General features: G+C 53.6%; 2 protein-coding genes, 1 long non-coding RNA gene and 2 pseudogenes across 3 annotated transcripts; 2 read left to right on the top strand and 3 right to left on the bottom strand.

Annotated features, from left to right (window-relative positions):
• Window positions 1-32,550: 32,550 nt before the first annotated feature.
• LOC143696052 (uncharacterized) lies at window positions 32,551-135,193 on the top strand. The gene is made up of 4 exons (XM_077191258.1): window positions 32,551-32,555; window positions 32,599-33,128; window positions 97,231-97,902; window positions 133,966-135,193. The coding sequence occupies exons 1-4, from the start codon at window positions 32,551-32,553 to the stop codon at window positions 134,610-134,612; spliced, it is 1,854 nt and encodes a 617-aa protein (XP_077047373.1). The 3' UTR covers window positions 134,613-135,193.
• On the bottom strand, window positions 35,518-74,333 carry LOC143696037 (serine/threonine-protein kinase pim-1-like; annotated as a pseudogene).
• LOC143696093 (uncharacterized) lies at window positions 76,698-79,711 on the bottom strand. Its single transcript, XM_077191300.1, has 3 exons — window positions 79,637-79,711; window positions 78,267-78,504; window positions 76,698-78,113 (listed from the first exon to the last, which is right to left on the bottom strand). The coding sequence occupies exons 2-3, from the start codon at window positions 78,286-78,288 to the stop codon at window positions 77,107-77,109; spliced, it is 1,029 nt and encodes a 342-aa protein (XP_077047415.1). The 5' UTR covers window positions 78,289-78,504; window positions 79,637-79,711; the 3' UTR covers window positions 76,698-77,106.
• On the top strand, window positions 98,322-103,883 carry LOC143696036 (serine/threonine-protein kinase pim-1-like; annotated as a pseudogene).
• Window positions 127,024-131,986, bottom strand: LOC143696109 (uncharacterized). The gene is made up of 2 exons (XR_013185517.1): window positions 131,884-131,986; window positions 127,024-127,465 (listed from the first exon to the last, which is right to left on the bottom strand). It is a non-coding gene; the product is annotated as an uncharacterized LOC143696109 (long non-coding RNA).
• Window positions 135,194-140,843: the final 5,650 nt, after the last annotated feature.

The following is a 140,843-nucleotide window of genomic DNA, read 5'->3' as shown; positions in this document are numbered from 1 at the left end:
GCCAAGGCCAGCCAGCCTTAACGGTACTGGCAGGTTTTGCCTGGGAGCAACCCTTGGATATTGAGAATTTCAGAGGTGGAATCCCAATTTCAGACATGGACACTGGAGGAGAAGGATGGTTCTTTTCCATAGGAAGGAAAGCACAGAACACCGGTGGTGTCTCAGGGGCAGATGAAAGGTGGCCATCAGAGGCCAAGGCCAGCCAGACCTCTCTGTCCTGGCAGCTTTTGTCTGAAAGCAACCCTTGGATACTGGGAATTTGGGAGGTGGAACCCCAATTTCTGCCGTTTCTGCATGGATAAGAAGGACGGTTCTTTTCCATAGGAAGGAAAGCACCCAGCCCCAGTGTTTGGACAGCAGGGGAGAGGCACCCCCAGGAGCCCGAGGGCAGCCAGACCTGTCTGTCCTGGCAGCTTTCACCTGGGAGCAATCCTTGGATGTACGGAGTTTTGGAGGTGGAATCCCAGTTTTGGCCATGGTCAAGATGGGTGTTTTTGCCCATAGGAAAGTAAAGCACAAAGTCCAAGTGTTTAGGAAGAAGATGAGAGGTGGCCACCCTCAGGCCAAGCCAGCCAGCCCTGTCTCTCCTGGCACCTTTTGTCTAGGGGCTTTCCTTGGACATTGGGCATTTTGGAGGTGCAATCTCAGTTTTGGCTGTGGGTGCCTGGACAGGAAGAAGAGCTCTTTTCATAAGGAAGGAAAGCACCCAGCCCCAGTGTTTCAGAGGCAGATGAGGGCCAGCCCTCAGGAAGCCAAGGCCAGCCAGACTTGTCAGTGCTGGCAGCTTTTGTCTGGGAGCTATCCTTGGATATAAGGAATTCCAGAGGCAGTTGCCCAGTTTTGGCCATGAGTGCCTGGTTGAGATGGAGGGTTTTTTCCACAAGAAATAAAAGTGATAGTGGAGCCCTGGAAAATGTTAAAAATAGTCTTTGAAAATATTGGGCTTTGTGTTTTCTCAGGTCACTGCACCTGCGTAAGCAGTATGATAAAAGATATAATTGTTAGATGTGGTGATTGTTTAGTAATTAAATAGAATTATTATATAACCATAAGAAGAATCGTGAGAAACTCTGTTGGAAATTTAAAGGGGGCTATGTTTAGCTGAAATCTGTGCATACAATACAACAATATAAGTTTAATAATTACATGAAAGTTATGTAATGATAGAGTATAAAACAGGTTCACCTCGAATGTATGGTCGGAATCAGATTTGGGTGGAAACTACCCCGATTCCCAGAGCTCTTGAATAAAAAGCACCGCATATAATCGCTTCTGTGATTATGTGTTTCTGAACGCTAACATTTTGGCGACCCCGGATGAGATCCTGCGGGTGCTGCTGAGCGAGTTTCACGACTCGACCGCGCTCCAGCCGGCACCGAGGGATTCTCGGGGAGCTCGATCGGCCGCGACCGCTTCTGCCGCTCGCCACGTCCCCGGGAGAAAGGTAAGGTGCTTTTTACTTTGGTTTGGGTGCCTGCCAATGAGACGCAGCGAAAGCTACGCTTGGTTGGGCTAAAGGAATTCCTGCTGGTACAAGCCCAGGCACCGTCCCATAAGACAATCGCGAAAGCGTTGCGGGTTCGGCAATTTGTGGTATATTTGGAATGGAGAAACTGAAAGGGATTTTGGGCGGCAACGCCTCTATCCCGCAAAGTTCTCCTTTGGGGTGCTTACTAGCACATTGGAAACAGGGTAATTTTGGGGAAGAATTACGTAAAGCTAAGTTGATTGATTATTGTAATACATGGTGGCCAGAATATGCCTGGGAGAATGGTGAAAAATGGCCAAAATACGGGACTCTGCAATATAACACTATTTCGCAGTTAATGTCGTTTTGTAAACAAGAAGGAAAATGGGATGAGGTTCCGTATGTTGATTTGTTTTTCTATTTACGGGCAAAGCCAGAATGGCAGGATGAATGTGGATTAATGATGGTTAAAACAACTGCAAGCAATAAGTGTGGGGTTTGTGAGGAACGTTGTTTGGAACTTGGCATTGAAAGAAAGCCTGAGTAGGGAAAATTATACAGATATTGATTTACAGGTAGCTCCAATAGGAACAAGAGAACCTAACCCTACCCCACCTGTTCCATCTGTCCCTATCCCACTGCCTGCTCCTACCCCACCTAGTCCTGAACCTGTCTCGTCTAGTACACCCTTCCCTCTTTATCCTCCTCTCCCATCGTCACCTGATCTCTCTTCCTCGGAAGATGAGCAAAACCTAACTGTGGCAGGAAGGAGAGAGAGAGAATCAATGATGGGGTAGCCCCCAGAACCAGGAGTCGGTCTAACCTTGCCCCAGTTATGGATAGAAAAGACATAGGCAGACAAAAACGGACTGTAATTGCCCCCTTGCAACAAAGTGTAGGAGTGGAAGGGCCAGTATTTGTAAAAGTGCCTTTCTCTCCTGCAGATTTAGTTATTTGGAAACAATCAGCCAGAATTCATAGAGAAAATCCTGATAAAATGGCATGAGTATTAAAAATGGTTATAAAAACCTCAAAATCCTGACTCAGATGACATAAATTAATATGTATATTAATACATATATATATAGTATATTAATATATCTAATATATATTTATATATAGTATATTAATATATCTAATATATATTTATATTTAGTATATTAATATATCTAATATATTAATATTAGACACTTTGATGGATTCTACTGAGAAAGATATGGTACTTAAGGCAGACAAAGAAAGGGCAAGAGAGGACATCAGAAATGGACTCGTAACAGGGAATTGAGATGAGAATTTCCCAATTGAGCATCCAAATTGGGACCCTAATTTATTTTGCGATATGGGGAGACTACGGAAATATCAAGAGTGGATCCAAATAGGAGTTCAGAATGCTGTGCCCAAAACTATAAATTGGTCTAAACTATATGAAGTTTGGCAGGAAAAGAAGGAATCTCCCACTGCATTTTTGGAGAGGCTTAAGGAGTAGCAAGAAAATATACAGATCTCCAAATGGACACAGAACAAGCAAAGGTTCAGCTCGCTCTCATATTCTTGGGCCAGTCACAGGACGATATTCGTAGAAAATTGCAAAATTAGAAGGGGAAGAACTAAGGAATTTGGATAAGCTACTTGAGGTAGCCTGGAAGGTATATAACAATCGCGAAAGAGAAGCTAGTAAAAGGCAGCAGCAGAATCTGTTGGCAGTAATACAAGGAAAAGGGAACCCAAATTTCAGGGGATGTAACAGGAATAGTCAAAATAGGAGACCAGTCACGCAGGGGTTAAACCTAAATCAATGTGCGTATTGCAAGCGGGAGGGGCACTGGAAGAGACAATGTCCAGACTTGAACAACCAGTTTCACCAGGGCAATCAGTGCCAGCAGGTTACAAGGGGATGGTTTTGGGGGAGTATACCAGCTGACTAGACACAGAGCCAGTAGAACAAGTTAAGGAACCTGTTATAAATAAACAATTAGGACATAAAGAGGTCAAATTTCTAATAGATACAGGAGCTACTTACTCGGTATTGAATGATCTGCAAGGACAAATTGGGGACAAGCAAACAACAATAGTCGGCGCTACAGGGAAAGAGGAAAAACGGCCATTCTTGCAACCCCTAGATTTGTGTTTTGGGAACAAAGTTATAACACACGAATTCCTATACGTATCTGAGGGTCCAATTCCGCTTGTAGGGAGAGATTTGCTAGAGAAACTTGATACGGTAATAACCTTTGAAAATGGGGAGCTTATAATGAAAATACCTGAATCAAAGACGGGACAGATATTAATGATCAAAGAAAAACCTGTTCCGTCTATCCCTAGGGAGGTAGGAGATGCAGTGATTCCCTCTGTATGGGAGACAGATATACCAGGGAAATCTAAATTGGCACAACCAGTGCATGTAGAGTTAAAAGAAGGGGCGAGGGCTGTACAAGTCAAACACTATCCCATAAAACCAGAAGCACAGCAAGGAATAGTAAAGATTATTGAGAAATTCTTGAAATACCGAATTTTAGAAGAATGTGAATCAGAATTTAATACACCAATATTTCCAGTAAAGAAGCCAAATGGTGAATATAGATTAGTGCAGGATTTGAGAGCAATAAATAAAATCACAAAGGACATTTCTCCAGTGGTAACAAATCCTTACACATTGCTAACATCCGTAAAGGAGATATATAAGTGGTTTACTGAAATTGATTTAAAAGATGCCTTTTTCTGCATTCCCCCTTGACAAAGAAAGTAGGAAACTGTTTGCCTGTGAGTGGAAAACCCAGGGAATGGGAGAAAGACCCAGCTCACCTGGACACGATATAAGAACTCGCCAACCCTATTCGGAAACCAACTGGCAAAGGAGCTGGAGATTTGGACCGAGAATGGGCAAGTACCAAGAGACCAATACCTGTTGTTGCAGTATGTTGATGATATACTAACAGCTACAAAAGAAAAGGCAACCTGTATAAAGGTAACCATTGAGATTTTAAATTTACTGGGAATGGGAGGTTATAAAGTATCCAGAGGAAAGGCACAAATTGCCCAACAGACTGTGATCTACCTGGGATGTGAAATTTCACAAGGGCAATGAAAACTAGGCACTAACCGTATCCAAGCTATTTGTGCTATTCCAGAGCCCCAGAATCTACATGAGCTGCGAGTCTTCCTCGGAATGGCAGGATGGTGTCGCCTGTGGATCATGGACTATGGACTGATTGCGAAACCCCTGTGTGAAGCTCAGAAGATGCAGCCATTCACCTGGGGCAAGCCACAGAAAGAAGCCTTCCTAAAATTAAAGGAAGCACTGACAACTGCTCCAGCATTAGGCTTACCTGATCTGTCTAAAGATTTTCAGCTGTTTGTCCATGAAAGGCTGTGCCTAGCACTCGGAGTCCTGACCCAAGGTCTGGGAAGCTGGAAAAGGCCGCTGGGCTACTTTTCCAAACAACTTGACAGCATAAGTGCCGGGTGGCCTCCATGTCTGCGGGCAGTCGCAGCCACTGTGATGCTGATACAAGAAGCCAGGAAGCTCACGATGGGAAGGCACATAGATGTCAATGTACCACACATGGTAACCACTGTCTTAGAGCAGAAGGGGGGCATTGGCTATCCCCAAGCAGGATGATGAAATTCCAGGTAGTCCTGACTGAGCAGGATGATGTCACATTAAAAACAACTAACCTTTTGAATCCAGCTTTGTTCCTAGGTACCACAACTGAAGAAGGCCCATTAGAGCATGACTGTGTGGAGGTAATAGAGTACACCTACTCAGCAAGAGAAGACCTGAAAGACGTCCCACTAGAGCAGCCAGAGTGGGAGCTGTTTACAGATGGGAGCAGCTTCGTGGAAAATGGAACCAGATACGCTGGGTATGCGGTAACAACAGTCAGTACAGCAGTGGAGGCAAAGGCATTACCACCAAATACATCTGCCCAGAAGGCAGAACTGGTTGCTTTAACCAGGGCACTAGAATTAAGTGAAGGGAAAAGGGTAAATATCTGGACTGACCCAAAATGTGCTTTTGGAGTGGTGCATGTACACGGAGCACTGTGGAAAGAAAGGGGACTATTGTCCTTCTCTGGGTATGCACATTAAACACCAGGATGCAGTCCTGCAATTGATAAAGGCAGTACAAAAACCTGAACAAGTGGCAATCATACTCTGTAAAGCACAGCAATCAGGAAACTCCAAAATCTGTGAGGGAAATCAAAAGGCAGACTGGACAGCCCGACAGGTTGCTCTAGAGGTGCAAACAACAATGGCATTGATACCTTTAAAGCTTAATGTATCCCAATTCAATTTGCCTCCAGAACCAAAATATTCAGTAGAAGATGAGAGACTGGCACGTTTGCTAAATGCACAAAAGAATTCAGAGGGATGGTATGTGACTGCACAAGGACAGATAGTGGTACCCCCTTGATAATGAGAGAAGTTCTACAAATTAAACATAACGAATGTCACTGGGGAGCAGAGGCATTGGTAAAATTGCTAAAGCAGAGTTTAATTTTGGTATGGATGTTAACAATGCAAAATCAGTAATGTCAAAGTGTGATATCTGCTTGAAAAACAACCCAGTGGCTGGTGACAGGCACAGCTAGGAAGAATTCGGATAGGAATAGAGCCAGGAGACTATTGGCAGGCAGATTTTGTAGAACTGCCAAGAACTCGAGGATACAAATACCTGTTAGTGGGGGTTGACACATTCTCTGGGTGGCCAGAAGCCCTTCCCTGTCGCACCAACCAAGCAAAGGAAACAGTAAAGTGGTTACTACAGGAGATTATTCCCAGGTTCGGGGTGCCCCTAGGGTATCATCAGATAGGGGGCCCCATTTCATAGCTACAGTAGTAAGAGAGGTAAGTAGATTGCTGGGGATAACTTGGGACCTCCACACACCATGGAGACCCCAGTCGAGTGGACAGGTAGAGAGGATGAATCAGACACTAGAGAGGCAAATCAGTAAAATATGCCAAGAAGCCAAATTGCAGTGGCCCCAGGCTTTGCCAATAGCACTGTTGAGGATTCGGATAAAGCCTAGGAGTGGGATGTCAGTCAGCCCTTAGGAGATATTGCATGGGAAACCATATGAATCTCCTGAGCCTAACCCTAATGTGCACGTCACAGGAAAGCAGGAAGTGTATAATTATGTTCTGTCTCTCGGGAAAACTTTAGCTCGGCTCCGGAGCATCCTCGTGTGGAATAGACCGCTGACTCTCGAGAACCCAGTTCATAACATACATCCAGGAGACGAGGTGTACATCAAGAACTGGAACGAAGAATCGCTGATTTTCATTTTTTTGGAATGCAAAATGATCAACTTACCACTCTTCATTCTAGAATGAAGAGAGAGGTACAAACAGAAACACAGGTGATAAAGGTTTCTAATGCAGTTTGGGCTGAGAATGTAATGATTGGATTAGTCAAAGACTTGGCCAAATGCAAAACACCTTTAGAATAACTGCCTGTCTGCCAATACCAAAGGCAGCAGGAGACTCAGTAAATTGGGGAATCATAACAGCAAAACTACCTGAAATACAAAACAACAAAACAATTGCATGCAAACAGGTACCCGAGTCGAGGCAAGTAGTCAAGGAAACTTGGGAGAAAATAGGAACATGGATGAGACCCATGGGCCAGAAAGACTGTATTCTAAGTGATGGCACACTAGGAACCCCTATGGGAGAATCAGGAGGCATCACACAATGGCAATGCTATTTGCCACACTATAAAAAGATTATAGAAAATGTTACAGAAACCACTCTGGTACGGAAGTGTGAGGCCAAGGATCAGAAAGATCAGACAGAGCCTTGGGACAGTGCGTGGTCTGTGAGTATCCTTCAAAGATTCCAATGTATGGCAAACACCCCTTGGGGCATTAAGTGGGAAGGCCCCGAGAATGAAACAGATCCAGCAGTAACAAACACTGCCACCAGTAGCAGAACGAGGGCAGACCAAGTAAGTTGGTGGGCATGTAATAAAACTTATGACTGCACTTCTGATGATGCAGAGATAAAGCAGATGCCACCCCTGGCAATAGCCCTACAAACTGGCTGTGCTTGCAGAGCGATCAAACATAAACAAGGCAGAGTGAATTATAAAGCAGTTGTAGGATGTACCAGGAGTACAGTCCGAGGTCCAGGACAATTTGTATGGGCAGCAAGCGATGGCACCTGGACAACACATCTGCCTGTAGATGGGAAAGTAAAGGAAATTACTTTAGGCCTCCCAACTTCATGTCCAATTTGGAAAAAGTCCCCATTTAACGGAAAACATGAACTTGTGCAGATAAGAGCAAGACGAGAAGTTCTAGACAATGAAAATCCAGATGACACTTGGCAAGAACCCTCTGGTGGAGTGAAATTTGGGTGGGCCCGAGAGTCTTTGCTTGGTCCTACAGCAAACTATCAGAGTAGAAGATGCTGTACAAACTTACAGGTCAGGTAGATAGACTGGCAAGAGTCACCCGGGAAGGCTTTAAAGAATTAAATGTACAATTACAAGCCAGCACAAAAATGACTTTACAAAATCGATTAGCCTTAGATTTGTTACTCCTGAAAGAGCATGGAGTATGTGGATTTTTAAAGGGACAAGTTGGTCATTGCTGCGTTCACATCCCAAATGTAACTGCAGATGTAGAATGTGACATCAATCAGTTGAAACAAAGAGAGCATGAAGCACAAGAAGAGCAAAAGGATTTGACTACGACCTGGCTAGGCAAAATCTTTAAAGGGCTAGGGTGGAATGTGAGTTCATGGATTAAATCTGTCATTGAGAGTGTGATAATCTTAGTAATTGTATTCTTAGCAATTTGGTTAGTTCACAGCATCTTAAAGGGAGAGATACAGAAGAAAACGTCCTGGAACCAGAAGATAATAAAGGCACTGACACGAGATCCACGCCCACCATCTTCTGGTTCTCCAGTTCGTGACAGCATCCACGACAACGTTTACATCAACCATGGACTTGAAGAACGTCAAGAATAAATTGAGAAATAAAGGACTGTATCAAGTGAAAACATTTACACCTATAGTGAAGTGAAAATGCTTTCAAAGGGGGGAGAATGATAGTGGGGCCCTGGAAAAATGTCAAAAATAGACTCTGAAAATGTTAGGCTTTGTGCTTGCTAGATCATGTGAAATTGCACCTGCGTAAGCAGAACATGATAAATGATATAATTGTTAGATGTGATGATTGTTTAGTAATTAAATATAATTATTGTTTAATCATAAGAAGAATCATGAGAAAGTATGTTAGAAGTTTGAGGGGGGCCACGAGGAGCCCATGCTTGGCTGAAATCTATGTATACAATAGAACAATTGAAGTTTAATCATTAACATGAAAGTTATATAAAGATAGAATATAAAAACATGTTCATCCCGAACCCATGTTGGAGTCAGATTTGGGTTGGTACCCCTGACACCCAGAGCTCTTCAATAAAAGCACCTGCATATAATCATTCTGGTGATTATGTGTTTCTGAACACTAATATACCCAGTAAACTGTTAAACCCTTCCCAGCTGCTGTGCATGAGGCTCTATGAATATGCACCAGGCTGATGTAAGGGGAAAGGTATTTCAGGGGATCCCTGAAGGTAACAGGGTGCTCCTGGCTGAGTGCCAAGATGCACCCAGTTTACATCTTCCAAGAACTGTTTAGCATGGCTCTGCTCTGGATCTGCCTTTTTAGAGCATGCAGATTCCTTGGCTGTGGCTTTAGTCCATTCTCTTTATCACCTCCAGTTTTTGGGCCTTGGTGCACTCTGCCTTCAGACGGGGAGTGCTGATAGTTGGCAGATCTGTACAGGTGTCCTCATCCTGGGTGCATTGGATGTTATCCCATCCAAGCAGGGAGTTTAACACAAGCAGCTATTTCACTGAGCTTAATTAACAACAGAAATAAAAACTACATAACAAAGTTCCTTTAAAAAACAGTCCCAGCCCATATTTGATCCCAGTCTGTTTGGTCCTGATCCATATGGTCCCAGTCCCTGGGATCCCAGTCCATACAGTCCCAGTCCATATTTGATCCCACTTCAGGCTATCCTGGTCTGGAGGGTTCTGATCCACACGATCCCCATCCATGTGATCCCAGTCCAGGTGATCCCAGCCCATATTTGATCCCAGTCCATATTTGATCCCAGCCCATATTTGATCCCAGTCTGTGGGGTCCTGCACACACTCCCAGGGTCTGGAATTCCAGTTCCCAGCCAGGAAAAAATGTTCCTGCCCTTGAACTTCCTTCCTATCCCCGCAACAAATTGCAATAAAACTATAAACAAAGAAATAATAATTGAAATTAAATAAATTATAATAAAAATAAAATATAAAAATCTCAACTCTTCTTTACAATGATTCAACTCCAACAATGATTCAACTCAAACCAACAATAACTATTACTATAATATTACCAATGCATATACATAAACAAATTATATATCAGGAAATACCTTTTGAAAATTTTAACTCGATGACTAATGTACTTTAGATAAAATTATCTAAAGAAACTACCATGCAATCTAACACCTCTTAGTTAAACAATTCATATTACAAATATACTAAACACAAAACCAAACACCAGTACAATTTCTCAGACATTTCAACCAAACAATTAAACTTTAATAACATCCTTAAGTACTCTTGAAAAATTAAAATTATTTTTAAAACATTAATTGTGTGCAGGTGGTTTTATTTTGATATTGGTTTTTGGACTGTTTGGGTTAGATGATTTATAAAATGGGATTTTTATAGGAATTGAATCAGCTGAGAAGGTGGCACTCGGCAAACAGAAATGACTGAAAATGAACGGGACAGAAATCAGTAACTCTGAAAGTTTTATTTGCTATCAAATACATCCCACACACCCAGCCCCACACAATCCACATCCCACTGCTCCAAATTGGGATCCCACTTCTCCCAATCTCCTTCCAACTCCATCTCAACTTGACAGTTGTGGAATGGAGTGAGTTTGGCCTGGGATTAAGTTTTTTGAGGAGGGAACAAGCAATCTGAGGTGGAATTGAGCCCTTTGGGGTTAAAATTCAGTTATTTTCAGTGGAATTTGAGTGGTTTTGAGGTGACTGTTCCATCCCAATGGACTTTTGGAGGACAGAGAGATGGAGAAGAGAAAAAAATTCAGGCCAAACCAAAGGAGAAGCAGCCAGGAGTGTTCCCAACATGGATCACAGGGAATGTGAGTGACCAGGGCTGTGCCCAAAGTGCCTCCTCCAGTGGGGGATGGAGCTGCAGCAGCGCACGAAGCTCTTCCCGCACTCGGGGCACTCGCAGGGCTTCCCTTACCGGTGCCTCCGTTGGTGTTTGGTCAAGGTAGAGCTGATGGAGAAGCTCTTCCCACACTGGGGACACTCGTAGGGCCTCTCCCCGGTGTGGATGCGCCGGTGGGTGACGAGGTGGGAGTTGCGCTGGAATCCCTTCCCGCAGTCTGGGCATTGGAATGGCCTCTCCTCTGTGTGAATCCAATAGTGCTGGAGGAGATTGGAGCAGGTCTGATACCTCTTCCTGCATTTATCACACTCGTAGGGCCTCTCCCCTGTGTGGATGCGCCGATGGGTGACGAGGGTGGAGTTGCGCTGGAATCCCTTCCCACAGTCGGGGCATTGGAAGGGCCTCTCCTCTGTGTGACTCTGATAGTGCCGGAAGAGACTGGAGCTGGTCTGAAACCTCTTCGCACACTTGGAGCACTCATAGGGCCTCTCCCCTGTGTGGGTCCTCTGGTGCCTGATCAGGTCGGAGCTCCAGCTGAAGCTCTTCCCACACTCCCCACACTCGTAGGGCCGTTCCCCAGTGTGGATCCTCTGGTGCCTGATCAGGCGGCAGTTCCACCTGAAGCTCTTCCCACACTCCACGCACGTGTGGGGCTTCTCCCCATCATGGAGCTGCTCATGGAGCACCAGCTCCGAGCTCTGGCTCCATCTCCGGCCGCCTTCCCAGCCCAGGCTGGCTCTTTCCCCCTCACATCCCCGCCATCTGCGTTTGCAGCCCCTCCTCGTGCAGCAGCTCCGGGCCTTTTCCTCCCCGTTGGCTTCCTGCGCCGTGGAGCCGCTCAAAACGGCCTCTGCCACCAGGTTCTGCCGCGGGCATTTGTCCTCCCTGCTCTCCATGCTCAGCTCCTGCTCTGGGCGAGGAAGGACAAGGACAGCATGGGATTTGCCTCCGTGCCACAGGCAAGGGCAACGAGATCCCCCCAGGGCCGTCTCTGGGGACGCACTGCCCCCTCTTGGCTCTCCCCATTTCGGGATGCCGGGGGTCTTTGGGCTCCCGGGCTCCCTTCTCCCCTCATTCTCTGCTCTGCGCTGCAGCGGCTCCAAGGAGTCCCCCCTGCCCCTCTCCAGGCTCTTGAGGCTCCCGCCAATGGCGGCGCTCCCCCCTCTCTGGCCTCCCCACTTTGGCCTCCTGGGGCACACAGGGCTCTGCTCCTCCAGGCTGCCTCTGCCCGCAGCCGCCACCGCCACCCCCCGATGTCCCCCCGAGGGGCCTTTTCCGCTCAGCCTTGGACTTCTTCATTCTCCAAACATCCCCCCAAAAACCCAACCCAGGGACCCCCCGGGATATCCGGGCGGGGCTCCCCCTCCCCGCTCACCTGCGCCATGGGGGAGGGGGGGGGGGGGGGGGGGCACGATGATCCCACAGGTGGGGGCTGCGAATTCAGGCAGGGATCGAGACCGCGTGGCTCCCGCAGCTCAGCCTTGATCTGCCTTTGTCCCGCCTCTTCCTCTTCCTCCCGCTCCTCCTCTGTCCTATCTCCACCTCCCTCTCCGCCTCCCCCCTTACCCCGCCTCCTCCTCCCCCTCCATCCCTGCCCTTCCCTGCCTCCTCCTCCTCCCCCAGCAGCAGCCACACCCTCGGTGCCCCGTTCCCGCAGCCCTCGCAGCCCGCGGCAGCAGCGGCCATGGAGCCGGGCCAGGTCGGCATGGGCAGCGCGGGGCTCTCGGCTGCTCCCAGCCGCTGCGGGTGGGGGGAACCCGGCCCGGGCCAAAGGAGAGGCAAACTGGGCAAACTGGGGGCAGATCACAAAGCTAAGGATGCAGCAGAAAATGGAGCTGAAAGAGTTATGTTAATATTCACTCCAAACGAGGAAGAACTGCAAATTCCAAAGTTTAGGGAAGCCGAGAAAAAAGAATTAAACAAGATAGGAAATGAACAAGATAAATCAGGGAAATAGAAACTTCTACATGGAAGACAATTTGTGACTGGGGTCACAAGGGTTTTCAGGGTGAAGAAGAGACGAGAACGTTGACTCCATGATCAGAAGGCTTGATTTATTATTTTATGATATATGTTACATTAGACTATACTAAAAAGCAATAGAAAGGAAAAGTTTCTTCAGCAGCTAGCTAAGCTAAGAATAGAAAAGGAAATGAATCACAAAGATCTGTGTCTCAGACAGAGCAAGAGCCAGCTCTGCCATGAGTGGTCAAGAAATCCAAACACCCACAGGAGACCAATCACCTGTTGCATTCCACAGCAGCAGATAACCATTGTTTACTTTGGTTGCTGGAAACTGCAGCTTCTCACAAGGAAAAATCCTAAGAAAGGATTTTTCATGAAAGATGTCTGCGACATGTCACCTTTTTTTATTTAATTAAATTAAAAGGAAAAAGTGTTTGTAATTTTCTCTGCTGTACTCATGCCGAAGAAAAAGACAAACACTTGACAGGTTATCTGTTGCCAATCAAACTCCACTCAAGTGCTCCTGTGGAATGAACTGGGAATTTCTTCACCTGTAGGACATAAAAGTCTATCATATCACTAAAACGATTTTACAATATAAGAAAATGCAAAAACAATGCAAAGAAAATTCAAGTCCAAGCAGCTGAGTTTCAGGAAAAGTCCATGGTCTGAAGATGTTCCTCTTTGCCATATCTGAAAGTTTCTTTTGGTCCTGAAACAGGCTTGCTACAGAAAAAGTCCATCAATAGTTATCAAAAGTCCATTGACGGTCTTCAAAGAATTTTGAGAAAATTTCTGAAATGTCTTGCCACAGCCCTTTATTGAACAACTTGGGCTGAAGCCAATCCCTGGCTCCTCAATGCCTCTGCTCAATGCCTCTGAGCTGCTGCCAGCTCTTTCACCCTTTTTTATTCAATTAATTTTTTTTTTTTTTTTTTTTTTTTTTTTTTTTTTTTTTTTTTGTCGGAAAGAGCAGCAGCAGCAGAGGAGCCAGAGAGAGGCCCTTGGGGGCCCTGGCCCATGTGGAAGGATCAGGAACCCCAGACCTGGCCCACAGAAAGGTGGCCCAGGACCAGAAGGGGGAAGCAAAGCCCCCAAACCCAACAGGAGGCCGGGAGGTGGCCCTGGCCCAAGCAACCAAGGCAGACAGCCCAGGCCCAGCCCCCGAGGCAGGCTCTGCATTGGCACAGACCCGCACCCTGCTGCCAGTACAATGGCAGAAGGGGTGACCAAACGCTTCCTTTCCCCAAAATCACCGAGGCATGCCGGCAATGGGAAGACAGAAGCTGTCCCGAGAAACTTCGTCTCGGGTCTGGGGATGTCCTTTCCCCACAGCAGACAAGCGATGCTCGCTTCCTGCTGTGCCCTCTGCCTCTGCAATGCAAATGCACCAGGTGTTCCTCCCATCTGCCTCACGGCACCACCTCCACCCCCTCTGGGCTGGGGACCAGGGGCAGAACTTTCGGGACCCACCTCCCCCTCGCCGCTGGGGCGCGCGAGGGGCGGCAGAGAGATTCGCATCCCCCAGGGGGAAACCCCGGACCAAACACCCCCCAACCCGCCAAAAATGCTGATCTTGAAAACAGGCAGCCGCGCTGCGCCCACAGCCAGCTGTCGGGCCATGCCTCCTCCACGGAAGGACAGGCTGACGCCCTCTTCCTCTGTCCCAGCTCCCGCTGTAGGGGCAGCCCCGGGACAACCCGAAAAACTCGGGGAGGAAGTCACGCTGGATGCAGGAGGCGCCGCTGCAGCTGCCGCCGGCTCCAGGGCAGCCTCTGACGCAGACACCGGGGACAAAGTCCCCACAGGCGGCAGAACTGCCGGGGCGGGCAGCGGGGCCGCCTGGGGAGGCGGCGGGGGCGGCGGGGGCGGCACGGGATCGGCAGCATCTTCTGCGCCGGGCTCTGACATCGGCCGCGGAACCGCAGTCGCAGAAGGCGGCGGGATGGCCGGGGGGAGCGGTGGATCGCTGTTGCCCAGCAACATCGGCGCAGCCGCGGGAAGCGGTGTCTCTGAGACCTCAGACGCAGACGGGGAAGCCGGCGGAACCGCGGCCGGAGCGCACACAGGCTCCCCCGCAGGGGCGGCCGCGGGAGGGGCCGCGCGGGGAACCGCCCGCACCCGCGGGGCGGGTTGGGGCGGCGCTCGCGGCGCTGGCCGGGGCGGTGCCCGTGGCGCTGGCCGGGGCGGCACCGCCCACTCCCATCCCCCCCGAGAGCAACGGGAGGGGGGGAGAAACCGGCTCCGTCTGAGCATGCTCCGAAGACACAGTAAAAAAAACTTTGGCTGCGGGCGAAACTTCGCCCCCCCACTGCGGTTCAGGGGGGCTGGAAAGCAGCAGAGCGTCCCCCTCCAAAGGGTCCTCCCCCGGAATCGGGGGGAACGGGGCTTTGCCCTTGCAGTTAGCAATCCAGGGAAAAACAGCTGCTCTCCGTTTCAAGACTAGAAAGAGCAACAAAAAGGTTGGATAAATCGAGGGGCATCCGAACCCACGGCCCAAAAAGAATTGGAAAATGGAGTCCATACACTCCCAGACAAACACATCAAGGGCATATAGCACATTCGTAAAAAACCCAAAGAGCTTTGCCCATCGAAAGAACTCATAGAAATCTGTCTCCAACAGGAGAATTCCATCCTCTTCACCCCATTTTTGCCAGAGGGCAATAAGTTTCTCCTCTGAAGGGGAGAATGGAACCTCATCCTCTAGGGGAGAAGTCCTCCAGATGAGCAGCCACAAACTTCGAATGGCCTCATCTTCAGGAGGGCAAAAACCAACAGTACCTTGTGACAGTGTCCAGGACTCTCTGGCTATCTGCACGGTGCTGCTGAGCTTTCTGAACATCTTCCTGGAGGCTTTTCAGAAGGTTCTCTTCGTGGTCAGCCTTGCTGTGAACTCTGTCCAAATTCGGATCTTCAGTTCTTCAGCTCCTGGCTAGAATCCACTTCTGTGGTCACTTGTGAAGCAACCATCAATGCCACACATTCAGGGATTACCCAGTGCAGCAATGCTCCTCTGGTGGTCTCACCAAGTGATGATTGTCCTCCTCAGTCGGGGGTCACCAATTGTGACTGGGGTCACAAGGGTTTTCAGGGTGAAGAAGAGACGAGAACGTTGACTCCATGATCAGAAGGCTTGATTTATTATTTTATGATATATGTTACATTAGACTATACTAAAAAGCAATAGAAAGGAAAAGTTTCTTCAGCAGCTAGCTAAGCTAAGAATAGAAAAGGAAATGAATCACAAAGATCTGTGTCTCAGAGCAAGAGCCAGCTCTGCCATGAGTGGTCAAGAAATCCAAACACCCACAGGAGACCAATCACCTGTTGCATTCCACAGCAGCAGATAACCATTGTTTACTTTGGTTGCTGGAAACTGCAGCTTCTCACAAGGAAAAATCCTAAGAAAGGATTTTTCATGAAAGATGTCTGCGACAACAATTACTTAATAAAATGTGCTTACTAGGAAAAGATTAGAAGACGTGCATCAGAAACCCCACTGGCGTACTCAAGCTTTGTGTGATCATTTTTAAGGAATTTTGGGTGCACTGGGATTTTTGGTGTAGCAAAGCAAGTAACTGAAAGATGCTTAATTTGCCAAAGGATAAATAAAAAGGTGATGAGAAAAACAACATTAGGAGGTCATGAGTTAGCTCGTCGACCATTTCAAAATATCCAAGCAGAAGTTTAGATTTGTTAGGTTCTGGATTTATTTGGAAAAAAAACCCATTTAATCTAGAAGAAAGAGAATATGCCATATGTTAGACAGGAGATTTTAGGAGAATAAAAATCTTTGAAGTATCAGAAACACCCGAGGAAAAAACCAAGAAAATAAAAAGGGGAAATGAAAGGGAGGGGAACAAGAGGAAAAGTCAGAAAGAGAGTGGGATCCTCTGCAGCTCTTGCCCCCTCCGTTGGCGGCCGAGGCGCCTGTCCCGGGTCCCGGCTCGCTGCCCGCCTCAGCTCCGCCTGCCCCGGTTTCCATCCCAGGTGCGGGCTCACTGCCCAGGGCAGCTCCACCTGCCCCGGCGCTGGCGGTGAATTTGTGTGCCCTGGCCCCACTGCCCGGCCCGCGGCCGCTCTGCCGGCCATGCTGGGCAAGATGGGGTTGCTCTGTCCTGCCGCGTGGGCCGAGGTCACCGCGCCGACCGCACCGAGGGCGGGTCCCAGCCATCCCATCCCCGGCTGCCCTGCCCGTGCCAGCTGCGCTGGGCAGCGCCGCTGCTGCTGCCGGGGTCTCCCACCTGCCTTTTCTCTGCCGGGAGCTGCCGGATCAGCCGCCAGAAGCCATGTGGGGGCTGCCCACGCTCCGGCTCGGCCTCCACGGGAAGATCCCCCTCTGGCCATTCCGGCAGCAGACCCTGCCCACACTCCGACCGAGCCTCGGCGGGATATCCTCCCCTGACCCCTCCTGCTCTGAGTTACGTCCCCTTGGTAACCACAGCTCCGGCTGTTCAGGGAAAATCCCTCTCTCTACAGGAAGCACCTTATCGAAACACTAGGAGCTCAGTTAAAAGGCAGCCCTCTCCAAATTCTTTCCCAACACACGGGAGAAAGGCTACAGAAGGTAAAAAAGTGAAAGAGTTAGATGAAGGGATTGCTCTATTGCCGTTGAGAGAGGTTCCCATGGCAGGGATGCGCTGCCCCACCCCGCGGGAGCCACCGGCGCCCCTGCCGGCCGTGCCCGGAACTGCACCCAAGGGGAAAGCGCCGCGGCCGAAAGGCCGGGACCGGCTCCGGGCTCTGTTTGTTGGCACTGCCGGAGCTGTTGATACACACTACTATTATTATATTATACACACTAGGAAAGAACCGTTATTCCTAATCCCATATCTTTGCCTGAGAGCCCCTTGATTTCACTATCCTAAAAATTAAGAGGGAGGGGGTTTGCATTCTCCATTCCAAGAGAGGCTTTTTCTGCCTTCCCAAGCAGACACCTGTCTTGTAAAGCAAGACAAGCACCCACAGGCACTGAGGGGGGCTGCAGGAGGGGCAGAAGAAGGCCCTGCAGCACTTGGGCACAAAGGCCCAGCAGGTGAGTGCAAGAAGGGAGCAGCAAAAGGCCAAGCTGAAGGCAAAGGCCAGGGCAGAGCTCCTACAGCCCCTGAGGGATCAGCCCCAGGGCCCAAGGGGGCCCCAGCACCCAGGGCACGGCTCGGCCACAAGCACCCGGCAGAGGCATTGCCCTCCTCGGCAGGGCACAGCCCACCCAAACAGCCCCTGGCAAGGAATCAGGGCTCCGGCTGCAGGGCACAAGGACACTGCAAGCAGAGACAGCAGCACCCTCAGGACCAGCAAGTCCACCCCGTGATGGACATGGATTGGCAGGGCTGTCACAGCTCCCATCACACCAGGGACCCTCCACACTGGAGCCCTTGAGAACATTCAGGTGGGTCTGCTTTGAGAGGAGGCATTTCCTGATGGACACAGGGGCCTCTCAATCTGCTCTGAATCTTAGACCTAAAGGGGAAAATAGTACAGAAATATTTTAATTTTTAAGGGAATGAGAGGGAAAGATGAGCAGGTATGATTTGTTCAACCACTATTAGAAGCTGTGGGGGATAGGTTTGAAATAAATGAATTTCTTTTTCTTCCTCCTGTGATTGTAATTAACTAGGAAGGAGTTTGAGAGCTGGATTTTAATACTGTAAAAAGGGATACAGAGGCCAGTTCTGTTGTACCTCTGTGTCAAAAGTCTGACAAGGCCTATGCTGAAGTGAACCCAGAAGTGTGGGCAGCCCCAGGGAAATACAGAAAATTAGATATGGAGCCTCTACAAATTAAAGCAACCAGGACAAGCACTACCCTGTTCCAAGAGAGGGAAGGAAGGGCTCACAGCCTGGTATTGAGTCCCTGTTAAAGGCAGGGCTTTTGGAGCCAAGGATGTCTCCCTACAACACTCCTATCTTGCCAGTCACCAAACTGGATGGATGGACACAAGGAGGAAACACAGAATTTTCAAGTGTTAAAATGAAGATTAACTGAGGCGAGTGGCCTGGGCCTTCCAGACAGGGAAAAAGAATTTGAATTATAGGTGGACGTTAAACAGGGTCTTGCCAAAGGAATTCTTGTGCTAAAATGTTTAACCCGGTGGCCAGAGAGCAGCCTCAATGTCTGCAGAATTGTGCAGCCACAGCTTCCGTGGGAGCAGAGGCTGAAAACTGATGACAACAGGAGGATCTCCTAGAGTTCAAGTCTGGCATCAAGTTAAAGCTTTGACAACCAAAAGAGCCTCTAAATGGATGAGCAGGGCTCGGTGATTACAGTATGAAACTTGTTCAGTGGCACAGGAGGATTCAGAACTGAGGACAGGGCAAGGGTTTAACCCAGCCTCCTGTTTGAACAGCCTGGAGAGGGGCTGGCAAGGAACCCAGGACTGCACTCAAGGGACAGAGCTCCCGAGCCAGGCTGGGAGAGATTGATGGGACATTCCCTGGCCTGAGGGAGACAATGTGTTTGTGGATGGCTCTGCAAGGGCAGCAGGAGGGAAAAGAGCTACAAGACAGGCTGTTATTAAGGACGGGGAATCAGACAAAGCGCAGGTCACCGCCCCATGCTCAGCTCAACCCGCGGAGCTGTGGGTGCTTGTAAGAGCCTGGCACTGAAATGCCCTGAGCAGGAAGGCTTCAAAATCTTCTGGTGACACCATGGCACCTAACAGGGGGGCAAAAGCAATTCTGACTGCTTCAGCAAGCACTGGATCACTTATTAACCTATTGCTAAAAGAAATAATTCAAAGATAATGGATTGTGGAAGCAATAGATTCAGATGGGGAACTCATTTTACAGGAAAGACCCTTCAGGGGGTTATGGCAGCTTTAGGAATACAATGGGACCTCCATAACCCCTGGCAAGCCCAGAGCTCGGGTTGGGTAGAAAGAATGAATGGGGAAATAAAGAAACACCTTTGGAAGCCGGAGATAGAAACCAAGATGCCATGGGTACAGCTTTTGCCATTGGCCTTGGCAAGAAAAAGAGCCAGACCCAAGGCAGATATTCAATTATCTCCCTTGGAATTCATGTCTGGAATTCCTTACCTGGGCAATTCTCCACCTAGTGCAGGGTGGAAATAAGGGATGTAAATGTAAGGCAGGCTGTAGCCAGGATCCTGTCTCCTGTGGAATCTCTCCCCCAGGAAGCTGGGCTGGCACAGAGCCTGCCCTGGGACTTTGCTGTTGCCAACACCCAGCCAGGCCATCGGCTCCTGCCTAAGGAGTGCAAAGCAGCACCACTGGTGGCCAAGGGGCCCACGCCAAGTGTCCCTGAGGCCAGAAACAGCCGCCAGCACAGCTGAGCACGGGGGGACCCCTCAGCCTGGCCTCAGGGGCTCTGAAGCCCCGGAGATTTGCACTTCCCGCCTGCAGCAGGACCATGGCAGCCGCCCCTGAGCCTGCCCTGAAGGCAACGCAGCAGCAGCCAGGGCTCCACAGCGGGCCAAGCCCCTGGGCCTGCCCACAGATCCTCTGCTCAAACCCTCGGGAATCCTGGCCACCCTCCCCTGGCACCTCCAGCCACTGCGGCCAAGCCTCGCTGCCGCTGCTGCAGCTCCAGCGCTGGCTGGGCCTGCACTGCCACAGCTGCTGGGGAGCACCGCGGCACAATTCCACCCTGGGGCTCACTCACACCCACACTCTGGGCTGCCTGCGACTGCACTGCTGCAAAATGTACCCATCCTGCTTCTTTTAAATCTTATTTCTCTGCTCAGAAAGGTTTCTCTACTCAAAAGTTTGCCTTTAGGAAAGAAATTTTAAAGGTTTTATTTAAGGGGTTCCCAGTCTGTTTGGATGTTAAACTCATCTCCACCACTCAATGGAGACGAGTTTAACATCAGAACAGACTGGGAATAGCCCAAAAGACACCCACAGAGATAAGGACCAGCAACAAAACATCAACGCCCCGCAGCAAACAGCAACCAACAGCTACCCCAGACACTGCCCCCGCACAGCTGGAGACACCTGGTCTGGAAAAGGCTGAGAAGGAAATCCAGGAGTGTGGACCGAATTCACAGCAGAGGGGAAGAAATCCGAGTCTAATAGGAAACCAAACACTAAAAACTTACACGACTTGGAAGCAATGAACATTAAAGCAGTGGATTTAGATTGGTTCAGACTACGTAAAGTTTAGGAAAAATCGAGTAAAACTGACATGTCATGGAATGATTTTTTCTGCACAGCCGGGCTATGTGTGGATGAAAGTATTTCTGTTGCACATCCTGGCCAGAACCAAGCAATGCCTTGACTCTCTCACACTAAAGAGATTCTTGGAGAGTTTTTGTTTTCCCTACAGTTTCAGTGATAAGATTACAACATGAGAAACATTTTTTATAATAATCCTACTTTATATTGTCAGGTAGGTTTGGGACAGAAGGGTGAGAATCAATTTTTGGTCAGGGTTTTTCCATGTTCGCCTTTATGTTGCATTTTGCAAAATTGAAGAGCTTTAACCGTGATACTTTTAACTCTTAAATAGTTAATACTTTTTTTTAAAAAAGCAGATTCCGGGGGGCCACATGTGACTCACCAGATGGCAGCCCTCGAAGAGAAGCTTTGGTTCTAGTCAGCCAGGAGAGGAGCTTTAGGAATGCAAATGAACCCTGCTGGGGCAAAGCCTGGCCAATGTACCTGGGTCTCTTGCCTGGGGCAGGAATTGGGCTGATTCCCCCTGCCCCTCACCCCGCGCTCTGCCTGCTTGCGCTGATGGAATTTGCACAGCTCAAGGCAGAGCCCGGGGTGAGGATATCTGACCCTGCAACAGAAACGGGTGAAGCTGCACAGGGAAACAGCAAATGGAGAATGTTGGGAAAACTTCACTATAAATAAATGGGGGGAATCATCCCTCTGCCCACTCCAACGTGTGCTGTCACTGTCTATGTTATATAGGGTGGATTAGAGCACTGAGATGTTCTTGCTCCCACAAGTTCCGGGAAATCAGTTGGGAATCCAAGTATTTGATGATTTAATTAGAGACAAATGGTCAATTGATGCAGCCCTGGCTGGAGAGAGCGGCCAAAGATGGGGAGAAGATGAACGGCCAGCAGAACAAATCCTACAACACCATGGACCAGCCCCTGGGAACCCAAACCAATTCATATCAGGAGCCACAGAACCCATTTCTCATTTCAATGGCACCATTAGATTACAAGCTGTCCTCGGAATAACCAACCAGACAGCTCCAGCTCCTGACCTTCCTGCTGAGCAATCCACTGAAATGAGGAACACAACATTTCACCATGGGATGGGATCAGATCATCTGTTAGCAGAGAAAAGAGGAGTTTGTGGAAAATCAAATGACTCAAACTGGTCTTGGCAAATAGATGACAAAGCCAAAGTGGTGAAACAGATAACAAAGGAAACAAAAAAGCAGCTCATGTACCAGTCCAAACGTGGAAAGGATGGGAATGGGACACGGTTTTGTGGTTCCCTGGCAGACCATGGGTTAAACGAATGCTGCTTCTGCTCTGATGTGCTACAGCACCTCTCACCTTTTTACCATGCTCCGGACCTTGAGAGTGCAGCTCATTCAGCAGCTGAGCGGCGGGCCAGGGACTCGTAGATAAGGAAGTAAGGGGCGAAACCACCAGCTTCAATAAATGTTATTAATTAACATGGACTGCTGCTCGCAGAAAGTCCCGCTAAATTCCTGAACGTCGAGAACAAAAAAGACTTAACAGAGCCGTGAATATCGGCTGTTCTACAAAAGTGGGGGTGCACATTAACGAGGACGTGCAGTTGGCAGATCGGGAGGTCTGAACCTTCCAAGTACCTCAGCCAGTGGGCAAAGGGAGAGGGAGATGAGCCGGGAAAATGAGGATAAAAAGGAGGCTGCGAACTACAACAATGGCAGCGAGCGCACGGCAAATGCCCCACGGCCTCTCCCTCTGCTCAGCAATAAAGTCACTTGTACAGGACTCCTCTGTCTCCTCGGGGCACGGAAACCTCCGGCCACGTGAATTTCCCCGCACAGCCGCGGGCACGGGGCAGCCGCCCCTGTGCCAGCCACAGGAACCGGGCCGAGCCAGCGCTGCTCCGGCAGCGGCTCCTGCCGAGGCAGCGGCCGCAAGGAGACCGCGGGCAGCCGCTCCCGCAGCGCCCTCACGGCAGCGGCACCACGGGCCGGACACGGCACAAGGAACCCGCCTGAGCCCCCTGCCGCCCCCGAGGCCCGCAGCGAGCCCCGAGCCCCCGCACAACCCAGCGCGGCTCCCACCTGCGCTGCGGCCGCCTCCCAGCTCCGCCGCCGCCTCACCGGTGGCTCCCGGTCACTCCCAGTATGGTCCAAATCACTCCCGGTAGGATCCCAGTTGCCCCCGACACGGTCCCAGCGGCTCCCAGTCATGCCCTGTATGGTTCCTTTCACTCTCAGTCCCTCTCAGTAAGAGCCCAGTGTGGCCCCAGGCACTTCCAGGATGAGCCCGGTCACACCTTACCCGATGCCATTTGCCCCCGCTGTGGTCCCAGTTGCTGCCAGTATAAGTCCAGTCACCTCCAGTTTGATCCCAGTTACTCCCAGACACTCCCAGTACTATGCCAGTCACTCCAAGTGTCACCCCATCAGTCCCAGTATGATCCCAGTATGACCCCAGCATGGGGCAGCTGCTCCCAGTATGATCCCAGTTGCTCCCTGCATTATTCCAGTTTCTCTTCTTCACCCCTACTACAGATCTGATCACTCCCAGTATGATTCCAGTCAGTCCCAGGATGATCCAAACCATTCCCAGTCCAATCTCAATTGTCCCCTGCATGTTCCCAGTAGCCCTCAGTGTGGTCCCAGTATATCCCAGTATGATCTCTGCTGCCTCAGTTCTGCTCCCAGTGGGTTCTTTTCCCAGTCTGTCCCAGTCCATTCCAGTCTGTCCCAGTCTCTCTCCAGCAGCTGCTGCCCACCCCCCCCTCCCAACCCCATTCCCGGGCACTGGGACCCCCCCCTGCACCCCCTTCCTCAGCCCCGATAACCCCTGCACCCCCTTATCTGCAGCCTGGAACCCCCTGAGCCCCCATTCCCAGGCAGGGAAACCGCCCTGAACCCCAATTTCTGGGCACCGGGATCCACTACATCCCCTTATCCGGCACTGGGACCCCCTGAACCTCAATTTTCAGGCACCAGGACCCCTTGAACCCCGGAACTCGGGAATGGAACCCCCTGGAACCCCATTCCTGGGCACCGGGACTCCAGTGCATCCCGTTATCTGGCCCTGGGACCCCCTGCACCCCCTTTCCCAGCACCAGATCCCAGCCAGGCCATTATCTGGCACTGGCACCCCTGAACTCCCATTCCTGGGCACCGGGACCCCACTGCATCCCCTTATACAGCACCAGGACCCCCTAAGCCCCCATTCCACTGCACCAGGACCCCCGTGCACCCCCATATCCGAGACTGGAACCCTCCCAAACCCTCCGTTCTCAGGCACAGGGACCCCCCCTGCACCCCCTTATCCAGCACGGGGACCCTCCTGCACCCCCTCATGCAGCACCAATGCCCCCCCGCACCCCCTTTCCCGGCCCTCCCCCTCTCAGACACCCCAGCCCCCGCTTTTCCTTGACCCCAGCACCCCCTGGACCCCCACTCCTGCCTTCCACAGCCCCCACCCACCACCTTCCTCAACACCGGGGCCCGTGCACCCCCTTTCCTGGGCACAGGGACCCCTGGACACCCCATTGTTATAAAATTGACTCAAAACGAGTAATTTCCAATCAAAGAATTTATTAATTATGGAAGCAGTTATACTATGTAAGCAAAGGCTCAGCGCTGGGCAACAGGGGAGTCTCAGCTCCACCAATTGCCGCCCCAACTAGTTTCTGATTCAGTCCTTTTATCCTCTCCATCCTTCAGGAGTCCATGTTATCTCAGAGTTCTCTGCGCCTGCGCTGGTTGTTGCTAGGGGGTCATCCTTCTGTCTCCTGGTGGTTGGTGATAAAGGCTGCGGAGTCTTCCTCAGCCGCGTCTTCTTCACCCTATGTCCTTATTTGGTGACTTCTCTGTGGAAAATTACCAAAATCTTATGATTAACGCAATATGTGCCCTATCAAGCTTAAGCAAGCAAATGTCCTGCCTTGCAAACTGTGCCCTATCAAGCTTAAGCAAGCAAATATCCTGCCTTGCAGACTGTTTATCTGCCCCTGCCCCTTCCCCAGCTTTTCCCTGGTCATTATCTCTGTGAGTTATCTGCTTGTACCATTTGTCAGCGGGAAAGGTTTCCCTGCTGGGTGTTTATCTGCCCCTGCCCTTTCCCCAGCCTTTCCCTGGTCGTTATTTCTGTGAGTTATCTGTTTGTACCATTTGCTGGGTGGGACTATGTGTGGGCTCCTGCAACCCCTTCCCTGGTATCCTTGTAGCTCATATCTCATGAAGTAGTACAGAAATAGTCAGCAGACAACTCTTGTAACACACTGGTCTCTTTTTCATGACGAACAAAATGTAGTCCCTCATCTCAATTCCCCCCCATTTATTTATAGTAAAGTTTTCCCAACATTCTCCATTTGCTGTTTCCCTTTGCAGCTTCACCCTGCTTTTTTTAAAAAAAGTATCAACTATTTAAGAGTTAAAAGTATCACGGTTAAAGCTCTTCAATTTTGCAAAATGCAACATAAAGGCGAACATGGAAAAACCCAGACCAAAAATTGATTCTCACCCTTCTGTCCCAAACCTACCTGACAATATAAAGTAGGATTATTATAAAAAATGTTTCTCATGTTGTAATCTTATCACTGAAACTGTAGGGAAAACAAAAACTCTCCAAGAATCTCTTTAGTGTGAGAGAGTCAAGGCATTGCTTGGTTCTGGCCAGGATGTGCAACAGAAATACTTTCATCCACACATAGCCCGGCTGTGCAGAAAAAATCATTCCATGACATGTCAGTTTTACTCGATTTTTCCTAAACTTTACGTAGTCTGAACCAATCTAAATCCACTGCTTTAATATTCATTGCTTCCAAGTCGTGTAAGTTTTTAGTGTTTGGTTTCCTATTAGACTCGGATTTCTTCCCCTCTGCTGTGAATTCGGTCCACACTCCTGGATTTCCTTCTCAGCCTTTTCCAGACCAGGTGTCTCCAGCTGTGCGGGGGCAGTGTCTGGGGTAGCTGTTGGTTGCTGTTTGCTGCGGGGCGTTGATGTTTTGTTGCTGGTCCTTATCTCTGTGGGTGTCTTTTGGGCTATTCCCAGTCTGTTCGGATGTTAAACTCGTCTCCATTGAGTGGTGGAGATGAGTTTAACATCCGAACAGACTGGGAACCCCTTAAATAAAACCTTTAAAATTTCTTTCCCAAAGGCAAACCTTTGAGTAGAGAAACCTTTCTGAGCAGAGAAATAAGATTTAAAAGAAGCAGGATGGGTACATTTTGCAGCAGTGCAGTCGCAGGCAGCCCAGAGTGTGGGTGTGAGTGAGCCCCAGGGTGGAATTGTGCCGCGGTGCTCCCCAGCAGCTGTGGCAGTGCAGGCCCAGCCAGCGCTGGAGCTGCAGCAGCGGCAGCGAGGCTTGGCCGCAGTGGCTGGAGGTGCCAGGGGAGGGTGGCCAGGATTCCCGAGGGTTTGAGCAGAGGATCTGTGGGCAGGCCCAGGGGCTTGGCCCGCTGTGGAGCCCTGGCTGCTGCTGCGTTGCCTTCAGGGCAGGCTCAGGGGCGGCTGCCATGGTCCTGCTGCAGGCGGGAAGTGCAAATCTCCGGGGCTTCAGAGCCCCTGAGGCCAGGCTGAGGGGTCCCCCCGTGCTCAGCTGTGCTGGCGGCTGTTTCTGGCCTCAGGGACACTTGGCGTGGGCCCCTTGGCCACCAGTGGTGCTGCTTTGCACTCCTTAGGCAGGAGCCGATGGCCTGGCTGGGTGTTGGCAACAGCAAAGTCCCAGGGCAGGCTCTGTGCCAGCCCAGCTTCCTGCGGGAGAGATTCCACAGGAGACAGGATCCTGGCTACAGCCTGCCTTACATTTACATCCCTTATTTCCACCCTGCACTAGGTGGAGAATTGCCCAGGTAAGGAATTCCAGACATGAATTCCAAGGGAGATAATTGAATATCTGCCTTGGGTCTGGCTCTTTTTCTTGCCAAAGCCAATGGCAAAAGCTGTACCCATGGCATCTTGGTTTCCATCTCCGGCTTCCAAAGGTGTTTCTTTATTTCCCCATTCATTCTTTCTACCCAACCCGAGCTCTGGGCTTGCCAGGGGTTATGGAGGTCCCATTGTATTCCTAAAGCTGCCATAACCCCCTGAAGGGTCTTTCCTGTAAAATGAGTTCCCCATCTGAATCTATTGCTTCCACAATCCATTATCTTTGAATTATTTCTTTTAGCAATAGGTTAATAAGTGATCCAGTGCTTGCTGAAGCAGTCAGAATTGCTTTTGCCCCCCTGTTAGGTGCCATGGTGTCACCAGAAGATTTTGAAGCCTTCCTGCTCAGGGCATTTCAGTGCCAGGCTCTTACAAGCACCCACAGCTCTGCGGGTTGAGCTGAGCATGGGGCGGTGACCTGCGCTTTGTCTGATTCCCCTTCCTTAATAACAGCCTGTCTTGTAGCTCTTTTCCCTTCTGCTGCCCTTGCAGAGCCATCCACAAACACATTGTCTCCCTCAGGCCAGGGAATGTCCCATCAATCTCTCCCAGCCTGGCTCGGGAGCTCTGTCCCTTGAGTGCAGTCCTGGGTTCCTTGCCAGCCCCTCTCCAGGCTGTTCAAACAGGAGGCTGGGTTAAACCCTTGCCCTGTCCTCAGTTCTGAATCCTCCTGTGCCACTGAACAAGTTTCATACTGTAATCACCGAGCCCTGCTCATCCATTTAGAGGCTCTTTTGGTTGTCAAAGCTTTAACTTGATGCCAGACTTGAACTCTAGGAGATCCTCCTGTTGTCATCAGTTTTCAGCCTCTGCTCCCACGGAAGCTGTGGCTGCACAATTCTGCAGACAATGAGGCTGCTCTCTGGCCACTGGGTTAAACATTTTAGCACAAGAATTCCTTTGGCAAGACCCTGTTTAACGTCCACCTATAATTCAAATTCTTTTTCCCTGTCTGGAAGGCCCAGGCCACTCGCCTCAGTTAATCTTAATTTTAACACTTGAAAATTCTGTGTTTCCCCCTTGTGTCCATCCATCCAGTTTGTTGACTGGCAAGATAGGAGTGTTGTAGGGAGACATCCTTGGCTCCAAAAGCCCTGCCTTTAACAGGGACTCAATACCAGGCTGTGAGCCCTTCCTTCCCTCTCTTGGAACAGGGTAGTGCTTGTCCTGGTTGCTTTAATTTGTAGAGGCTCCATATCTAATTTTCTGTATTTCCCTGGGGCTGCCCACACTTCTGGGTTCACTTCAGCATAGGCCTTGTCAGACTTTTGACACAGAGGTACAACAGAACTAGCCTCTGTGTCCCTTTTTACAGTATTAAAATCAAACTCCTTCCTAGTTAATTACAATCACAGGAGGAAGAAAAAGAAATTCATTTATTTCAAACCTATCCCCCACAGCTTCTAATAGTGGTTGAACAAATCATACCTGCTCATCTTTCCCTCTCATTCCCTTAAAAATTAAAATATTTCTGTACTATTTTCCCCTTTAGGTCTAAGATTCAGAGCAGATTGAGAGGCCCCTGTGTCCATCAGGAAATGCCTCCTCTCAAAGCAGACCCACCTGAATGTTCTCAAGGGCTCCAGTGTGGAGGGTCCCTGGTGTGATGGGAGCTGTGACAGCCCTGCCAATCCATGTCCATCACGGGGTGGACTTGCTGGTCCTGAGGGTGCTGCTGTCTCTGCTTGCAGTGTCCTTGTGCCCTGCAGCCGGAGCCCTGATTCCTTGCCAGGGGCTGTTTGGGTGGGCTGTGCCCTGCCGAGGAGGGCAATGCCTCTGCCGGGTGCTTGTGGCCGAGCCGTGCCCTGGGTGCTGGGGCCCCCTTGGGCCCTGGGGCTGATCCCTCAGGGGCTGTAGGAGCTCTGCCCTGGCCTTTGCCTTCAGCTTGGCCTTTTGCTGCTCCCTTCTTGCACTCACCTGCTGGGCCTTTGTGCCCAAGTGCTGCAGGGCCTTCTTCTGCCCCTCCTGCAGCCCCCCTCAGTGCCTGTGGGTGCTTGTCTTGCTTTACAAGACAGGCGTCTGCTTGGGAAGGCAGAAAAAGCCTCTCTTGGAATGGAGAATGCAAACCCCCTCCCTCTTAATTTTTAGGATAGTGAAATCAAGGGGCTCTCAGGCAAAGATATGGGATTAGGAATAACGGTTCTTTCCTAGTGTGTATAATATAATAATAGTAGTGTGTATCAACAGCTCCGGCAGTGCCAACAAACAGAGCCCGGAGCCGGTCCCGGCCTTTCGGCCGCGGCGCTTTCCCCTTGGGTGCAGTTCCGGGCACGGCCGGCAGGGGCGCCGGTGGCTCCCGCGGGGCGGGGCAGCGCATCCCTGCCATGGGAACCTCTCTCAACGGCAATAGAGCAATCCCTTCATCTAACTCTTTCACTTTTTTACCTTCTGTAGCCTTTCTCCCGTGTTTTGAGAAAGAATTTGGAGAGGGCTGCCTTTTAACTGAGCTCCTCGTGTTTCGATAAGGTGCTTCCTGTAGAGAGAGGGATTTTCCCTGAACAGCCGGAGCTGTGGTTACCAAGGGGACGTAACTCAGAGCAGGAGGGGTCAGGGGAGGATATCCCGCCGAGGCTCGGTGGGAGTGTGGGCAGGGTCTGCTGCCGGAATGGCCAGAGGGGGATCTTCCCGTGGAGGCCGAGCCGGAGCGTGGGCAGCCCCCACATGGCTTCTGGCGGCTGATCCGGCAGCTCCCGGCAGAGAAAAGGCAGGTGGGAGACCCCGGCAGCAGCAGCGGCGCTGCCCAGCGCAGCTGGCACGGGCAGGGCAGCCGGGGATGGGATGGCTGGGACCCGCCCTCGGTGCGGTCGGCGCGGTGACCTCGGCCCACGCGGCAGGACAGAGCAACCCCATCTTGCCCAGCATGGCCGGCAGAGCGGCCGCGGGCCGGGCAGTGGGGCCAGGGCACACAAATTCACCGCCAGCGCCGGGGCAGGTGGAGCTGCCCTGGGCAGTGAGCCCGCACCTGGGATGGAAACCGGGGCAGGCGGAGCTGAGGCGGGCAGCGAGCCGGGACCCGGGACAGGCGCCTCGGCCGCCAACGGAGGGGGCAAGAGCTGCAGAGGATCCCACTCTCTTTCTGACTTTTCCTCTTGTTCCCCTCCCTTTCATTTCCCCTTTTTATTTTCTTGTTTTTTTCCTCGGGTGTTTCTGATACTTCAAAGATTTTTATTCTCCTAAAATCTCCTGTCTAACATATGGCATCTTCTCTTTCTTCTAGATTAAATGGGTTTTTTTCCAAATAAATCCAGAACCTAACAAATCTAAACTTCTGCTTGGATATTTTGAAATGGTCGACGAGCTAACTCATGACCTCCTAATGTTGTTTTTCTCATCACCTTTTTATTTATCCTTTGGCAAATTAAGCATCTTTCAGTGACTTGCTTTGCTACCCCAAAAATCCCAGTGCACCCAAAATTCCTTAAAAAATGATCACACAAAGCTTGAGTACGCCAGTGGGGTTTCTGATGCACGTCTTCTAATCTTTTCCTAGTAAGCACATTTTATTAAGTAATTGTCTTCCATGTAGAAGTTTCTATTTCCCTGATTTATCTTGTTCATTTCCTATCTTGTTTAATTCTTTTTTCTCGGCTTCCCTAAACTTTGGAATTTCCAGTTTTTCCTCGTTTGGAGTTAATATTAAACTAACTCTTTCAGCTCCATTTTCTGCTGCATCCTTAGCTTTGTGATCTGCCCCCAGTTTTCCCAGTTTGCCTCTCCTTTGGCCCGGGCCGGGTTCCCCCCGCCCGCAGCGGCTGGGAGCAGCCGAGAGCCCCGCGCTGCCCATGCCGACCTGGCCCGGCTCCATGGCCGCTGCTGCCGCGGGCTGCGAGGGCTGCGGGAACGGGGCACCGAGGGTGTGGCTGCTGCTGGGGGAGGAGGAGGAGGGAGGGAAGGGCAGGGATGGAGGGGGAGGAGGAGGCGGGGTAAGCGGGGAGGAGGGGGAGAAGGAATGGAAGGGGCGGGATGGAAGAGGAGCAGGAGGTGGGGATAAGACAGGGGAGGAGGAGGAGGGGGGATGGAAGAGGAGGAGCGGGAGGAGAAAGAGCAGTGAAGGAGGCGGGGTTAGGGGGAGGAGGAGAAGGAGGTGGAGATAGGACAGAGGAGGAGCAGGAGGAAGAGGAAGAGGAGGGACAAGGGCGGATCAAGGCTGAGCTGCGGGAGCCACGCGGTCTCGAGCCCTGCCTGAATTCGCAGCCCCCACCTGTGGGATCATCGCCCCCCCCATGGCGCAGGTGAGCAGGGAGGGGGAGCCCGGCCCGGATATCCCGGGGGGTCCCTGGGTTGGGTTTTTGGGGGGATGGTTGGAGAATGAAGAAGTCCAAGGCTGAGCGGAAAAGGCCCCTCGGGGGGACATCGGGGGGTGGCGGTGGCGGCTGCGGGCAGAGGCAGCCTGGAGGAGCAGAGCCCTGTGTGCCCCAGGAGGCCAAAGTGGGGAGGCCAGAGAGGGGGGAGCGCCGCCATTGGCGGGAGCCTCAAGAGCCTGGAGAGGGGCAGGGGGGACTCCTTGGAGCCGCTGCAGCGCAGAGCAGAGAATGAGGGGAGAAGGGAGCCCGGGAGCCCAAAGAGCCCCGGCATCCCGAAATGGGGAGAGCCAAGAGGGGGGAGCTTTTGGCATTGCTGGCACTGCCAGCAGCCTGGGCAGGGCGGGCACCCAGGAGAAGGGGGACCCCCAATGCAAGGGTGACCCCAGCAGCTGGGACAGGGTAGAACCCCTGAACACCAGAGGGGAGGGACCAGGGACGGGGAACTCCTGGGAGGCTTTTTCAGGGCTGCATCTTGGTGTTTGGGAGGGTTTACTGGAGCCCAGATGGCCGGTGACTTGTAGAGATGGACTTGGGCAGAGGGACGTTGAAACTCAATGTGCTCATCCCTTGTTTTCTCCAAACCAGGATTTCCCATTGCCAACCCCTGCGAGGCTGCGAGGAAGAGGAAGATGCTCCAGGGCACTGAAGCAGGTGAGGAGGAAGTCAGTGTCTCTGGAATGCTTAAATTTAGAGGGTTTTGGGAAAGCTTCAAAAGACAAGCCTCAGAGACAGTAGAACTGTGATTATAGCTTTGCAGCAGCCATAAGATTGGTCAGCAGAAAAATTATAAAAGAAGTAGAAAGTAAGGAGCATTAGAACAACGGTCTGTGCATTAACACTTATCTATACTAACTCCCTAACCTGCAGAAAAGTATATATAGCAAGATATCAGGAAGTTCCAAGCTTAATAATGGAGCTCTGTTCATCGTGTTGTAAGGCTTACAAATAGGTATTGTGTTTGAAGTAATGGAGCATGGTTTTAACCAATAGTGCTTGGATGGAACCAATGTCAATATGCTTTTGCTTTGTGTGATTGGTGAAAAACCTTTTAAAGTAAGTTTTAACATTAAGGTTGTTTTCTGCTACCTGGGATGTGAGCTGCTGGCATCTTCCCATTGTCATAACCAAGAAATGAGACTGATGCTGAAAAATAAAACAGCTCAAGACGCGTTCCTAGCAGTCCAGTCCTGTTTGTGATGTGTGCACAGCCGCGAGCTGGCGATGAATGCCCCTTTCCCCTCTGTGCTGCTCCATCTCCCAGCCCAGCACGGCCCCCAGCTGCAGCACAGCCCTGGGGGGATCTTGTTGCCCTTGCCTGTAGCACGGAGGCAAATCCCATGCTGTCCTTGTCCTTCCTCCCCCAGAGCAGGAGCTGAGCATGGAGAGCAGGGAGGACAAATGCCCGCGGCAGAACCTGGTGGCAGAGGCCGTTTTGAGCGGCTCCACGGCGCAGGAAGCCAGCGGGGAGGAAAAGGCCCGGAGATGCCGCACGAGGAGGGGCTGCAAACGCAGATGGCGGGGATGTGAGGGGGAAAGAGGCAGCCTGGGCCGGGAAGGCGGCCGGAGATGGAGCCAGAGCTCGGAGCTGGTGCTCCATGAGCAGCTCCATGATAGGGAGAAGCCCCACACATGCGTGGAGTGTGGGAAGAGCTTCAGGTGGAACTGCCACCTGATCAGCCACCAAAGGATCCACACTGGGGAACGGCCCTACGAGTGTGGGGAGTGTGGGAAGAGCTTCAGCCAGAGCTCCAGCCTGATCAGCCACCAGAGGACCCACACTGGAGAGAGGCCCTATGAGTGCTCCAAGTGTGGGAAGAGGTTTCAGACCAGGTCCCATCTTCTCCTACACTATCAGAGTCACACAGAGGAGAGGCCCTTCCAATGCCCCGACTGTGGGAAGGGATTCCAGCGTAACTCCGCCCTCGTCACCCATCGGCGCATCGACACTGGAGAGAGGCCCTACGAGTGTGATAAATGCAGGAAGAGTTTTCAGACCAGCTCCAGTCTCCTCCGGCACTATCGGATTCACACAGATGAGAGGCCATTCCGCTGCCCTGACTGCGGGAAGGGATTCAAGTACAACTCCCACCTCGTCAGGCACCGGCGCATCCACACCGGGGAGAGGCCCTACGAGTGTCCCCAGTGTGGGAAGAGCTTCTCCAGCAGCTCTCACTTGACCCGATACCAACGGAGGCACCGGTAAGGGAAGCCCTGCGAGTGCCCCGAGTGCGGGAAGAGCTTCGTGCGCTGCTGCAGCTCCATCCCCCACTGGAGGAGGCACTTTGGGCACAGCCCTGGTCACTCACATTCCCTGTGATCCATGTTGGGGACACACCTGGCTGCTTCTCCTTTGGTTTGGCCTGAATTTTTTTCTCTTCTCCATCTCTCTGTCCTCCAAAAGTCCATTGGGATGGAACAGTCACCTCAAAACCACTCAAATTCCACTGAAAATAACTGAATTTTAACCCGAAAGGGCTCAATTCCACCTCAGATTGCTTGTTCCTTCCTCCAAAAACTCAATCCCAGGCCAAACTCACTCCATTCCACAGCTGTCAAGTTGAGATGGAGTTGGAAGGAGATTGGTAGAAGTGGGATCCCAATTTGGAGCAATGGGATGGGGATTGTGTGGGGCTGGGTGTGTGGGATGTATTTGATAGCAAATAAAACTTTCAGAGTTACTGATTTCTGTCCCGTTCATTTTCAGTCAGTTCTGTTTGCAGAGTGCCACCTTCTCAGCTGATTCAATTCCTATAAAAATCCCATTTTTAAATCATCTAACCCAAACAATCCAAAAACCAATATCAAAATAAAACCACCTGCACACAATTAATGTTTTAAAAATAATTTTAATTTTTCAAGAGTACTTAAGGATGTTATTAAAGTTTAATTGTTTGGTTGAAATGTCTGAGAAATTGTAGTGGTGTTTGGTTTTGTGTTTAGTATATTTGTAATATGAATTGTTTAACTAAGATGTGTTAGATTGCATGGTAGTTTCTTTAGATAATTTTATCTAAAGTACATTAGTCATCGAGTTAAAATTTTCAAAAGGTATTTCCTGATATATAATTTGTTTATTTATATGCATTGGTAATATTATAGTAATAGTTATTGTTGGTTGGAGTTGAATCATTGTTGGAGTTGAATCATTGTAAAGAAGAGTTGAGATTTTTATATTTTATTTTTATTATAATTTATTTAATTTCAATTATTATTTCTTTGTTTATAGTTTTATTGCAATTTGTTGAGGGGATAGGAAGGAAGTTCAAGGGCAGGAACATTTTTTCCTGGCTGGGAACTGGAATTCCAGACCCAGGGAGTGTGTGCAGGGCCCCACAGACTGGGATCAAATATGGGCTGGGATCAAATATGGGCTGGGATCAAATACGGACTGGGATCAAAGATGGGCTGGGATCAAATATGGGCTGGGATCACCTGGACTGGGATCACATAGATGGGGATCATTTGGATCAGAACCCTCCAGACCAGGATAGCCTGAAGTGGGATCAAATATGGACTGGGACTGTATGGACTGGGATCCCAGGGACTGGGACCATATGGATCAGGACCACACAGACTGGGATCAAATATGGGCTGGGACTGTTTTTTAAAGTAGCTTTGTTCTATAGTTTTTATTTCTGTTGTTAATTAAGCTCAGTGAAATGGCTGCTTGTGTTAAACTGCCTGCTTGGATGGGATAACATCCAATGCACCCAGGATGAGGACACCTGTACAGATCTGCCAACTCTCAGCACTCCCCGTCTGAAGGCAGAGTGCACCAAGGCCCAAAACCTGGAGGTGATAAAGAGAATGGACTAAAACCACAGCCAAGGAATCTGCATGCTCTAAAGAGGCAGATCCAGGGCAGAGCCATGCTAAACAGTTCTTGGAAGATGTAAACTGGGTGCATCTTGGCTCTCAGCCAGGAGCACCCTGTTACCTTCAGGGATCCCCTGAAATACCTTTCCCCTTACATCAGCCTGGTGCATATTCATAGAGCCTCATGCACAGCAGCTGGGAAGGGTTTAACAGTTTACTGGGTATATTAGTGTTCAGAAACACATAATCACCAGAATGATTATATGCAGGTGCTTTTATTGAAGAGCTCTGGGTGTCAGGGGTACCAACCCAAATCTGACTCCGACATGGGTTTGGGATGAACATGTTTTTATATTCTATCCTTATATAACTTTCATGTTAATGACTAAACTTATATTGTTCTACTGTATACATAGATTTCAGCCAAGCATGGGCTCCTTGTGGCCCCCCTCAAACTTCTAACATAGTTCCTCATGATTCTTCTTATGATTAAACAATAATTATATTTAATTACTAAACAATCATCACATGTAACAATTATATCATTTATCATGTTCTGCTTACGCAGGTGCAATTTCACATGATCTGGCAAGCACAAAGCCTAACATTTTCAGAGTCTATTTTTGACATTTTTCCAGGGCCCCACTATCATTCTCCCCCCTTTGAAAGCATTTTCACTTCACTATAGGTGTAAATGTTTTCACTTGATACAGTCCTTTATTTCTCAATTTTTTCTTGATGTTCTTCAAGTCCATGGTTGATGTAAACGTTGTCGTGGATGCTGTCACGAACTGGAGAACCAGAAGATGGTGGGCGTGGATCTCGTGTCAGTGCCTTTATTATCTTCTGGTTCCAGGACGTTTTCTTCTGTATCTCTCCTTTCAAGATGCTGTGAACTAACCAAATTGCTAAGAATACAATTACTAAGATTATCACACTCTCAATGACAGATTTAATCCATGAACTCACATTCCACCCTAACCCTTTAAAGATTTTGCCTAGCCAGGTCGTAGTCAAATCCTTTTGCTCTTCTTGTGCTTCATGCTCTCTTTGTTTCAACTGATTGATGTCATATTCTACATCTGCATTTACATTTGGGATGTGAACGCAGCAGTGACCAACCCGTCCCTTTAAAAATCCACATACTCCATGCTCTTTCAGGAGTAACAAATCTAAGGCTAATCGATTTTGTAAAGTCATTTTTGTGCTGGCTTAATTCTTTAAATCCTTCCCGGGTGACTCTTGCCAGTCTATCAACCTGACCTGTAAGTTTGTACAGCATCTCCCTACTCTGATAGTTTGCTGTAGGACCAAGCAAAGACTCTCGGGCCCACCCAAATTTCACTCCACTAGAGGGTTCTTGCCAAGTGTCATCTGGATTTTCATTGTCTAGAACTTCTCGTCTTGCTCTTATCTGCACAAGTTCATGTTTTCCGTTAAATGGGGACTTTTTCCAAATTGGACATGAGGTTGGGAGGCCTAAAGTAATTTCCTTTACTTTCCCATCTACAGGCAGATGTGTTGTCCAGGTGCCATCGCTTGCTGCCCATACAAATTGTCCTGGACCTCGGACTGTACTCCTGGTACATCCTACAACTGCTTTATAATTCCCTCTGCCTTGTTTATGTTTGATCCCTCTGCAAGCACAGCCAGTTTGTAGGGCTATTGCCAGGGGTGGCATCTGCTTTATCTCTGCATCATCAGAAGTGCAGTCATAAGTTTTATTACATGCCCACCAACTTACTTTGTCTGCCCTCGTTCTGCTGCTGGTGGCAGTGTTTGTTACTGCTGGATCTGTTTCATTCTCGGGGCCTTCCCACTTAATGCACCAAGGGGTGTTTGCCATACATTGGAATCTTTGAAGGATACTCACAGACCACGCACTGTCCCAAGGCTCTGTCTGATCTTTCTGATCCTTGGCCTCACACTTCCATACCAGAGTGGTTTCTGTAACATTTTCTATAATCTGTTTATAGTGTGGCAAATAGCATTGCCATTGTGTGATGCCTCCTGATTCTCCCATAGGGGTTCCTAGTGTGCCATCACTTAGAATACAGTCTTTCTGGCCCATGGGTCTCATCCATGTTCCTATTTTCTCCCAAGTTTCCTTGATTACTTGCCTCGATTCGGGTACCTGTTTGCATGCAATTGTTTTGTTCTTTTGTATTTCAGGTAGTTTTGATGTTATGATTCCCCAATTTACTGGGTCTCCTGCTGCCTTTGGTATTGGCAGACAGGCAGTTATTCTACAGGTGTTTTGCATTTTGGCAAAGTCTTTGACTTATCCAATCATTACATTCTCAGCCCAAACTGCATTAGAAACCTTTATCCCCTGTGTTTCTGCTTGTACCTCTCTCTTCATTCTAGAATGAAGAGTGGTTAGTTGATCTTTTTGCATTCCACATCCCAAAGACATTAATGACCATAACATTGGCACAATTACTGATAGCATTCTCAAAGTAATTAAACACATCTTATCTGCAGCCTTGTTGGTTCCACAGTTTACACAGGCCGTGATCCAGGATGGATTTTCTTCACTCGGGTGTAGTGAATCCAGGGGTCCACGCCGGCTACTTTGGCTGCTGTAAAGGTGGTCAGCAGTACCTGGTGGGGCCCACTCCACTTTTCTTTCAGCGGTTCTTCGTTCCAGTTCTTGATGTACACCTCGTCTCCTGGATGTATGTTATGAACTGGGTTCTCGAGAGTCAGCGGTCTATTCCACACGAGGATGCTCCGGAGCCGAGCTAAAGTTTTCCCGAGAGACAGAACATAATTATACACTTCCTGCTTTCCTGTGACATGCACATTAGGGTTAGGCTCAGGAGATTCATATGGTTTCCCATGCAATATCTCCTAAGGGCTGACTGACATCCCACTCCTAGGCTTTATCCGAATCCTCAACAGTGCTATTGGCAAAGCCTGGGGCCACTGCAATTTGGCTTCTTGGCATATTTTACTGATTTGCCTCTTTAGTGTCTGATTCATCCTCTCTACCTGTCCACTTGACTGGGGTCTCCACGGTGTGTGGAGGTCCCAAGTTATCCCCAGCAATCTACTTACCTCTCTTACTACTGTAGCTATGAAATGGGGCCCCCTATCTGATGATACACTAGGGGCACCCCGAACCTGGGAATAATCTCCTGTAGTAACCACTTTACTGTTTCCTTTGCTTGGTTGGTGCGACAGGGAAGGGCTTCTGGCCAGCCAGAGAATGTGTCAACCCCCACTAACAGGTATTTGTATCCTCGAGTTCTTGGCAAGTCTACAAAATCTACCTGCCAATAGTCTCCTGGCTCTATTCCTATCCAAATTCTTCCTAGCTGTGCCTGTCACCAGCCACTGGGTTGTTTTTCAAGCAGATATCACATTTTGACATTACTGATTTTGCCATTGTTAACATCCGTACCAAAATTAAACTCTGCTTTAGCAATTTTACCAATGCCTCTGCTCCCCAGTGACATTCATTATGTTTAATTTGTAGAACTTCTCTCATTATCAAGGGGGTACCACTATCTGTCCTGGTGCAGTCACATACCATCCCTCTGAATTCTTTTGTGCATTTAGCAAACGTGCCAGTCTCTCATCTTCTACTGAATATTTTGGTTCTGGAGGCAAATTGAATTGGGATACATTAAGCTTTAAAGGTATCAATGCCATTGTTGTTTGCACCTCTCGAGCAACCTGTCGGGCTGCCCAGTCTGCCTTTCGATTTCCCTCACAGATTTTGGAGTTTCCTGCTTGCTGTGCTTTACAGTGTATGATTGCCACTTGTTCAGGTTTTTGTACTGCTTTTATCAATTGCAGGACTGCATCCTGATGTTTAATGTGCATACCCTGAGAAGGACAATAGTCCCCTTTCGTTCCACAGTGCTCTGTGTACATGCACCACTCCAAAAGCATATTTTGAGTCAGTCCAGATATTTACCTTTTTCCCTTCACTTAATTCTAGTGCCCTGGTTAAAGCAACCAGTTCTGCCTTCTGGGCAGATGTATTTGGTGGTAATGCCTTTGCCTCCACTGCTGTACTGACTGTTGTTACCGCATACCCAGCGTATCTGGTTCCGTTTTCCACGAGGCTGCTCCCATCTGTAAACAGCTCCCACTCTGGCTGCTCTAGTGGGACGTCTTTCAGGTCTTCTCTTGCTGAGTAGGTGTACTCTATTACCTCCACACAGTCATGCTCTAATGGGCCTTCTTCAGTTGTGGTACCTAGGAACAAAGCTGGATTCAAAAGGTTAGTTGTTTTTAATGTGACATCATCCTGCTCAGTCAGGACTACCTGGAATTTCATCATCCTGCTTGGGGATAGCCAATGGCCCCCTTCTGCTCTAAGACAGTGGTTACCATGTGTGGTACATTGACATCTATGTGCCTTCCCATCGTGAGCTTCCTGGCTTCTTGTATCAGCATCACAGTGGCTGCGACTGCCCGCAGACATGGAGGCCACCCGGCACTTATGCTGTCAAGTTGTTTGGAAAAGTAGCCCACCGGCCTTTTCCAGCTTCCCAGACCTTGGGTCAGGACTCCTAGTGCTAGGCACAGCCTTTCATGGACAAATACCTGAAAGTCTTTAGACAGATCAGGTAAGCCTAATGCTGGAGCAGTTGTCAGTGCTTCCTTTAATTTTAGGAAGGCTTCTTTCTGTGGTTTGCCCCAGGTGAATGGCTGCATCTTCTGAGCTTCACACAGGGATTTCGCAATCAGTCCATGGTCCATGATCCACAGGCGACACCATCCTGCCATCCCGAGGAAGACTCGCAGCTCATGTAGATTCTGGGGCTCTGGAATAGCACAAATAGCTTGGATACGGTTAGTGCCTAGTTTTCATTGCCCTTGTGAAATTTCACATCCCAGGTAGATCACAGTCTGTTGGGCAATTTGTGCTTGGTACTTGCCCACTCTCGGTCCAAATCTCCAGCTCCTTTGCCAGTTGGTTTCCAAACAGGGTCGGCAAGTTCTTATATCGTGTCCAGGTGAGCTGGGTCTTTCTCCCATTCCCTGGGTTTTCCCACTCACAGGCAAACAGTTTCCTACTTTCTTTGTCAAGGGGGGATGCAGAAAAAGGCATCTTTTAAATCAATTACACTAAACCACTTATATATCTCTTTTACGGATATCAATAATGTGTAGGGATTTGTTACCACTGAATAAATGTCCTTTGTTATTTTATTTATTGCTCTCAAATCCTGCATTAATCTATATTCACCATTTGGCTTCTTTATTGGAAATATTGGTGTATTAAATTCTTATTCACATTCTTCTAGAATTCGGTATTTCAAGAACTTATCAATAATCTTTACTATTCCTTGCCATGCTTCTGGTTTTATGGGATATTGTTTGACTTGTAGAGGCCTCGCCCCTTCTTTTAACTCTACATGCACTGGTTGTGCCAATTTAGATTTCCCTGGTATATCTGTCTCCCATACAGAGGGAATCACTGCATCTTCTACCTCCCTAGGGATAGAGGGAACAGGTTTTTCTTTGATCATTAATATCTGTCCCATCTTTGATTCAGGTATTTTCATTATAAGCTCCCCATTTTCAAAGGTTATTACCGCATCAAGTTTTGCTAGCAAATCTCACCCTAAAAGCGGAATTGGACACTCAGGTACGTATAGGAATTCGTGTGTTATAACTTTGTTCCCAAAACACAAATCTAGGGGTTGCAAGAATGGCCGTTTTTCCTCTTTCCCTGTAGCGCCGACTATTGTTGTTTCCTTGTCCCCAATTTGTCCTTGCAAATCATTCAATACCGAGTAAGTAGCTCCTGTATCTATTAGAAATTTGACCACTTTATGTCCTAATTGTATATTTATAAGAGGTTCCTTAACTTGTTCTACTGGCTCTATGTCTAGTCAGCTGGTATACTCCCCCAAAACCATCCCCTTGGTAACCTGCTGGCACTGATTGCCCTGGTGAAACTGGTTGTTCAAGTCTGATTGTCTTTTCCTGCCGAACTTCATATAGTTTAGACCAATTTATAGTTTTGGGCACAGCATTCTGAACTCCTATTTGGATCCACTCTTGATATTTCCGTAGTCTCCCCACATCGCAAAATAAATTAGGGTCCCAATTTGGATCCTCAATTGGGAAATTCTCATCTATATTCCCTGTTACAAGTCTGTTTCTGATATCCTCTCTTACCCTTTCTTTGGCTGCCTTAAGTACCATCTCTTTCTCAGTAGAATCCATCAAAGTATCTAATATTAATATATTAGATATATTAGTATACTATATATAATTATATATATATATAAAAATACATATACAATATATTCATATACATATTATTGTACGTCATCCCAGTCAGGATTTTGAGGTTTTTATAACCATTTTTAATACTCATGCCGTTTTATCAGGATTTTCTCTATAAATTCTGGCTGATTGTTTCCAAATATCTAAATCTGCAGGAGAGAAAGGCACTTTTACAAATTCTGGCCCTTCCACTCCTACACTTTGTTGCAAGGGGGCAATTACAGAGGAGAATAAAGAGGGAAGGGTGTACTAGACGAGACCGGTTCAGGACTTGGTGGGGTAGGAGCAGGCAGTGGGATAGGGACAGATGGAACAGGTGGGATAGGGTTAAGTTCTCTTGTTCCTATTGGAGCTACCTGTAAATCAATATCTGTATAATTTTCCCTACTCAGGCTTTCTTTCAACGCCAAGTGTTCTAAACAACGTTCCTCACAAACCCCGCACTTATTGCTTGCAGATGTTTTAACCATCATTAATCCACATTCATCCTGCCATTCTGGCTTTGCCCGTAAATAGAAAAACAAATCAACATACAGAACCTCATCCCATTTTCCTTCTTGTTTACAAAATGACATTAACTGCGAAATAGTGTTATATTGCAGAGTCCCGTATTTTGGCCATTTGTCACCATTCTCCAAGGAATATCCTGGCCACCCTGTATTACAATAATCAATCAACTTAGCTTTACGTAATTCTTCCCCAAAATTACCCTGTTTCCAATGTGCTAGTAAGCACCCCAAAGGAGAACTTTGCGGGATAGAGGTGTTGCCGCCCAAAATCCCTTTCAGTTTCTCCATTCCAAATATACCACAAATTGCCGAACCCGCAACGCTTTCGCGATTGTCTTATGGAACGGCGCCTGGGCTTGTACCAGCAGGAATTCCTTTAGCCCAACCAAGCGTAGCTTTCGCTGCGTCTCATTGGCAGGCACCCAAACCAAAGTAAAAAGCACCTTACCTTTCTCCCGGGGACGTGGCGAGCGGCAGAAGCGGTCGCGGCCGATCGAGCTCCCCGAGAATCCCTCGGTGCCGGCTGGAGCGCGGTCGAGTCGCAAAACTCGCTCAGCAGCACCCGCAGGGTCCCATCCGGGGTCGCCAAAATGTTAGCGTTCAGAAACACATAATCACATCAGCAATTATATGCGGTGCTTTTTCTTCAAGAGCTCTGGGAATCGGGGAGTTTCCACCCAAATCTGATTCCGACCACACATTCGAGGTGAACGTGTTTTATACTCTATCATTACATAACTTTCATGTAATTATTAAACCTATATTGTTCTATTGTATACACAGATTTCAGCTAAACGTAGCCCCCTTTAAATTTCCAACATAGTTTCTCACGATTCTTCTTATGGTTATATAATAATTCTATTTAATTACTAAAAAATCACCACATCTAACAATTATATCTTTTATCATACTGCTTAGGCAGGTGCAGTGACCTGAGAAAACACAAAGCCCAATAGTTTCAAAGACTATTTTTAACATTTTCCAGGGCTTCATTATAACTTTTATTTCTTGTGGGAAAAAACCCTTCATCTCAACCAGGCACTCATGGCCAAAACTGGGCAACTGCCTCTGGAATTCCTTATATCCAAGGATAGCTCCCAGACAAAAGCTGCCAGCACTGACAAGTCTGGCTGGCCGTGGCTTCCTGAGGGCTGGCCCTCATCTGCCTCTGAAACACTGGGGCTGGATGCTTTCCTTCCTTATAAAAAGAACTCTTCTTCCTGTCCAGGCACCCACAGCCAAAACTGAGATTCCACCTCCAAAATGCCCAATGTCCAAGGAAAGCCCCTAGACAAAAGGTGCCAGGAGAGACAGGGCTGGCTGGCTTGGCCTGAGGGTGGCCACCTCTCATCTTCTTCCTAAACACTTGGACTTTGTGCTTTACTTTCCTATGGGCAAAACCACCCATCTTGACCATGGCCAAAACTGAGTTTCCCCCTCCAAAACTCTGTACATCCAAGGATTGCTCCCAGGTGAAAGCTGCCAGGACAGACAGGTCTGGCTGCCCTTGGCCTCCTGGGGGTGCCTCTCCCCTGCTGTCCAAACACTGGGGCTGGGTGCTTTCCTTCCTATGGAAAAGAACCGTCCTTCTTATCCATGCAGAAACGGCTGAAATTGGGGTTCCATCTCCCAAATTCCTGATATCCAAGGGTTGCTTTCAGACAAAAGCTGCCAGGACAGAGAGGTCTGGCTGGCCTTGGCCTCTGATGGCCGCCTTTCATCTGACCCTGAGACACCACCAGTGTTCTGTGCTTTCCTTCCTATGGAAAAGAACCATCCTTCTCCTCCAGAGTCCATGTCTGAAATTGGGATTCCACCTCTGAAATTCTCAATATCCAAGGGTTGCTCCCAGGCAAAATCTGCCAGTACCGTCAAGGCTGGCTGGCCTGGGCCTCTGGTGGCTGCGCCTGCAACAGCGGGGCTGGGTTCTTTCCTTCCCATGGAGATCCCTGGGACACTGTGGGGACCTCATGGAACCAAGGGGATCATTGTGGCACCACTGGAGCCCATGGAACCAAGGGGATCATTGTGGCCCCACTGGAGCCCATGGAACCAAGGGGATCATTGTGGCACCACTGGAGCCCAGGGAACCAAGGGGCCATGGTGACACAGAGGGGCTCCATGGACCCAGAGACCATTGTGGCTCTGTGGGGCCTGATGGAACCATGGAGACCATTCCAACCTTCAGGGCCTGGTGTCACCAAAGGGGCATTATGACACCTCAGGGCCCCATGGAAGCAAGGGACCATTGGGACCCTGTGGGACCCCATGGAACCCAGGGAACATGGAACAGCTCTGGCTGGCTTGGCCTCCCAGGGGCCACCTGACAGCTCTGGCTGATCTTGGGATGTCAAGGGCTGCCTCTCATCAGCTCCTGGAGCACTGGGGCTCTCTGCTTTCCTTGCTATGGAAAAGGGCTGTCTGACTTTTCAGATGCCCATTGCCAAAACGGGTACTCTCCCTAAAATAATTTCCTCTATGCAAGGGTATCTCACAAAACAAAACCTGCTAGGTCTGGCTGGCCTTGGCCTCTGGTGGTCACCTCTCATCTGTCCCTGAAACACTGGGGCTCTGTTCCTTCATTCCTATGGAAAAGAACCAGCCTTCTTGTCCAGGGACCATGGCCAAAATTAGAATTTGGCCTCCCAAATTCTGTATATCCAAGGATTGCTCCCAGACAAAAGTAGCCAGGACAGACAGGTCGCCCTGGCCCTGTCCTCTGGTGATTTCTTTAGACTCTGAGCTGAATGTTTTCATTTGGAAACACCTTGGAGAGGGCCCAGAGATGTCCCAAGGAGGGGTTTGGAGGCCTTGGGCCCATGAGCACTGTATAGGGACAAAGGAGCTCTGTGCTCAGTGGGGTGGAGCCTGAGGACAGTGGAGCAGAGCCATGAGAGTGTTTAAAGAGTGATTTCAGGGATGGTGGATCCTTTTGACATAGTGGAAAACAGCCAGAGAGAGAAAGAATTAATGCCAAGGGCAGCTGGGGAGGCCCAGAGTGGCTGCAGGAGAAAGGAATTTCCCTGTCAGGGCAGGGCTGTGGTGCAGCACGTCCCCAGCAGGAGCCTGGAGCAGCCCCAGGCTCTGTGTGGGCAGGCAGGGGCAGGCAGGAGGCAGAGCTGTCAGCAAAGGAAGGGCCCAGCCAGGTGGGGCAGCCGGGGGATGCCCAGAGCCTGCAGGGACAGAGGCCAGGGCAGGGACACCGTGGGACAGCCTGGGCTGCACAGGGCACAGGGATGGGCAGCAGCTGCAAGACAGCCCTGACAGAGCCAACCTGGGCAGCGCTTTGGCCATGGCTGCTGGCCCTGGGCCTGAGCCAGGAGGGGACAAGTGACCCTTGCAGGCCTGGGGCCTCATTGCCTCCTTGTCCCTGCTCAGCAGCCTGGCAGGGGCTGCCCCACGCTCCTGCCCTTGGCATTGCCCATCCCCACATGCCAGGGCCCATCCCGGGAAGAGCCCTGAGCAAGGAGGGAGGGACAGGATCTGCCTGGCCAGGCCCTGGGGCTCAGGCCTTGGCCCTTTACATTCCTGAAACAAATCCAGGTTTGCTCAGCACCAGAGACACCTTTGCCTTGTTTGTCCCCAGCTGCCATCAGTGCCTCCAGTGTTCTGCTCTCCCTGGAACCCGGGGACACTTTCTCAGTGTTGTCCCTCACAGGGATCTCTTTAAAGTACGAGAAACTTCAGTATTTCAATCTGACTGTGAGCTCTTGAGAAGTCTTTGAGCCCACTCTGAGGGACTGGGTGTGATGCAAAGAGCAGCAAAGGCCCAGAGGGTGATTAAAGTCCTTGTGCTGTGTCTGTGCTGCTGAGCTGGGCCGGGCTCCTGGCCCAGAGGCAGCTCCTGGCAAGGGCAGCAGAGCTGCAGAGAGACAGCTCTGGCCAGGAGCAGCTCCTGTGCACAGCCCAGCAGGGCTGGGGCACTGCCAGGGCCCCTCAGGGACACGAGCAGGGCACAGACAGAGCTCACAGGGGCTCAGCACTGGCCGGGGCTGTGGGATGTCCCCGCGGGGGCTGTGTCACAGCAGCACCTCTGGGGCTGTGTCCCAGAGCCACAGAGCAGCTGGGATGGCAGCAAGGGGCTGTGTGACAGCACAGAGTGGGCTGTGTGACAGCACTGAGGGGGTTGTGACCTCACAGAGCTAGCTGTGACATCACAGAAGGTGGCTCTGTGACATCACAATGTGGGTTGTGACACAGAGTCACAGAGCAGCTGTGTGATGTCACAGAGAAGGCTGTGACATCACAGGGTGACTGTGACATCACAAATCTGCCCTGTGACATCACATAGCAGCTGAATGACATCATATGGAGGTTGTGTGACATAACAGAGTGATTGTGTGGCATCACAGGGGCTGTGTGACATCACAGGGGCTGTGTGACATCACAGATGGCAGTGTGACATCACAAGGGGCAGTGTGACATCACGGGGGTTGTGTGACATCCCGGGGGCTGTGTGAGGTCCCTGGGGAGGTCACTCTGCCCTAGCCCCCTCACAGCTCCCCCCAGAGCAGTCCAACCCTGCTCGTGCACAGCAGGGTCCCCTGTCCCCCCGGGTCCCCCCGGCCCGGGCCCCGCAGCCTCCCCCAGAGGATGTTCCACGAGATCGACCCCAGAGCCTGACACGGGGACGGGGGCCGGGGCCCTGGGGGTGGCACAGGGGGACAGGGACCCCCCCGGCAGCGTCCCCGTGTCCCCCAGGGCCAGAGCCTGGGCCAGGGCTCCTTCACCCTGTTATAGATAAAAATCATAATATTGGCTTTTTGCAAATATTAAAATGGATTTTATATGTGTGGTGTTAAAATAACTTTGTTCTAAAGATGTAGTTTTTCTTTCTGTTGTTAATTGAGCTTAGACATAGTAGTGAAATAGCTGATAGAAGTGTGCTTGTGTTAAACTGCCTGCTTGGATGGGATAACATCCAATGCACCCAGGATGAGGACACCTGTACAGATCTGCCAACTACCAGCACTCCCCGTCTGAAGGCAGAGTGCACCAAGGCCCAAAAACTGGAGGTGATAAAGAGAAGGAGCCAAAACCACAGCCAAGAAACACACATGCTCTGAAAAGGCAGACCCAGGGAGGGGCCATGTAAAATCATTCCTGGAATATGTAAAGTAGTTTATGGATATGCATGAGGCTCTATGAATATGCACCAGGCTGATGTAAGGGGAAAGGTATTTCAGGGGATCCCCAAAGGTAACAGGGTGCTCCTGGCTGAGTGCCAAGATGCACCCGGCTGTAATAACCTTTGCTCCATGGTCCTGGTCTTCCATTGTCCTTTATTAAATTTTCTACATTTTCACAGGAGAGTGAACGTGTTTTTCACAAATGGAATCTCAAGGAAACAAGGGTCAGTTGTTAAGCCAAGGCTCTGCTTTGACCAAGTGGGGCCTCATGGGATACAGGTGCCACTGGGACATTGCCAGGTCTGGTAGGAACAAGGCTCCATTATTGCACAGTGTTACAGATGAGTAATGTCATAGTTGGGTCTCACAGTGAGGAGATAGATACTATGTGTGTGTTAAGATGTGTAGTGATGTTATTGTCATCTGTCCCCCATAGTCCTCTTTCCCCTGCCCTTGTAATGGCCTTGGTGGTTGGGGCATTTGGGGAGGGCAGGTTTGTCACTGGAAGGCAGGCATGGCAACACCTGCTCTCCAGTCAGGGTGCAAGAAAGCATTCTCCACCAATGGACGGCCACAAAGAGTTACCTGACAGACTTTGGGTGGGGCTAGGATTGCCTGGTGCAACACCAAAAGTCTAAAAGGAGGAGCAGCCAATTTGTGAAGGAGCCATGTGGCTGATAGCCACGGGGTGGGGAAGGGCTCCCAGTGCTGTGATTTCTCCTGTTTCAGTCCTTTGTTGTCATTTTTTTCAAGGTTGAATCAACCTTAAAATTTTAAAAGTAGCGGTCATTTGTCACAGACAGCAAGGCCTCAGGGCGCCCAGGAGAGCGGCGTGACAATGACATCTTGGGGAACCAAGTGTCACCTGCCAACACAACGGGGCCTCATGGAAGCCAGGGGCCACTTGGATATTGCCAGGGCAGGTGGAACTCAGTGTCCATTGTGACACAGCACAGCCTCGTGGAACTCAGCAGAGCATTGGGACAGCCTGGAATCTCATGGAGCCAAGGCTCTGCCTTGGAAAAGTGGGGCCCACAGGACACAGGTGCCACTGGGACATTGCCAGCTCTTGTGGAACCCAGTGTCCACTGTGACACAGCAGAACCTCATGGAAACATGGGGGCCACTGTGACGCAATGGAATCCCATGGAAGCAAGTGTCAGTTGTGAACGCAGCAGGGCCTCACAGAACCCAGGGGCAACGGGGACCGTGCTGTGGCTCGTGGGAGCAAGGGGCCATTGTGACCCAGCGGGGCCTCCTGGAACCCAGGAGAACATTGTGGGCCCATGGATCCTCATAGAAGCATGGCCCCATTGTGACAAAGTGCAGCATCACAATGGTCTCCTGGGTTCCATGAGTCCTCGCTGTGTTTAGAATTGACACTTGGTTCCCCAAGATTCCATGGCATCCCTCTGCTCTCCTGTGATTTGAGGCTGTGCTGTGTCACAATGGACACTTGCTTCCTCCAAGGCTGGAGATGTCCCAGTGGCACTGGGCTTCCATGAGGCCGCGCTTTGTCACAATGGGGCCTTGCTTCCATGAGATTCCATTGTCCCACAATGGTCTCCTGGGTGCCACAAGGCCTGCCTTTGTCACAGTGGAACCTTGCTTGCACCAGCCCTGGCAATGTCCCAGTGGCACAGGGGTTCCATGAGACCCTGCCGTGTCACAATGGGCCCTTGGTTCCATCAGGTTCCATGGTGTCCCAGGGCTCTCCTAGGTCCCATGAGGCCTTGGTCTGACACAGTGGTGTCTTGTTCCTACCAGGCCTGACAATGTCCCAGCGGCACCTGTGTCCCATGAGACCCCACTTGATCAAAGCAGAGCCTTGCTCCCATGAGATTCCACTGTGTCACAATGTTCTGCTTGGTTTCATGGGAACCTGATGTGTTGACAATTGATCCTTGGATCCTAGAGATTCCATTGCATCACGGCTGTGTCCTTGGTTCCGTGAGGCCCAGCTTTGTCACAACTGGACCCTGGTTCCATGAGATTCCATTGTATCACAGCGGTGTCCTTGGTTCCATGAGGCCCTGCTGGGTCACAGTGAAGCCTTTGTGCCATTCGTTTCCATGGTGCCACAATGGTCTCCAGTATTCCATGAGGCCATGCAGCAAAAGAGTGGACCCTTGAATCCATGAGTTTCCATTCCATCAGGATGATCTCTTGCATTCCATGAGGCCCTGCTGTGTCACTAAGGAGCCTTTCTTCCATGTATTCCCATTGGGACACCATGGTCTCCAGTGCTCCATGAGGCTGAGCCATGAAACTCTGGGCTCTTGGTTCCATGAGATCCCACCACGGTGTCACCATGGTCTCCTGGCTCCTGTAACAATTCACACTTGGTTCCATGAGATCCCACCACGGTGTCACCATGGTCTCCTGGGTCCCATGAGGGCCCCTCTCTGTGCCACAGTGTTTGCCTTGGTTTCCTGAGAAGCTGATGTGTTGGCAGCTGACCCTTGGTCCCTTGAGATTCCATTGCATCCCAGCGGTGTCCTTGGTTTCATAAAGCCCAGGTTTGTCACAAGGGAGCCGTGGTTTCAGGATATTCCATGGTGCCACAATGGTCTCACCACTCTCTGAGGCTGCACAGTGAAACAGTGGACACCTGGTTCCACGAGATTCCATGGGGTAAGAGTCAATTCTTTTGCTTCTTTTCTGCCAAGGTCGGGATGAAATCCCAAGACAGCATTTCTTGTTTGGACTCAGGTGTTCATTAGCTCTTGTCTCTAGAACAGTCTCACAAGCTGTGAGTTCTGCAGCACTTCACTAACAAGGTGAAAATGGAGCCCTGTCTCTCTCTCTGCAAGGTCTTTTGAGGATAAACTGTCCAATTAAGAAATGGCACCTAAATTGTTTTTACTTTTAACCCAATAACCAATCAGCCGTGCCCAACATAAGGGACTTTTTTATCCAATTACACAATACCACCCAAACCCAAGAAGGAAGAGGAAGAGGAGGAGGAGAAGGAGGAGGAGGAGGAGGAGGAGGAGGAGGAGGAGGAGGAGGAAGAGGAGGAGGAGGAGGAGGAGGAGGAGAAAGAGGAGGAGGAGGAGGAGGAGGAGGAGGAGGAGGAGGAGGAGGAGGAGGAGGAGGAGGAGGAGGAGAAGAAGGAGAGAAGAAGAAGAAGAGGAGGAAGAGAAAGAGGAAGAGGAAGAAGAGGAAGAAGAAGAAGGTGAAGAAGAAGGCAAATAAAATGGAGAAGCCTCCGCCCTAAAACCACCATCTTGCTTTATATATATTACTATATTCGAAAACCTTAAACTCCAAGTTGTCCACCATGTGATATTACACCCTTCTATTCAAACTCCACACCCATAATCCCAGTTCCATCATTCCATTTTGGAAGCCTTCTCCACAGCCTCAGGTCAAATGCAGTGTTCTCTTGGGGGTCAGTGTCTGTCAGCTCAGAAAGTCCAAAATTCTCAGCAGCCCGGGTTCCAACAGGTAACAATGTTCTCCTGTGTTCCAGTAGGTTCCATTGGGCCCGGCTCTGTCACCACGGACACCTGGTTCCATGAGATTCCATGGGGTGACAATGTTCTCCAGTGTCACCATGGACACCTGGTTCCATGAGATTCCATTGGGTGACAATGTTCTCCAGTGTCACCATGGACACCTGGTTCCATGGATTCCATGGGGTGACAATGTTCTCCCATGTCACCATGGACACCTGGTTCCATGGGATTCCATGGGGTGACAATGTTCTGCAGTGTCACCATGGACACCTGGTTCCATGGATTCCATGGGGTGACAATGTTCTGCAGTGTCACCATGGACACCTGGTTCCATGGATTCCATGGGGTGACAATGTTCTCCAGTGTTCCATCAGGCCCGGCTCTGTCCCCATGGACACTCGGTTCCATGGGCAGTGTCCGTGTCCCAGTGGCACCTGTGTTCCATGGCACCCCTGTCTGACCAGGGACAGTTTGTTCCAGGACATTCCATGGAGTCCCAGCGGTCACTTGGGTTCCATGCAGGTGCCTGGGCAGTGGGAGCTCAGCCCAAATATCCTGGGGGTCCCTGGGCTGGTGTTTGTTGGGGGGAACCTTTGGATCTTTCAGGGCTCCAAAGCTGAGCTGCGGATGCCCCTTGGGACAGAGTGGAGCATCATGGAAGCCAGGAGAGCCTGATGGAAGCCAGGAGATCCTGATGGAGACCAGGAGACCCTGATGGGAGCCAGGAGACCCTGATGGAGACCAGGAGACCCTGATGGGAGCCAGGAGACCCTGATGGAGCCAGGAGACCCTGATGGAGCCAGGAGAGCCTGATGGAGCCAGGAGAGCCTGATGGAAGCCAGGAGACCCTGATGGAAACCAGGAGAGCCTGATGGAGCCAGGAGACCCTGATGGAGCCAAGGCTGCAGCCGGACACAGAGGGACCTCACTGGAGCCAGGAGAGCGTTGTGAGGCTGTGGAACAATGTGGCACCGAGGTTTCACTGGGGCTTGGCAGAAGCTCCTGGAGACAAGGAAGCGCTGGGAGCCTCCGGAATCAGCGTCTGCAGGAGGATTTTCTGCTCCCTCCTGGGATGCTGGTGGACAATAAAGCCTGAGGCAGCCTCCCAAGGGTCCGGCTGTGCCACCAGCGGGGGCCACATCTGGGGGGACGCCCGGCCAGCCCTGGCCCTGCTGCTCCTCCTGGCCGGGCCTGGAGCTGCTGGGAGCCCGGGCTGGGGGAATCCTCAGGGCTGTGCAAGGAAAGGTTCAGCACAAGCAGCCCTGGAGCGAGATGTGCAGTGTGAAACACGCCAATCACTTGATTTTGAAATTTTTAAAGTTCATTAGTAATAAAATGGTTATAAAAATAGCAATGCAATTAGAGAAATAATAATTTGGACAATTTGAATTAGGACAATATGAGACAATAGAGAGAAAGGGTTATGGAGGTCCGGGTACCTTTTTCTGGGCAGCACGAGTCCGAAAAAGGACACCCGTTAACAAAGGATTAACCCTTAAAAACAACAGCCTGTTGCATATTCATACACTTCATCCATGATGCATAAATTCCATTCAAACACAGGATTCTGTCTGGGCAGTGCCACCTTCTTCCTCCGAATCCTAACAGCGCCTTTGAGGCAGGAAGAAGTTCATTCCTTCTGATAAGAGGGCAAGAAATTCTTTTTCTCTGAAAGATTTAGGTGTCCTGTGGCTGCTATCTCACTGCGAGTTCTTTCTTTAAAACAAGAATCCTACATAGCATCGTTTCTATTTTAACAATTTTTATAACCTAAAACTATATTTAACACACTCCTTAAGAGAATTAATACAGCATTACTTTCTAACACCAGACATATAATATTCATTTTAATATTTGCGAAAAGCCAATCATAAAATACATGCATTTTTCACATGCAGGCAAAGCCAGCGAGGCAGCAGAGCAAGAGAGAGAGCAGAGCCAGCGACACAACAAACGCACCGAGAGCGAGAGAGCAAGTTTGAACAGAGCTTGCAAAGGGCAAAATCAGCTCAGACCAGGTTAGACTGAAGAACAAGGAGCACCAGGCATGGGCTGATGGTCCAGGTAAAAAGTTCCAGCGTGAGGAGGACGACAGAAGCCTTCATCAAAAGAGCACCAGAAGACTGAGGGCCGCCACAGGAGGAACGGACGCAGGCGCTGAAGCCACACACGGCTGTAAAACCGGGACACAGCTTTATGCAAATGTGAGTATGCTAATGAAGTGTTGTAATTGTGACTTTTTAAATGGAGCTGAAGGCTAAAGGAGACCGAGTGGGTTTTTGCCAGAGAGATCCTCCTCGCTCCCAGCGCTGGATACACAAATCCCTGCTCTGTCTGACTGCAGAGTTTGATTTCCTCGCCCAGTTTGTCCCACTCCCCCTTTCCCTGCCCTCTCCTCCCCTCTCCCAGTCCCATTTATGGGATTTGGGGTCATTTATGGGATTTGGGTTCTTTGTGTGCCTTTGGGGTTATTTGGGGTTTTTTTTGGGGTTATTCAGGGTAAATTTGGGATAATTTGGGGTAATTTTTCACATTTTTGGGTTTTTAGGGCTGTATGTGTGGGGGATAATTCAGTGCCAATTCTGTGTGGGTTTGGGATCATTTTATGGGATTGGATGGGATTTAAATGGATTTCAATAGGAATTTAGTAGGATTTTAATAGAATTTAATGGGATTTAATAGGAATTTTAATAGGATTTAACGGGATCTCAATGGGATTTTATGGACTTTTAATGGAATTTGATGGGATTGTAATGGAATTTTATGGGATTTTAATGACATGTCATGGGATTTTAATGGAATATAATAGGATTTTAATAGGATTTTAATAATGTTTAATGGGAATTGAGTGGAATTTAATGGGATTTTTATGGGATTTTAATGGGATTTGATGGGGGTTTCCCCCAGTCCACAGCTCCCTCCCACCTCAGTTTGGGGTCCCATCCCCCTCTTTCCCCCCGCTCCCCGCCCCTTCCCCATCGTTCCCCCAGTCCCCAGTCCCCTCCCCCGTGCTTGGTTTTGGGGGTTCCAGGCCCCTCCTGCTCCCTTTGGGGGTCCCGACCCCCCTTTGGTTGAATTTGGGGCCCCCCCGCCCCCCTTCTCCCCGCGCACCCCGCTCCCCCCGCGGCCGGGGGGGCTCCCAGCGCCCCCAGTGCCACCAGTGCGGCCCCAGCTGCCCCCGCACGCCCCATCCCCATCGCCGGGGTCACCGCCCCCGCCCCAAATTCCGCTCCTGGACACTGAGAGCCATCAGCGACAAACGCTCTGATTGGCTGGGAATGGCCCCGCGCAGTCTCTGATTGGCCAGCGCTGTGAGAGGCGCTGGGTTCTGCCCGGCACGCGATGAGTCACAGCCGAGCCGGGCGCTGATTCGCTGGAAATCGCCGGGCGGGGCCAGTGCGCCGAGTGTCTGCCCGGCAACGGGATCGTCATCAGCGCCCCGCGCTCTGATTGGCCACGATCTGTTTCGGGCTGGGGACGGGAGGAACTGGGCACCCCCAGGAGCCCCTCGGGTTTGGGGCTTTCGATCCCCCCTCGGCCCTCGGGGCGGCCCTGGGGCCCCCCCAACACCCCCAAAATGGGGAGGGTCCGCGGGGCCCTTTGGAACCCCAGAAATGGGCGGGGAGCGGCAGGAGCCGCCCGAAAAAGGGATGGAAGGGTCCGGGCCGGGAATGGGGGAGGCTCTGGGGATGGCTCCGGCCCGGATCGGGGCGGGCTGGGATTGAGGGAGGCTCCGTTCAGCGGCTGGGGAGGGGCTGGGCCTGGGGAGGGCTCCGGGATTGTGGGGATGGGGCCATTCCGGGACTGGGGCGGGGCCTCTCCCTGGGGTTGGGGTCCGGCATTGGCTCAGGGACCCTCCCCGTTCCTGTTCCGCTTCCCGATCCCGTTCCCGATCCCGATCCCGCCGCTGGCTCCAGGGAATATCCCTGATCTCAACCCTGACCTCAAACCCGAGGTGAGGTCAAACATTGGGGTCAAACACCCCAAATCCTGGGGTCAACTCCCCCGGACCCCAAATCCTGGGGGGTTCAAACACTGGGGGGGGCCAAACACCCCCAGACCCAAACTCTGGGATCGCAACCTTCCCCCCTGCCCCCCAGCCCGAACCCCAAATTTTAGGCCTTAAACCCCCCAAATCCCAGATCCTGGGGTGTTAAACACTCTGCAATTTGCAAATGTTGGGGTTAAATCCCCCTGACCCCAAATCCTGGGGTTTGAAACATTTGGGGTGTCCAACACCCCCCGTTCCCAAAGTCTGGGGTCAAACACCCCCAAATCCCAAATCCTGAGGTGTCAAACACCCCCAACTGCCAAAGTTTAGGGTCTAAAGCCCCAATCCCCATCTCCTGGGGTTTGAAATATCTGGGGTGTCCAACCCTCCTCATCCCCAAAGTTTGGGGTCAAAGTACCCAATCCCCAAACTTTGAGGTCAAAGGCCCCCGATCCCAAAGTCTGGGGTGTCAAATCCCCCTGATCCCCCCAACTTTGGGGTTAAATCCCCCCAAATCCTGGGCTCAATCCCCCCAATTCCCGAACTTTGGGGTCAAAACCCCCTGACCCCAAATCCTGGGGTTTGAAACATCTGGGGTGTCCAACCGCCCTGATCCCAAAGTTTGGGGCTCAAACCCCCTGATCCCCAAATCCTGGGGGAAAAAAACTCCCAAACCCCAAATCCTGGGAACAAAACCCCCAAATCCCAAACCCAGGGGTGTCAAACATCCCCAATTCCCAAAGTCTGGGGTCAAAAATCCCGAAACCCTGAGGTGTCAAAATCCCCTAAACCCCAAATTTTAGGATCAACTCCACCCAACCCCCAAAGTTTAGGATCAAACCCCCCAATCCCCAAAGTTTGGGGTCAAACACCCCCAAACTCTGAATTTTAGTATCACCCCTCCCCCTCCACCCCCACCCCCAGTCCCAAAATTTGGGATCATTTGGGATTTATTTGGGGCAGCTCCAGGTGCAATGTCTGCAGAGAGACGCTGGGTACAATGCTGGGAAAAACCCCAATAACCCCTCTGGAACCCCAAAATCCCTGGGGCTGGCAAAGGGGATTTGGGGTGAAAGAAGAAGGATTTGGAATGCACAAAGAAGGATTTGGGATGGAGAGAGGGGATTTGGGTGGGAAACTGGGTCCCTTTTTGGCGCAGGAGATCTTCCTGGCGCTGCTCTGGGTGATGCTGAAGCCCTGCAGGGCCTCGCGGGCGGCGCCCGCCTGCACCTCGGGCTCCAACTGCACCCAGGCGATGTCGCGGGGCCCGGGCACCAGGGCAGCTCCTGAACCCCGGGAACCTGGGCTGGGAACGGGGCCAGGAGAGCCCCAGACACCCGGGAGTGTTCCCCAGACACCCGGGAGTGTTCCCCAGACACCCGGGAATGTTCCCCAGACACCCGGGAATGTTCCCCAGACACCCGGGAGAGTTCCCCAGACACCCGGGAATGTTCCCCAGGAACCCGGGAATGTTCCCCAGACACCCAGGAGTGTTCCCCAGAAACCCGGGAATGTTCCACAGACACCTGGGAATGTTCCCCAGACACCCAGGAGTGTTCCCCAGACACTCGGGAATGTTCCCCAGACACCCGGGAATGTTCCACAGACACCCGAAGCCTTCTCTGCTCGATTTCCATCCTGCGCCTTCTGGCCTCTTCTTCAGCTCTCCAGGCCGCTGCTCTCTGCTTCATGGCCGCCCTTCTGGGCCTGAGGCAGAGGAAGAAAGGCAGGAAGAGCAGCTCAGCAGCAGCCCAGTAGGGCCCCTGCTGCACGGCTGCCCAGAGCAGGGGTCCCCAGGCAGGCTCGGGTGGCTCTGGGGTAGCCTGCTCCAGGCCCTCTTTGCCCAGCTCTGCATCCTCATCCCAACTGATCACCACGGGCCGTGGGAAGTGGAAGAGGAGCAGCACCAGCAGGGCAGGGACTGATTTGGACACCATGGTCTGCAGGAGGAGAGAGACAATTTGTGTTGCTTTGCACAAGAGTTGCAAACCCGTGTGTTATTAGGGAATGGCCGCTCCTGCTGTGCCAGAGCACTCGAGCAGGGGTGAGAATCTGGTGTCAAAGTGCATTCATGTGCTCCATGTTGCATGGGGTACCCGTGTGCAGGAATAGAGAACAGCTTCCCTCAGATGGGATCTGCTGTGGCAAGGCCCCTCTGGTTTTCTCCTCCATGCAGCAGTTTGCATGCAGAATGTGGGCAGATGTAACTTGGAGGTCCTCCTGCTCACCCTTGGGTTCCCCTTGCAGAGCCTCAGCCCCTGCGTTCTGTCAGGGCCCCTGGGCAGGTGGGATATTCCCAGAGGAGAGGGGCCGGCTGTGTCCCCATTGCCCCTGTCCCTTATGTGCCTGTGTTCAGGAGGGCACAGAGAGGATGGGGACTCCTGCCTGCCCCGTGTCCTGTCTGCCTGCCGGGCCTGTCCCAGGGCAGCCGGGCTGTGATTGCTGTGCTGTGTCCCCCTGTCCCTGCTGTCCCTGCTGTCCCTGCTGTCATGGCCCACTGCAGGTTCCACAGCTACACAGCCATGGTGGCTCCTGAGCTCTGCAGGGACCCGAGTGACAGTCTGAGTGGTGGCACTCCTGGTTTTCTTGCATTTGGCATCGCGCAGAGCAGAGGCTGGATCACAGCACCAAAGGAGCAGCTGCTGCAGGGGAGGAAAGGAGCCTCTGCATGGCCAAGGGCTGCTGTGGTGCCCCTGTGTCAGGAATTCCCCACAGCTGACACCTGAGTCCAGCATGGACACTCACAGACACAGCGTTTGTTCAGGCATTGCCTTTATTGCATCTTGACAGGGACTGCAGCTGCCTGAGGGAAGTCACCCTCCCGAGACAGGAGGGCAGAGAGTGTAATTTAAATTAACCAATTGTGATTATAGGCATTCGTAGCGACAGCCTATATACTGTATATATGAATATTAAACAAGACACAAAATAATTATTGGATCATGAAGATTAAGCAACATTTGCTGGTTTAGATAAAAATAAAGTATACTTCAGTTTTGCTTAACTGCAATAATTCTTGGTAATTTTGGTGAATTTTAAGTTCTATGTAATATAAGGAAAAGTGCCATTATTTATTCCTACTTATTATTAAAATATTTATGATCTCTTACAAGAGTATTAATCTACATTATAGTAATAAAAAGTTTGGAAAATGTTGCTAAAGACAATTATTTTTAAAGAAAACATTTTAAATATTTCAAAACTATTTAAGAATTTGAATCAATCTCCAAACATTGGGCCCGATTCCTTCAGATGGTGCTTTCCTCCAAGCAGATGCAAAGGCTCTGTATGGGAAAGGGTTAAAATAGATGCAGTTACTACAGATCCCGTGAGGAGAGAGAGGGCAGAGGGGCAGGGTGTGTCAGGAGCCCGGAGCCTGTGCCCCGGCGCAGGGCTGTGCTGGGCAGCAAGCGCAGCTCTGTGCGCCGGCTGCTCACAAAGATGTGCGGCTCGCCTTGGCCGGCCCAGAGAGCATCTCCAGCAGGAAGCTTTTCTTCACACAGCCACTGCCTGTGCTCCTCCAAAAGCCTGCCCTGCCTACCTTCAGCATCCTGTTTGTATCCCTATTCATTCCAATCAGCCTGGCCATTTGCTTTTCTATTTCTTTCGTGGCCCGGCGCATTTGCTCCATGTCTTTGAATCTCTTCCTAAGGAGCTGCCTTCTCCGCTCGCTTTCCACCTTCCTCCTTCTGGCCTTTTCCTCAGCTCTCTGGGCCGCTGCTCTCTGCCTCGTGGCGGCCCTTCTGCGCCTGAGCCACCAGCCCAAAAGCAGGAGCAGCGGCTGAGCAATTTGCCAGAGCTGGTGCAGGTAGCGCAAGGCAGCCAGGAGCCAGGGTCCCCAGCCAGGCTCAGCTGGCTCTGGGGGGGCCGCTTTCATCTCCTCTGCACGGGGCTGCCCATCCCCGTGAAATCTGTCCACCACGGAAAGTGGGAACAGGAAGAGGAGCAGCACAAGCCCAGCCAGGACTGCTCTGTGCGCCATGGTCTGCAGGAGGAGAGAGACAAGGCTTTCACTGGGGCTGCCAAGGGAGCTTGTGGGGGCTGAAGTGAGGCCCGGAGGCGCAGGGCTGTGAGGGCAGAAGCAGAGGGCCCCGGGCAGCTGGCAGGCAGCAGGGCCTGTGCCAGTGGGCCAGCAGCAGCAGCCCCGTGCCCCGGCCAAGGCGCCGGCCCCAGGGGCTGGCCCTGGGTGCAGGGGGACAATGCAGGCCCGGGTGCGGCGCTTGTGGCCCAGCCCTGGCCCGGCCCAGCCCCGCCACGTGCACACTCACCGCTTGCCCAGGCTGTGCTGGGCCAGCGTTACCTGCGGGGGCCTTTTCCAGCTGCCCCCATTGTGACACGCTGCCCCTGGTGTCACAGGGGCCAGAGGCATCACAGCCGGGCCAGCCCTGCCCTTGGTGCCCAGCCCAGCTCAGGGGCTCCCAGTGGGCCCAGCAATGAAAGCCCCGGCAGGCAGCAAGTGCAGCCCCTCTGGGAGGGGATGGGCCCTAGGGGCTCCCTTCACAAAGCAGGCAGAAGTCCCCACTGATAAGTTTCCAAAGGGAAAAGATTATAATCAATAATGTTGAGTAGGATACATATTTTCAACTATGAAAACACCTGAGGTGCTTTTCCTAATGGGACTTGTTCTTCTGTGAGTGGGGTTGGGTGATGGTTGCTCAGTTTTTCTTGCTTGACTCTTCCCTGATCCAGTCCATCCAAGACTTCTGTGAAACCTTCCCATTATCAGACAGCAGAAATAAAGAACTGCAGTGAAACCACTTCTAGTCCCCTTCAGATCAAGAAGGTGCAGGGGGGTGGTTCTGGCAGAGAATTTGAGCTGCTCTGGACAGAGTCGCACTGCTGTGTTAGCAGGGACTGGCTGCTTGTGTTTTCCTTTGGATGAACAGAATCTTCCTTGTGTCCCCAGTGAGCACATGGAGGTCACACCAGCAGTGCCTCTTGCCTGTTCCCTGCCCAGCCAGACCTTCCAGCCCAGCTGAAATGCCCAGCGTGGCCTTTGAGCACAAAGGGATTGCAGAGCCAAAAGCATCTGTGTAGCCACCATGGTGTTCAGCGGCTGCTGCTCGGGGAAGGGCACTGAGAGGAGGCCACTGCTGCTCTTGTCAGAGCGCTGCTGTGCAGGGATGTCCCTCGCCCTGCTCAGTCCCACATCTGCCCATCTTTTGGCCTGCTCTGAGCTCAGGTGGATGCCATCTGCTCCCAGCAGACCCAGCTGCTCCACGGTAGATGCACAGGCATGGAACCCAAAACCTTGAGTATCCCCTGAGTAGCCAGGCATTCAGCTGTTCAGTTTGTCACGGCCCACAGCAGGGGTTAGAACAAGATGGTTTTTCAGATTCCTTGTGACCCGAACCATTCCAGGCTTCTAGGACTTCTCCATGACTGACTTTGGTCCCCTCAAAAGACCTCCTGTCTCCTCTCTTCCCTCCACCTGTGGAGAACGCATTCTGATGCTGCTGCTGCTGTTGGGACAGGTTGGTGGATACTCTTCCTGCCATCCCATGGGTGTAAGCATGACTCCTCTCTGAAGCCTTTGTCCCTGAATCAGTGCCTTCAAAGAACAGTTATCTCCCCTCCTTCCTTTTCCATTCAGCACTTGAGCACACACAGCATTTCTCATCGTTTCCACAGAACAGTACAGGTGCCAGTTCCCATCTTGTGGAGCCCTCTGCCATAAATCAGCCTGACAGGTTTATTCTCTACGTAATGGGAAATGATGACAAATGCAGCTGCATAATCTAGTTAGTAACTCACCATAATGACTGCCTCTGGGGTGATTTATGGGTTTTGTCACATGTGAGCTTTCAGAACTTTAGAGGTTACATTTTTCACACTTTTTTGTCGGAATCTCAGTTTATCAGACTTTACTGCAGCATTAATCACTTCCAGTACAACCCTGGACTTCACAAATGTCTCACATCAGCATGAAAAAGGCAGAGAAAACAAGAACTGTTGTGAATTAATGAGCCGGGTAACACATGTCTCACAACAGCGATGAAACAACCTGTGTTCTTCTTCAAGCCGCAACAGAAAGTCCAAATGTCTGGTTTTTTGGTGGTTTTTTTTGTTTTTTTTTTTGTTTTGTTTTTTTGTTTGTTTGTTTGTTTGTTTGTTTGTTGTTTTTGTTTTTTTTTTTTTTTTTTCACAAAACACAGGCAGCAGCAAAGAACTGAAACAACACAGCCAGGCTTAAAACCTGAAAGATCTGCAAGGCTGAGTCTATCCTAGTTAATGGTGAAATGATGTGTGAATCTGTCCTAGATGTTCAAATGAAGAAGATTGATTCCCAGTTATAATATGGCTTCTAAGCAAAACACTGGGATTATATAGGAGACATGCACGTGTCATGAAACAACCAAGAAATCAGAGAGACAGTTCCAAGCTCTGCTGTGAAGGTCTGGGAAATGTTCAGAGTTACCATCTGTGGAGTTTGGTGCAGGATAAGCTGGAACAAAAGACCATCATCACCCAAATTGATTTCCTTTGGGTTGGTTTGTTGGCTTTTTTTGGTTTTGGGGTTTTTTTGTTTTGTTTGGGTTTTGGGGTTTTTTGTTTCTTTTGCTTTTTGTCAGATAATGTTTTCTAATACTCCAAGAAATATGTTGAAAAGGTCAGCATGATCCATCAGACACAAGCAGCGGGGCTGGGGTAGATGCAACATGTTCCTTGCACTGGAGGGTAGACAGAGGCAAGATCTGGTTTGGGGTCAATCCCACCTGGATCAGGGAGGTGGCTGAAACCTGGGCTGGCCAAAGCCTTAGAATCACAAAATATCCTGGGCTGGAAAGGACCCCCAAGGATCACCAAGTCCAACTCCTGGCCCTGCAGAGGACACCTCCCCAAGAATCCCACGCTGTGCCTTGGCATGTGCTGGTGGGCAGGAGCACACAGCTGGCCGTGGCTTTGGGTGCATGGGTAAGATGAGATGGTGAGGAGCATCCCTGCTCCCTGAGCTCCTGGAGAGCTGCAGACACTGATCACTGGTAAGGACAGCACCAGGGCCATGGCCTGGGGCTGGTGATCTGGTGCCTCCTTTCTGCTGCTGCTTTCTGCTACAGATAACAGCCTGGTACCAAGGTCTTGTTGCTGAGGTGATAAACGGCTGGGGAGATTCCCTCCCTGCTCTTGTCTGCACGAGTTCTTATGCTCAGCACCAGGAAGGATTGGGCCAGAATGGAGGCATTTGGGGTCTCAGGGCTGAGGCTGAGACAGACAGGCAGGCAGAGCAGCTCCTCCTGGCTGATGCAAACATTAGCCCTGTGCTGGCCAGGCCCGTGATCCATAGCTATGGGTCCACAGTGATGGTGGTGCTGGGTATTCACTGGGAGAAGAGGAGGTGTAAAATGAAGCTTCTGAAGCTGCTTGGGATCCTGGAAGCTGCTCAGACCCCACTTGACCACAGTGGTTGTTTGGCCAGCTGAAGTGATGGAATTTATTGGGCTGTGCAGGGACAGTTTTCTGTGCAAACATGAAGGACTTTCAGGGGGGATGAAATACGGCCTCATAGTAGAAACAGCTGGGCTGAACACTCTTTATTCCAGCTATGAATCTTTGCTCTTAAGAGCAACAGATTCCACCTTTCATTAAACCAGAACTTCTTGTTGTTGTTGTTGTTGTTGTTGTTGTTATTTTGAGGAATAAAAATGACCTTTCTTGTTTATTTTATTAGCATTTTAAAATCTTTCTTGTTTATTTTATTAACATTTTAAATCATCTGGTCACCCACTGCATGCATGAAACATGAGATGTTACCAAAGTGTAGCTCACTTCAGACAGGGAGTGCTGATAGTTGGCAGATCTCTACAGGTGTCCTCATCCTGGGTGCATTGGATGTTATCCCATCCAAGCAGGCAGTTTAACACAAGCAGCCTTTTCACTAAGCTTAATTAACAACAGAAATAAAAACTATATCTTTAGAACAAAGTTACTTTGACATCTACCATCACTCAGCAAGAGGTTTATTGTTATGGACACATAATATTGGCTTTTTGCAGAGATTAAAATGGATTTTCTATCTGTGGTGTTCAAGTAACTTTGTTATTGTCTTGGTTTGAAAAGCCAGGTGTCTGCTAAGGAAGGCAGGAGCCTCCCCTGGAATGGAAAATGTAAACCCCTCCCTCTGAATTGTTATAATTTTGAAATTAAGGAGCTGTCAGGCAAAGATATGGGAATAGGAATAACAGTTCTTTTTTAGGAAAAATTAAAAATATTAATGCAGTAGTACAGACGAAAAAAAAACCCCACTGACAGAGTCAGAACAGGGCCTGACACCGTGTGGGTCAGGGTGCTGGCAGCAGCCCCATTCAGTGGTGGCTGCAGCCCTCCTGCAGTGCCAGGTGTGGCTCTGTTGGAGCAGGGATCCTGGAGAAGGGTGGAATTTTCCTCTGAAGGTCCAGGGCTGCTATAGATGGGCCTGGGAATCTTCCTTCCTCTGGGAATCCAGTTGGAAAAGGCTGATCCTCTGGGAATCCCGTGGAGAAGAAAGACAGCTGCTCCTCTGGGAATCCAGGAGGAAAAGGCTGATCCTCTGGGAATCCCGTGGAGAAGAAAGACAGCTGCTCCTCTGGGAATCCAGGAGGAAAAGGCTGCCTACAGTGTTCCAAATCTCAGATTCTATCCAGGTAGGAATGCTTGGCTCCTCCCCCTGGGCGGAGCATCTCCCAATGGGATGATGTCATTTAATCAGCCATGCAGTGACACTCAGTGGACCATTACCAGAAGATAATTAATAATTAATGGCCTACTAATGGAACACACCTCCCCAGAGGGAGGATTGGTTGTGGAAGAGAGAAACTGCCCAATGAACAGAAGATAACTGCCCCACCACTGACAGATGGCAAACAGAACACACACTTATCTTGCACTCCAGGACCTGTCCCCACTGGCTGTCCCCATTCTCCAGAGTTCATGGTGTCCAGGGAGGCTGCAGCTGCCGGTGCCAGGAACAAACGAGACGGGTCTGGGTTTCAGAAAGCTCCAGAGTCCATTTCTGACCCCCGAAAGACAGGGCAAAGGCAGGGCCGTGGGGCTTTTATAGAGTATCCCTGGGCTGGAGTTTGGGTTTGTGTTGGATCGGCGGGAGAAATGTGGCATGCAGTATGACTGATCAGCAAGTCTCGAACTTTATTGAGAGTCACACATATTTATATTGGTGTTAATAAAGCTCATACATATTGCAAAGAAGAGCTCATTATTGGTTAGTTACTTATCGGCCAACTACGCCTCCTTCTGCATTCTTGTGGTTATTCTGTTGAAACTATTCTTCATATTTTTGGCAAAAGAGCCTCTTCCCTATCCTGTTGTTGCATCAAGGGCACAATGTCCTTGCCTTATATGGACACTGACTGCTGACTCCTAGACTTGTCTCCTTCTTGCTTAACCAGCGGTATTATGTCGACGTGACCTTTCTCAGATAGCCAACTGTCCACAAAGCTCTCCACAGGTTTGGGTCAGGGGAGGAGTTCTTAGCAACACAAGATGGGTGATATCAAATTCCTACCTCTTAGCAACAGGGGCACTCCACACAGAATGTGTCCCCAAATCCTGAATTCCCCCTCAAACACCTCTGAAATGGTGGGACTTTAGACATCTTTGATCAATTTCATTCTCTAATAACACTGATGCTGTTAGTTCCAGAGTGCCCAGGATCCGCCTGGCAAGTCAGCTCTGGCAGGAAGAAGGCGGCTGCCAGGGGGCTGCTTGTGGCCTCTGACAGCCCCATTGCTCAGGGCTTGCCAGCGCCCCAGCCCCTCAGGCCCTGCCCCAGCGCGGCCAAGCTGCCCGGCAGCAGCGCCGCAGCCCCACAGCAGCTCCAGAGCAGCCCCAGGCAGAGGCACCTGGGAGCCCTCAGCAAGGCAGCCAGCAGCAGACGGGCAGGAGGGCACGGATGGCGCTTCCTGCCTGGCACAGGGCTTGTGGCCATCTCCAGGCAGCGCTCTGGCAGGGATCCCCGCAGCTCCGGCCCCTGCCCAGCCGCTCTGTGGGCAGCACAAAGGCTTCAGCAGAACCACCAAAGGCCAAGGGCCTTCTGGCCATTTCCCCTTGCCCACTGCACGCCTGGGCAGCTGGCTGAGCACAAGCACCCTTTATCCCCTCTTCCCCTAGGCCCTGCGCACCCTGGGCAGCAAAAGAAAGATCCTGGCAGTCTGTGTATTAGAACACAGTCTATATTTACATGGTAAAGGGAAAAAAAAAAAAAAAGAACATTCTTGAAGTAAAAGAAAAAAACATACTTGAAGTAAAAGAAAATTCCTCCTGACTCAGGTGGCCCCAGCAAAAAGAGCTTCTGGGATCAGCTCTCCACAGAGCTGCAGCAGGGCAGGCAGCCGAGCCGTGACACACGAGGCCGTGTCTTCCATGCCCTACGCAGGTGATTTCGGAGCCACTGGAATCTGGAGATGGGAGCCCACTCTCCTGACTTGAGGATGCAGAGGGTTTGAATTGCCAGGCTTCCGACGGCGAGGCTGATGTCATTTGTTTTGTCTTCAAGGGCTGCAAGAGAGAGCAACAGAACCACGGTCAGAGCCGGATGTGCGGGGAGCCGAGGAGAGCCCCCAGCAAGGGCCATGCCAGGCGGCTCTTGCCATGACCAGGAGGGAGCAGGGAGCAAGGCGATCAGGCCGAAGCTGCGGGCCAGCAATGGCCCCCGTGGCCCTGAAAGCTCAGTGTGCTCTGGCCACGGGAGCAGAGCCCTCCGCAGCCGGGGCAGGGCTTGCAGCTCCCCCCCGGCAGCCGCCGCTGCCAGCCCGCTGCCCTCACTCACCAGCGCAGATCAGCTGCAGCTCTCGCTGCTGCCCCCTCAGGCGCCGCCCGGCCATGCCTGTGAACACAGAGCCTGTCACGGCGGCAGCGGCACAGCTCCCTGCCAGCGGCGCTGCCGGCGCTGTGGCCACACGGGCTGCTGGCCCGGCAGGGCTCAGCCCGGCCCTTGGCGCACGCTGCCGCCCCAGGGCACGGCTGCCAGAGGGCGGCAGCAGCAATGCCCGGGCCGGGCGGGGCTCCACGGCGCCGGGCCCGGCTGGCGCTGCCGGGGCAGCAGGCGGGGCCGGGGCCGAGCTGCGGCGGGCCGGGCCGGGGAGGGAGCGCGGGCTCGTGGCTCACCCATGAAGCTGATGGCCGCCTCTCGCAGGGGCTCCTGTGGGCTCTGCAGGTAGCGCAGGGCCCGGCGCAGGTGCTCGGCCGCTCAGCTCCTGTCCTCTGCCAGCTGCAGAGAGCGGCAGGAGGGAAGGCTTGGCGCGGGCTCAGCCCCTGGGCCGGGCGCTGCCTGCGCCCAGCCCCGGCCTCCCCTGCCCGCACAGCCCTGAGGCGCGGCCAGCAGCCGCCGGCCAAGGGCTCCCGAGGGGAGGGGGCAGCGGGCCGGCTGCTGCCCGGGGAGCCGCGGTGCCGCCCCGCAGCCCCGCCGGGCCGCGGCTCCACGGGCACCCGGCTCGGGCCCTCGGGAGCCTGGAGAGGAGCCCGCGCGGCCTCTGGCTGCCGCAGCGGGCAGGGGCACAGCTGCCCGGCCCGCACACTGAGCGCCGCCCTCAGGGGCCTTCTCCAGCCTGAGGCTGGGCCTTGCAGACCCTCCTTACCAGGCACTCGCTGAACTTGCACAGTTGCTGCTCCTTCACCAGCTTCTTGAGATCCCTCCTCTTCATCAACTTGACCGCAGAAAGCAGCGCTTCCCGAGAAGCCTGGAGAGCAGCAGGGACGCGGAGATGGCCCCACAGCCCAGGGCACGGCACCCGCGTCCCCGTGCCATGGCCTGCAGGAGGCTGTGATCCAGCAGGCGCAGGGCACGAGGCAGCCGAGCCCCCTGCCAGGGGGACAGCAGCAGCCCACGAGTCCTCACCTCTGCCACACGCTGATTCTCATCATGGCAGTGGAAGAAGAGTGCAAGCAAGCTCTGTTGTACAGGGCTTTCCAAAGGGTTTTCTCTCTCTTCCAAATACTCCATCATGTCTCGGAAGAGTTTGATGGAGAGCAGCTGGACCTGGCTATTATCCTGTAGGAAAAAAAAAAAGAAAAACTACCTCAGCATTGGCTCCTGCAGGACCCCCTGGGCACAGGGCTGGAAATGCACAGGGCACACAGTCTCCAGGCAGCAGCCAGCGGCTGTGGCTGGGGGCACAGAGCCTTACGTGGTCAAAGAGTGGCAGGAGCGCCTCAGCCAGCTGCAGGGCAATGGGGGTTGACATCAGAATATGTGATTTGTGCAGGAATAGAATGCTGAGTGTGATGAGGGTCATGCCAGCTATCTCTGCATCATTGTCGCACAGTAGGTCCATGAGGCTTTGGGTCAGGCTCCACATTCTTTGGGCCTGTGCGGAACACAAGTCTGTGAAAGGCCATCCTGCTGCCGCAGGGCCCAGAGGCCAAAGGCCTGTCCCGAAGCACGCGGGCAGCTGAAGCGGGAGGCAGGAGAGCTGGGAGCAGCTGCCCCAGCGCCCCAAGGCCAGGCCAGGCCAAGTGACTGCGTTCCCAGCGCAGCTTCAGCCACCGCCCCCTTCTCACCATTGAGGGATCATCAATGAGCTCCAGCAGGGCCCTGAGTGCCAGGCGACGCCTCTCCCTGCACTCGCTCTGCAGGTACCTTGAAGAGACCTTCACAACACTGGCACCACATTCACTGGCATCCAGGCACTGGAGGAGCTGAAAGGCACAGGCCAGTGATGGGGGAGCCGGCCGGCAGGAGCCCGGACCCGCACAGGGCTGGGCCCAGGCAGCAGCAGCAGCAGCAGCAGCAGCAGCAGCAGCAGCACAGGGTGCGGGCAGCGTCCCAGGCGGCTGCAGCTCCCAGAGGGCAGAGAGCTGGGAGGCAGCTCAGCCAGGCAGCGCTGCACACCCGGCTCACCTCCACAAGGAACGCCAGGGCGGGCAGATCCCAGTGTGGCTCCTGTGTGCTGAGCAGCCAGAGCAGGTGGAGTGCAATACTGGAACCCAACCCAAGACAAGCATGGCGCATCTCCCTAGGAGGGCGAAAAAGGGTCCAGGAACCTGAGCAAATCTCTCCAAGGACAGGCTGGCAGAGCCTGCTGGTCTTTCACCACCATCCTGCAAGGGGACCTGGGCCCTTTAGGAGGTGTCTCATCCTGTGCTCTCTCCCCTCCCAGCCTTTTCCAGTCTGCTTGGCCGTCCCTCGGTGACAAGGCCCTGTGTCCCAGGGCCACGGGGACTGTGTGGGACAGCCCGGGCACAGGGCACAAATGCCGGGAGCAATGGGGAGAAGGGGAGTCTCACCTGGCCAGCAGACCCACGGCATAGTGGCGGGTGTCAGCACAGAGCAGCGTGTCCCAGCCACGCTTGCGTTCCACTGACACCACCACCTCCTTGTACTGCTTTCGGCAGAGCAGGGACTTCAGGCTCTGCACTGCCAACCTGTGTGCACAGCAAAGGCCAGGTCACCCTGGCAGCACTGGCTCCTTGGCAGGCCACGTGGCAGGGACAGGAGGACTGGCATGGAGCACCTGTTGGGGCTGGTGGCAAGGCCGTGCTCTTGCAGGCATTGCTTCCAGAAGGCATCGACCTCCTCTGGCATCTCTTCAGTGCTGAAGAACACTTGGAAGAGCAGATGCACAAATAGCTGGGGGAAATATGACATCACTACACGTGGCACATGGGGCTCCTGGAGCATCTTCCACATCACCACGGTTGCCTGCAAGGGACAAAGGCCCTCGAGACAGTGCTCAGTGCCCAGGTGTCCCTGGGGCAGGGCCTGAGCAGGGCAGGGAGAGGCCCGCAGAGACCTTGGCAGGGGGAGCACGGGGCCTGGTGGGCCTGAGGCTGCCCCTGGGCCAGGTTTCAGGCCAGCGCCTGAGGCAGGGAGATGCAGTGGGGGAAGGAGGATGGAGAGCTGCTGGAGAGGCGGCCTTGGGGCCAGCAAAGGCCACTTGCTGAAACTCACAGCCAGGCCAAAGACACCCGTTTTGTCCCCATGGGAGGTGCACGTGCTGCGCTCTGGCCAGCTCCCCAGCACATCCAGGAGGATCAGCAGCACTGGCTCTGCAGTCCTGGACGAGCACATGATGGTCTTCCACATGGAGATGGCAGCTCTGCGGGGTTAGAGCTCTGTCTCAGGGGGGTCTCAGACACAGCACCGTGGCCTGGGCATCCCTAGGGGCCCAGGCTGAGTGCCGGCTCTGCCTCTGCCCACTGGGCCTGGCCAGCAGCAGCCAGGCAGCCCAGCCCTGTGGGGACAGGCCCCTGAGGGGCGGCAAGGGAGCATGGCAGCAGGCTCGGGGGCTGACGTGCCAGGGCTGGGAAAGGCAGCAGCCAGAGGGCCCTGGAACTCTCTGTTGCTCAGACACCTGGGCCAGGCGGTACAGGGTGATGGGCTGGGGAGGCCTGAGCCCTCTGGGCAGGTGGGCCCCATACCTGTCACAGGACGGGGCCACACGCAGGAGCGTCACCACTGCCTCACCCGGGTGTGCTCTGGTGAGATTCAGCAGGGCCTTGTCCAGCCTGTGCTGGGCAGAATCATTGGCCAGGAGCCATCGGTGAATGGACCTCACCATGGCAGGCACCTGGAGAAGGCACGGGGAGACTTGGAAAGCTGCCAGAGGGAGCGATGTCCCCAGGGTCCCCAGAGAAGTGCTTCCCTTGCCAGCGCACTGCCATGGCCTCAAAGGCTCCCAGGGACCTGCAGGCGTGGCTGGGGAAGCCACGGGACTCATGGGGGAATTGAAGCCTGGCCCCAGGCTGCTCACTTGTTCTGGCCTGGCAACAGCCTTCTCCAGGAGCACATCCAGCAGGGCAGCACTGGTCTCATGACTGAGGAGCTCTGAGTGAGCTCTGAGCCCAGTGCCCATGGTGCTGCTGTCTTCCTGCCCAATGCTCCGGATAAAGTCGCAGATGAGCTGTAGGAGAAGGGCAAGAGGCCGGGGATGTTGCATGGAGCACTGCACACACGGTGCTGGGCTGAGCAGGGACAGCAGGCCCAGCCCAGGTGGGGGTGGCTGCAGGTACCTGCGCTGTTCTGCGGAAGCGGCCACGGCTGGATTCCTGCTCTTGTGTGCGCTCCAGGGCTGCATCTGGCAAAGAGCGAGCGCAGCCAGAGCTGAGGGGCTGCGGGAGAGGCCGGAGAACAGAGCCCAGCCCTGCGCTGCCCAGGCAGGGAGAGCCCCGGGATGCCCCAGGGGATGGAGCACGGCCACTGCGGGGTGTCTGCCCGGCCCCTCTTCCCTCCTGTCCACGGGCATTTCCCCAGGGGATGGCATGGCATGGCATGGCATGGCATGGCATGGCATGGCATAGCATGGCATGGCATGGCATGGCATGGCATGGCACGGCATGGCGCCAATTGGCTGCAGGCTCCAGCCCTGCAGCCCAGCTCTGCCACTCACCCTCCTGCGGTGGATGGAACGGCACCACCTCTTCTGTCTCCTGTGCTGGGGCAGCTCCAGGGCCTTCTTCTTCCTTCTCCTCCTCCTCCACCCAGGCCAGCTTGGGCACTCTCGGGGGTCTCTGCTCCATGTCTGCGCCTGGAGCTACTTGCAGGAGAGATGCCTTGGGAAAGCTCCGGGGCACCAAGTCCCACACTCTGCCCTTGAGGGCAGCTGCAGAATAGAAGCCTCAGGAAGGCCACGGGTCAGCGAGTCCTGTGCTCTGGCCTCGAGCTCAGCTGCAGGAACAGCGCCGCGGAGAAGCTCCGGGTCAGACGGGAGCGAGTGCGCTGTGCGGGGGCTCCTCACGGCACCGCTCTGTCCCCTTGTGCCCCGTTGCGTGTTGCCAGCAGCCGGGCAAGCTTCTATTTCCCACGTGTCACAAAGGGGCCTTGGACACCGGCTTCCGTTCCATGGCACGGTGACCGTGCTGCAGCGTGCCACCCAGGGCCCTTGCACACACTGCCTTCTGCCCCGGGGCCGCCCCTGGCCCAGCCAAAGTGGCCCAGCTTGGAAGGAATCCCTGGCCCCAGGTGTCTGAGACAGCCCGCACAGGATCTTTAGGAAGGGCTCAGAGCATCAGCAAACGCTGCCCGGCTCTGCGGGCTCAGTCCTATCCCCATATCTTTCCCCGAGAGCATTTGAATTTCTAAATGAGAATCATTTGAAGGGAGGGGATTGACATTTTCCATTACAGAGAAGGCTTCTGCCTTCCTTTGCAGACACCTGTCTTTTCAAACCAAGACAATTGTTTATCATCTTGCAGATCCGCACTTGCTGGGCAGCCCCGTTTTACACCAGGCACCTGGAGAACCATTGCCAGCAACTGGGAAAATCCTAGCTGCTCCATCCACCCAGAGATGAGGTCTCCAAATTTGCCCCGAAAGTGGGTCCAGCTTTTAGAGGCCAAAAAGAGCAAGTCCCAGTGACTTGATGATAGTTTTAGCCCAGAAAGCCCTGCAGCTGATGGCACACTTGACAATCAGCAGGGGACACAGCTAGGCCAAAGCCCAGAGCTCTGCCGGGAGCCTTTCTCCTCAAATACCCTTCAAACAAACCTCCATGCAAGTCAGTTGAGAAAGTTTCTTCAAATGATCCATTTCTGGCACTACAGAACTGCACAGGGTTCTGTGAAAGATTCTAAAGCAGCTGCTCTGGAGTCCAAGAGCCAGCACTAAGAGTCCTTGACACCTATTTGTAGCTAAATCGCACTTTGGGCGATTTGAAGGAGTTTGGAAGGAGCTAGAGAGCGGACCTCTGAGTTTTTCAGATGATGCCATTGCTTTTTCTTCTCTTCTATATAGACAGGAAGGGTGAGTTTGGCTCACAACTGCACCGCATGGCTCACAGGGCCGCAAGACTTGTAGTTACAAGAGCTTTGAAGGATTTCTTGGTCAAGAAGACACGACCAACAAGGATATTTATGTTTTGGAGCCAATCCTTCAGTATTTTGTCTTACGGACTCATGCTCTCGGGGTCTCTCGCTGGTCAGAGTGAGCCCGAGATAAGTTCCAAAGTCTCTTTTCCCAGCCCGGCGCTCGAAGAAGGAGTCAGAGCTCTTCATTTCTGGCTCACAAGGTTGTTTCTTGTATCTTATCTATAAAATTATTTCTCCTGTCCTGCCTAGGTCTGCTCAGGAAGACAGTCTAAGGCACTCTGCCTGCCCCAGGGTGGTGTTATCTTTTTATCCTAAAAACTACCACTACCACATTTACAAATACTTTCCAATACCTATCACCTATGTTAGACTGTGAGCTTCTACTCTAAACCAATCTCAAAGTGCCACCATCACAGCAGAAGATGGAGGCCAAGAAGAAGGAGAAAGGCTGGACACGCCCAGATTCCACCATCTTGGCCCCTGAAGGCCCATTCTAGAAACCCCAAAAATCTATTTTTCACCCTGGGATAAATTCACTATCATTCTACTGAAACTGTCATGGCTCGCAATTCTTCATATAAGCTTGTTCTTTCCAAGGGCTAAATCAAAGGCACAGGGGTCTTGGGCTCTGTGCCAGGGTCTCTGAGTGCCCTGGGCAGGGGCTCGAGTCCTCCAGGGCAGCCAGAGGAATTTCCTGGGTTCTGACAAGTAGTGCTGTTGTAGTCCCTGCATTCAAGAGTTTCCTTGATCCCTTTGATGCCAGAGAGCACCAAGAACTTGAACCTTGCTGGAGTCCAGCCCTGCCTGCCTATCATGGAGAAGAGGGAAAAGATGAAGAACCTGGGCGGTGGTTGAGCCAAATTGGCATTTTTCCATTTCTGATTTCCTCCCAGCTTTTGCAGCAGGGCAACAACCCCATCACTGCAAAGCACTTCCTTTTGCAAGGCACACACTGACCTCGGTGGAAGCTCAGGGCTCTTGAAGGGGCTGCTGCAGTTGGCAACAGGAGCTGTTGTTGAATTTTTCACGTTGTTTAACCCCCCCTGCCAAATGCCATCAAGCGGTTGAGGAAGGAGAAAAAAGATTACCCTGGAGGAAGGGAGGCCAAGAGCTTGGAAAAGGAGGAAAGAAACGCTCCGATGATGACAATGACAAAAAACCCCAATTTATTTTTGACAGCAAATGAACACCAGCCGCCCTCCAGCCCTCCCAGCCTGGCAGGCCGAGCGGTGCCGTTCCCATGGCATGAGGTGCTGGCAGCCTGCGGAGAGAAACCAGAGAGCCACGGTCAGTGGCAGCAGGCTCCTGTCCCCCTGTCCCGCCATGGCCTGTGCCCGGGCCAGGCTGCTGGCTCCGGGGTTTTCTTCCAGCGCCACGAGACACGTGCCACTGCTGCTTGCTGGGCTCCTGGATCCTACTGTGCACAGGGAGGCATCTCTGCTGTCTCCTGGGCCAGGCAGGGCTCCTGCAGCCAAGAATGCTCAAAAAGGTCCTCCAGTGCTGGCCTGTCTGTGGGCTCCATGCATAAACACCACCTGATGAGGTGCTGGCACTCTGCGGAGAGAAACCAGAAACCACCGCTCAGCGGGACAAGGCTCCTGTCCATGCTCTCCCACATTCCACAGCGCCCAGGCCACACCAGGAGTGCTCAGAGCTGCAGCCAAAAGCTTCCTATCGATCCTCTCTTGCGGAGGACACCAGCACAGAGGCACAGGTGCCACCTCCTCCAGCTAAGCCCAGGAGATGCACCTCCTCACCAGCTGCAAGAGCAGGACGCTTATGTGTCAGCCGCCCCTCCCAGTGCCGTTCTTCCCCTCGTGCCTTGAAGGCGCATCCCCACCTTGAGACACCCAGGGTGGGAAGAAGAGCTGGCCCCGGACAATGTCCTCGTTGCTGTGGAAAGGAAGGTGCCCACAGAGCAGCTCATAGAGCAGGATGCCCAGGGACCAGATGGTGGCTGGCTGGCCATGGTAGCAGCCAAAGAGGATCCACTCCGGTGGGCTGTACTCCAGCGTTCCTATGGGACATGGGCGCAGCTCATCAGGCCCATGCTGCTCCCTCCCTCCCAGCCAGCTCCCGTTCCACAACAGCCAGGCCCTGCCCTGCCACAAAGCAACTTGGCTGCAGCTGGCTGAAGAAGGATTCCCCCTCCTTCCTTGTCTCCTTCCTTCCCTCCCTCTTCCCCCTATGCCAGCCAAGGGAGGAACTCTGCTGCCCAGCTGGGCCCCGGCTTTGGGCTCACCTGACATCCGGGTGTAGAACGTGTCCTGGAGGATCGTGCCGCAGCCGAAATCGATGAGCTTCACCTCTCCCGTGGCCAGGTCGACGAGGACGTTCTCGGCCTTGATGTGGGGGTGCAGGACGCCGCGGCTCCTGCAGTGCCCCATGGCCTCCAGCACCTGGCGGAACAGCCCCCGCGCCACGGGCTCCGTCAGGAACCGCCGCTCGTGCAGGAAGTACCAGAGGTGCTGATAGCGCTGCGGACGCTCCATGAGCAGCGCGAAGCCCTCGGGCACCTCGAACCAGTCCAGGAGCCGCACGACGCTGAGGAAGCCAGGCTGCGACACCATCCACAGCAGCGCCAGCTCCAGGGGCACAAGGGCGCCCTTGCGCTGCGGGGGGACCGCGATGCCGTCAGCGGGGCCGAAGCTGCGCCGCGCCTCGGGCAGCCCCTGCCCGGCCCCGGCGCGGCTCGCCATGGCCCGGCCCGGGGCGCTGCGCGGCCCCCGCTCACTCCACGCTCGCTGCCCTCGCAGCGTTCCGGCTGCCGCCCTGCCGGGCCTCGCCTCAGCCCCGCCCGGCACGCCCCGCCGGCTCCTCCCGCTGGCCCCGCTCACTCCCCAGCCGCGCCCACTCCGAGTTGTGCTCCCGGGACACTCGCTTGATGGCCGCCTGTGAGCCAAGGCCAGCGGCGGGCTGAGCTCGTCGCCCGCCGCCCGCCGCCGCCCTCCGAGCCGGCCCCGTCTCTTCCCGGGGCGCCATCAGTGAGGCGGGGACCGGAGTAAACGCTGCCGCAGCCGCCGCTGCCCAGCAGCGGGCCCTGCCGCTAGAGCTGCTCCAGGGGAGGCCTCTCCGCCCGTGCGGGCGGCACCGCGCTGCCGCTCTTCTGCCCGGGGCATCCGCCCGCCCGGCACGCTGCTGCTTGCCGAGCCGCCCCGGGCTGCGGCGGCTCGGGGCCGGCGGCCGAGCTGGCGAGCGGCGGAGCTCGGAGCGGGGCAGCTGCCGGCCACGCTCTCGGCCACGGGGCGGGAGCCGGGCGGCAGCGGGGCAGCTGCGGGCGGAACCGCGGCAGGGGCTTCGTTCGGGGCCGGGGCCTCGGCCGGGGCTGGGCCAGAGCCCGCGCCAGGCGCAGCCAAAAGCCCGCGCTGCTCCGCCAGCACCAGAGCGAGCGGCTCTTCCAGCGGCGCCACAGCCAGGACGGAGAGAGGCGGAACCACGGCGGGCCGGGCATGCTCCCTGTCCTGTCCAGCTTTCTTGTGTGTTGCCCTCAGGTACTGGAAGGCCGCAGCTGGATCAAGGCTGGGTCTCTTTCCCAGGCTGAAGAAGCCGAGCTGTGTCAGCCTTTCCTTGCAGGAGAGGAGCTGCAGCCCCGGCACCACCTGGGTGTCCCTGCTGGGCCCCTGCTGCAGCGTGTCCACGTCCTTGCCGTCCGTGCCGGGGAGCCCGGCAGAGGCGGAGGCAGCGCTGCAGGTGCAGGGTCAGCGGCGGGGAGGAGACCCGGCCCTGGCAGCGGCTCCGGGAGCAGCGGCCGCCCGCACTGCAGAGAGCCGGGGCCCTTGTGCCTGCCCTTGTGCCCAGGGCGCCTTTCCCCGCCGCCCGCCCGCCCGCTCGGGGGAAATGCCCCCTGTGCCGCCCCTCAGGGCCGCCCCTCGCCGCTGCCCCGGGCGCTCCCGGCGCCGCCTGGAGGGGCCCAGGCCTCGGCCTCACCCTGCTCAGCCCGAGGCCTGGAAAAGCAGATTCAAACACCCACCCAGAAAGTGCCCCAGGATGCCAAGGTCAATCTTTTGTCACCAGCACGGCTTTGCTATCCGAGTCTGGACGGGAGTAGAAAATCACCAGGGGAAAAGAGCATGAACAAGTTCTGCCTTGGCACTACCTCAAGCTGTGGGGTACCAGTTGTTGGTTTCACTGGCTCTGGATTGAAGGCACTTGAGACAGTAATTCATGTTCAGACTCAAGTGTTTATTATTTCTTATCGGTAAAACAGCCTCATTACTGGGAGTTCAGCAGCTTTTCATTAGAAGGCACAAAATGGCCCACAATCTCTTGTTCCAAGGTCTTTTAAGACTAAACTATCCAATTAGGAACTGACACCTAGATTATTTTCCCTTTTAACCTAATTACTGATCCCAAAGAGCCTGCAATGTGGAATTTTTGCCCAATTACAAAAAGCCACCCAAACCCATGAAGAAGAAGGAAGAAGCATGAAGAAAAAACCCAGGACGAAATACTGTGCCCTCCATTTTGCTTCCATCCACAACATACTAAAAATCCCAAAACCTCAATTTCTCAGAGTCAGAGTGAACCAAAGCCCAAAAACTGGAGGTGATAAGAATGGACTAAAACCACAACCAAGGAATCTGCATTGCCCTGAAATACCTTTCCCCTTACATCAGCCTGGTGCATATTCATAGACCCTCATGCATATCCATCAACTACTTTACATATTCCAGGAATGATTTTACATGGCCCCTCCCTGGGTCTGCCTTTTCAGAGCATGTGTGTTTCTTGGCTGTGGTTTTGGCTCCTTCTCTTTATCACCTCCAGTTTTTGGGCCTTGGTGCACTCTGCCTTCAGACGGGGAGTGCTGATAGTTGGCAGATCTGTACAGGTGTCCTCATCCTGGGTGCATTGGATGTTATCCCATCCAAGCAGGCAGTTTAACACAAGCAGCTATTTCACTGAGCTTAATTAATGACAGAAATAAAAACTATATAACAAAGTTACTTTAAAAAACAGTCCCAGCCCATATTTGATCCCAGTCCAGTTGATCTCAGTCTGTGTGGTCCTGATCCATATGGTCCCAGCCTGTGCAGCCCCAATCCAAAGGATCCAAGCCCATATTTGATCCCAGTCCAGGTGATCCTAGCCCATCTTTGATCCCAGTCTGTGGGGTCCTACACACTCCCAGGGTCTGGAATTCCAGTTCCCAGCCAGGAAAAAATGTTCCGGCCCTTGAACTTCCTTCCTATCCCCTCAACAAATTGCAATAAAATTATAAACAAAGAAATAATAATTGAAATTAAATAAATTATAATTAAAAAAATCTCAACTCTTCTTTACAATACTCCAACAGTGATTTAACTCAAACCAAAAATAAGTATTACTATAATATTACCAATGCATATAAATAAACAAATTATATATCAAGAAATACCTTTTGAAAATTTTAACTCGATGACTAATGTACTTTAGAAAAAAAAATCTAAAGAAACTAACAAGCAATCTAACACCTCTTAGTTAAACAATTCATATTACAAATATACTAAACACAAAACCAAACACCACTATAATTTCTCAGACATTTCAACCAAACAATTAAACTTTAATAACATCCTTAAGTACTCTTGAAAAATTAAAATTATTTTTTAAAAATTAATTGTGTGGGGGTGGTTTTATTTCAATATTGGTTTTTGGATTGTTTGGGTTAGATGAATTAAAAAATGGGATTTTTATAGTAATTGAATCAGCTGAGAAGGTGGCACTCTGCAAACAGAATTGACTGAAAATAAATGGGACAGAAATCAGTAACTCTGAAAGTTTTATTTGCTATCAAATACAACCCACACACCCAGCCCCACACAATCCCCATCCCATTGCTCCAAATTGGGATCCCACTTCTCCCAATCTCCTTCCAACCCCATCTCACCCTGGTGGGTGTGGAATGGATTGAGTTTGGCATGGGATTGAGTTTTTTTGAGGAGGGAACAAGGAATTTAAGGTAGGATTGAGCCTTTTTGGGTTAAAATTCAGTTATTTTCAGTGGAATTTGAGTGGTTTTGTGGTGACAGATCCATCCCTCTTGGCTTTTGGAGTAGAGAGAGAGGGAGAAGAGAAAAAAATTAAGGCCAAACAAACGGACAAGCAGCCAGGAGTGTTCCCAACATGGATCACAGGGAATGTGAGTGACCAGGGCTGTGCCCAAAGTGCCTCCTCCAGTGGGGGATGGAGCTGCAGCAGCGCACGAAGCTCTTCCCGCACTCGGGGCACTCGCAGGGCTTCCCTTACCGGTGCCTCCGTTGGTGTTGGGTCAAGGTAGAGCTGCAGGAGAAGCTCTTCCCACACTGGGGACACTCGTAGGGCCTCTCCCCTGTGTGGATGCGCCGGTGGGTGACGAGGGTGGAGTTGTGCCTGAATCCCTTCCCACAGTCTGGGCAGCGGAATGGCCTCTCCTCTGTGTGAATCCGATAGTGCTGGAGGAGATGGGAGCTGGTCTGAAACCTCTTCCTGCATTTATCACACTCGTAGGGCCTCTCCCCTGTGTGGATGCGCCGGTGCCTGACGAGGTTGCAGTTGTGCTTGAATCCCTTCCCACAGTCAGGGCATTGGAAGGGCCTCTCCTCTGTGTGACTCTGATAGTGCAGGAGAAGATGGGAGCTGTTCTGAAACCTCTTCCCACACTTGGAACACTCATAGGGCCTCTCCCCTGTGTGGGTCCTCTGGTGCTTGATCAGGTGGGAGCTCCGGCTGAAGCTCTTCCCACACTCCCCACACTCATAGGGCCTCTCTCCAGTGTGGATCTTCTGGTGGCTGATCAGGTTGGAGCTCGCTCTGAAGCTCTTCCTACATTCCCCACACTCGTAGGGCTTCTCCCCCGTGTGGATCCTCTGGTGCAGGATCAGGCTGGAGCTCTCTCTGAAGCTCTTCCCACACTCCCCACACTCGTAGGGCCGTTCCCCAGTGTGGATCCTCTGGTGCTTGATCAGCTCGGAGTTCCACCTGAAGCTCTTCCCACACTCCACGCACGTGTGGGGCTTCTCCCCATCATGGAGCTGCTCATGGAGCACCAGCTCCGAGCTCTGCCTCCATCTCCGGCCGCCTTCCCGGCCCAGGCTGCCTCTTTCCCCCTCACATCCCCGCCATCTGCGTTTGCAGCCCCTCCTCGTGCGGCAGCTCCGGGCCTTTTCCTCCCCGTTGGCTTCCTGTGCCGCGGAGCCGCTCAAAACGGCCTCTGCCACCAGGTTCTGCCGCGGGCATTTGTCCTCCCTGCTCTCCATGCTCAGCTCCTGCTCTGGGCGAGGAAGGACAAGGACAGCATGGGATTTGCCTCCGTGCCACAGGCAAGGGCAACGAGATCCCCCAGGGCTGTGCTGCAGCCGGGGGCCGTGCTGGGCTGGGAGATGGAGCAGCACAGAGGGGAAAGGGGCACTGACTTCCTCCTCACCTGCCTCAGTGTCCCGGAGCATCTTCCTCTTCCTCGCAGCCTCTCAGGGTTGGCAATGGGAAATCCTGGTTTGGGGAAAACAAGGGATGAGCACGTTTGTAGGAGCATCGGGGGTAGCACGGTCGGGACGGACGGAGACGAGAGATCTCTGCAGCCAGGTCATGGAACTTGCGGTTTATTGCAAAGGGCCTGGGTGCAGGGCCCTGCTTGGAGCTGCCAGCCACAGCTTGGAGCAGGCCTGAGAGAAGAGAGGGGGAGAGAGGATGAGAGGGTGAGAGAGTAAGAGGGTAAGAGTGTAAGAGTGTAACGTTCCCGTTACAATACATCTTCTTCTGTGTTAAATATTCTATTTCTCACTAACCAGTCCAGAACAAGATACAAATCCTTTAGCATTTACATACAGCCTGTAAGAATCATTACATCACCATACTGTGTTACATTTCAAACCCTAAAAACACCTCTTTGGAGTCCTTCTGCTAGCTAGTAGGGTCTGCTCTGACCCTTGGACCTGTCAGCAAGCAGAGGGAATTATTTCATCAGAAGGGGATTACCTTCAGTCGGGCCACACCATTGTTTTCCTTTTGTTCAGTAACTAAGGTATCTAAAAGCTTGCTTTCATTCCAATCTTGCTTAGAGTTCCTATACTCTCAAAAGCTTTTGAGAATATAGTAACTATAAGCAAGATTGGAATGAAAGGCCAGACAATAATATTTATAAGGCTTTCCTGTTTCATCTACCCCAACACACGCTGAGTTTGAAGGTCTCTCTGCCCAGGTACATCTCTAGTCCGGCCATCTGGACTCCAGTAAACCCTCCTAAACACCAAGATTCAGCCCTGAAAAAGCCTCCCAGGGGTTGCCCATCCCTGGTCCCTCCCCTCTGGTGTTCGGGGGTTCCCCCCTGTCCCAGCTGCTGGGGTCACGCTTGCATTGGGGGTCCCCCTTCTCCTGGGTGCCCGCCCTGCCCAGGCTGCTGGCAGTGCCAGCAATGCCAAAAGCTCCCCCCTCTTGGCCCTCCCCATTTCGGGATGCCGGGGCTGTTTGGGCTCCCGGGCTCCCTTCTCCCCTCATTCTCTGCTCTGGGCTGCAGCGGCTCCAAGGAGTCCCCCCTGCCCCTCTCCAGGCTCTTGAGGCTCCCGCCAATGGCGGCGCTCCCCCCTCTCTGGCCTCCCCACTTTGGCCTCCTGGGGCACACAGGGCTCTGCTCCTCCAGGCTGCCTCTGCCCGCAGCCGCCACCGCCACCCCCCGATGTCCCCCCGAGGGGCCTTTTCCGCTCAGCCTTGGACTTCTTCATTCTCCAAACATCCCCCCAAAAACCCAACCCAGGGACCCCCCGGGATATCCGGGCCGGGCTCCCCCTCCCCGCTCACCGGAGCCATGGGGGGGGGGGCGATGATCCCACAGGTGGGGGCTGCGAATTCAGGCAGGGATCGAGACCGCGTGGCTCCCGCAGCTCAACCTTGATCCGCCTTTGTCCCTCCTCTTCCTCTTCCTCCCGCTCCTCCTCTGTCTTATCTCCACCTCCCTCTCCTCCTCCCCCCTAACCCCGCCTCCTTCACTGCTCTTTCTCCTCCGGCTCCTCCTCTTCCATCCCCCCTCCTCCTCCTCCTCTGTCTTATCCCCACCTCCCGCTCCTTTTCCATCCCGCCCCTTCCATTCCTCCCCCTGCTCCTCCCCCCTAACCCCGCCTCCTCCTCCCCCTCCATCCCTGCCCTTCCCTCCCTCCTCCTCCTCCCCCAGCAGCAGCCACACCCTCGGTGCCCCGTTCCCGCAGCCCTCGCAGCCCGCGGCAGGAGCGGCGATGGAGCCGGGCCAGGTCGGCACGGGCAGCGCGGGGCTCTCGGCTGCTCCCAGCCGCTGCGGGCGGGGTGAACCCGGCCCGGGCCAAAGGAGAGGCAAACTGGGCAAACTGGGGGCAGATCACAAAGCTAAGGATGCAGCAGAAAATGGAGCTGAAAGAGTTATTTTAATATTAACACCAAACGAGGAAAAACTGGAAATTCCAAAGTTTAGGGAAGCCGAGAAAAAAGAATTAAACAAGATAGGAAATGAACAAGATAAATCTGGGAAATAGAAACTTCTACATGGAAGACAATTACTTAATAAAATGTGCTTACTAGGAAAAGATTAGAAGACGTGCATCAGAAACCCCACTGGCGTACTCAAGCTTTGTGTGATCATTTCTTAAGGAATTTTGGGTGCACTGGGATTTTTGGTGTAGCAAAGCAAGTCACTGAAAGATGCTTAATTTGCCAAAGGATAAATAAAAAGGTGATGAGAAAAATAACATTAGGAGGTCATGAGTTAGCTCGTCGACCATTTCAAAATATCCAAGCAGAAGGTTAGATTTGTTAGGTTCTGGATTTATTTGGAAAAAAACCCATTTAATCTAGAAGAAAGAGAATATGCCATATGTTAGACAGGAGATTTTAGGAGAATAAAAATCTTTGAAGTATCAGAAACACCCGAGGAAAAAACCAAGAAAATAAAAAGGGGAAATGAAAGGGAGGGGAACAAGAGGAAAAGTCAGAAAGAGAGTGGGATCCTCTGCAGCTCTTGCCCCCTCCGTTGGCGGCCGAGGCGCCTGTCCCGGGTCCCGGCTCGCTGCCCGCCTCAGCTCCGCCTGCCCCGGTTTCCATCCCAGGTGCGGGCTCACTGCCCAGGGCAGCTCCACCTGCCCCGGCGCTGGCGGTGAATTTGTGTGCCCTGGCCCCACTGCCCGGCCCGCGGCCGCTCTGCCGGCCATGCTGGGCAAGATGGGGTTGCTCTGTCCTGCCGCGTGGGCCGAGGTCACCGCGCCGACCGCACCGAGGGCGGGTCCCAGCCATCCCATCCCCGGCTGCCCTGCCCGTGCCAGCTGCGCTGGGCAGCGCCGCTGCTGCTGCCGGGGTCTCCCACCTGCCTTTTCTCTGCCGGGAGCTGCCGGATCAGCCGCCAGAAGCCATGTGGGGGCTGCCCACGCTCCGGCTCGGCCTCCACGGGAAGATCCCCCTCTGGCGATTCCGGCAGCAGACCCTGCCCACACTCCCACCGAGCCTCGGCGGGATATCCTCCCCTGACCCCTCCTGCTCTGAGTTACGTCCCCTTGGTAACCACAGCTCCTGCTGTTCAGGGAAAATCCCTCTCTCTACAGGAAGCACCTTATCGGAACACTAGGAGCTCAGTTAAAAGGCAGCCCTCTCCAAATTCTTTCTCAAAACACGGGAGAAAGGCTACGGAAGGTAAAAAAGTGAAAGAGTTAGATGAAGGGATTGCTCTGTTGCCGTTCAGAGAGGTTCCCATGGCAGGGATGCGCTGCCCCGCCCCGCGGGAGCCACCGGCGCCCCTGCCGGCCGTGCCCGGAACTGCACCCAAGGGGAAAGCGCCGCGGCCGAAAGGCCGGGACCGGCTCCGGGCTCTGTTTGTTGTCACTGCCGGAGCTGTTGATACACACTACTATTATTATATTATACACACTAGTAAAGAACCGTTATTCCTAATCCCATATCTTTGCCTGAGAGCCCCTTGATTTCACTATCCTAAAAATTAAGAGGGAGGGGGTTTGCATTCTCCATTCCAAGAGAGGCTTTTTCTGCCTTCCCAAGCAGACACCTGTCTTGTAAAGCAAGACAAGCACCCACAGGCACTGAGGGGGGCTGCAGGAGGGGCAGAAGAAGGCCCTGCAGCACTTGGGCACAAAGGCCCAGCAGGTGAATGCAAGAAGGGAGCAGCAAAAGGCCAAGCTGAAGGCAAAGGCCAGGGCAGAGCTCCTACAGCCCCTGAGGGATCAGCCCCAGGGCCCAAGGGGGGCCCAGCACCCAGGGCACGGCTCGGCCACAAGCACCCGGCAGAGGCATTGCCCTCCTCGGCAGGGCACAGCCCACCCAAACAGCCCCTGGCAAGGAATCAGGGCTCCAGCTGCAGGGCACAAGGACACTGCAAGCACAGACAGCAGCACCCTCAGGACCAGCAAGTCCAGCCCGTGATGGACATGGATTGGCAGGGCTGTCACAGCTCCCATCACACCAGGGACCCTCCACACTGGAGCCCTTGAGAACATTCAGGTGGGTCTGCATTGAGAGGAGGCATTTCCTGATGGACACAGGGGCCTCTCAATCTGCTCTGAATCTTAGACCTAAAGGGGAAAATAGTAAAGGAATATTTTAATTCTTAAGGGAATGAGTGGGAAAGATGAGCAGGTATGATTTGTTCAACCACTATTAGAAGCTGTGGGGGATAGGTTTGAAATAAATGAATTTCTTTTTCTTCCTCCTGTGATTGTAATTAACTAGGAAGGAGTTTGAGAGCTGGATTTTAATACTGTAAAAAGGGATACAGAGGCTAGTTCTGTTGTACCTCTGTGTCAAAAGTCTGACAAGGCCTATGCTGAAGTGAACCCAGAAGTGTGGGCAGCCCCAGGGAAATACAGAAAATTAGATATGGAGCCTCTACAAATTAAAGCAACCAGGACAAGCACTACCCTGTTCCAAGAGAGGGAAGGAAGGGCTCACAGCCTGGTATTGAGTCCCTGTTAAAGGCAGGGCTTTTGAAGCCAAGGGTGTCTCCCTACAACACTCCTATCTTGCCAGTCAACAAACTGGATGGATGGACACAAGGAGGAAACACAGAATTTTCAAGTGTTAAAATTAAGATTAACTGAGGCGAGTGGCCTGGGCCTTCCAGACAGGGAAAAAGAATTTGAATTATAGGTGGACGTTAAACAGGGTCTTGCCAAAGGAATTCTTGTGCTAAAATGTTTAACCCAGTGGCCAGAGAGCAGCCTCATTGTCTGCAGAATTGTGCAGCCACAGCTTCCGTGGGAGCAGAGGCTGAAAACTGATGACAACAGGAGGATCTCCTAGAGTTCAAGTCTGGCATCAAGTTAAAGCTTTGACAACCAAAAGAGCCTCTCAATGGATGAGCAGGGCTCGGTGATTACAGTATGAAACTTGTTCAGTGGCACAGGAGGATTCAGAACTGAGGACAGGGCAAGGGTTTAACCCAGCCTCCTGTTTGAACAGCCTGGAGAGGGGCTGGCAAGGAACCCAGGACTGCACTCAAGGGACAGAGCTCCCGAGCCAGGCTGGGAGAGATTGATGGGACATTCCCTGGCCTGAGGGAGACAATGTGTTTGTGGATGGCTCTGCAAGGGCAGCAGAAGGGAAAAGAGCTACAAGACAGGCTGTTATTAAGGACGGGGAATCAGACAAAGCGCAGGTCACCGGCCCATGCTCAGCTCAACCCGCGGAGCTGTGGGTGCTTGTAAGAGCCTGGCACTGAAATGCCCTGAGCAGGAAGGCTTCAAAATCTTCTGGTGACACCATGGCACCTAACAGGGGGGGCAAAAGCAATTCTGACTGCTTCAGCAAGCACTGGATCACTTATTAACCTATTGCTAAAAGAAATAATTCAAAGATAATGGATTGTGGAAGCAATAGATTCAGATGGGGAACTCATTTTACAGGAAAGACCCTTCAGGGGGTTATGGCAGCTTTAGGAATACAATGGGACCTCCATAACCCCTGGCAAGCCCAGAGCTCGGGTTGGGTAGAAAGAATGAATGGGGAAATAAAGAAACACCTTTGGAAGCCAGAGATGGAAACCAAGATGCCATGGGTACAGCTTTTGCCATTGGCCTTGGCAAGAAAAAGAGCCAGACCCAAGGCAGATATTCAATTATCTCCCTTGGAATTCATGTCTGGAATTCCTTACCTGGGCAATTCTCCACCTAGTGCAGGGTGGAAATAAGGGATGTAAATTTAAGGCAGGCTGTAGCCAGGATCCTGTCTCCTGTGGAATCTCTCCCCCAGGAAGCTGGGCTGGCACAGAGCCTGCCCTGGGACTTTGCTGTTGCCAACACCCAGCCAGGCCATCGGCTCCTGCCTAAGGAGTGCAAAGCAGCACCACTGGTGGCCAAGGGGCCCACGCCAAGTGTCCCTGAGGCCAGAAACAGCCGCCAGCCCAGCTGAGCACGGGGGGACCCCTCAGCCTGGCCTCAGGGGCTCTGAAGCCCCGGAGATTTGCACTTCCCGCCTGCAGCAGGACCATGGGAGCCGCCCCTGAGCCTGCCCTGAAGGCAACGCAGCAGCAGCCAGGGCTCCACAGCGGGCCAAGCCCCTGGGCCTGCCCACAGATCCTCTGCTCAAACCCTCGGGAATCCTGGCCACCCTCCCCTGGCACCTCCAGCCACTGCGGCCAAGCCTCGCTGCCGCTGCTGCAGCTCCAGCGCTGGCTGGGCCTGCACTGCCACAGCTGCTGGGGAGCACCGCGGCACAATTCCACCCTGGGGCTCACTCACACCCACACTCTGGGCTGCCTGCGACTGCACTGCTGCAAAATGTTCCCATCCTGCTTCTTTTAAATCTTATTTCTCTGCTCAGAAAGGTTTCTCTACTCAAAGGTTTGCCTTTGGGAAAGAAATTTTAAAGGTTTTATTTAAGGGGTTCCCAGTCTGTTCAGATGTTAAACTCATCTCCACCACTCAATGGAGACGAGTTTAACATCCGAACAGACTGGGAATAGCCCAAAAGACACCCACAGAGATAACGACCAGCAACAAAACATCAACGCCCCGCAGCAAACAGCAACCAACAGCTACCCCAGACACTGCCCCCGCACAGCTGGAGACACCTGGTCTGGAAAAGGCTGAGAAGGAAATCCAGGAGTGTGGGCGGAATTCACAGCAGAGGGGAAGAAATCCGAGTCTAATAGGAAACCAAACACTAAAAACTTACACGACTTGGAAGCAATGAACATTAAAGCAGTGGATTTAGATTGGTTCAGACTACGTAAAGTTTAGGAAAAATCGAGTAAAACTGACATGTCATGGAATGATTTTTTCTGCACAGCCGGGCTATGTGTGGATGAAAGTATTTCTGTTGCACATCCTGGCCAGAACCAAGTAATGCCTTGACTCTCTCACACTAAAGAGATTCTTGGAGAGTTTTTGTTTTCCCTACAGTTTCAGTGATAAGATTACAACATGAGAAACATTTTTTATAATAATCCTACTTTATATTGTCAGGTAGGTTTGGGACAGAAGGGTGAGAATCAATTTTTGGCCTGGGTTTTTCCATGTTCGCCTTTATGTTGCATTTTGCAAAATTGAAGAGCTTTAACCGTGATACTTTTAACTCTTAAATAGTTAATACTTTTTTTAAAAAAAGCAGATTCCGGGGGCCACATGTGACTCACCAGATGGCAGCCCTGGAAGAGAAGCTTTGGTTCTAGTCAGCCAGGAGAGGAGCTTTAGGAATGCAAATGAACCCTGCTGGGCAAAGCCTGGCCAATGTACCTGGGTCTCTTGCCTGGGGCAGGAATTGGGCTGGTTCCCCCTGCCCCTCACCCCGAGCTCTGCCTGCTTGCGCTGATGGAATTTGCACAGCTCAAGGCAGAGCCCGGGGTGAGGATATCTGACCCTGCAACAGAAACGGGTGAAGCTGCACAGGGAAACAGCAAATGGAGAATGTTGGGAAAACTTCACTATAAATAAATGGGGGGGAATCATCCCTCTGCCCACTCCAACGTGTGCTGTCACTGTCTATGTTATATAGGGTGGATTAGAGCACTGAGATGTTCTTGCTACCACAAGTTCCGGGAAATCAGTTGGGAATCCAAGTATTTGATGATTTAATTAGAGAAAAGCAGTCAATTGATGCAGCCCTGGCTGGAGAGAGCGGCCAAAAATGGGGAGAAGATGAACGGCCAGCAGAACAAATCCTACAACACCATGGACCAGCCCCTGGGAACCCAAACCAATTCATATCAGGAGCCACAGAACCCATTTCTCATTTCAATGGCACCATTAGATTACAAGCTGCCCTCGGAATAACCAACCAGACAGCTCCAGCTCCTGACCTTCCTGCTGAGCAATCCACTGAAATGAGGAACACAACATTTCACCATGGGATGGGATCAGATCATCTGTTAGCAGAGAAAAGAGGAGTTTGTGGAAAATCAAATGACTCCAACTGGTCTTGGCAAATAGATGACAAAGCCAAAGTGGTGAAACAGATAACAAAGGAAACAAAAAAGCAGCTCATGTACCAGTCCAAACGTGGAAAGGATGGGAATGGGACATGGTTTTGTGGTTCCCTGGCAGACCATGGGTTAAACGAATGCTGCTTCTGCTCTGATGTGCTACAGCACCTCTCACCTTTTTACCATGCTCCGCACCTTGAGAGTGCAGCTCATTCAGCAGCTGAGCGAGGGGCCAGGGGCTTGAAGATAAGGAAGTAATGGGCGAAACCACCAGCTTCAATAAATGTTATTAATTAACATGGACTGCTGCTCACAGAAAGTCCCGCTAAATTCCTGAACGTCGAGAACAAAAAAGACTTAACAGAGCCGTGAATATCGGCTGTTCTACAAAAGTGGGGGTGCACATTAACGAGGACGTGCAGTTGGCAGATCGGGAGGTCTGAACCTTCCAAGTACCTCAGCCAGTGGGCAAAGGGAGAGGGAGATGAGCCGGGAAAATGAGGATAAAAAGGAGGCTGCGAACTACAACAATGGCAGCGAGCGCACGGCAAATGCGCCACGGCCTCTCCCTCTGCTCAGCAATAAAGTCACTTGTACAGGACTCCTCTGTCTCCTCGGGGCACGGAAACCTCCGGCCACGTGAATTTCCCCGCACAGCCGCGGGCACGGGGCAGCCGCCCCTGTGCCAGCCACAGGAACCGGGCCGAGCCAGCGCTGCTCCGGCAGCGGCTCCTGCCGAGGCAGCGGCCGCAAGGAGACCGCGGGCAGCCGCTCCCGCAGCGCCCTCACGGCAGCGGCACCACGGGCCGGACACGGCACAAGGAACCCGCCTGAGCCCCCTGCCGCCCCCGAGGCCCGCAGCGAGCCCCGAGCCCCCGCACAACCCAGCGCGGCTCCCACCTGCGCTGCGGCCGCCTCCCAGCTCCGCCGCCGCCTCACCGGTGGGTCCCGGTCGCTCCCAGTATGGTCCAAATCACTCCCGGTAGGATCCCAGTTGCCCCCGACACGGTCCCAGCGGCTCCCAGTCATGCCCCGTATGGTTCCTTTCACTCTCAGTCCCTCTCAGTAAGAGCCCAGTGTGGCCCCAGGCACTTCCAGGATGAGCCGGGTCACACCTTACCCGATGCCATTTGCCCCCGCTGTGGTCCCAGTTGCTGCCAGTATAAGTCCAGTCACCTCCAGTTTGATCCCAGTTACTCCCAGACACTCCCAGTACTATGCCAGTCACTCCAAGTGTCACCTCATCAGTCCCAGTATGATCCCAGTATGACCCCAGCATGGGGCAGCTGCTCCCAGTATGATCCCAGTTGCTCCCTGCATTATTCCAGTTTCTCTTCTTCACCCCTACTACAGATCTGATCACTCCCAGTATGATTCCAGTCAGTCCCAGGATGATCCAAACCATTCCCAGTCCCTCCCAGTCCAATCTCAATTGTCCCCTGCATGTTCCCAGTAGCCCTCAGTGTGGTCCCAGTATATCCCAGTATGATCTCTGCTGCCTCAGTTCTGCTCCCAGTGGGTTCTTTTCCCAGTCTGTCCCAGTCCATTCCAGTCTGTCCCAGTCTCTCTCCAGCAGCTGCTGCCCACCCCCCCCTCCCAACCCCATTCCCGGGCACTGGGACCCCCCCCTGCACCCCTTTATCCTGCACCAACACCCCCCTGCACCCCCTTTCCCGGGTATCCTCCTCTCCCAGCCCCTGGATCCCCCATTTCCGTGAGCCCAGGGAGCCCCGGGCCCCCATTCCCGGCCAGCCCGGGGCACCTCAGCCCCAGCCTCCCTTTGCTGGGAAACCCGGCCTGGGCACGGGGCTCTGCGGCCGCTCTGGGATTTATGATCCCCCAAAGGAAAGGGAGAGAACAGCAGAGAGAGAGAGAGCGAGAGAGAAGGAGATTGGGAATCAGGGATCGGGTCCCAGCGCCCAGCCCTGCTCCGCCGGGGGTGGGACCCGCACCCGCAGCAAAAATTGGCTCCGCTGCTCCCGCTGCTTGCCCGGCTTTGGGCCGAGCCCAGCGGGGTCCGGGCAGAGTTTGAGCGCAGGGCCGGGAGTTCAGCACAGCCCGGCCCGGGGGTCCCGCAGGGCGCGGCCCTGGAGGGTCCCAGGCGGATCCCCGAGGGATCCAGAGGGGTGCCAGGAGGGGATCCAGGTGAATTCCCTGGAATTCGCCCTTTCCCCCTCCCCCCGCGCTCCCTCGGGCACTTTCGCTTTCGCGTCTCTGCAGCCGCGATCGGGGACGGCTGCGATGGCCCCAGCGCTGGGGCTGGGGGTGCTCCGGGGGCTCCTGGGGCTCCTGGGGGACCCGGGGGCCGCGACCAAAGGTGAGTGGGACCCCCCGAAACCGGGACCCCCCTGAACCGCAATTCCCGGGCACCGGGACCCCCTTGATCTTCCATTCCTGGGCAGGGGAACCCTCCTGAACCCCCATTTTGGGTCATGCCACCCCCCCTCACTCCACTTCCCCAGCACCGGGACCCCCCTGTACCCCCTCATCTGGCACCGAGATCCCCTGAACCCCCATTTCTGTTCACCGGGACCCCCCTGAACCGCAATTCCTGGGCACCGGGAACTCCCTAAACCTCCATTCCCGGGTACCGGGACTCCCCTGAACCCCCATTTTCGGTCCTGTGACCCCCTCAGCACCCTTTTTCAGCACCGGGACCCCCCTGAACCCCCATTCCTGAGCACGCGGACCCCCTTGAGCGCCCATTTCTGGGCACAGGGACCCCCCTGTACCCCCTTGCCCAGCATTGGCACCGCCCTGTACCCCCTCATGTGGCCCCAGGACCCCCCTGAATCCCCATTTCTGGTCACCGACGCCCCCGGAACCGCAATTCCCGGCCACCGGGACCCCCTTGAATCCCGAATTCCTGGAAGGAAACTCCCCCCGAACCCGCATTCCCCGGCACGGGAACCCCCTGAACCCCAATTTTTGGGCACTGGGACCCCCCTGCCCCCCCTAATCCGGGCCTAGGATCCCCCCGCACCCCCGTCAGTGCTCTGGGACCCCCTGCACGCCCATTCCCGGCCACCTCGTCCTTCCCAGACCCCAGACCCGCCCTTTTCCTCGGCTTTTGGACCCCCAGATCTCCCAAATTTTGGCGTCCCCCCAGTTCCTCATTCCCGGCGCTTCCTGGAAGGGGTTCCAGGGGATCCCGGAGGGTCCCCTGGGGTTCCAGGGGGTCAAGAGACCCCCCTTGAACGTTCATTTCGGGGCACTGGGACCCCCCCTGTACCCCCTTCCTCAGCCCCGATAACCCCTGCACCCCCTTATCTGCAGCCTGGAACCCCCTGAGCCCCCATTCCCGGGCAGGGAAACCGCCCTGAACCCCAATTTCTGGGCACCGGGATCCACTACATCCCCTTACCCGGCACCGGGACCCCCTGAACCTCAATTTTCAGGCACCAGGACCCCTTGAACCCCGGAACTCGGGAATGGAACCCCCTGGAACCCCATTCCTGGGCACCGGGACCCCAGTGCATCCCGTTATCTGGCCCTGGGACCCCCTGCACCCCTTTTCCCAGCACCAGATCCCAGCCAGGCCATTATCTGGCACCGGCACCCCTGAACCCCCATTCCTGGGCACCGGGACCCCACTGCATCCCCTTATACAGCACCAGGACCCCCTGAACCCCCATTCCACTGCACCAGGACCCCCGTGCACCCCCATATCTGAGACTGGAACCCTCCCAAACCCTCCGTTCTCAGGCACAGGGACCCCCCCTGCACCCCCTTATCCAGCACGGGGACCCTCCTGCACCCCCTCATGCAGCACCAATGCCCCCCTGCACCCCCTTTCCCGGCCCTCCCCCTCTCAGACACCCCAGCCCCCGCTTTTCCTTGAGCCCAGCACCCCCTGGACCCCCACTCCTGCCTTCCACAGCCCCCACCCACCACCTTCCTCAACACCGGGGCCCGTGCACCCCCTTTCCTGGGCACAGGGACCCCCTTGACACCCCATTGTTACAAAATTGACTCAAAACGAGTAATTTCCAATCAAAGAATTTATTAATTATTGAAGCAGCTATACTACGTAAGCAAAGGCTCAGCGCTGGGCGACAGGGGAGTCTCCGCTCCACCAACTGCCGCCCCAACTAGTTTCTGATTCAGTCCTTTTATCCTCTCCATCCTTCAGGAGTCCATGTTATCTCGGAGTTCTCTGCGCCTGCGCTGGTTGTTGCTAGGGGGTCATCCTTCTGTCTCCTGGTGGTCGGTGATAAAGGCTGCGGAGTCTTCCCCAGCCGCGTCTTCTTCACCCTATGTCCTTATTTGGTGACTTCTCTGTGGAAAATTACCAAAATCTTATGATTAACGCAATATGTGCCCTATCAAGCTTAAGCAAGCAAATGTCCTGCCTTGCAAACTGTGCCCTATCAAGCTTAAGCAAGCAAATATCCTGCCTTGCAGACTGTTTATCTGCCCCTGCCCCTTCCCCAGCTTTTCCCTGGTCGTTATCTCTGTGAGTTATCTGCTTGTACCATTTGTCAGCGGGAAAGGTTTCCCTGCTGGGTGTTTATCTGCCCCTGCCCCTTCCCCAGCTTTTCCCTGGTCATTATCTCTGTGAGTTATCTGCTTGTACCATTTGTCAGAGGGAAAGGTTTCCCTGCTGGGTGTTTATCTGCCCCTGCCCTTTCCCCAGCCTTTCCCTGGTCGTTATCTCTGTGAGTTATCTGTTTGTACCATTTGCTGGGTGGGACTATGTGTGGGCTCCTGCAATCCCTTCCCTGGTATCCTTGTAGCTCATATCTCATGAAGTAGTACAGAAATAGTCAGCAGACAACTCTTGTAACACACTGGTCTCTTTTTCATGACGAACAAAATGTAGTCCCTCATCTCAATTCCCCCCCATTTATTTATAGTAAAGTTTTCCCACCATTCTCCATTTGCTGTTTCCCTTTGCAGCTTCACCCTGCTTTTTTAAAAAAAAGTATTAACTATTTAAGAGTTAAAAGTATCACGGTTAAAGCTCTTCAATTTTGCAAAATGCAACATAAAGGCGAACATGGAAAAACCCTGACCAAAAATTGATTCTCACCCTTCTGTCCCAAACCTACCTGACAATATAAAGTAGGATTATTATAAAAAATGTTTCTCATGTTGTAATCTTATCACTGAAACTGTAGGGAAAACAAAAACTCTCCAAGAATCTCTTTAGTGTGAGAGAGTCAAGGCATTGCTTGGTTCTGGCCAGGATGGGCAACAGAAATACTTTCATCCACACATAGCCCGGCTGTGCAGAAAAAATCATTCCATGACATGTCAGTTTTACCCGATTTTTCCTAAACTTTACGTAGTCTGAACCAATCTAAATCCACTGCTTTAATGTTCATTGCTTCCAAGTCGTGTAAGTTTTTAGTGTTTGGTTTCCTATTAGACTCGGATTTCTTCCCCTCTGCTGTGAATTCCGCCCACACTCCTGGATTTCCTTCTCAGCCTTTTCCAGACCAGGTGTCTCCAGCTGTGCCGGGGGCAGTGTCTGGGGTAGCTGTTGGTTGCTGTTTGCTGCGGGGCGTTGATGTTTTGTTGCTGGTCGTTATCTCTGTGGGTGTCTTTTGGGCTATTCCCAGTCTGTTCGGATGTTAAACTCGTCTCCATTGAGTGGTGGAGATGAGTTTAACATCCAAACAGACTGGGAACCCCTTAAATAAAACCTTTAAAATTTCTTTCCCAAAGGCAAACCTTTGAGTAGAGAAACCTTTCTGAGCAGAGAAATAAGATTTAAAAGAAGCAGGATGGGTACATTTTGCAGCAGTGCAGTCGCAGGCAGCCCAGAGTGTGGGTGTGAGTGAGCCCCAGGGTGGAATTGTGCCGCGGTGCTCCCCAGCAGCTGTGGCAGTGCAGGCCCAGCCAGCGCTGGAGCTGCAGCAGCGGCAGCGAGGCTTGGCCGCAGTGGCTGGAGGTGCCAGGGGAGGGTGGCCAGGATTCCCGAGGGTTTGAGCAGAGGATCTGTGGGCAGGCCCAGGGGCTTGGCCCGCTGTGGAGCCCTGGCTGCTGCTGCGTTGCCTTCAGGGCAGGCTCAGGGGCGGCTCCCATGGTCCTGCTGCAGGCGGGAAGTGCAAATCTCCGGGGCTTCAGAGCCCCTGAGGCCAGGCTGAGGGGTCCCCCCGTGCTCAGCTGTGCTGGCGGCTGTTTCTGGCCTCAGGGACACTTGGCGTGGGCCCCTTGGCCACCAGTGGTGCTGCTTTGCACTCCTTAGGCAGGAGCCGATGGCCTGGCTGGGTGTTGGCAACAGCAAAGTCCCAGGGCAGGCTCTGTGCCAGCCCAGCTTCCTGGGGGAGAGATTCCACAGGAGACAGGATCCTGGCTACAGCCTGCCTTACATTTACATCCCTTATTTCCACCCTGCACTAGGTGGAGAATTGCCCAGGTAAGGAATTCCAGACATGAATTCCAAGGGAGATAATTGAATATCTGCCTTGGGTCTGGCTCTTTTTCTTGCCAAGGCCAATGGCAAAAGCTGTACCCATGGCATCTTGGTTTCCATCTCCGGCTTCCAAAGGTGTTTCTTTATTTCCCCATTCATTCTTTCTACCCAACCCGAGCTCTGGGCTTGCCAGGGGTTATGGAGGTCCCATTGTATTCCTAAAGCTGCCATAACCCCCTGAAGGGTCTTTCCTGTAAAATGAGTTCCCCATCTGAATCTATTGCTTCCACAATCCATTATCTTTGAATTATTTCTTTTAGCAATAGGTTAATAAGTGATCCAGTGCTTGCTGAAGCAGTCAGAATTGCTTTTGCCCCCCCTGTTAGGTGCCATGGTGTCAGCAGAAGATTTTGAAGCCTTCCTGCTCAGGGCATTTCAGTGCCAGGCTCTTACAAGCACCCACAGCTCCGCGGGTTGAGCTCAGCATGGGCCGGTGACCTGCGCTTTGTCTGATTCCCCTTCCTTAATAACAGCCTGTCTTGTAGCTCTTTTCCCTCCTGCTGCCCTTGCAGAGCCATCCACAAACACATTGTCTCCCTCAGGCCAGGGAATGTCCCATCAATCTCTCCCAGCCTGGCTCGGGAGCTCTGTCCCTTGAGTGCAGTCCTGGGTTCCTTGCCAGCCCCTCTCCAGGCTGTTCAAACAGGAGGCTGGGTTAAACCCTTGCCCTGTCCTCAGTTCTGAATCCTCCTGTGCCACTGAACAAGTTTCATACTGTAATCACCGAGCCCTGCTCATCCATTGAGAGGCTCTTTTGGTTGTCAAAGCTTTAACTTGATGCCAGACTTGAACTCTAGGAGATCCTCCTGTTGTCATCAGTTTTCAGCCTCTGCTCCCACGGAAGCTGTGGCTGCACAATTCTGCAGACAATGAGGCTGCTCTCTGGCCACTGGGTTAAACATTTTAGCACAAGAATTCCTTTGGCAAGACCCTGTTTAACGTCCACCTATAATTCAAATTCTTTTTCCCTGTCTGGAAGGCCCAGGCCACTCGCCTCAGTTAATCTTAATTTTAACACTTGAAAATTCTGTGTTTCCCCCTTGTGTCCATCCATCCAGTTTGTTGACTGGCAAGATAGGAGTGTTGTAGGGAGACATCCTTGGCTCCAAAAGCCCTGCCTTTAACAGGGACTCAATACCAGGCTGTGAGCCCTTCCTTCCCTCTCTTGGAACAGGGTAGTGCTTGTCCTGGTTGCTTTAATTTGTAGAGGCTCCATATCTAATTTTCTGTACTTCCCTGGGGCTGCCCACACTTCTGGGTTCACTTCAGCATAGGCCTTGTCAGTCTTTTGACACAGAGGTACAACAGAACTGGCCTCTGTATCCCTTTTTACAGTATTAAAATCCAGCTCTCAAACTCCTTCCTAGTTAATTACAATCACAGGAGGAAGAAAAAGAAATTCATTTATTTCAAACCTATCCCCCACAGCTTCTAATAGTGGTTGAACAAATCATACCTGCTCATCTTTCCCACTCATTCCCTTAAAAATTAAAATATTCCTTTACTATTTTCCCCTTTAGGTCTAAGATTCAGAGCAGATTGAGAGGCCCCTGTGTCCATCAGGAAATGCCTCCTCTCAATGCAGACCCACCTGAATGTTCTCAAGGGCTCCAGTGTGGAGGGTCCCTGGTGTGATGGGAGCTGTGACAGCCCTGCCAATCCATGTCCATCACGGGCTGGACTTGCTGGTCCTGAGGGTGCTGCTGTCTCTGCTTGCAGTGTCCTTGTGCCCTGCAGCCGGAGCCCTGATTCCTTGCCAGGGGCTGTTTGGGTGGGCTGTGCCCTGCCAAGGAGGGCAATGCCTCTGCCGGGTGCTTGTGGCCGAGCCGTGCCCTGGGTGCTGGGGCCCCCTTGGGCCCTGGGGCTGATCCCTCAGGGGCTGTAGGAGCTCTGCCCTGGCCTTTGCCTTCAGCTTGGCCTTTTGCTGCTCCCTTCTTGCATTCACCTGCTGGGCCTTTGTGCCCAAGTGCTGCAGGGCCTTCTTCTGCCCCTCCTGCAGCCCCCCTCAGTGCCTGTGGGTGCTTGTCTTGCTTTACAAGACAGGTGTCTGCTTGGGAAGGCAGAAAAAGCCCCTCTTGGAATGGAGAATGCAAACCCCCTCCCTCTTAATTTTTAGGATAGTGAAATCAAGGGGCTCTCAGGCAAAGATATGGGATTAGGAATAACGGTTCTTTACTAGTGTGTATAATATAATAATAGTAGTGTGTATCAACAGCTCCGGCAGTGACAACAAACAGAGCCCGGAGCCGGTCCCGGCCTTTCGGCCGCGGCGCTTTCCCCTTGGGTGCAGTTCCGGGCACGGCCGGCAGGGGCGCCGGTGGCTCCCGCGGGGCGGGGCAGCGCATCCCTGCCATGGGAACCTCTCTTCACGGCAATAGAGCAATCCCTTCATCTAACTCTTTCACTTTTTTACCTTCTGTAGCCTTTCTCCCGTGTTTTGAGAAAGAATTTGGAGAGGGCTGCCTTTTAACTGAGCTCCTAGTGTTTCGATAAGGTGCTTCCTGTAGAGAGAGGGATTTTCCCTGAACAGCCGGAGCTGTGGTTACCAAGGGGACGTAACTCAGAGCAGGAGGGGTCAGGGGAGGATATCCCGCCGAGGCTCGGTGGGAGTGTGGGCAGGGTCTGCTGCCGGAATCGCCAGAGGGGGATCTTCCCGTGGAGGCCGAGCCGGAGCGTGGGCAGCCCCCACATGGCTTATGGCGGCTGATCCGGCAGCTCCCGGCAGAGAAAAGGCAGGTGGGAGACCCCGGCAGCAGCAGCGGCGCTGCCCAGCGCAGCTGGCACGGGCAGGGCAGCCGGGGATGGGATGGCTGGGACCCGCCCTCGGTGCGGTCGGCGCGGTGACCTCGGCCCACGCGGCAGGACAGAGCAACCCCATCTTGCCCAGCATGGCCAGCAGAGCGGCCGCGGGCCGGGCAGTGGGGCCAGGGCACACAAATTCACCGCCAGCGCCGGGGCAGGTGGAGCTGCCCTGGGCAGTGAGCCCGCACCTGGGATGGAAACCGGGGCAGGCGGAGCTGAGGCGGGCAGCGAGCCGGGACCCGGGACAGGCGCCTCGGCCGCCAACGGAGGGGGCAAGAGCTGCAGAGGATCCCACTCTCTTTCTGACTTTTCCTCTTGTTCCCCTCCCTTTCATTTCCCCTTTTTATTTTCTTGGTTTTTTCCTCGGGTGTTTCTGATACTTCAAAGATTTTTATTCTCCTAAAATCTCCTGTCTAACATATGGCATCTTCTCTTTCTTCTAGATTAAATGGGTTTTTTTCCAAATAAATCCAGAACCTAACAAATCTAAACTTCTGCTTGGATATTTTGAAATGGTCGACGAGCTAACTCATGACCTCCTAATGTTGTTTTTCTCATCACCTTTTTATTTATCCTTTGGCAAATTAAGCATCTTTCAGTGACTTGCTTTGCTGCACCAAAAATCCCAGTGCACCCAGAATTCCTTAAAAAATGATCACACAAAGCTTGAGTACGCCAGTGGGGTTTCTGATGCACGTCTTCTAATCTTTTCCTAGTAAGCACATTTTATTAAGTAATTGTCTTCCATGTAGAAGTTTCTATTTCCCTGATTTATCTTGTTCATTTCCTATCTTGTTTAATTCTTTTTTCTCGGCTTCCCTAAACTTTGGAATTTGCAGTTTTTCCTCGTTTGGAGTTAATATTAACATAACTTTTTCAGCTCCATTTTCTGCTGCATCCTTAGCTTTGTGATCTGCCCCCAGTTTGCCCAGTTTGCCTCTCCTTTGGCCCGAGCCGGGTTCCCCCCGCCCGCAGCGGCTGGGAGCAGCCGAGAGCCCCGCGCTGCCCATGCCGACCTGGCCCGGCTCCATGGCCGCTGCTGCCGCGGGCTGCGAGGGCTGCGGGAACGGGGCACCGAGGGTGTGGCTGCTGCTGGGGGAGGAGGAGGAGGGAGGGAAGGGCAGGGATGGAGGGGGAGGAGGAGGCGGGGTAAGGGGGGAGGAGGAAATGGAGGAGGGATGGAAGAAGATGGATGAAGGCGAATGAAGAAGTCGAAGGCTGAGCGGAAAAGGCCCCTCGGGGGGACATCGGGGGATGGCGGTGGTGGCTGCGGGCAGAGGCAGCCTGGAGGAGCAGAGCCCTGTGTGCCCCAGGAGGCCAAAGTGGGGAGGCCAGAGAGGGGGGAGCGCCGCCATTGGCGGGAGCCTCAAGAGCCTGGAGAGGGGCAGGGGGGACTCCTTGGAGCCGCTGCAGCGCAGAGCAGAGAATGAGGGGAGAAGGGAGCCCGGGAGCCCAAAGAGCCCCGGCACCCCGAAATGGGGAGAGCCAAGAGGGGGCAGTGCGTCCCCAGAGACGGCCTGGGGGGATCTCGTTGCCCTTGCCTGTGGCACGGAGGCAAATCCCATGCTGTCCTTGTCCTTCCTCACCCAGAGCAGGAGCTGAGCATGGAGAGCAGGGAGGACAAATGCCCGCGGCAGAACCTGGTGGCAGAGGCCGTTTTGAGCGGCTCCACGGCGCAGGAAGCCAAGGGGGAGGAAAAGGCCCGGAGATGCCGCACGAGGAGGGGCTGCAAACGCAGATGGCGGGGATGTGAGGGGGAAAGAGGCAGCCTGGGCCGGGAAGGCGGCCGGAGATGGAGCCAGAGCTCAGAGCTGGTGCTCCATGAGCAGCTCCATGATGGGGAGAAGCCCCACACGTGCGTGGAGTGTGGCAAGAGCTTCAGGTGGAACTCCGAGCTGATCGTGCACCAGAGGATCCACACTGGGGAACGGCCCTACGAGTGTGGGGAGTGTGGGAAGAGCTTCAGCCAGAGCTCCCACCTGATCAGCCACCAGAGGACCCACACTGGGGAGAGGCCCTACGAGTGTGGGGAGTGTGGGAAGAGCTTCAGCCAGAGCTCCAGCCTGATCAGGCACCAGAGCACCCACACTGGGGAGAGGCCCTATGAGTGCTCCAAGTGTGGGAAGAGGTTTCAGACCAGGTCCCATCTTCTCCTGCACTATCAGAGTCACACAGAGGAGAGGCCCTTCCAATGCCCCGACTGTGGGAAGGGATTCAAGCACAACTGCAACCTCGTCAGGCACCGGCGCATCCACACTGGGGAGAGGCCCTACGAGTGTGATAAATGCAGGAAGAGGTTTCAGACCAGCTCCAGTCTCCTCATGCACTATCGGATTCACACAGAGGAGAGGCCCTTCCGCTGTCATGACTGCGGGAAGGGATTCAAGCTCAACTCCCACCTCGTCACCCACCGGCACATCCACACAGGGGAGAGGCCCTACGAGTGTCCCCAGTGTGGGAAGAGCTTCTCCAGCAGCTCTAACTTGACCCGACACCAAGGGAGGCACCAGTAAGGGAAGCCCTGCGAGTGCCCCGAGTGCGGGAAGAGCTTCGTGCGCTGCTGCAGCTCCATCCCCCACTGGAGGAGGCACTTTGGGCACAGCCCTGGTCACTCACATTCCCTGTGATCCATGTTGGGAACACACCTGGCTGCTTCTCTTTTGGTTTGGCCTGAATTTTTTTCTCTTCTCCATCTCTCTGTCCTCCAAAAGTCCGGAGGGATGGAACAGTCACCTCAAAACCACTCAAATTCCATTGAAAATAACTGAATGTTAACCCAAAAAGGCTCAATCCTACCTTAAATTCCTTGTTCCCTCCTCAAAAAAACTCAATCCCATGCCAAACTCAATCCATTCCACAGCCACCAGGGTGAGATGGGGTTGGAAGGAGATTGGGAGAAGTGGGATCCCAATTTGGAGCAATGGGATTGGGATTGTGTGGGGCTGGGTGTGTGGGTTGTATTTGATAGCAAATAAAACTTTCAGAGTTACTGATTTCTGTCCCATTTATTTTCAGTCAATTCTGTTTGCAGAGTGCCACCTTCTCAGCTGATTCAATTCCTATAAAAATCCCATTTTTTAATTCATCTAACCCAAACAATCCAAAAACCAATATTGAAATAAAACCACCCACACACAATTAATTCTTTAAAAATAATTTTAATTTTTCAAGAGTACTTAAGGATGTTATTAAAGTTCAATTGTTTGGTTGAAATGTCTGAGAAATTATAGTGGTGTTTGGTTTTGTGTTTAGTATATTTGTAATATGAATTGTTTAACTAAGAGGTGTTAGATTGCTTGTTAGTTTCTTTAGATATTTTTATCTAAAGTACATTGGTCATCGAGTTAAAATTTTCAAAAGGGATTTCTTGATATATAATTTGTTTATTTATATGCATTGGTAATATTATAGTAATACTTATTTTTGGTTTGAGTTAAATCATAGTTGGAGTATTGTAAAGAAGAGTTGAGATTTTTTTAATTATAATTTATTTAATTTCAATTATTATTTCTTTGTTTATAATTTTATTGCAATTTGTTGCAGGGATAGGAAGGAAGTTCAAGGGCAGGAACATTTTTTCCTGGCTGGGAACTGGAATTCCAGACCCAGGGAGTGTGTGCAGGACCCCACAGACTGGGATCAAAGATGGGCTTGGATCAAATATGGGCTGGGATCACCTGGACTGGGATCAAATATGGGCTTGGATCCTTTGGATTGGGGCTGCACAGGCTGGGACCATATGGATCAGGACCACACAGACTGAGATCAACTGGACTGGGATCAAATATGGACTGGGACTGTTTCTGAAAGTAACTTTGTTATGTAGTTTTTATTTCTGTTATTAATCAGTGAAATAGCTGCTTGTGTTAAACTGCCTGCTTGGATGGGATAACATCCAGTGCACCCAGGATGAGGACACCTGTACAGATCTGCCAACTATCAGCACTCCCCGTCTGAAGGCAGAGTGCACCAAGGCCCAAAACCTGGAGGTGATAAAGAGAAGGAGCCAAAACCACAGCCAAGAAACACACATGCTCTGAAAAGGCAGACCCAGGGAGGGGCCATGTAAAATCATTCCTGGAATATGTAAAGTAGTTTATGGATATGCATGAGGGTCTATGAATATGCACCAGGCTGATGTAAGGGGAAAGGTATTTCAGGGCGATGCTGATTCCTTGGTTGTGGCTTTAGTCCATTCTTATCACCTCCAGTTTTTGGGCTTTGGTTCACTCTGACTCTGAGAAATTGAGGTTTTGGGATTTTTAGTATGTTGTGGATGGAAGCAAAATGGAGGGCACAGTATTTCGTCCTGGGTTTTTTCTTCATGCTTCTTCCTTCTTCTTCATGGGTTTGGGTGGCTTTTTGTAATTGGGCAGAAATTCCACATTGCAGGCTCTTTGGGATCAGTTATTAGGTTAAAAGGGAAAATAATCTAGGTGTCAGTTCCTAATTGGATAGTTTAGTCTTAAAAGACCTTGGAACAAGAGATTGTTGGCCATTTTGTGCCTTCTAATGAAAAGCTGCTGAACTCCCAGTAATGAGGCTGTTTTACCGATAAGAAATAATAAACACTTGAGTCTGAACATGAATTACTGTCTCAAGTGCCTTCAATCCAGAGCCAGTGAAACCAACAACTGGTACCCCACAGCTAGAGGTAGTGCCAAGGCAGAACTTGTCCATGCTCTTTTCCCCTGGTGATTTTCTACTCCCGTCCAGACTCTGATAGCAAAGCCGTGCTGGTGACAGAAGATTGACCTTGGCATCCTGGGGCACTTTCTGGGTGGGTGTTTGAATCTGCTTTTCCAGGCCTCGGGCTGAGCAGGGTGAGGCCGAGGCCTGGGCCCCTCCAGGCGGCGCCGGGAGCGCCCGGGGCAGCGGCGAGGGGCGGCCCTGAGGGGCGGCACAGGGGGCATTTCCCCCGAGCGGGCGGGCGGGCGGGCGGCGGGGAAAGGCGCCCTGGGCACAAGGGCAGGCACAAGGGCCCCGGCTCTCTGCAGTGCGGGCGGCCCAGCGCCGATCGCTGCTCCCGGAGCCGCTGCCAGGGCCGGGTCTCCTCCCCGCCGCTGACCCTGCACCTGCAGCGCTGCCTCCGCCTCTGCCAGGCTCCCCGGCACGGACGGCAAGGACGTGGACACGCTGCAGCAGGGGCCCAGCAGGGACACCCAGATGGTGCCGGGGCTGCAGCTCCTCTCCTGCAAGGAAAGGCTGACACAGCTCGGCTTCTTCAGCCTGGGAAAGAGACCCAGCCTTGATCCAGCTGTGGCCTTCCAGTACCTGAGGGCAACACACAAGAAAGCTGGACAGGGACTTTGTACGAGGGCAGGCAGGGACAGGACAAGGGAGCAGGGATCCAAATGGAGAGAGATTAGGTTTAGGTAAGGGATTCAGAAAAAAGGCTCTCCTGGAACAGGTTGCCCAGAGAAGGTGGGCATGTCCCGTCCCTGACAGTGTTCAAGGCCAGGCTGCATGGAGCTCTAGACAAGCCGGTCCAGTGCAAGGGGTCCCCAGCCACAGCAGGAGAGTTGCAGCCATGGGATTTTCCAGGTCCCTTCCAAGCCAAACCATGCCACGACTCCATGATTCTGGGATACTTCCCCTCCTCATCCTCTGGCAGAAAAGGAAACTTGGCCCCAAGTTCCACACTGCAGACCATGTCTTTTGGCAGCCTGCAACTGTGTCAACAGAGGATGAAAAGAGATGACATTACTGACACGATTTCCCTTTTCTACTTGAAAAGTAAATGCTCTGCTCCTGTCCACTCTGGCAAAATTTTCAGAAGAGGCAATTGTTCCCCATGAAATGCTTGGTCTCATGCAAAGAAGAAAGAAGCCAGAAGCCAACACTCTTCGTTCTTGCTACATTGTTTTCTTTGGTTACTTCTCTAATAGGAATGACTTTGGGGTGTGATTTGTTTGTTTCTCTCTTTCGTTCCTTGGGGCGCGCGGTGGCTCCTCCGTTGGGTTCGCGGGAGCAACAGAGGAACAGCCGCGAGCTCCGGCGGCTCCGCAGCAGCAGCAGCAGCAGCAGCAGCAGCGCTTCTCTCAATTGGTCTTCCGCTTGACTTTTCACTCGCTCCGCATCCCCTTCTCCCTCTCACACTCACGCTACTCCCGTCCCGTGCTGGGCCGTTCCGTCCGTGTTCCGCCTCTCCCAGCCCGGCTGATGCCGCGTCCCGCAAGGCGCCCCTTGGCGGGGCCGCCCCATGCCCGCCCCTGCCCGGCCCGCCGTGGTTCCGCCTCGGCCGGGCTCTCTCCGTCCTGGCTGTGGCGCCGCTGGAAGAGCCGCTCGCTCTGGTGCTGGCGGAGCAGTGCGGGCTTTTGGCTGCGCCTGGCGCAGGCTCTGGCCCAGCCCCGGCCGAGGCCCCGGCCCCGAACGAAGCCCCTGCCGCGGTTCCGCCCGCAGCCGCCCCGCTGCTGCCCGGCTTCCGCCCCGTGGCCGAGAGCGTGGCCGGCAGCTGCCCCGCTCCGAGCTCCGCCGCTCGCCAGCTCGGCCGCCGGCCCCGAGCTGCTGCAGCCCAGGGCAGCTCGGCAAGCAGCAGCGCGCCGGGCGGGCGGGTGCCCCGGGCAGAAGAGCACGGGCGGAGAGGCCTCCCCTAGAGCAGCTCTAGCGGCAGGGCCCGCTGCTGGGCAGCGGCGGCCGCGGCAGCGTTTACTCCGGTCCCCGCCTTGCCGACGGCGCCCCGGGAAGAGACGGGGCCGGCTCGGAGGGCGGCGGCGGGCGGCGGGTGATGAGCTCAGCCCGCCGCCGGCCTTGGCTCGCAGGCGGCCATCAAGCGAGTGTCCCGGGAGCACATCTCGGAGTGGGCGCGGCTGGGGAGTGAGCGGGCCCAGCGGGAGGAGCCGGCGGGGCGGGCCGGGCGGGGCTGAGGCGAGGCCCGGCAGGGCGGCAGCCGGAACGCTGCGAGGGCAGCGAGCGTGGAGTGAGCGGGGGCCGCGCAGCGCCCCGGGCCGGGCCATGGCGAGCCGCGGCGGGGCCGGGCAGGGGCTGCCCGAGGCGCGGCGCAGCATCGGCCCTGCTGACAGCATCGCGGTCCCCCCGCAGCGCAGGGGCGCCCTTGTGCCCCTGGAGCTGGCGCTGCTGTGGATGGTGTCGCGGCCTGGCTTCCCCAGCGTCGTGAGGCTCCTGGACTGGTTCGAGGTGCCCGAGGGCTTCGCGCTGCTCATGGAGCGTCCGCAGCGCTGTCAGCACCTCTGGTACTTCCTGCACGAGCGGCGGTTCCTGACGGAGCCCGTGGCGCGGGGGCTGTTCCGCCAGGTGCTGGAGGCCATGGGGCACTGCAGCAGCCGCGGCGTCCTGCACCGCCACATCAAGGCCGAGAACGTCCTCGTCGACCTGGCCATGGGCGAGGCGAAGCTCATCGACTTCGGCTGTGGCACGATCCTCCAGGACACAATCTACACCCGGATGTCAGGTGAACCCAAAGCCGGGGCCCAGCTGGGCAGCAGAAGTTCCTCCCTTGGCTGGCATAGGGGGAAGAGGGAGGGAAGGAAGGAGGCAAGGAAGGAGGGGGAATCCTTCTTCAGCCAGCTGCAGCCAAGTTGCTTTTTGGGAGGGCAGGGGCTGGCTGTTGTGGAACGGGAGCTGGCTGGGAGGGAGGGAGCAGCATGGGCCTGATGAGCTGTGCCCGTGTCCCATAGGAACGCCGGAGTACAGCCCACCGGAGTGGATCCTCTTTGGCTGCTACCATGGCCAGCCAGCCACCATCTGGTCCCTGGGCATCCTGCTCTATGAGCTGCTCTGAGGGCACCTTCCTTTCCACACCAACAAGGACATCGTCCGGGGCCAGCTCTTCTTCCTGCCCTGGGTGTCTCAAGGTGGGGATGTGCCTTCAAGGCACGAGGGGAAGAACGGGGTTGGGAGGGGCGGCTGGCACATAAGCGTCCTGCTCTTGCAGCTGGTGAGGAGGTGGATCTCCTGGGCTTAGCTGGAGGAGGTGGCACCTGTGCCTCTGTGCTGGTGTCCTCCGCAAGAGAGGATCGATAGGAAGCTTTTGGCTGCAGCTCTGAGCACTCCTGGTGTGGCCTGGGCACTGTGGAATGTGGGAGAGCATGGACAGGAGCCTTGTCCCGCTGGGCGGTGGTTTCTGGTTTCTCTCCGCAGAGTGCCAACACCTCATCAGGTGGTGTTTATGCATGGAGCCCACAGACAGGCCAGCACTGGAGGACCTTTTTGAGCATTCTTGGCTGCAGGAGCCCTGCCTGGCCCAGGAGACAGCAGAGATGCCTCCCTGTGCCCAGGAGGATCCAGGAGCCGAGCAAGCAGCAGCGGCACGCGTCTCGTGGCGCTGGAAGAAAACCCCGGAGCGTTTCCCTGCGGCCGCGGCGCGGAGGAGAGAGCGCAGCCGAGGAGATGCTGCTTCCGCTGGTCCCCGCGAGCTGTGGAGGGAGCGGCTCCGTGCTGCCCGTCCCATTGGAGAAGTGGTGGCAGTGCGGTGAAGGTGCCACGGACTGGGACAGGGGAAACATTCCCCCTGCAGCTCAATGACATCGTGATGTCCCCGCAAGCCGAGGCACAGCTGGCATGTTCTTCTGGAGCACGACGTGGAGCTGGGAACACCATCCTGGAGCTGGCCGCTGGCGGGGCAGAGCCGATTGGCTTTGGCTGCGGCCCCTGCCTGGAGGACACGCTCTGCGCCCCGATGGAATCAAGATGAGTCCCCAGCCGGCGCAGGGGCGGGGGGATGCTGGTGCTCCCAGGCACGGCAGGGCTCGGCCTGGCCACGCGCCAGAGGTTCCCCGCTCGGCGGTGCTGGGGAATATTAATTTTTCCGCCAGCTGCCGAGCTGCTTTTTGGCAGGACAGGGGATGGATGTTGTGGAAGGGGAGCCGGCTCCTGGCCTTGCTGATAGCTTCTGCCAGCCAGCCTGGCACGGGCTGAGGCGGGGGCGGCCAGCCTGACAAAAGCATCCATCCATGTGGATGGGGGCGGCAGAGGGGGACGGGTTCTGAAGCCGTGCCCCAGCTGGTCTGCTCTGCAGGCCCTTGAGGAAGGGGTGCGTTTATGGGCGGGAATGGTGGGGATTTTCCCCACCCGTGGACAGGTTTAATTCTCACATGGAGTGGTCAGACCCTCCTCAGGCCCATGAAACGGTGACAGGCTTTGTGCTTTTTCTTGTTTCCAGGTCTTGTTTTGAATTGACTTTCATGCAATTGTTCTTTGTTTTTCCCAGGAGGATTACACCTGGTGCCCGGACCGGACGGGGAAGCGCCTGCAGTGTCCATGGAGCGCGTCCAGTGCCAGCGCTGCCCCAGGGGCCACGGTCTGCAGGGACAGCCCCTTCCAGAAGGACGAGGACCTGGTTTGGGATCGGCTCCTCTCCTGGCAGCAGCTCTGCAGAGGTGGGCACCCGGCTCCACAGCTCGGCTGGCAGAAGGGCTCCGGGCAGACGGCAGCGGGCACACGGGCATCCCGCTCTTGCAGCTGCTGAGGAGGTTGCTGTGCCGGGATTAAGCAGAGGAGGTGGAACGTGGCCTGCCCCGCTGCCCTTCTCTAAAAACAGAGAATGGGTCGGGAGGTTTGGGCTCTGAGCACAGCCAGCAGCCTGGCCTGGGCACAGGCCATGGCGGGACAGGGGGACAGGAGCCTGCTGCCACTGACCGTGGCTCTCTGGTTTCTCTCCGCAGGCTGCCAGCACCTCATGCCATGGGAACAGCACCGCTCGGCCTGCCAGGCTGGGAGGGCTGGAGGGCGGCCGATGTTCATTTGCTGTCAAAAATAAATTGGGTTTTTTTGTCATTGTCATCATCGGAGCGTTTCTTTCCTCCTTTTCCAAGCTCTTGGCCTCCCTTCCTCCAGGGTAATCTTTTTTGTCCTTCCTCAACCGCTTGATGGCATTTGGCAGGGGGGGGTTAAGCAACGTGAAAAATTCAACAACAGCTCCTGTTGCCAACTGCAGCAGCCCCTTCAAGAGCCCTGAGCTTCCACCAAGGTCAGTGTGTGCCTTGCAAAAGGAAGTGCTTTGCAGTGATGGGGTTGTTGCCCTGCTGCAAAAGCTGGGAGGAAATCAGAAATGGAAAAATGCCAATTTGGCTCAACCACCGCCCAGGTTCTTCATCTTTTCCCTCTTCTCCATGACAGGCAGGCAGTGCTGGACTCCAGTAAGGTTCAAGTTCTTGGTGCTCTCTGGCATCAAAGGGATCAAGGAAACTCTTGTACGCAGGGACTACAACAGGGCTGCTTGTCAGAACCCAGGAAATTCCTCTGGCTGCCCTGGAGGACTCGAGCCCCTGCCCAGGGGGCTCAGAGACCCTGGCACAGAGCCCAAGACCCCTGTGCCTTTGATTTAGCCCTTGGAAAAAACAAGCTTATATGAAGATTTGTGAGCCATGACACTTTAAGTAGAATGATAGTGAATTTATCCCAGGGTGGAAAATAGATTTTTGGGGGTTTCTAGAATGAGGCTTCAAGGGGCAAGATGGAGGAATCTGGGCTTGTCCATCCTTTCTCCTTCTTCTTGGCCTCCATCTTCTGCTGTGATGGTGGCACTTTCAGTTTGGTTTAGAGTAGAAGCTCACTGTCTAACATAGGTGATAGGTATTGGAAAGTAATTGTAAATATCGTACAGGTAGTTTTTAGGATAAAAAGATAACGCTGCCCTGGGGCAGGCAGAGTGCATTAGACTGTCTTGCTGAGCGGACCTAGGCAGGACAGGAGAAAGAATTTTATAGATAAGATCCAAGAAACAACCTTGAGAGCCAGAAATGAAGAGCTCTGACTCCTTCTTTGAGCGCCGGGCTGGGAAAAGAGACTTTGGAACTTATCTCGGGCTCGCTCTGACCAGCCAGAGACCCCGAGAGCATGAGTCCGTAAGACGAAATCTTGAAGGACTGGCTCCAAAACATAAATATCCTTGTTGGTCGTGTCTTCTTGACCAAGAAATCCTTCAAAGTTCTTGTAACTACAAGTCTTGCGGCCCTGTGAACCATGCGGTGCAGATGGGAGCCCAACTCACCCTTCCTGTCTATGTAGAAGAGAAGAAAAAGCAATGGCATCATCTGAAAAACTCAGAGGTCCGCTCCCTAGCTCCTTCCAAACTCCTTCAAATCGCCCAAAGCGTGATTTAGCTACAAATAGATGACAAGGACTCTTAGTGCTGGCTCTTGGACTCCAGAGCAGCTGCTTTAGAATCTTTCACAGAACCCTGTGCAGTTCTGTAGTGCCAGAAATGGATCATTTGAAGAAACTTTCCCAACTGACTTGCATGGAGGTTTGTTTGAAGGGTATTTGAGGAGAAAGGCTCCCGGCAGAGCTCTGGGCTTTGGCCTAGCTGTGTCCCCTGCTGATTGTCAAGTGTGCCATCAGCTGCAGGGCTTTCTGGGCTAAAACTATCATCAAGTCACTGGGACTTGCTCTTTTTGGCCTCTAAAAGCTGGAGCCACTTTCGGGGCAAATTTGGAGACCTCATCTCTGGGTGGATGGAGCAGCTAGGATTTTCCCAGTTGCTGGGAATGGTTCTCCAGGCCCTGGGTGTAAAAGGGGGCTGCCCAGCAAGTGCGGATCTGCAAGATGATAAACAATTGCCTTGGTTTGAAAAGACAGGTGTCTGCTAAGGAAGGCAGAAGCCTTCTCTGAAATGGAAAATGTCAATCCCCTCCCTTCAAATGATTCTCATTTAGAAATTCAAATGCTCTCAGGGAAAGATATGGGGATAGGAACTGAGCCCGCAGAGCTGGGCAGCGTTTGCTGATGCTCTGAGCCCTTGCTAAAGATCCTGTGCGGGCTGTCTCAGACACCTGGGGCCAGGGATTCCTTCCAAGCTGGGCCACTTTGGCTGGGCCGGGGGCGGCCCCGGGGCAGAAGGCAGTGTGTGCAAGGGCCCTGGGTGGCACGCTGCAGCACGGTCACCGTGCCATGGAACGGAAGCCGGTGTCCAAGGCCCCTTTGTGACACGTGGGAAATAGAAGCTTGCCCGGCTGCTGGCAACACGCAACGGGGCACAACGGGACAGAGCGGTGCCGTGAGGAGCCCCCGCACAGCGCACTCGCTCCCGTCTGACCCGGAGCTTCTCCGTGGCGCTGTTCCTGCAGCTGAGCTCGAGGCCAGAGCACAGGACTCGCTGACCCGTGGCCTTCCTGAGGCTTCTATTCTGCAGCTGCCCTCAAGGGCAGAGCGTGGGACTTGGTGCCCCGGAGCTTTCCCAAGGCATCTCTCCTGCAAGTAGCTCCAGGCACAGCCATGGAACAGAGACCCCCGAGAGTGCCCAAGCTGGCCTGGGTGGAGGAGGAGGAGGAGGAAGAAGAAGGCCCTGGAGCTGCCCCAGCACAGGAGACAGAAGAGGTGGTGCCGTTCCATCCACCGCAGGAGGGTGAGTGGCAGAGCTGGGCTGCCACAGGGCTGGAGCCTGTGCCAATTGGCGCCATGCCGTGCCATGCCATGCCATGCCATGCCATGCCATGCCATGCCATGCCATGCCATGCCATGCCATGCCATGCCATGCCATCCCCTGGGGAAATGCCTATGGACAGGAAGGAAGAGGGGCCGGGCAGACACCCCACAGTGGCCGTGCTCCATCCCCTGGGGCATCCCAGGGCTCTCCCTGCCTGGGCAGCGCAGGGCTGGGCTCTGTTCTCCGGCCTCTGCCACAGCCCCTCAGCTCTGGCTGCGCTCGCTCTTTGCCAGATGCAGCCCTGGAGCGCACACAAGAGCAGGGATCCAGCCGTGGCCGCTTCCGCAGAACAGCGCAGGTACCTGCAGCCACCCCCACCTGGGCTGGGCCTGCTTTCCCTGCTCAGCCCAGCACCGTGTGTGCAGCGCTCCATGCAACATCCCCGGCCTCTTGCCCTTCTCCTACAGCTCATCTGCGACTTTATCCGGAGCATTGGGCAGGAAGAGACCAGCACCATGGGCACTGGGCTCAGAGCTCTCTCAGAGCTCCTCAGTCATGAGACCAGTGCCGCCCTGCTGGATTTGCTCCTGGAGAAGGCTGTTGCCAGGCCAGAACAAGTGAGCAGCCTGGGGCCAGGCTTCAATTCCCCCATGAGTCCCGTGGCTTCCCCAGCCACGCCTGCTGGTCCCTGGGAGCCTTTGAGGCCATGGCAGTGCGCTGGCAAGGGAAGCACTTCTCTGGGGACCCTGGGGACATCACTCCCTCTGGCAGCTTTCCAAGTCTCCCCGTGCCTTCTCCAGGTGCCTGCCATGGTGAGGTCCATTCACCGATGGCTCCTGGCCAATGATTCTGCCCAGCACAGGCTGGACAAGGCCCTGCTGAATCTCACCAGAGCACACCCGGGTGAGGCAGTGGTGACGCTCCTGCGTGTGGCCCCATCCTGTGACAGGTATGGGGCCCACCTGCCCAGAGGGCTCAGGCCTCCCCAGCCCATCACCCTGTACCGCCTGGCCCAGGTGTCTGAGCAACAGAGAGTTCCAGGGCCCTCTGGCTGCTGCCTTTCCCAGCCCTGGCACGTCAGCCCCCGAGCCTGCTGCCATGTTCCCTTGCCGCCCCTCAGGGGCCTGTCCCCACAGGGCTGGGCTGCCTGGCTGCTGCTGGCCAGGCCCAGTGGGCAGAGGAAGAGCCGGCGGTCAGCCCGGGCCCCTAGGGATGCCCAGGCCACGGTGCTGTGTCTGAGACCCCCCTGAGACAGAGCTCTAACCCCTCAGAGCTGCCATCTCCATGTGGAAGACCATCATGTGCTCGTCCAGGACGGCAGAGCCAGTGCTGCTGATCCTCCTGGATGTGCTGGGCAGCTGGCCAGAGTGCAGCACGTGCACCTCCGATAGGGACAAAACGGGTGTCTTTGGCCTGGCTGTGAGTTTCTGCAAGTGGCCTTTGCTGGCCCATGGCTGCCTCTCCAGCAGCTCTCCATCCTCCTTCCCCCACTGCATCTCCCTGCCTCAGGCGCTGGCCTCAAACCTGGCCCAGGGGCAGCCTCAGGCCCACCAGGCCCCGTGCTCCCCCTGCCAAGGTCTCTCCAGGCCTCTCCCTGCCCTGCTCGGGCCCTGCCCCAGGGACACCTGGGTACTGAGCACTGTCTCGGGGGCCTTTGTCCCTTGCAGGCAACCGTGGTGATGTGGAAGATGCTCCAGGAGCCCATTGTGCCACGTGTAGTGACGTCGTATTTCCCCCAGCTATTTGTGCATCTGCTCTTCCAAGTGTTCTTCAGCACAGAAGAGATGCCAGAGGAGGTCGATGCCTTCTGGAAGGAATGCCTGCAAGAGCACGGCCTTGCCACCAGCCCCAACAGGTGCTCCATGCCAGTCCTCCTGTCCCTGCCACGTGGCCTGCCAAGGAGCCAGTGCTGCCAGGGTGACCTGACCTTTGCTGTGCACACAGGTTTGCAGTGCAGAGCCTGAAGTCCCTGCTCTGCCAAAAGCAGTACAAGGAGGTGGTGCTGTCAGTGGAACGCAAGCGTGGCTGGGACACGCTGCTCTGTGCTGACACCCGCCACTATGCCGTGGGTCTGCTGGCCAGGTGAGACTCCCCTTCTCCCCATTGCTCCCGGCATTTGTGCCCTGTGCCCGGGCTGTCCCACACAGTCCCCGTAGCCCTGGGACACAGGGCCTTGTCACCGAGGGATGGCCAAGCAGAATGGAAAAGGCTGGGAGGGGAGAGAGCACAGGAGGAGACACCTCCTAAAGGGCCTAGGTCCCCTTGCAGGATGGTGGTGAAAGACCAGCAGGCTCTGCCAGCCTGTCCTTGGAGAGATTTGCTCAGGTTCCTGGTCCCTTTTTCGCCCTCCTAGGGAGATGCGCCATGCTTGTCTTGGGTTGGGTTCCAGTATTGCACTCCACCTCCTCGGGCTGCTCAGCACACAGGAGCCACACTGGGATCTGCCCGCCCTGGCGTTCCTTGTGGAGGTGAGCCGGGTGTGCAGCGCTGCCTGGCTGAGCTGCCTCCCAGCTCTCTGCCCTCTGGGAGCCGCAGCCACCTGGGACGCTGCCCGCGCCCTGTGCTGCTGCTGCTGCTGCTGCTGCTGCTGCTGCTGCTGCTGCTGCTGCTGCTGCTGCTGCCTGGGCCCAGCCCTGTGCGGCTCCGGGCTCCTGCCGGCCGGCTCCCCCATCACTGGCCTGTGCCTTTCAGCTCCTCCAGTGCCTGGATGCCAGTGAATGTGGTGCCAGTGTTGTGAAGGTCTCTTCAAGGTACCTGCAGGGCGAGTGCAGGGAGAGGCGTCGCCTGGCGCTCAGGGCCCTGCTGGAGCTCATTGATGATCCCTCAATGGTGAGAAGGGGGCGGTGGCTGAAGCTGCGCTGGGAACGCAGTCACTTGGCCTGGCCTGGGCTTGGGCCGCTGGGGCAGCTGCTCCCAGCTCTCCTGCCTCCTGCTTCAGCTGCCCGCGTGCTTCGGGACAGGCCTTTGGCCTCTGGGCCCTGCGGCAGCAGGATGGCCTTTCACAGACTTGTGTTCCGCACAGGCCCAAAGAATGTGGAGCCTGACCCAATGCCTCATAGACCTACTGTGCGACAATGATGCAGAGATAGCTGGCATGACCCTCATCACACTCAGCTTTCTATTCCTGCACAAATCACACATTCTGATGTCAACCCCCACTGCCCTGCAGCTGGCTGAGGCGCTCCTGCCACTCTTTGACCACGTAAGGCTCTGTGCCCCCAGCCACAGCCGCTGGCTGCTGCCTGGAAACTGTGTGCCCTGAGCATTTCCAGCCCAGTGCCCAAGGGGGCCTGCAGAAACCAATGCTGAGGTAGTTTTTCTTTTTTTTTTCCTACAGGATAATAGCCAGGTACAGCTGCTCTCCATCAAACTCTTCCGAGACATGATGGAGTATTTGGAAGAGAGAGAAAAACCTTTGGAAAGCCCTGTGCAACAGAGCTTGCTTGCACTCTTCTTCCACTGCCATGATGAGAATCAGCGTGTGGCAGAGGTGAGGACTCGTGGGCTGCTGCTGTCCCCCTGGCAGGGGGCTCGGCTGCCTCCTGCCCTGCGCCTGCTGGATCGCAGCCTCCTGCAGGCCATGGCACGGGGATGTGGGCGCTGTGCCCTGGGCTGTGGGGCCATCTCCGCGTCCCTGCTGCTCTCCAGGCTTCTCGGGAAGCGCTGCTTTGTGCGGTCAAGTTGATGAAGAGGAGGGATCTCAAGAAGCTGGTGAAGGAGCAGAAACTGTGCAAGTTCAGCGAGTGCCTGGTAAGGAGGGCCTGCAAGGCCTACGCTCAGGCTGGAGCAGGCCCCTGAGGGCGGCGCTCAGTGTGCGGGCCGGGCAGCTGTGCCCCTGCCCGCTGCGGCAGCCAGAGGCCGCGCGGGCTCCTCTCCAGGCTCCCGAGGGCCCGAGCCGGGTGCCTGTGGAGCCCCGGCCCGGCGGGGCTGCGGGGCGGCACCGCGGCTCCCCGGGCAGCAGCCGGCCCGCTGCCCCCTCCCCTCGGGAGCCCTTGGCCGGCGGCTGCTGGCCGCGCCTCAGGGCTGTGCGGGCAGGGGAGCCTTCCCTCCTGCCGCTCTCTGCAGCTGGCAGAGGACAGGAGCCGAGCGGCCGAGCACCTGCGCCGGGCCCTGCGCTACCTGCAGAGTCCACAGGAGCCCCTGCGAGAGGCGGCCATCAGCTTCATGGGTGAGCCACGAGCACGCGCTCCCTCCCCGGCCCGGCCCGCCGCAGCTCGGCCCCGGCCCCGCCTGCTGCCCCGGCAGCGCCAGCCGGGCCCGGCGCCGTGGAGCCCCGCCTGGGCTGGGCATTGCTGCTGCCGCCCTCTGGCAGCCGTGCCCTGGGGCAGCAGCGTGCGCCAAGGGCCGGGCTGAGCCCTGCCGGGCCAGCAGCCCGTGTGGCCACAGCGCCGGCAGCGCCGCTGGCAGGGAGCTGTGCCGCTGCCGCCGTGACAGGCTCTGTGTTCACAGGCATGGCCGGGCGGCGCCTGAGGGGGCAGCAGCGAGAGCTGCAGCTGATCTGCACTGGTGAGTGAGGGCAGCGGGCTGGCAGCGGGGGCTGCCGGGGGGAAGCTGCAAGCCCTGCCCCGGCTGCGGAGGGCTCTGCTCCCGTGGCCAGAGCACACTGAGCTTTCAGGGCCACGGGGGCCATTGGTGGCCCGCAGCTTCGGCCTGATCGCCTTGCTCCCTGCTCCCTCCTGGCCATGGCAAGAGCCGGCTGGCATGGCCCTTGCTGGGGGCTCTCCTCGGCTCCCCGCACATCCGGCTCTGACCGTGGCTCTGTTGCTCTCTCTTGCAGCCCTTGAAGAAAAAACAAATGACATCAGCCTCGCAGTCGGAAGCCTGGCAATTCAAACGCTCTGCATCCTCAAGTCAGGAGAGCGGGCTCCCATCTCCAGCTTCCAGTGGCTCCGAAATCACCTGCGCAGGGCATGGAAGACACGGCCTCGTCTGTCGCTGCTCGGCTGCCTGCCCTGCCGCAGCTCTGTGGAGAGCTGATCCCAGAAGCTCTTTTTGCTGGGGCCACCTGAGTCAGGAGGAATTTTCTTTTACTTCAAGAATGTTCTTTTCTTTTTTTTTTTTTTTCCTTTACCATGTAAATATAGACTGTGTTCTAATACACAGACTGCCAGGATCTTTCTTTTGCTGCCCAGGGTGCGCAGGGCCTAGGGGAAGAGGGGATGAAGGGTGCTTGTGCTCAGCCGGCTGCCGAGGAGTGCAGTGGGCAAGGGGAAATGGCCAGAAGGCCCTTGGCCTTTGGTGGTTCTGCTGAAGCCTTTGTGCTGCCCACAGAGTGGCTGGGCAGGGGCCGGAGCTGCGGGGATCCCTGCCAGAGCGCTGCCTGGAGATGGCCACAAGCCCTGTGCCAGGCAGGAAGCGCCATCCGTGCCCTCCTGCCCGTCTGCTGCTGGCTGCCTTGCTGAGGGCTCCCAGGTGCCTCTGCCTGGGGCTGCTCTGGAGCTGCTGTGGGGCTGCGGCGCTGCTGCCGGGCAGCTTGGCCGCGCTGGGGCAGGGCCTGAGGGGCTGGGGCGCTGGCAAGCCCTGAGCAATGGGGCTGTCAGAGGCCACAAGCAGCCCCCTGGCAGCCGCCTTCTTCCTGCCAGAGCTGACTTGCCAGGCGGATCCTGGGCACTCTGGAACTAACAGCATCAGTGTTATTAGAGAATGAAAGTGATCAAAGATGTCTAAAGTCCCACCATTTCAGAGGTGTTTGAGGGGGAATTTAGGATTTGGGGACACATTCTGTGTGGAGTGCCCCTGTTGCTAAGAGGCAGGAATTTGATCTCACCCATCTTGTGTTGCTAAGAACTCCTCCCCTGACCCAAACCTGTGGAGAGCTTTGTGGACAGTTGGCTAGCTGAGAAAGGTCACATCGACATAATACCCCTGGTTAAGCAAGAAGGAGACAAGTCTAGGAGTCAGCAGTCAGTGTCCATATAAGGCAAGGACATTATGCCCTTGATGCAATAACAGGATAGGGAAGAGGCTCTTTTGCCAAAAATATGAAGAATAGTTTCAACAGAATAACCACAAGAATGCAGAAGGAGGCGTAGTTGGCCGATAAGTAACTAACCAATAATGAGCACTCCTTTGAAATATGTATGAGCTTTATTAACACCAATATAAATATGTGTGACTCTCAATAAAGTTCGAGACTTGCTGATCAGTCATATTGCATGCCACATTTCTCCCGCCGATCCAACACAAACCCAAACTCCAGCCCTGGGATACTCTATAAAAGCCCCATGGCCCTGCCTTTGCCCTGTCTTTCGGGGGTCAGAAATGGACTCTGGAGCTTTCTGAAACCCAGACCCGTCTCATTTGTTCCCGGCACCGGCAGCTGCAGCCTCTCTGGACACCATGAACTCTGGAGAATGGGGGCAGCCAGTGGGGACAGGTCCTGGACTGCAAGATAAGTGTGTGTTCTGTTTGCCATCTGTCAGTGGTGGGGCAGTTATCTTCTGTTCATTGGGCAGTTTCTCTCTTCCAAAACCAATCCTCCCTCTGGGGAGGTGTGTTCCATTAGTAGGCCATTAATTATTAATTATCTTCTGGTAATGGTCCACTGAGTGTCACTGCATGGCTGATTAAATGACATCATCCCATTGGGAGATGCTCCGCCCAGGGGGAGGAGCCAAGCATTCCTACCTGGACAGAATCTGAGATTTGGAACACTGTAGGCAGCCTTTTCCTCCTGGATTCCCAGAGGAGCAGCTGTCTTTCTTCTCCACGGGATTCCCAGAGGATCAGCCTTTTCCAACTGGATTCCCAGAGGAGCAGCTGTCTTTCTTCTCCACGGGATTCCCAGAGGATCAGCCTTTTCCTACTGGATTCCCAGAGGAAGGAAGATTCCCAGGCCCATCTACAGCAGCCCTGGACCTTCAGAGGAAAATTCCACCCTTCTCCAGGATCCCTGCTCCAACAGAGCCACACCTGGCACTGCAGGAGGGCTGCAGCCACCGCTGAATGGGACTGCTGCCAGCACCCTGACCCACAGGGGGTCACGTCCTGTTCTGACTCTGTCAGTGGGGTTTTTTTCGTCTGTACTACTGCATTTATATTTTTAATTTTTCCTAAAAAAGAACTGTTTTTCCTATTCCCATATCTTTGCCTGAAAGCTCCTTAATTTCAAAATGATAACAATTCAGAGGGAGGGGTTTACATTTTCCACTCCAGGGGAGGCTCCTGCCTTCCTTAGCAGACACCTGGCTTTTCAAACCAAGGCAATAACAAAGTTACTTGAACACCACAGATAGAAAATCCATTTTAATCTCTGCAAAAAGCCAATATTATGTGTCCATAACAATAAACCTCTCGCTGAGTGATGGTAGATGTCAAAGTAACTTTGTTCTAAAGATATAGTTTTTATTTCTGTTGTTAATTAAGCTTAGTGAAATGGCTGCTTGTGTTAAACTGCCTGCTTGGATGGGATAACATCCAATGCACCCAGGATGAGGACACCTGTACAGATCTGCCAACTATCAGCACTCCCTGTCTGAAGTGAGCTACACTTTGGGAACATCTCATGTTTCATGCATGCAATGGGTGACAAGATGATTTAAAATGCTAATAAAATAAACAAGAAAGTTCATTTTTGTTCCTCAAAATAACAACAACAACAACAACAACAACAAGTTCTGGTTTAATGAAAGGTGGAATCCGTTGCTCTTAAGAGCAAAGATTCATAGCTGGAATAAAGTGTGTTCAGCCCAGCTGTTTCTACTGTGAGGCCGTATTTCATCCCCCCTGAAAGTCCTTCATGTTTGCACAGAAAACTGTCCCTGCACAGCCCAATGAATTCCATCACTTAAGCTGGCCAAACAACCACTGTGGTCAAGTGGGGTCTGAGCAGCTTCCAGGATCCCAAGCAGCTTCAGAAGCTTCATTTTACACCTCCTCTTCTCCCAGTGAATACCCAGCACCACCATAACTGTGGACCCATAGCTATGGATCACTGGCCTGGCCAGCACAGGGCTAATGTTTGCATCAGCCAGGAGGAGCTGCTCTGCCTGGCTGTCTGTCTCAGCCTCAGCCCTGAGACCCCAAATGCCTCCATTCTGGCCCAATCCTTCCTGGTGCTGAGCATAAGAACTTGTGCAGACAAGAGCAGGGGGGGAATCTCCCCAGCCGTTTATCACCTCAGCAACAAGACCTTGGCATCAGGCTGTTATCTGTAGCAGAAAGCAGCAGCAGGAAGGAGACACCAGATCACCAGCCCCAGGCCATGGCCCTGGTGCTGTCCTTACCAGTGATCAGTGTCTGCAGCTCTCCAGGAGCTCAGGGAGCAGGGATGCTCCTCACCATCTCATCTTACCCATGCACCCAAAGCCACAGCCAGCTGTGTGCTCCTGCCCACCAGCACATGCCAAGGCACAGCGTGGGATTCTTGGGGAGGTGTCCTCTGCAGGGCCAGGAGCTGGACTTGGTGATCCTTGGGGGTCCTTTCCAGCCCAGGATATTTTGTGATTCTAAGGCTTTGGCCAGCCCAGGTTTCAGCCACCTCCCTGATCCAGGTGTGATTGACCCCAAACCAGATCTTGCCTCTGTCTACCCTCCAGTGCAAGGAACATGTTGCATCTACCCCAGCCCCGCTGCTTGTGTCTGATGGATCATGCTGACCTTTTCAACATATTTCTTGGAGTATTATAAAACATTATATGACAAAAAACAAACAAACAAACAAAACAAAACAAACCCAAAAAACAAACCAAAAAAACCAACAAACCAGCCCAAACGGAATCAATTTGGGTGATGATGGCCTTTTGTTCCAGTTTATCCTGCACCAAACTCCACAGATGGTAACTCTGAACATTTCCCAGACCTTCACAGTAGAGCTTGGAACTGTGTCTCTGATTTCTTGGTTGTTTCATGACACATGCATTTCTCCTATATAATCCCAGTGTTTTGCTTAGAAGCCATATTATAACTGGGAATCAATCTTCTTCATTTGAACATCTAGGACAGATTCACACATCATTTCACCATTAACTAGGATAGACTCAGCCTTGCAGATCTTTCAGGTTTCAAGCCTGGCTGTGTTGTTTCAGTTCTTTGCTGCTGCCTGTGTTTTGTGAAAAAAAAATTAAATAACCAGACTTTGGGACTTTCTGTTGTGGCTTGAAGAAGAACACAGGTTGTTTCATCGCTCTTGTGAGACATGTGTTACCCGGCTCATTAATTCACAACAGTTCTTGTTTTCTCTGCCTTTTTCACGCTGATGTGATACATTTGTGAAGTCCAGGGTTGTACTGCAAGTGATTAATGCTTCAATAAAGTCTGATAAACTGAGATTCCAACAAAAAAGTGTGAAAAATGTAATCTCTAAAGTTCTGAAAGCTCACATGTGACAAAACCCATAAATCAGCCCAGAAGCAATCATTATGGTGAGTTACTAACGTGATTATGCAGCTGCATTTGTCATCATTTCCCATTACGTAGAGAATAAACCTGTCAGGCTGATTTATGGCAGAGGGCTCCACAAGATGGGAACTGGCACCTGTACTGTTCTGTGGAAAACGATGAGAAATGCTGTGTCTGCTCAAGTGCTGAATGGAAAAGGAAGGAGGGGAGATAACTGTTCTTTGAAGGCACTGATTCAGGGACAAAGGCTTCAGAGAGGAGTCATGCTTACACCCATGGGATGGCAGGAAGAGTATCCACCAACCTGTCCCAACAGCAGCAGCAGCATCAGAATGCGTTCTCCACAGGTGGAGGGAAGAGAGGAGAGAGGAGGTCTTTTGAGGGGACCAAAGTCAGTCATGGAGAAATCCTAGAAGCCTGGAATGCTTCGGGTCACAAGGGATCTGAAAAACCATCTTGTTCTAACCCCTGCTGTGGGCCGTGACAAACTGAACAGCTGAATGCCTGGCTACTCAGGGGATACTCAAGGTTTTGGATTCCATGCCTGTGCATCTACCGTGGAGCAGCTGGGTCTGCTGGGAGCAGATGGCATCCACCTGAGCTCAGAGCAGGCCAAAAGATGGGCAGATGTGGGACTGAGCAGGGCGAGGGACATCCCTGCACAGCAGCGCTCTGACAAGAGCAGCAGTGGCCTCCTCTCAGTGCCCTTCCCCGAGCAGCAGCCACTGAACACCATGGTGGCTACACAGATGCTTTTGGCTCTGCAATCCCTTTGTGCTCAAAGGCCACGCTGGGCATTTCAGCTGGGCTGGAAGGTCTGGCTGGGCAGGGAACAGGCAAGAGGCACTGCTGGTGTGAGCTCCATGTGCTCACTGGGGACACAAGGAAGATTCTGTTCATCCAAAGGAAAACACAAGCAGCCAGTCCCTGCTAACACAGCAATGCGACTCTGTCCAGAGCAGCTCAAATTCTCTGCCAAAACCATCCCCCTGCACCTTCTTGATCTGAAGGGGACTAGAAGTGGTTTCACTGCAGTTCTTTATTTCTGCTGTCTGAGAATGGGAAGGTTTCACAGAAGTCTTGGATGGACTGGATCAGGGAAGAGTCAAGCAAGAAAAACTGAGCAACCATCACCCAACCCCACTCACAGAAGAACAAGTCCCATTAGGAAAAGCACCTCAGCTGTTTTCATAGTTGATAATATGTATCCTACTCAACATTATTGATTATAATCTTTTCCCTTTGGAAACTTATCAGTGGGGACTTCTGCCTGCTTTGTGAAGGGAGGCCCTGGGGCCCATCCCCTCCCAGAGGGGCTGCACTTGCTGCCTGCCGGGGCTTTCATTGCTGGGCCCACTGGGAGCCCCTGAGCTGGGCTGGGCACCAAGGGCAGGGCTGGCCCGGCTGTGATGCCTCTGGCCCCTGTGACACCAGGGGCAGCGTGTCACAATGGGGGCAGCTGGAAAAGGCCCCCGCAGGTAACGCGGGCCCAGCACAGCCTGGACAAGTGGTGAGTGCGCACGTGGCGGGGCTGGGCCGGGCCAGGGCCGGGCCACAAGCGCCGCACCCGGGCCTGCATTGTCCCCCTGCACCCAGGGCCAGCCCCTGGGGCCGGCGCCTTGGCCGGGGCACGGGGCTGCTGCTGCTGGCCCACTGGCACAGGCCCTGCTGCCTGCCAGCTGCCCGGGGCCCTCTGCTTCTGCCCTCACATCCCTGCGCCTCCGGGCCTCACTTCAGCCCCCACAAGCTCCCTTGGCAGCCCCAGTGAAAGCCTTGTCTCTCTCCTCCTGCAGACCATGGCGCACAGAGCAGTCCTGGCTGGGCTTGTGCTGCTCCTCTTCCTGTTCCCACTTTCCGTGGTGGACAGATTTCACGGGGATGGGCAGCCCCGTGCAGAGGAGATGAAAGCGGCCCCCCCCAGAGCCAGCTGAGCCTGGCTGGGGACCCTGGCTCCTGGCTGCCTTGCGCTACCTGCACCAGCTCTGGCAAATTGCTCAGCCGCTGCTCCTGCTTTTGGGCTGGTGGCTCAGGCGCAGAAGGGCAGCCACGAGGCAGAGAGCAGCGGCCCAGAGAGCTGAGGAAAAGGCCAGAAGGAGGAAGGTGGAAAGCGAGCGGAGAAGGCGGCTCCTTAGGAAGAGATTCAAAGACATGGAGCAAATGCGCCGGGCCACGAAAGAAATAGAAAAGCAAATGGCCAGGCTGATTGGAATGAATAGGGATACAAACAGGATGCTGAAGGTAGGCAGGGCAGGCTTTTGGAGGAGCACAGGCAGTGGCTGTGTGAAGAAAAGCTTCCTGCTGGAGATGCTCTCTGGGCCGGCCAAGGCGAGCCGCACATCTTTGTGAGCAGCCGGCGCACAGAGCTGCGCTTGCTGCCCAGCACAGCCCTGCGCCGGGGCACAGGCTCCGGGCTCCTGACATACCCTGCCCCTCTGCCCTCTCTCTTATTTTATCTGTGTTAACTGTATCTATTTTAACCCTTTTCCATACAGAGCATTTGCATCTGTTTGAAGGAAAGCACCATTTGAAGGAATCGGGTGCAATGATGGGAGATTGATTCAGATTCTTAAATAGTTTTGAAATATTTAAAATGTTTTCTTTAAAAATTACTTTCTTTAGCAACATTTTCCAAACTTTTTATTACTATAATGTAGATTAATACTCTTGTAAGATAACACAAATATTTTAATATTAAGTAGTAATTAAATAATGGCACTTTTCTTTATATTATATAGAACTTATGATTCATCAGAATTACCAAGAATTATTGCAGCTAACCAAAACTGAGGTATACTTTCTTTTTATCTAAACCAGCAAATGTTGCTTGATCTTCATGATCCAATAATTATTTTGTGTCTTGTTTAATATTCATATATACAGTACATAGACTGTTGCTACAAATGCCTACAATCACAATTGGTTAATTTAAATTACACTCTCTGCCCTCCTGTCTCAGGAGGGTGACTTCCCTCAGGCAGCTGCAGTCCCTGTCAAGATGCAATAAAGGCAATGCCTGAACAAACGCTGAGTCTGTGAGTGTCCATGCTGGACTCAGGTGTCAGCTGTGGGGAATTCCTGACACAGGGGCACCACAGCAGCCCTTGGCCATGCAGAGGCTCCTTTCCTCCCCTGCAGCAGCTGCTCCTTTGGTGCTGTGATCCAGCCTCTGCTCTGTGCGATGCCAAATGCAAGAAAACCACGAGTGCCACCACTCAGACTGTCACTCGGGTCCCTGCAGAGCTCAGGAGCCACCATGGCTGTGTAGGTGTGGAACCTGCAGTGGGCCATGACAGCAGGGACAGCAGGGACAGCAGGGACAGCAGGGACAGGGGGACACAGCACAGCAATCACAGCCTGGCTGCCCTGGGACAGGCCCGGCAGGCGGACAGGACACGGGGCAGGCAGGAGTCCCCATCCTCTCTGTGCCCTCCTGAGCACAGGCACATAAGGGACAGGGGCAATGGGGACACAGCCGGCCCCTCTCCTCTGGGAATATCCCACCTGCCCAGGGGCCCTGACAGAACGCAGGGGCTGAGGCTCTGCAAGGGGAACCCAAGAGTGAGCAGGAGGACCTCAGAGTTACATCTGCCCACATTCTGCATGCAAACTGCTGCGTGGAGGAGAAAACCAGAGGGGCCTTGCCACAGCAGATCCCATCTGAGGGAAGGTGTTCTCTATTCCTGCACACGGGTGCCCCATGCAACATGGATTTGGTGGTTTGACAGGAAATGTGTTTTTTGGGATGCTGTGTTTTGGGCCAATGGATATTCAGACTTTAATATTGGCATTTAACCTGGCCATTAGGACATGGATCCGCCTCTGAGAACACAGGGTTAAAAGCAGGGCTCTCCCCTGGGAGGGCCTTTTGGGTTTCCGGCGGGAAAGAGTTCGGGTCTCTGCCCCGGCCCAGCTGCTGGCTGGGCGGGCGGAGGGGAAAAGCCATGTGGCCGGGAGAGGTAGGCCTGAGCCCGGGGCTGGAAGGGTGGAAGAGAGAGAGAGAGACACCGGGAGCCACCGGGCAGCCCCCCGGGAGACAGAGAGAGAGAGAGAGAGCCGGTGCCTGGGACTGTGACCTTGAACCTTGATAAACATGGGCCTGTGCCGGCAGCACGGCTGGGACGGAGAAGAAGGGGGGGTGCAGCCGGCCGCTTGTAGGAGCTTTTAACCCCTTTTTGGAAAATGAGAACTTTACAGAACATTGACCTTTCCTAGAAGAGAGATAGAGTGGAAGATGAGGAAGGAAATGGGCAAGTGTGAGAGAGGTCTGGGCAAGTGAGAGATGGTGGAAGAATAGAGAAGAATCTTAGTGGGAAGAGATGATGGAGTGGCTTTTGCTGGGCTCTTTTTGTACAGCCATGGACAGAACCATGTTCCTTGTGACACAGAGACTGCATCCAGGGGGAGGCAATGCCTCAGGACCAAGAGGGTTCAGTGTTGGTGCCCCTCGGCCCCAGGGGGTGAAATATGGGGGGGACAGGTGTCCCAGAGGAGAGACTGTGCCCTTTTTGGATCGGGACAAAGCATCCTTAAAAAGACAACCCTAGGAGCAGCTCTGGTCCATGTTCAGTGGTGAGAGCGCTGGACATGAAAGGAAGAGGTCCCCATTGGCACAAGAAGGACTCCTTCTCCTCTTGATGAATGAGGATTGAGTATTCTGAAGGGTGGTGCCAGACTGAGAGTCGATGATTTGGGGGATGTATTGTGTTGGGAATTTGGTGGGGAGGAGGAGGAGATGTATTTGTGAAGTTTTCATTTTCCTTGTGTGTTTCTTTTATTTTGTTGTTTTTTTCCTTTCCCTTGTAGTTTAGTTAATAATTTTTTTTTTCCTAAGTGGGAGCCTGCTGTGCTTATTCCTGGTCCCATCTCACAGCAGAAACCAGGGAGAGGGTATTCTCATGGGGGCACTGGCATTGTGCCAGTGTCAAACCATGACACAGTGTAGGGGGTTGTGCTGCTTAAGGGGGAGCCAGGGGCTGCCTCAGCAGTTCCTACTCTCATCTGGTCATTTGGGTTGGCCTTGACATCCCAAGTATGGCTTTGTCAGCCTGAGACGCAGAAGAGGGGTTTCATTCTTCACTTCCATGTATCCACAAGCCCTGGTTTTGACAATAATTCAGAAATTTGGGGAAGAACAGACAAATTAATGAAACAGTGTGGCCAAGCAGATGCAGAGACAAGGAGATGAGCAGCAGGGTGCTGGAAAGGAGCCCTGCTCTGAGGCTGATCCACTCCTCTGTGCCCCTCGGCAAGGTGGGGAAGGGGCTGTAAAGCCCCGTTTGAGCTGAAAGCACGAAGCAACTGCAGTTCTCCCCATCTTCCGAGGGCAGAGAGAAGCGAGCACGGCGCGGAATTGCAAAGCACAGCCCTGCAGCCCCGCGCTGCCCTCTCCCTCTTTCTCCATGCGCGCAGCCCAGCGGTGGCCACAGGGCAGGGTGACCCCGCCGCCCGCGGCCGCCCGCACCCGGCACAGGCGGCGATCGCCAGCCCCCCGCAGCATCTGGGGCTCAGGCTGCCTCTTGCCGGGCACCTCATCGCTCTCCATCCATGCTGCTGGTCCGGGATGAGCCTGCGGCCGCCCAGAGCAGCATCTGCCCGCGGCAGGAGCAGCGCTGCCGGCCCCGGGCTGCGAGCGGGCGGCCCCGGCCGATGCTTCCCGAGCGGCTGCAGGCGCTTGGAGTGAGAAAGGAATGTTCTTCCTGTCCCGCCCCATCCCCTTTCAGAGCCCTGCGTTTCCCAGCCGGCCGGATGATTCCCTTCCCAATATATTCTTCCCTTCAGCGGTCTGTCACTATTTCAGGGGTTTCTCCAGCCTGTAGTAACATAGTCAGTCTTTATGCTGGCTTAGGGGAAACATTTCCCTGCAAGACTCAGAGCTTGAGCTCATCTCCTTGCCCCAGTGAGGGATTCACCTGCAAAGTGCACGCAGGCGCCTCTGTGACTTTTTTGGATGCAGCTCTTGGAAGAGGCTGCCCAGAGAAGCTGTGGCTGCCCCCGGATCCCTGGGAGTGCCCAAGGCCAGGCTGGAAGGAGCTTGGAGCAATAGGATAGTGGAAGGCGGTGGAATGAATGATCTTTAGTGTCCCTTCCCACCCAAACCATTCTGGGATTCTGTGATTTGTCTCTGCTTAGGCATGTCCATGCGGACACCTGAGGCTTGGGCTTTCATGCCACCCTTTCCCACTGGAGTGGCAGGAAAGGGGCTGGCTTGGTGGTCTTTTGAGTGCTGCTGAAATCCAGACACAGCAGCCCTCACCCTGAAGAAAGGCAAGGCTGTTCCATTTCCTTGTTACTGCTGCCAGATTTTGGAGCCTCATTCTCTGCAGCCAGAAGAAGAAACACTTCACCCACTGAGTGGCCAGCACGGAGGGAAGGAGAGCAGCTGTGTGCTGGTGCCTGTCCTCTGCAAGGGGACACACTGTCACCCTGCCCCAGCCCTTGTGAGCCAGTCCCTGCAGAGCTGCTCTGGCCATTGCCTCAAGCTCCTGGAGCTTGGTCCAAGGTTTGTTGCAGTGCAATGGATGGCTAGACGATGGCTTAATAAACTGAAGACCTAAGAAGAATTAAAAAAAAATAAATTAGGAAATAAAGAAGAAACAAGAAGCATAAGTAGGGTTTAGGCCAGAGAAGTGATCTTTCCAAAGCTGGGCAAGGAAAGCTTCTTGATTCTGCAGGATCTTAGACTTGTGGACGATAAATGCATTTTTGTTTGGTTCAATTCTGACTTTTGCTTTCAGCATGTGATGATTTTTAACCCAAAATATGCCAGAAACTGAGCTGCACTTTTGCTATCCTGCACAGGCTCCCCCCAAATCCTCTCTACAGCATCACTCTGAGCTCTCAGTAGTGCTGTTTTAGGCATAGAAACATTTGGGGTGTGCAGGTGCTGACAAAAACAGTGGGAAGTCACAGGCTAGGCTCCAAACACTTGAAAGCTCTGTTTTACAGTGATCACAGTGACCTTCCATGGGTGAGAGACGGGAGGTTTGAAGCTCTTCAAAACATCCACTCCAAGTGCAGTTTCCCAAAGAGGAAGATCTTCCCTGGGAGACTCGCACAGGGTGAAACACTCTCGCTGCAGCTGAGGGCAGAGGTTGTGTTTAAACAGGAGGGTGAGGAGCAGGCTCACTCAGCCATGCCATGTGCATGAAAAGCAGCTCCAGAGCTTCTGGTCTGATTTTTCAGCAGCTCACAGGGCCATGGAGTTGCTGGATGTGTTTTTGTGACCCCCCTCATCCAGGGCATGAGCCCTCTGCTCATTTGGCAGAGAGAGCAAGTGACCAAGGCATCTGGTGGATCTTCAGGGTGAGCTTTGAGAGCAAAGCCCTTGGACACACACACACACACAAAGGTGGTGCCTGCCAGCAAAAACCTGGGATTTTTTTCAGTATGGGAAGATACATCCCAGGATTGGCTCATTCCCACAACCTGAGCACAAACTCAGAGCAACACAGGGGAGTACTCTGAAAAGCATGGGCTTTGCATTTTGGACACCTCTCCAAGCCCATGTGAAGGATTCCCTGGGGAATGTACTCCTGGCTCCATCCATACTGACTGCACAGTCACTCCTGGCATTGCCACAGCTTGCTTTGTCCAAGTGTGGGTGGCTGTGGCTTTTGTGTCCCAAAGGGGACAGTCCTCCACTTCATAGCTGTGTTTTCTTCACTGAGTGGATTATTTGCTTCGCTCCTGAGGTGAAAACCAGCGTGCATACAAAACAGGCAAAATTGGTTTGGGGAATAAAATCAGGGAATGATGGGGTGGAAAACTGGCAAAAATAGGCAGAAAACTGGCCTGGCAGTATCAATGTAATTCTTAGGGCTAAGAACCAGCAGGTGACAAACAGGTGCTGTTTTTCTGGGATAAAAGGATCCGTGCCACTTCAAATAGCATAAAAACCTTGCCTGTGGCTGGGTCTCCATGGGCTGTGCCTCTCTCCCTTGAAGCCATCCATGCGGGAGTGTGACAGCACCAAGGGCAGTCCCAGGTGTCCCTGTGCCTCGTGTCACTGTCCTTGGCGGGCCAGCTGTCCCCTTTGTGGCCTGGCATGTGGCACGGGGGGCTCAGAGCCCGGCAGGGCCGCGCAGCCGGAGCAGCAGGGCTCCCACCGCCCCGTCCCGCAACGCTTTGTCCTTGGCTGCCGCTCTCGGTGCGCGGACAAAGACCTACGAGCCAACAGGAATCATCCTTTGGAGTCTGCACTGACAGCATGGAGAAACACTGATGGGATCATTTAATAAAATCCACACTGTTTCCTTGGGGAAGCTGAATAAACAGCGCTATCAGGAGCTGCCCCAGCCAGCCCTTGAAGGCCAGCAGTGCGTGCTGCTGGGATCGTGCTCCTTGCACGCGGAGGGAGGCAGGGAGCTGGATCCAAGGGCTCATTAATCAAACGGGAGTTTGGCTCTGCTTTGGCCCACATGGAAGCTGGGATGCTGCACAAACACACCCTTCCCTTTGGCCGTGAGCTGGCCACCTCCTCAGGCCAGCTGCAGGTGAGGGATGCACAGAGGAATGTGTGACGCCTCTTGTTTGCATTCCCCCTCACATCCAGGGAGGAGCCCGGGTCCCTCTGGGGCTGGTCCTGGCTGAGAATCCCCCTTGCTGCTCTTTCTGTGGAGAGCAGCTCAGTTAATCCGTGCCAGCTTCTTCTTCTCCTCCCCACTGTTGTCTGGGGACTGCCAACCCCCCGTCCCTGCTTGACACGTTTGGAGTAAGGCTGGGTGTGGACGTGTTCATGGAATCACAGAATCCCCAAATGGTTCAGGCTGGAAAGGATCTTAAAGCTCATCCAGTCCCACCCCCTGCCACAGGACACCTTCCAGCATCCCAGATTGCTCCAAGCCCATCCAGCCTGGCATGGAACATTTCCAGGGATGGGGCAGCCACAACATCCACACCCACAAATATTAATGAATGTTGGACTTGAGACAGCACCTAAATCCATTCCTCCTTTATTAAGCTGATCCTAAGATGCATTAGGATCCAGGGGAATCAAGGAGTTCTCAATGCCTACCCTTGTATCTCTGTTCTTGGAGTCATGTCACTGAGAATTTCAGTGTTTGTTTAAAAACTTTTCTCAGATAAGGTGTGAAGCCTGAGATCACTTTCAAGACTCAAAATTTTGCTCTCAAGAAAATTAGCTTTTAAAAAATGTCGTGGTTTGAGCCAGTGCCACAGTTTCAGGGAGTTTCAGGCGAGGAGTCCACAGCCCCATCAGTGCCAAGCCTTCCCTTCTAAGAACATCTTCCCCCCCTTTTCCTCCCTTCCCACCTTAAAGAAGAAGCTGAGGAAGCTGGAGCCAGTGCTGCTGTTGCCATCACTGCTTCTGGAATTTCCTTGGCAAGTGTGGCTTTTCTCCCATTTCTGTCCCTGCTGACTTCATCCTTTCAGCCCCTCTCCTACTTCTGGAGGTCTTGGTGGGCTCCATCCTCCAAAACCTCAACTGGCCTTTTAGGAAATCTAACATTTCTTCCTGTGAGTCCTCCATTGAAAGCTTGTGGCCATTGCACCTTTCAGTGAGGCCAAAAACCTCAATTTATATCACTGCAACTTACTTCTGACTCCCACAATTAGTTAATCTTGCATTGATGACTGCCCATTCTGAACCATGGGTCTGTTGCTGGGACATTCGGTGCATTCAGACCAAGGGGTCTCCTGACTTTCCTTAGTCTTTGGGTTTGGACTCTGTCCTGGTGCAGTTTTCATCAGATTTGGACCAGAGGGTGCTGGACACTGGAACAGACTCCCCAGGGAATGGTCCCAGCCCCTGTGAATTCAAGGAATGTTTGGACAAGGCTCTCAGACCTGTGGTGGGATGTCCTGCGCAGGGCCATGAGTCAGACTCATGATCCCTGTGAGTCCCTTCCAGCTCAGGATATTCTTGGATTTGTTGGAGTCAGTCATGGATATGGACAAGACACCTCAGGGTGGATCCCTTTCTCTGCTCTCTGCTATTCTGCTCTTTCCTGGCAATCTCCAAGAAAATTGCTCTGCACTAATCTTTTTTTATCAATTGCAGCAGCTTGCTGGGCTTTCTTCTAAATCTTCCAGATGTCTTTGATCAGCCATGCAAAACACTTTTTATTTTCTCCTGAACTTTGCTTTTCTCTTGAATAAAAAGTGCAGCCAGGCTTGCTTAAGAGGTTTTCTTGAGGCAGTACCACTTTCCTTTCTATCTTATGGACCGTGTTTTGCCTTTTAATTTCACCAACGTGACACCTTGGTAGGACAGGGCCAGGTGATTTCCTCATTTGGATCCAGTGGGGCTGGGATTTCCAGCCCTAAACTCCTTGGACTCTGGCACCAAAAATCGATCATAACATCACACAGCAGCTTCTCCCTTTTAAACTTTCTCTGAAATGACCAAAACAGCTCTTAAAATTCCTTTCGCTTACAGCTTACGCTGTGGCATGAGTGTCTCATATCTCGCGACCCCTCCTCGAGACCCCTCTTAGGACCCATCCGCACCCCCCAGGTCCCCCCACAATGCCCCAGGACCCCTCCCCAGACCCCCCCAAACCCCCGGACCCCTCCCCAAAGCCCCCCCAGACCCCCCGGACCCTCCCGCGCCCCCCCCGATCCCCTCTCAGGCCCCTCCCGCTCCTGTCCCGAGCCCGGGGGGTCCCAGCGGCGGCGGGGAAGGGGGCGCCGCTTCCGGCTCGCCTCTGATTGGCTGGGACGGCGCAGGGGAGCCGGGCCTTGCTGAGGGGAGCCGCGCCGGGATTGGTTAGTTCAGGGATGTGCAGCGCGCTGATTGGCTGGTTCGGGGCGGGCCGGGGCGCGCCGCCATTGCTGAGAGCCCGCACACGCGGTGGAGGCGCGAGATTGTGAGGGAGAGCGGAGCTGAGGTGGGGCCGGGGGCAAACTGGGGGGGTTTGGGGCGGGTCTCAGGGGAAATTGGGGATTTTTAGGGGCATCGACGGGAAACACGAGGGTGTGCGGTGGGTTTGGGGGGAATGAGGGGATCTGAGGGGGCTTTGGTGGGTCTGAGGGGGCTTTAGGGAGCTTTGGGGGGAGCTTGAGAGCGTCTGGAGCGTTCTCAGGTGGGTTTAGGGGGAACTGAGGGAATTGGGAGAGTCTGAGGGGATTTTGGGGGATGGCGAGAGGAACTGGGTGGTTGTGAGTGGATCTGGGGGGTTTTGCGGTGGGTCTTGAGAAATTTGGGGGAGTCTGAGGGGGTTTCTTAGGGTTTGGGGGGGATTGAGGGGTCTGAGTGGGATTTGGGGCAGTCTGATCGATTTGGGGTGGTCTCAGGTGGGTCTGGTGTGAATTTTGGGGGGAAATCGGGGGATCTGAGAGTCCTGGGGAGGTTTTGGGGGTCTTCGGGAGGGTTTGGGGGTCCAGCGTGGTCCTGGGCAAACCTTGGGGGGCTCTGGGGGTCCCGGGGGGTCCCAGGCCCACCCTGAACCGGGGTCTGGGGGTTTCGGGGGGAGGGGGCACAGCAGGGGTTCCCCCCCCCCCCCCCCCCCGTTTTTTGTGGGGGTCTCCCATGGTGCCCCCTCCCCAAAAAGTTCCCAGGGCCCCCTGAAGTGACTCCTTTCCACCGGCCGGTGCCCCCTGATCCAGGATGGCCCCACTGAGCCTGGGGGGGTTTGTGGGGATTTTGGGGATTTTGAGAGGGTTTTTGGGGATTTGGGGGTGGCTTCTTTGGGAGATTTTCTTGGGAGTTTGGGGGGAATTATTGGGGTTTTTGGGGAGAATTATTGGGTTTTCTGATGGCAATGTGATTTTGGGGGATTTTGTTGATTTGGGGATTTTGGATTTTTGGTGTTTTGTTGGGGTTGTGGGAGTTTTTTGGGGGAGATTTATTGGAAATTCTGTGAGTTTTTTTAAATTTTGGTGAGTTCCACTGGGATTTTTGGAGATTCTTTGGGGTTTTTGAGGGTTTTCTTGTAATTTTTGAGGATTTTGTGAAGTTTTAGTGGAATTTTAGGGGGCCTTTGGGGCATTCCCTGGGTGTGGGGAAGGGCAGAAAAGCACCAAAATCTCCTTAAAAGCCGTGAAAGTCCCAATAAAACCCACAAAATCCCAATTAAATCTCTCAAAATCCCATTAGAACACTCTAGAATCCAAATAAAAGCCCACAAAATCCTTTGGAATCCCAAAAACCCCAAAAATCCAAATTAAACTCGGCAAATCCCTCAAAGATGTCCCCAAAATCAGAAAAAATCACAAAAAATCTTCCCCAAGATCCAAAGAAATCCTGGCAACACCCAAAACCCCCCAAATCCCACCAAAAATCCCCAAAACCCCAAATCCCCAATTAATCCCTCTGAATGCCACCACAATTCCAATAAAATGCCCCAAAATCTCCTAAAAATCTCAATAAAACCCCAGGAATTTCTGAGAATCCCAAAAAATCCCAACAAAATCCCAGTAAAACCCCAAAAATTCAAAAAGAGACACAAGAAATTTCAATAAACCCCCAAACTCCCCCAGAGAAACTCCCCCTCAAAATGCCAAGAAAATCCCCCAAAATCCAAACCCCCCAAATCCACAAAACCAGCCACTCCCAGTCAATCCCAGTGTGATTCCAGTCGCTCTCAATGAGATCCCAGTGTAACCCAGCATGGACTCAGCTGCTCTCACTGGGATCCCAGTGTGATCCCAGTTGCTCCCAGCATAATTCCAGAGGTTCCCAGTTCCTCCCATGATGATCCCAGTTGCCCCAAGAATAGTCCCAGTCCCTCCCAGCAGGGTCCCAGTCGTGCCCAGTTGCCTCCAGGGCAGATTCAGTTTCCCCCAGCATCGTCCCAGTTACTCCCAGCATGGTCCCAGCTGTTCCCAGTGTGGTTCCAGTGCCCCCAGGATGGTTAGAGACACTCCCAGTATGTTTCAGTTACCTCAGAATGATCCCAGTCTTTCCCAGTTCCTCCCAGTTTCCTCTAGCATCATCCCAGTTTCTATCTGTTGCTCAAAGGGTGGCCCCAGTTGCTCCCAGGATGATCCCAGTTGCCCCAGTTGTAGTCTCAGTCCTCTCAGCATGGTTCCAGAACCTTCCAGCCGATCCCAGTTGCTCCCAGTGGGTCACATTTTCCTCCCAACATGGGCCCAGTAGCTCCCAGTAAGCCCCAGTCAGGTTCCATTCACACCCAGTATAATCCCAGTATGAGTGTAGCCACTCCCAGTATGATCCCAGTCCCTTGCAGTCCAATCCCAGTTGCTCCCAGTCACTCCCAGTCTGATGCCAGTGCCCCCAGTGTGACCCCAGTTGCTCCCAGCATGGGCCCAGCTGTTCCCAGTGTGCTTCCATCACTCCCCTATGGTTACAGACACTCCCAGGATGGTCCCAGTTGAACCCAGTTGCCCCTGCTCTAGTCCCAGTCCCTCCCCAGATGATCCCAGTCCCTCCCAGCATGGTCCCACTCACTCCCAGTTGCCCCCAGTGTGGTCCCAGTTCTCCCCAGCATGGTCCCAGTTGTTCCCAGTGTGGTTCCAGTCCCCCCAGGATGGTTCCAGACACTCCCAGTATATCCCAGTTGCCCCCAGCATGTCTGCAGTCATTCCCAGGCACTGCCAGTGGCCCCAGTAAGGTGTCAGTTATCCCAGTATGATCCCCCAGTCATGCCCAGTATATCCCAGTTGCCCCCAGCATGCATCCAGTCCTTCCCAGTTCCTCCAGTTTGCTTGCAGCATCATCCCAGTTTCCCTCAGCTGCTCCCAGTAGCCCAAAGTGTGATCCCAGTCGCTCCCTTTCAACCCCAATATGATCCCAGTAAGCTCCAGTTTGATCCCAGTCACATGCCAGCCCTCCCAGTGTGGTCCCAGTATAATCCCAGTTGCTTCCAATCTCTCCCAGTATGGTCCCAGCTGCCTCCCGTGTGGTTCCAGTTGCTCCCTAGATCAGCCCAGTCAGTCCCAGTATGATGCCATTTGCTGCCAGCGTGCTCCCAGTTGCTCCCAGTCAGGCCCAGTCTGGGGGATGATGTGCAGGGTGTGCTCCCAGTCCCTCTCAGATCCTCCCAGTATTAGTCCAGTCCCTCCCAGTATGATCCAAATATGGCCCCAGTGTGCTCCCAGTCCCTGCCAGTATGAACCAGTTGTGCTCCACATGGTTCCAGTTGCTCTCTTTCCCCTCACTTTTGTTCCAGTCACTCCCAGTATGTCCCAGTGTAGCCCAGTTCCCTCCAGCATCTTTCCAGTTCCTTCCAGTATGATCCCATTTGCTCCCAAGCACTGCCAGTCAGCCTCAGTGTAGTGGCACTCACTGCCAGAATGATCCCAGTCAGCTCCAGCATGATCCCAGTTCATTCTAGTATAAGCCCAGCAGTTTCCAATCACCCCCAGCAGGCTCCCAGTCACTCCCAGTTCCTTCCAGTTCCTCCTAGCATGATCCCAGTTGCTCACAGCTACTCCCAGTAACACTCAGCACCATCCCAGTCACTCCCAGTATATCCCATTTGCCCCTAACGTGGTCTCAATTGCCTCCTGCAGGCTCCTGCTCTCTCCCAGTATGATCCCAGTATGATCCCAGTATGATATCAATATAAACCCAGTACAGCCCCAGTCGCTCCCAGTACGATCCCAGTGCAGCCCAGTCCCTGGCAGTGCTGCCACTGCTGGGATCCCCCAGGCCTGTGTGCGTTCCCCCCTGGCGGATGTGCCGAGAGGAGCCCCAAGGGCTGGCAGGGGCCAGGCAGGGTCCCCAGCAAGGCCCAGTTTGGATGTGCAGCCCCCAGTTTGCCCAGTTTGCCTCTCCTTTGGCCCGGGCCGGGTTCCCCCCGCCCGCAGCGGCTGGGAGCAGCCGAGAGCCCCGCGCTGCCCATGCCGACCTGGCCCGGCTCCATGGCCGCTGCTGCCGCGGGCTGCGAGGGCTGCGGGAACGGGGCACCGAGGGTGTGGCTGCTGCTGGGGGAGGAGGAGGAGGGAGGGAAGGGCAGGGATGGAGGGGGAGGAGGAGGCGGGGTAAGGGGGGAGGAGAAAAGGCAGGAGGGATGGAAGGGGCGGGATGGAGGTGGAGAGAGAGCAGCGATGGAAGGAGGAGAAGGAGGTGGGGTTAGGGGGGAGGAGGAGGAGGAGAAGGGATGGAAGGGGAGGGATGGAAGATGAGAAGGCGGTGGGGATAACAGAGGACCGGGAGGGGGGATGGAAGAGGAGGAGCGGGAGGAAGAGGAAGAGGAGGGGCAAAGGCGGATCAAGGCTGAGCTCAGGGAGCCACGCGGTCTCGATCCCTGCCTGAATTCGCAGCCCCCACCTGTGGGATCATCGCCCCCCCCATGGCTCCGGTGAGCGGGGAGGGGGAGCCCGGCCCGGATATCCCGGGGGGTCCCTGGGTTGGGTTTTTGGGGGGATGTTTGGAGAATGAAGAAGTCCAAGGCTGAGCGGAAAAGGCCCCTCGGGGGGACATCGGGCGGTGGCGGTGGCGGCTGCCGGCAGAGGCAGCCTGGAGGAGCAGAGCCCTGTGTGCCCCAGGAGGCCAAAGTGGGGAGGCCAGAGAGGGGGGAGCGCCGCCATTGGCGGGAGCCTCAAGAGCCTGGAGAGGGGCAGGGGGGACTCCTTGGAGCCGCTGCAGCCCAGAGCAGAGAATGAGGGGAGAAGGGAGCCCGGGAGCCCAAAGAGCCCCGGCATCCCGAAATGGGGAGAGCCAAGAGGGGGGAGCTTTTTAGCATTGCTGGCACTGCCAGCAGCCTGGGCAGGGCGGGCACCCAGGAGAAGGGGGACCCCCAATCCAAGCATGACCCCAGCAGCTGGGACAGGGTAGAACCCCTGAACACCAAAGGGGAGGGACCAGGGATGGGGAACTCCTGGGAGGCTTTTTCATGGCTGAATCTTGGTGTTTGGGAGGGTTTACTGGAGCCCAGATGGCCGGTGACTTGTAGAGATGGACTTGGGCAGAGGGACGTTGAAACTCAATGTGCTCATCCCTTGTTTTCTCCAAACCAGGATTTCCCATTGCCAACCCCTGGGAGGCTGCGAGGAAGAGGAAGATGCTCCAGGGCACTGAAGCAGGTGAGGAGGAAGTCAGTGTCTCTGGAATGCTTAAATTTAGAGGGTTTTGGGAAAGCTTCAAAAGACAAGCCTCAGAGACAGGAGAACTGTGATTATAGCTTTGCAGCAGCCATAAGATTGGTCAGCAGAAAAATTATAGAAGAAGTAGAAAGTAAGGAGCAATAGAACAACGGTCTGTGCATTAACACTTATCTATACTAACTCCCTAAGCTGCAGAAAAGTATATATAGCAAGATATCAGGAAGTTCCAAGCTTAATAATGGATCTCTGTTCATCGTGTTTTAAGGCTTACAAATAGGTATTGTGTTTGAAGTAATGGAGCATGGTTTTAACCAATAGTGCTTGGATGGAACCACTGTCAATATGCTTTTGCTTTGTGTGATTGGTGAAAAACCTTTTAAAGTAAGTTTTAACATTAAGGTTTTTTTCTGCTACCTGGGATGTGAGCTGCTGGCATCTTCCCATTGGCATAACCAAGAAATGAGACTGATGCTGAAAAATAAAACAGCTCAAGACGCGTTCCTAGCAGTCCAGTCCTGTTTGTGATGTGTGCACAGCCGCGAGCTGGCGATGAATGCCCCTTTCCCCTCTGTGCTGCTCCATCTCCCAGCCCAGCACGGCCCCCGGCTGCAGCACAGCCCTGGGGGGATCTCGTTGCCCTTGCCTGTGGCACGGAGGCAAATCCCATGCTGTCCTTGTCCTTCCTCGCCCAGAGCAGGAGCTGAGCATGGAGAGCAGGGAGGACAAATGCCCGCGGCAGAACCTGGTGGCAGAGGCCGTTTTGAGCGGCTCCACGGCGCAGGAAGCCAACGGGGAGGAAAAGGCCCGGAGATGCCGCACGAGGAAGGGCTGCAAACGCAGATGGCGGGGATGTGAGGGGGAAAGAGGCAGCCTGGGCCGGGAAGGCGGCCGGAGATGGAGGCAGAGCTCGGAGCTGGTGCTCCATGAGCAGCTCCATGATGGGGAGAAGCCCCACACGTGCGTGGAGTGTGGGAAGAGCTTCAGGTGGAACTGCCACCTGATCAGCCACCAGAGGATCCACACTGGGGAACGGCCCTACGAGTGTGGGGAGTGTGGGGAGAGCTTCAGCCAGAGCTCCAGCCTGATCAGGCACCAGAGGACCCACAGTGGGGAGAGACCCTATGAGTGCTCCAAGTGTGCGAAGAGGTTTCAGACCAGCTCTGATCTTCTCCTGCACTATCAGAGTCACACAGAGGAGAGGCCCTTCCAATGCCCCGACTGTGGGAAGGGATTCAAGTACAACTCCACCCTCGTCAGGCACCGGCGCATTCACACTGGGGAGAGGCCCTACGAGTGTGATAAATGCAGGAAGAGGTTTCAGACCAGCCCTGATCTCGTCCTGCACTATCGGATTCACACAGATGAGAGGCCCTTCCACTGCCCAGACTGCGGGAAGGGATTCAAATACAACTGCACCCTTGTCAGGCACCGGCGCATCCACACAGGGGAGAGGCCCTACGAGTGTCCCCAGTGTGGGAAGAGCTTCTCCAGGAGCTCTACCTTGACCCGACACCAACGGAGGCACCGGTAAGGGAAGCCCTGCGAGTGCCCCGAGTGTGGGAAGAGCTTCGTGCGCTGCTGCAGCTCCATCCCCCACTGGAGGAGGCACTTTGGGCACAGCCCTGGTCACTCACATTCCCGGTGATCCATGTTGGGAACACACCTGGCTGCTTCTCCTTTGTTTGGCTTTAATTTTTGCTCTTCTCAATATCTTTGCACTCCAAAAACCAAGAGGGATTGATCTGTCACCTCAAAACCACTCAAATCCCACTGAAAACAGCTACATTTTAAGCCATAAATGCTCAATCCCACTTCAAATTGCTTGTTCCTTCCTCAAAAAAACTCCATCCCAGGATAAACTTGCTCAGTTCCACACCCATCAGGGTGAGATGGGGTTAGAAGGAGATTGGGAGAAGTGGGATCCCAATGTGGAGCAGTGGGATGGGGATTGTGTGGGGCTGGCATTGTGGGATGTATTTGATAGCAAATAAAACTTTCAAGCGGTCCTGATTTCTGTCCCGTTCATTTTCAGTCATTTCTGTTTGCAGAGTGCCACCTTGTCAGCTGATTAAATTCCTATAAAAGTCCTATTTTTAAATCATCTAACCCAAACAATCCAAAAACCAATATCCAAGTAAAGCCACTCACCTGTAATTAAATTTTTTAAAATTATTTTAATTGTTTTTGAGTATCTAAGGGTGATAAAGTTTAATTGTTTGGTTAAAATGTCTGAGAAATTATACTGCTGTTTGGTTTTGCGTTTAGTATATTTGTAATATGAATTGTTTCACTACGGTGTGTTAGATTGTATGCTAGCTTTTTTAGATGTTTTTTATCTAAAGTATATTAGTCATCGAGTTAAAACTTTCAAAAGGGATTTCTTGGTATATAACTTGTTTATTTATATGCATTGGTAATATTATAGCAACAATTGTTGTTTTTTTGGGTTGAACCATTGGAATATTGTAAGGAAGACTTGAGATTTTTATATTTCATTTTTATTATAATTTATTTAATTTTAATTATTATTTCTTTATTTATAATTCTAATTTTTTTGAGATGTGTCCTGGTTTAGGGCAAATTTGAGAGAAAACCTCCACGGGGGCCCCTCCAGAAAGCAAAGCCACAGGGCCCTCCCCCCAACCGGTTCGGGAGGGATTGCTCAGAGAGAAGTGGAAAGAACCTGTTCATTTAACAGGCACAGCACCCCCAGCACACAAAATGAACAATACCCATGACACCGCTCTTTCCCGGCTCTGAAAAGGATGACAAATTCAGAAAGTCTCTCTTGGGGGTGGTCGCTCTGTTCTCAGTCCCTCCGGCGCTGGGGCAGCTGCTGCAGCCACAAGGTGCAAACACTCGGTGTTTCCCAGCTCCCAGTCCAGAGCAGGTTCAAGTAATTCTGAAAAAAGGAAAGGAAAAACAGTCCAGGGAAAAATTCAGACTGCTTAGCTAAACTAACTAATGAGCAGAAGCAAAAAGCGAGAGCAAAGCAGGAGCAAGAGCAAAGCAAAAAGCCCAGCAAAAAGCAAAAGCAGCACCATGTACTGCCCCGTCTCTGTGTCCCACCAGCTGTGGAGGAGCAGGCTGATAAGAAACCAAAACAAAACTTTCACTCTTCAGAGCCAGTCTTGAAGGCACAGAACATAATATCCAGCATGAACAGAAGACACGAATGGGGATACAAGCATCGTAACGTCACCCTAGGACAATGTCCCAAAGGTCCGTTTGCTGTAGATGGGATGACTTGCACGTCAGTGTTTTCCAAGGCAGCTTCTGCTGCTGCTGCCACACCGACTCCTGCGCTCCCTGCTGTGGCTGATTGAAGAATGTCCAGGTTGTGGGGGAGCATTTGTGTCACGGCGCGCCCCCTTTAGCGCTCGGTTCCGCGGGTCCCAGCGGCTCTGTCTCTCTCGTCTGTGGATTTGCATTCGCCGCTTCGGTGCCCGTGCTTGTCACATCTGCTGCACTTTCCCTTGGAACCAGTAGCTGTTGCTGTTTGTTACTTTTCTTTACGGCTCTAACTTTGCACCTGTGGCTGCCACACCGAAGGCAAACTCGGTCGGGGCCGTTTTCTCTGTGCTGCACAAGTGGCTCAAGGGCAGTTGCCATTGCATTGCTGGATAGGTGGCCTTGTCCTCTGGAGCTCCTACTCCCAAACAAGCTTCTGTCATGTCTGCCACATTAGCTGTTCTGGGCAAAGTTTGCAGGATCCTTTTGGAGGTGAGATTTGCATTTTCTACTGCTAATTGCATTCCTAGCACAGCTTTAACCTCTGGGCACATTCCTGGAGCCCAAACTACTGCATTTCTGAGGCGATCTAGGAAACTCATACAAGTCTCATTTGCCTCTTGTCCAATGGGGGTATAAGATGGAGGTGCTAGTCCCATATCTGGAAATGCATGAGAAGCCTCTCATGCAAGTTTCTGAGACTGTTGCAAAATAGCAGTATGCAAACGTGCTTGAGCTTGCGGGTCAGCAAAACGGCCTCTCCTCAGCATCATTTCTGGTGGGCCAGGCTCCCTAGGGTCTCTTTCTAAGGGGTTTTGATTATTTTTACCATTTCAACACTTTCTGTGTGTCCCTGCAAGCAAGAAAGCACCACAGAGCCTCTCCCTCAAAGCCTTGAGGTAGTGCCAAGGCAGAACTTGTTCATGCTCTTTTCCCCTGGTGATTTTCTACTCCCGTCATGACTCTGATAGCAAAGCCGTGCTGGTGACAAAAGATTGACCTTGGCATCCTGGGGCACTTTCTGGGTGGGTGTTTGAATCTGCTTTTCCAGGCCTCGGGCTGAGCAGGGTGAGGCCGAGGCCTGGGCCCCTCCAGGCGGCGCCGGGAGCGCCCGGGGCAGCGGCGAGGGGCGGCCCTGAGGGGCGGCACAGGGGGCATTTCCCCCGAGCGGGCGGGCGGGCGGGCGGCGGGGAAAGGCGCCCTGGGCACAAGGGCAGGCACAAGGGCCCCGGCTCTCTGCAGTGCGGGCGGCCCAGCGCCGATCGCTGCTCCCGGAGCCGCTGCCAGGGCCGGGTCTCCTCCCCGCCGCTGACCCTGCACCTGCAGCGCTGCCTCCGCCTCTGCCGGGCTCCCCGGCATGGACGGCAAGGACGTGGACACGCTGCAGCAGGGGCCCAGCAGGGACACCCAGATGGTGCCGGGGCTGCAGCTCCTCTCCTGCAAGGAAAGGCTGACACAGCTCGGCTTCTTCAGCCTGGGAAAGAGACCCAGCCTTGATCCAGCTGTGGCCTTCCAGTACCTGAGGGCAACACACAAGAAAGCTGGACAGGGACTTTGTACGGGGGCAGGCAAGGACAGGACAAGGGAGCATGGATCCAAATGGAGAGAGATTAGGTTTAGGTAAGGGATTCAGAAAAAAGACTCTCCTGGAACAGGTTGCCCAGAGAAGGTGGGCATGTCCCGTCCCTGACAGTGTTCAAGGCCAGGCTGCATGGAGCTCTAGACAAGCCGGTCCAGTGCAAGGGGTCCCCAGCCACAGCAGGGGGGTTGCAGCCATGGGATTTTCCAGATCCCTTCCAAGCCAAACCATGCCACGACTCCATGATTCTGGGATACTTCCCCTCCTCATCCTCTGGCAGAAAAAGAAACTTGGCCCCAAGTTCCACCCTGCAGACCATGTCTTTTGGCAGCCTGCAACTGTGTCAACAGAGGATGAAAAGAGATGACATTACTGACACGATTTCCCTTTTCTATTTGAAAAGTAAATGCTCTGCTCCAGTCCACTCTGGCAAAACTGTCACAAGAGGCAATTGTTCCCCATGAAATGCTTGGTCTCATGCAAAGAAGAAAGAAGCCAGAAGCCAACAGTCTTCGTTATTGCTACGTTGTTTTCTTTGGTTGCTTCTCTAATAGGAATGACTTTGGGGTGTGATTTGTTTGTTTCTCTCTTTCATTCCTGACGGCATCGCGGTCCCCCCGCAGCGCAAGGGCGCCCTTGTGGCCCTGGAGCTGGCGCTGCTGTGGAAGGTGTCACGGCCTGGCTTCGTGCGGCTCCTGGACTGGTTCGAGGTGCCCGAGGGCTTCGTGCTGCTCATGGAGCGTCCGCAGCGCTGTCAGCACCTCTGGTACTTCCTGCACGAGCGGCGGTTCCTGACGGAGCCCGTGGCGCGGGGGCTGTTCCGCCAGGTGCTGGAGGCCATGGGGCACTGCAGCAGCCGCGGCGTCCTGCACCCCCACATCAAGGCCGAGAACGTCCTCGTCGACCTGGCCACGGGCGAGGCGAAGCTCATCGACTTCGGCTGCGGCACAATCCTCCAGGACACGTTCTACACCCAGATGTCAGGTGAGCCCAAAGCCGGGGCCCAGCTTCGCAGTGGAGTTCCCCCCTTGGCTGGCAGAGGGGGAAGAGGGAGGGAAGGAAGGAGGGAAGGAAGGAGGGGGAATCCATCTTCAGCCAGCTGCAGCCAAGTTGCTTTGTGGCAGGGCAGGGGCTGGCTGTTGTGGAACGGGAGCTGGCTGGGAGGGAGGGAGCAGCATGGGCCTGATGAGCTTTGCCCGTGTCCCATAGGAACGCTGGAGTACAGCCCACCGGAGTGGATCCTCTTTGGCTGCTACCATGGCCAGTCAGCCACCATCTGGTCCCTGGGCATCCTGCTCTATGAGCTGCTCTGTGGGCACCTTCCTTTCCACACCAACGAGGACATCGTCCGGGGCCAGCTCTTCTTCCTGTCCCGGGTGTCTCAAGGTGGGGATGCGCCTTCAAGGCACGAGGGGAAGAACGGGGCTGGGAGGGGCGGCTGGCACATAAGCGTCCTGCTCTTGCAGCTGGTGAGGAGGTGGATCTCCTGGGCTTAGCTGGAGGAGGTGGCACCTGTGCCTCTGTGCTGGTGTCCTCTGCAAGAGAGGATCGATAGGAAGCTTTTGGCTGCAGCTCTGAGCTGGTGTGGCCTGGGCACTGTGGAATGTGGGAGAGCATGGACAGGAGCCTTGTCCCGCTGAGCTTTGTGGACAGTTGGCTGGCTGAGAGCGCTGCCTGGAGATGGCCACAAGCCCTGTGCCAGGCAGGAAGCGCCATCCGTGCCCTCCTGCCCGTCTGCTGCTGGCTGCCTTGCTGAGGGCTCCCAGGTGCCTCTGCCTGGGGCTGCTCTGGAGCTGCTGTGGGGCTGCGGCGCTGCTGCCGGGCAGCTTGGCCGCACTGGGGCAGGGCCTGAGGGGCTCCGGCGCTGGCAAGCCCTGAGCAATGGGGCTGTCAGAGGCCACAAGCAGCCCCCTGGCAGCCGCCTTCTTCCTGCCAGAGCTGACTTGCCAGGAGGATCCTGGGCACTCTGGAACTAACAGCATCAGTGTTATTAGAGAATGAAAGTGATCAAAGATGTCTAAAGTCCCACCATTTCAGAGGTGTTTGAGGGGGAATTTAGGATTTGGGGACACATTCTGTGTGGAGTGCCCCTGTTGCTAAGAGGCAGGAATTTGATCTCACCCTTCTTGTGTTGCTAAGAACTCCTCCCCTGACCCAAACCCACACTCCAGCCCTGGGATACCCTATAAAAACCCCACGGCCCTGCCTCTGCCCTGTCTTTCAGGGGTCAGAAATGGACTCTGGAGCTTTCTGAAACCCAGACCCGTCTCGTTTGTTCCCGGCACCGGCAGCTGCAGCCTCCCTGGACACCATGAACTCTGGAGAATGGGGGCAGCCAGTGGGGACAGGTCCTGGAGTGCAAGATAAGTGTGTGTTCTGTTTGCCACCTGTCAGTGGTGGGGCAGTTATCTTCTGTTCATGGGGCAGTTTCTCTCTTCCACAACCAATCCTCCCTGTGGGGAGGTGTGTTCCATTAATAGGCCATTGATTATTAATTATCTTCTGGTATTGGGCCACTGAGTGTCACTGCATGGCTGATTAAATGACATCATCCCATTGGGAGATGCTCCGCCCAGGGGGAGGAGCCAAGCATTCCTACCTGGATAGAATCTGAGATTTGGAACACGGTAGGCAGCCTTTTCCTCCTGGATTCCCAGAGGAGCAGCTGTCTTTCTTCTCCACGGGATTCCCAGAGGATCAGCCTTTTCCTCCTGGATTCCCAGAGGAGCAGCTGTCTTTCTTCTCCACGGGATTCCCAGAGGATCAGCCTTTTCCTACTGGATTCCCAGAGGACCCACAGGGGGTCAGGCCCTGTTCTGACTCTGTCAGTGGGGTTTTTTTCGTTTGTACTACTGCATTTATATTTTTAATTTTTCCTAAAAAAGAACTTTTATTCCTATTCCCATATCTTTGCCTGAAAGCTCCCTAATTTCAAAATTATAACAATTCAGA

Source organism: Agelaius phoeniceus, chromosome 28, assembly GCF_051311805.1.
Source record: "Agelaius phoeniceus isolate bAgePho1 chromosome 28, bAgePho1.hap1, whole genome shotgun sequence".
Classification (NCBI taxonomy): domain Eukaryota; kingdom Metazoa; phylum Chordata; class Aves; order Passeriformes; family Icteridae; genus Agelaius; species Agelaius phoeniceus.
Note: the sequence above shows the minus strand (reverse complement) of the source record. Positions and strands in the feature narration are given on the sequence as shown.

Excerpts from the sequence above, each read along its gene's own strand:
- LOC143696052 (XM_077191258.1), top strand. Across the intron at positions 33,129-97,230 it reads GCCCTACGAGTGTCCCCAGT|GCGGCCGGAGATGGAGCCAG; the intron begins GTGGGAAGAGCT and ends TGGGCCGGGAAG. Across the intron at positions 97,903-133,965 it reads GCCCTACGAGTGTCCCCAGT|GCGGCCGGAGATGGAGGCAG; the intron begins GTGGGAAGAGCT and ends TGGGCCGGGAAG.
- LOC143696093 (XM_077191300.1), bottom strand. The coding sequence starts at position 78,288 with ATGCTCCGGGACACTGAGGCAG. Across the intron at positions 78,114-78,266 it reads GCTCCGGGACACTGAGGCAG|AGCAGGAGCTGAGCATGGAG; the intron begins GTGAGGAGGAAG and ends TTCCTCGCCCAG.